At 44.7% G+C, this 127,940-nt stretch overlaps 1 protein-coding gene across 1 annotated transcript; it reads right to left on the bottom strand.

Annotated features, from left to right (window-relative positions):
• Positions 1–13,802: 13,802 nt before the first annotated feature.
• LOC120022219 (semaphorin-6D-like) lies at positions 13,803–123,782 on the bottom strand. The gene is made up of 20 exons (XM_038966098.1): positions 123,634–123,782; positions 105,216–105,393; positions 58,516–58,658; positions 44,202–44,416; positions 42,445–42,559; positions 42,175–42,232; positions 41,522–41,578; positions 41,227–41,328; positions 39,415–39,505; positions 38,958–39,080; positions 36,993–37,081; positions 34,656–34,873; positions 32,245–32,376; positions 31,920–32,075; positions 29,737–29,910; positions 28,966–29,106; positions 27,681–27,758; positions 24,373–24,431; positions 23,631–23,684; positions 13,803–16,374 (listed from the first exon to the last, which is right to left on the bottom strand). The coding sequence occupies exons 4-20, from the start codon at positions 44,329–44,331 to the stop codon at positions 15,047–15,049; spliced, it is 3,105 nt and encodes a 1,034-aa protein (XP_038822026.1). The 5' UTR covers positions 44,332–44,416; positions 58,516–58,658; positions 105,216–105,393; positions 123,634–123,782; the 3' UTR covers positions 13,803–15,046.
• Positions 123,783–127,940: the final 4,158 nt, after the last annotated feature.

Below are 127,940 nucleotides of genomic sequence, written 5' to 3'. Positions count from 1 at the left end.
TTAAATTATCTGTAAACAGCTCTGTTGGACATTCCTGCAGTCGGCATGCCAATTATACGCTCCCTCAAAACTTGAGACATATGTGGCATTGTGATGTGTGAGAAAACTGCACTATTTTAGAATGGCCTTTTATTGTCCCCAGCAAGGTGCACCTGTGTAATGAACAAACATTTTTGAGAAATAAGCTTTTTGTGCGTATGGAAAAGCTTATGAAACACAGGACCATCATTTTACATGTTGCCTTTTTATATTTTTGTTCAGTGTAGTTTAATCAGCTGTGTTTGCTAGGGATGGGGGGGGGGGGGGGGGGAGTGTGACACCACTCTGGCCCACGAGGATCTCTGAGCTAGTTCTTGTCTTTTTTTTACCCTCAAGTTTTAAAGTGAACTGAAGTCCCAATACTGATGAAAAGCCTTTTGCACAGCTGTAGCTCAACTGAAGTGTTGTTCAAACTATTTTGTAACTGAATTGATAATAACTCTTCATCTTCACAGTTTTGAAACTGACGAAGATGAAGCCCATCTGCCGAGGACCTTACATCCAGACCAACAGCATAGCCCGCCAGCGAAGTTGTCAACAAAGACCCATTCCCCACGTAAAAGAGTGCTGGCCTCACCCTCTCTCAAGTCCAAAGTACCACGGCTCTCAACCCCAAGCAAAACCGCTCGCTTACCACACAGAACAACTGAGTCAGATCAGCCATCCCAGCCATGGAAAACCGAGGAAGAACCTGATGAGGGTCCTCAATCTTTGAGATTTTGTCCAAGCAGACCTCCCGGACCTCAAGTAGATCCCTCAGCCATGTACTCACCGCTAGACCTGTTCCACATGTTTTCCACCAAAGCCACAGTCAGAACCCTCTGCGACAATACAAATAGAAAAGCGGCTAGAAACATTTGTAGAGGCAAAAAGTTTAAGTGGATAGATATAACTGTGAAGGAGTTTTACAAATTCATTGGATTGGTCCTCTTTACTGCGCTGGTTAAAACCAGAGCCATCAGTGATTACTGGAAAACAAACTCCATCTTCTCGATTCCATTTCCAGCTACTGTGATGAGCAGGGATAGATACAGAATCATATCATGGAACATTCACATGAGTGATCCTGATGAGGATGCTATCAATGAGAGTAAAAAGGGCACACCTGAATATGACAGGCTATTCCGACTCAAACCATTAATGAATGACATCCGTCATGCCTGCCTGTCCTGTTTCCACCCACATAGAAACCTGGCTGTAGATGAACGGATGGTGGCATCAAAACTAAGAAATGGGTTGATTGAATATATTACATTTACATTTAAGTCATTTAGCAGACGCTCTTATCCAGAGCGACTTACAAGTACATACATTCATACTTTTTTTTTTTTTTTTTTTTTTTTTCTTTTTTTTTTTGTACTGGTCCCCCGTGGGAATATATCAAGTCAAAGCTGACTAAATATGGCTTTAAGATATTTGTGTTAGCTGACGCCAGCAATGGCTATACAGTGGACTATGCTGTGTATATTGGCAGGAACACGTTCCCCGTTGGCTTTGGAATGTCTTACGATGCAGTGATGTCCCTCGTAAGGCCCTCTATCCTTGGCTCAGGTTACCATGTGTACCTTGACAACTACTTCTCCAGCCCAAAACTATTCAAGGACTTATTTAACATGAAAATGGGAGCGTGTGGTACCATGCGTGAAGGCAGACTGGGCTTCCCAAGATCAGAAGAAAATGCACTGACCAAGAAATCCCCAAGAGGATCTTTACAGTGGATAAGGGAGGGCTCCATGCTCTTTGTGAAGTGGAAGGATGCCCGCGAAGTATCGATGGGCTCCACCATTCATCAAGCGTATGGAGGGGAGACAATAAAAAGGAAACACAAGAGTAAGTCTCATGAGTCAATTCCAGTACTCACCCCGATTCTAGAATACAATAAAAACATGGGAGGCGTTGACTTATCTGACCAACTGATTACGTACTTCTCAGCCCAACGCAAAACAATGAAGTGGTACCGCACTTTGTTCTACCATTTTGTGGACATAGCGACTGCTAACAGCTACATCATTCACAAGGATCTGTGCAAAGTGAACAAGATACAGCCCATGACCCACAAAGAATTCACGCAAGTGCTCGCGGCCCAGCTTTGCCAGGTTTCCATTGAGACTCGGTCCAAGCCGAAGAACATGGGTCACACACCTGTCAAGCTTGTGGCAGTCAAAAGCAAGAGAAGCTCTGCAGGACGAAGACGCTGCGAAATCTGCAAGAAATCAGGTCGGAGTGACAAGGACACTCCCTGGAAGTGCAATGAGTGTGGGGTGGCGCTCTGTGTCATTCCAGACAGAAATTGCTTTCATGATTGGCACAACCTTGAGGGAATGGCCCCAGTTGAGTATCAGTCTTCTGACTCTGAGTAAAGTTGCAAGGCTTGTGCAGCTACCCCTTGACTTATTCTGCAATTCAAAATGGATTAAATATTTTTTCTCACCCATCTAGAAACAATACCCCATAATGACAAAGTAAAAACATATTTTTTGCAAATGTTTTGAAATACAGTATTCACACCCTTGAGTCTCTATGAGCTTTGCACACCTGGATGTAAAATGTTTGCACATTTATTATTTTCAAAATTCTTCAAGCTCTTTCAAAGTGGTTATTGATCATTGCTAGACAACCATTTTCAAGTCTTGCCATAGGTTGTCAAGCAGATTTAAGTCCAACTGTAACTCGGCCACTCAGGAACATTCACTGTCTTGGTAAGCAACTCCAGTGTATATTTGGTTATTGTCCTGCTGAAAGGTGAATTCATCTCCCAGTGTCTGGTGGAAAGTAGACTGAACAAGGTTTTCCTCTAGGATTTTACCTGTGCTTAGCTCCATTTCTTTTCTCTTTTATCCTTAACTCCACTGTCTTTATCGATTACATGATGCAGCCACTACTATGCTTGAAAATATGGAGAGTGGTACTCTGGATTTGTCCCAAACATAACTTTTTGTCCTGAATACAAAGTGTTAATTGGTTTGCCACATTGTTTGCAGTATTACTTTAGTGTCTTGTTGCAAACAGGATGCATGTTTTGGAATATGTTAATTCTCTACATGCTTCTTTCTTTTCACTCTGTCAATTAGGTTAATATTGTGGAGTAACTACAGTGTTGTTGATTTTCTTTTTAGTTCCTGGGTGTATTGATAAACCATCCAAAGTGTAATTAAGGGATATTCAATGTCTCCTTTTTTTGTTTGTTTTACTCATCTACCAATAGGTGCCCTTTTTTGCGAGGCATTGTAAAACCTCCCTGGTCTTTGTGGATGAATCTGTATTTGAAATTCACTGCTTGACTGAGGGACCTTACAGATAATTGTATGTGTGGGGTACAGAGATGAGATAGTGTATTTATTGCACACAGAGTGAGTCCATGCAACTTATTATGCAACTTGTTAAACATATTTTTACTCCTGAACATATTAAGGCTTGCCATAACAAAGGGATTGAATACTTATTGACTCGGGTAATTTCATCTTTTCATTTTTTATTAATTTGGAAGAATGTCTACAAATATTATTCCACTTTGACATTAGTGGATATTGTGTGTAGGCCAGTGAGACAAAATCTCAATTGAATCCATTTTAAATTCAGGCTGTAACACAACAAACTGTGGAAGGGGTGTGAATACTTTCTGAAGGCACTGTATAGCCTATCCATCACAGATAAGAAGTGCTGTTAGGCCTGTGCAATATTTGTCGATTTCAAAGTCTTTTTGTAAGTGATTTTCAACATTTTGCTCATCTTCCATTTTGACATGGTGAATAATCATTGTATTTTTCCAAGATGGTGATATCAGAGCAGAAATGCAATTTGAAATTGACATGGCAGCGGTTGTGAAGTCTGAATAAGTAGGAAAAAAGTTACAGATATGGTTTTTGGAATGTAATATTTGTAAATAACTTGTTATTAAATCATGTGCTGCTTTTCTTCAGCAATGTTGTGTTCTGGTATTCTAGTATCTTATTAAATCCTGCGTGACACTATTGCCTTCTGTTAGATCACAATTTATCTTTGTCAGATTACATAGCCTGCCTTTTTCCACTGATGTGATAACTACATTTACTGGTCAATGATGTGGAGTCTAAACATATATTGCAATCCTATGGCTCATAATGTGGGGCGGCTACTATGACCAACAATGTATTTTCAGCTGTGTGAAAGAATCGACTTCGAAAGAACCCAGGTTCTCACTTCATGTTACTGTTATTCTCGAAAAAATAAAGAGTAGTTACTATAAGAAACAAAATGTACCTCTAAGATGAACCAACCTTGTATATTATTTGTTGAGTTTCTCTTGTCTACTGTGTAATAATGTGTTTTTGTTTTCTTGAAGACAAACAGGAAAAATGCCAACTGCATTGGATAAAATAAACCTAACAGACTGTCCTTACTTTGTTGTGTACCCCATGGCTGCTGCAAAGTTAATAATATAAAGTAACTTTGATGAAGTCAATTTAGGCTTGGTATGAGTACATTTATGACATCAAATACAACTGTTATGTAATATTCATAATATCAACTAGGTTTAGAATTGATAAGGAAAGCGATAGTGTAATGCCCTCCTGTAGAGCCTATGTGATGGCAGGTCATTTAAGGGCTAGATCAAAAAGGGAATCTTGTATATTCTTTCTCAACCACTGTTGTGATGTCAGGTACTCCCTTTTTTCAATAGTTTGAGGCAACTGCTGTATTGTGTCACATATACAGACCGTTCAGTCAAAGCACGTGGGGGGACTAGGGGTGCAAGTGTGAGTCACTTTCAGACAGGTAATGAGGGAGATTGATTAGGCTGAACCGGGGTGCACAGGGCTATGGCCCGTTATGTGACCGGGTAAAATATGTGATGGAGGAGGACCCTTCTCAAATCAAAAAGTAATCTGCGCCGCCCGGTCATATTGTCAACGAGCAATACGGCGCATCGTTCAGGAACATACATGTCTTTTCCATAAAATGTTTTCCTAAGGAAACGCTTAAGCATGTGAAAATGTTATGAAACAAACGCCACATATTATCTAAAGCCAGAGACCCAACATCCCCAGACTTCTGGGAACACTTGCGAGGCAGACTTGCTATACCAGACTGGGGTTTGAGAAGTCTTTGGGCTTGTTCGACATTTCCGCCGACATTGCAGGCGACTGCTGACTGACTGATCTACAATGAACCTTGTATCAGGGGAGGCAGATAGCGGCAGGTAGCCTAGTGGTTAGAGCGTTGGACTAGTAACTGAAAGGTTGCAGGATTGAATCCCAGAGCTGACAAGATAAAAAATTTGAAATCTGTTGTTTTGCCCCTGAACAAGGCAGTTAACCCACTGTTCCTAGGCCGTCATTGAAAATAAGAATTTGTTCTTAACTGACTTACCTAGTTAAATTAAAAATAAAATACTGAACAAAAATATAAACACAACATTCAAAGATTTTGTGGAGTTACAGTTCATGTAAGGAAATCAGTCAATTTAAATAAAATAAATTAGGACCTAATCTATGGATTTCACATGACTTGGCAGTGGTGCAAACATGGGTGGGCCTGGGAGGGTATAAGCGCAGCCAATCAGAATGAGCGATTCCCCACAAAAGGGCTTTATTACAGAAATACTCCTCAGGGGCCAGTTACCCCCTAGTAATTAGATAAACTTACCACAAAATATATTTTGTTGAAATATCTCCAAAAGTTAGGATGACACTGAGGAAATGTTGTGTTGAGCAAGAGCAGTGGCAGCCAGGGAAAGTGTTGGGACAATAATTTGGTGACATCTTGTGGTGTTAATGTGAATTACAGGGGGGGCAGTTACCCCAGGGGTCTAGTTACCCTCTAGTACCCTAAAGAACAAAGGTTTCATAATTAAGGTAATGTTAACTGACTGATATTATAAACAAAACGTATAAGATCTCCTAAGCCTGTGTTAACCTCAGACCTTATTTTTGGTGCCATTTATCCCTAAACCCCATTCTTTCCCCATTCATTTTTGGTAATGGCTAAAAGGGATCCAGCTTTTGTCAGAACGTATGTTTCGTAGCAAGTTGAGGAGAACGTATGCAGCAGGTTAAGAGAATTAATGTGGCAGGTGAGGATAATTACGTTAGGGTTAACTAAAATGCCAAACAAAAAAAATCTACTTTTGATATAAATATGACAAAAGCTGGATCCCATCTAGACTTGACCTTCATTTTCCCATAAGAATCACTAAACGAACCAGAGAGAACAAATGTCATGGTTTTCAGACTACAAGCTGGCGAGCTGGAAATTACCACCTTCCCACTTGGTTATGAACGCAGCATTACCCCCCCCCCCCCCCCCCCCCTCTCTCACACCACCATCAATAATTGTGTACTGGAGTCAAAATCTGGTCTCAAAGTGGAAAAAGTAACAAAGAAATCAAGACCATTTCTGGCAGCGTGGGAGAGAGAGGGTCAGAGGAGAACATCTGGGGGTCCTGGGTCAGAGGAGAACATCTGGGGGTCCTGGGTCAGAGAGAGATGGTGCGGGATGCATTGAAGGCCCCTTTTACATTGGCTGAGATGAAGAGGGCAGTAGTTAAATCAGGGTATCATCTCCTGGGAAGGATAACGTGTGTTATACATGATGGCTCATCTCACTGATACTGCAATGGGGAAAGTATTGGGGCTTTACAATAAGGTGTGGCAGGAAGGGAAACTGCCTGGAAGTTGGAAGCAGCCTGTAGTGGTGCAGATACAGACACCTAGGGAAAGACCGTACTAGTCCTTCAAACTATAGACCGATAACTTTGACATCTCATGTATGTAAACTTATGGAAAGGATGGTAACGGAAAGGCTGACTTTCTGGAGAGTAGAGGACTAATGTCACCAGATCAAAGTGGGTTCAGGAAAGGCAGGGGAGCGATGGATCCTGTACTGTGCCTTGAGTCAGTCATACGGAAGGCATGGGCAAATAAGGTGGTGGTGGTAGCCACCAAAAGTCAAAGGCCATGACGGTGTCTTCCAAACACAAACAAAACGTACTGTTGTACTGTAAAATGCAACAAGAGAATGAACAGTGCATTCAGAAAGTATTCAAACCCCTTGACTTTTTCCACATTTTGTCATGTTACAGCCTGAATTCGAAATGGATTAAACATATTACCCCATAATGACAAAGTGAAAACATGTTTTTTGAAATTTTTGCAAATGTATAGTAATTTAATACAGTTCTCATTCACATAAGTATTCACACCACTGAGTCAAAACTTTGAAGCATATTTGGAAGTGATTACAGCTGAGAGTCTTACTGGGTAAGTCTCTATAACCTTTCCACACCTGGATTGTGCAACATTTGCCCATAATTATTCTTCAAGCTCTGTCAAATTGGTTGTTGATCATTGCTAGACAACCATTTTCAGATCTTGCCATAGATGTTCAAGTAGATTTAAGTCTAAACTGTAACTCGGCCACTCCGGTCTTCTTGGTAAGCAACTCCAGAGTAGATTTGGCCTTGCGTTTTAGTATATTGTCCTGCTGAAAGGTGAATTCATCTCAGTGTCTGGTTGAAAGCAGACTGAACCAGGTTTTCCTCTAGGATTCCTTTATTTTCTGCTAACCCTACCACCCCTCCCCTAATTGGTGTAAACTAATGGACAACAGCACTTAGGCTTAGACCTGAACTTTGGCGCATGTGAAGGACGTATGTCCTTCCTTCTGTAGAAAGGAGAGTACTACAGAATATGGAATTCAGCGCCCCCTATGAAAATACTTTATTTGGAGCAAATAAACGTACCTCAGCCACGATAAATTGTCAACCGCAAGCAGGGCAGGCTATGCCCAAACAAAGCTTTATGTGTGGGTTTAACAGGTTTACTGATGTAAAAATGTACTTGATAAAAATCATGTTTGGTTAAGCATCGGAGCGATTTTGTGTTAGCTGAGTATTGTAAATATGAGGAAGCCGGGGGGAAGTAAGTAACCCTTGAACAATATAGACTTGTCCGAGCCAGAATGGCCCTGTAGCGTGAGGCAGCTTTATGTAGGCCTACAAGTACACCCCCTCCACAGGATGCTAGTCTGTCGCAGGACCTTACCCCCCCAATCCATATCTTTAATGCTGAGTGCCAAGCAGAGAGGCTTTAACCTATTGAGTGTGTCTTACACTTGTCTGAATGGAAAATGGATCCAGTACTACCTGGTGTTTGATCAGCCTGTTCTTAGTCAATGCGGCCTGGCTTTTTTGTGTTCTTGTTTTGGATTACTTACAAAAGAACCAGAGTGCACTCATGTTGCTCGTCAACACACCTGTGAGCAGTACATCACCAACAGTTATAGTAGAGTTTGAGGCTATTATACATTTTATTATTTGACTTCCTTTTACTATTCATTGGTGACTGATTGTTTGGTATTTTTTACCTGTTTAAAATGTTATTTGGGTACATGCAACCACTTATGAGAGATTCCCTTGTCTATTGACTGAACATGTTATCTTCTCTATGATAAATAAATGAATCATTGAATTCAAGTTTCCTCTTTGGTCAATTTACTACACAAAAGTGTCTGCATAAAAACTTAGCCCGGGATTAGCCCGGGATTCAATTTGAGAGCAGGTTATAGGCATTGCGATTTCTCAAGGCAATGTTCCTGCTTTCGCGGAGTTCCCATTCACCATGAACGCTGCATATGTCGGCTCTTATCGGGAATTTCCTTTAAAAGCTGCAATGCCTGAAACCCGCGATGGGCTTGAATCCCGGCTCTACACTTACTCATCAATAAACGATACAGAAGCTGCCATCTCCTTCTGCGCTGCACAGTGCGCAATAGACCCCATGGGGGTGCCAAAGATCTGAGCTTTAGATGGGCATGTGGATGCAACCTGAACCATTTCTTCTTTTTAATCTACCCCCCAAAAATATGGTTTATTCTTCTCCAAGTATATCATAAAATCACATTCTTGACCTTTTGCAAGCTGTTCTTTTTCCAATTTTATGTTACATTAAAGATAAATGATCCAGATGTGCATTTGAAATAATATGAATACCACATTTCTTGGCAGGAAACGTCATAGGACAGACTTTACCTTTTTATCATTTGATAAAAATAAAAAAAACATGTTTTAGAAACTTTACATGAACATGCTTGGGAACATCAGAATCTGACAGGCAAGGTATGGTATTATAATCTACATTAACTATGTAAATGAGTGATTTCGATTCTTATAATAGAAAGCAATCTTAATGTCTGATCAGACCAAGTAAAGTAAAAAGCACAATTGACTGGACATGCAGAGGACATGGTCCACTTGGAGCAATGTGATTTATTCATGACCTTACTCTTCACCTAGGGGCCGATTCCGATTTAGGAAGTTAGGCCTTTCTTACACATCTTTCCTACGCATTCTCAGTAGTTGGTATTCAGACTTCCCTTATGAAGTTGTATAACAGGCTTTGCAGGCGTGGTTCCCTTGCTCGCACTGAATAACTGTAATTCAACCGCTGAAAACCCTCCCACTTGCTGGCCAACAGATTTTCTCCCGGAGTTTTCATTCAATAGGGTTTTCAGCACGTTTATCTTAAACCATCCCTTTAAATACAGTGTGCCTTTTTTTATTAGAATTTTGCTGACAGACTCAATAGAATATATTGAGAGAACGGGTTCAGAATCTAAGAAAGCCATCTAAATATATGCATATTCATATCTGTTTCAGCAGCAATTTGTAGATTTAAAAATACTCTGATCGTGTAGATTATTTAGGGCTAGGGAAGTATTTATGAATCGTTAAACTGGTTTTGAGAGCCTTTGCACATGAAAGAAAGAAAGCGGTGGTTTGATTAATTCAGATACTTACCACACGGTAATGTTGGAAGATTAGTGTACATCGACTTATAATAGGGAGAATAGTGTACAATAGTAGGCTGGCTACCTTCATGTATTGCCTGCACAAACTATTGAACTGTGTGAAGACACATGCTTCCAGTTCAAACGGTTGGGGCTTGGTCTACGTGCCACGCCATAACGATTTAATTATCCTACACTGCCTTCAAAAAGTATTAATACCCCTTGACTTATTCCACAATTTGTTGTTAGAGTCTGAATTCAAATTAAATAGATTTATTTTACACAAAATACCCCACAATGACAAAGTGATAACATGTTTTTAGAAATGTTTGCACACAGCAATACAGAAATGTGTTCAGTTATCTACTTTGTGTTCACTTATCTACTTTGTAGATGCACCTTTGGCAGCGATTACAGCTGAGAGTCTTTCTGGGTAAGTCTCTAAGAGCTTTGCACACCTGGATTGTACAATATTTGCACATTATTATTTTTAAAATACTTCAAGCTCTGTCAAGTTGGTTGTTGATCATTGTTAGACAACCATTTTCAGGTCTTGCCATAGATTTAAGTCAAAACTGTAACTCGGCCACTGTATATTTGGCCTTGTGAAATGTTTTGTCCTGCTGGAAGGTGAATTTGTCTCCCAGTGTCTGGTGGAAAGCAGACTGAACCAGGTTTTCCTCTAGGATTTTGCCTGTGCTTAGCTCCATTCTGTTTCTTTATCTTGGAAAAACTTCCCAGTCCGTAATGATTACATGTAAATAAATATCAATTACAGTCCCATTCTCATTTGCTTCTAACAGTACCAGAAATTAGAACAAGTCATGGTAGAAATAGTTTTAGTTACTTAGCTCCGTGGTCCTGGAATTCTCTCCTGAACATTTTAAAATTTGATGATCTAGTTTCGTTGGTGGAGTTTAAACACTTGATCGATGTATATATCATAGAAGAGTGTAATTGTCTTTAGGACAGCTGTTTTTAGTCAAGACTTAATTGTTTTTTGTAAAATGTTTTTGTTGTACTGTGTGTTTATAGTTTTGTTTAATGTTGTGTTAGTGTAAGTTGTTTTGTCTGAAACGTTGTTCCCCCTGCTGCTATTGGACCAGGTCTCTCTTGGAAAAGAGATGTTATCTCAATGAGAAAAACCTGTATAAATAAACGGAAAATAAAATTAAAAACAAGCATACCCATAACATGACACAGCTGCCACTATGCTTGAAAATATGGAGAGTGGTTCTCAATAATGTGTTCAATTGGATTTTCCACAAACATAACACTTTGTATTCAGGACACAAAGTTAATTGCTTTGCCACATTTTTTGCATTATTACTTAGGTGCCTTGGGGCAAACAGGATGCATGTTTTGGAATATTTATATTCTGTGCAGGCTTCCTTCTTTTCACTGTCAATTAGGTTAGTATTGTGGAGTAACTACAAAGTTGATCCATCCTCAGTTTTCTCCTATCACAGCCATTACACTCTAACTGGTAACTGCTTTAAAGTCACTATTGGCCTCATGGTGAAATCCCTGAATGGTTTTCTTCCTCTCCGGCTACTGTGTTATGAAGGACGCCTGTATCTATGTAGCGATTGGGTGAATCGATACACCACCCTAAGTGTAATTAATAACTTCATATTCAAAGCGATATTCAACATATATTTTTTTTTACCCATCTACCAGTAGGTGCCCTTCTTTGTGAGGCATTGGAAAACCTCCCTGGTCTTTGTGGTTGAATCCGTGTTCGAAATTCACTGCTTGACTGAGGGACTTTACAGATAATTGTATGTGTGGGGTACAGAGATGTGGTAGTCATTCAAAAAGCATTTTAAACACATATTGCACACGAGTGAATCCATGCAACTTGTGACTTGTTAAGCACATATTAGGCCTACCGATGGTCGATACTGATAGTGACTAATATTTGACATCATAGGAAACAGTCTGTAGAGCCTATAATTAAGATATGAGTGCCCATCCCTGCACCTTAAAAGGCCATACATTTTAAATTCAAAATAATGGCACAGCAATTAATTCAAAGGTCCGAATACGGACACACCTCCGCCACACCTTAATTGTTTCGATCTCCACCTGAACAAATAGCGGTTGAAAAGCACTCTATTCTCATGCTTAAGTTCAAGGTCAGAATATGCAGAGAGAGAACAGTGCATTCAAGGGAATTACTTTCCATTTCCATTCACTTAACTCTGGTCAGAATTGAGCCCCTATTGGTTCATCTTAGACAGGTGCTGCTCAGTTGTATGAACTATTTGACACACGTACAACATGCATTTGAAGAGCATTTTATTAGATATCTGTAAATTGGGACATACAGCTGTGTTAAATAGAACTCAGGAGCATCTGGGCCATAGTCCACTTGTGAAATCACCACAGAGATGCAGGTGACTGCTGGTTTGCTGTATTTACAAAAAAAAGCAAACCTCAAGTGAGTGGTATGATACATAAGATGTCAAATGAAATACATTTTAGATGCATGTCAGAGCATTCTTCTGAAGCGATATTTATAGCAATTGAAAACGTATACATGGCATAAAGCACTCCAATGGAACCAGCTTACATTCATCGGACTTGGAAAATGTCTTCCAGCAACCGACTCAACTTTGATTGTTGTCAAAGTGGCCAGAGGAGAGGGGATGTAGATGACAACACTAAAACCATGTTATGAAATGCCTGTGTCTTGCAATTGACATTAGCATTGAAATATGACGTTCATTCTGTATTTCTGCTCAACTTGAGGCAGAGAAGTTGCCAGTGCTGTGCACACACTCAATCAACTCACTTGTTAAAGTCTTGGTTCCTTGCACACACCCGGTGCTATTATTGTATTTAAGGAATATTCCACCCCAACACTATCTTTTGGTATAGGTTGGGTGGAGTTGATTTTCTTTTATACAGTAATAGCAAATAAATAACTACCCCTATGGTTACTGTTATCGCACTGTAGGCATCACTTCATGCATCTCCACACACACCTAATTCATGTCCTATACTGCTGAACTTCATTTGAATAGCATATTTGTTGGACCAGGCCGTCATCAACCATCCAGCCTTTCAGTGCCTCTCGCAGCATTTTCATTTACAACCCCCTCAGCTAGCTTCTTTCACCGCACACTTGGGGCTCTATTCTATAGCGTGACCGAAAAGTAAAAGGCAATGTCCCTGCTTTAGCGGAGATTGAGCCGACATGCGCAGCGCGAATGCAACTCGGAAATGACCTTTGCATTTCTATTGCGGAATCGGCGGATTGAATGGAGCCCTTGAATACAGACAGTCTTTTAAAAGCAGTTAGGCCTCACCCTATGTCCATACCTTGTTAAACATTTGAGAACTTTCAAAAACACATGACACAGATGCACAGACCTAAAATTGCAGATATACTTTCAGATCTACTCCAATCTTTTCCATCTAGCCCCCCCCTTGTCGTAAAAATATATACAGTACCAGTCAAATGTTTCTCATTCCACTCATTCCAGGGGTTTTCTTTATTTTTTACTATTTTCTACATTGTAGAATAATAGTGAAGACATCAAAACTATGAAATAACACATGGAATCATGTAGTAACCAAAATTGTTAAACAAATCATAATATATTTTATTTGAGATTCTTCAAAGTAGCCACCATTTGCCTTGATGACAGCTTTGCACACTCTTGGCATTCTGTCAACCAGCTTCACCTGGAAGTTCCAAACCTTTCGACTGGTACTGAGTATATATGAAGAAGCTTGAAGAGCATGAAACAAAAAAAGACAAGGACTGCCGTTTTTTTTTCTTTTACATCTGTCAAGCTACAATGTAGACTTCAACTGCCAGTCAAAACAGAACCTCTATGGAGTCCGTGCAGGAGGCAAGATTCAATATTAATTTGTCATAACAACAGGCCGAGAATGCAGACAAATACTTTTTGCCTTTTTTTACACACCACGCTATTAAAGAAGGCACACATTAACACATACAAATCAAAGTTCGGCTAGTATTCTTCCACAGTTGCCTTTATTTACACCAATATCCACAATGTTAATAGCAATATGGTAAACATAAGTACTGACTATTACAGTTATTAAGGGCTTGTCCATAAGAGGGCACTATGTGCCCGTGAGTGATTTCTTGGGACCCTGCTTTAAGACACTTGAATAGCCTGAATGATTGCGCCTCACCGTGGAACCAATTCTCACCAAGTGTTAAGGATGAAACAAACTATTTTTTGAGGTTGCAGTGCACTGCGCCCCTATACTCTTCTTCAACGACAGTCATATTGGGGGCAAATTAAACTCCCCTGGAGTTATCATAGCACTACCAGGTCAAGGATTCTCCTAACTCATCAGGCCCCAAGGCAGCCACCTGTCACGGTGCAGCAGAACCCCCCCCCCCCTCCGCCAGTGACAAACATAATGGAAAATCTGTGATGCATGTTGGGTCGATACTGACGCCATGTCTCGTTCCGCAGCATCATTCCATTAATACAGAATTAATCACTTGAAGCATTATCAAAGTAGTCATTTGTCATTTCATATGGTATGCTGCATGAAGTAAAGTACCTACCCTTACCTCAAGGGGTCCAGTTGATACTTAGCTGCACAACGGTAAGTTATTGCTAAATCCCACGCGTCGAGGGATGTATACCGAGTGTGTGTACTGAGTGGGGCCTCCATGTCATAGAGGGTTAAGAAACGGCTATGAGTTGAGTCTCACCACTGCTCATGTAGCTGTTTCATGGTTACGCCATGTGTGTATCTTCACGTGCAGTGCATATACCTGTATACACACACATAACAGTATACACATATTACAGGCAGGATGTTCGTTCGGGTCGTGAGGTGCTCTCTTAGGTTGAGGGCTTGGGTCCAAGCTAAAACAGGCATTGTCCATAGCGTCGGTGGTCGACTTGTGATCTGTCCTTTACATTGAGTTCTGGGCTCCTGTTAATGTATTCTTTGGCCTCACCGAAGGGTACAGAACCCCCCACCCCCCACCCCCCTCAATATAATACCACCACATTTTCTATATCCTGTGAATCCATCACCCTTCTGTGATCAAGTAGCATTGCAATAATACCAATATGGTACAAAGACATTCATCAGGTGTGGAGGCTATTCTCGGGCGTCTCGCCAAAAGGTGTGCCAGTCCCAGTAGTTTCCCCCTTTCAGCTCCAGTTTCCTTAACTCTGAGAGGAGCGCGGTTACATCGTCTGTCGTTTCGGAGCCTCTCGGTCCGACTCCTTAGCGCTCAGTAGTTGTACTTGCCTTGCTCATTTACGGGCGAAGTGGCGGGCAGGAAGAGGGGCTTGGGGGGCACTTGGGGCTTGAGGGAGGCCGTGCGGCGTACGATGGCGGCGCGGTGAAGGTGGGGCGGTTCGCTGTAGCTGTGCTGCCGTGTCAGGCAGGCACTGGGGATGAGCGGCTGGTGGGCCTCACAGCCGACCCCTCCCCCGCCACCACCTGACGAGTTCATCCGGGTGAGCAGTTGGTGGGGCGGTGGCCCACCCCCGCCCTGTCTGAAGCTGTGTTGTCGCGGGACGGCCCCTCCATTGCCCATCTTGATCATTAAGTGCCTCTGGGAGTGGTGGCGAGTCACAGCGCTTCGCTCGGGGATGGACTGCTGCTGCAGTGGGGTGGCGCCGGCCGAGGAGGCGGCGACGGCGTCCGGGGGCACGTCCAGGCGGCGGGTCAGACTGTCCCTGGGCAGGGTGGAGGAGCTGTAGTACGTGGCTGACTCCGTCTCAGGGATCTGGGGCTGGGATCTGAAGCTGCTGTGGTTATGGCTGGAACTGGAGCTACCCGGTAGGGGGGCACACGGTGAGGTCAGCACAGTGATGCTTCGGCTGCCCGAGGCGCTGACCTCGTAGATGTGCTTGAGGAGCTCGTCCAGGGCCGCCACATCCACCACCGTCTGCGGGCAGCAGGAGTGGGAGGCCGAAGCCCCCTGCGCACGCTCGTCGTTGGGGATCTTCCTCTCCTCAGGCAGGTGCCCCAGGGCATGGCCGTTGGTCAGGCTGTGAGAGAAGGGGAACACCTGCTGGGTGACGGACCTTGACGAACCCAGGCTGAAGCCAGTGCCGGGGGGTGCCTTGGACTCCTTGGCGTTGTTGCAGTTCTGGTTCCTCTCCCACTGGTTCCGGAAGGCCTTCATGTTCTTGATGGGCAGCTCCGGGGTGGAGTCCGGGGTGGGCAGGCCCGAGAGGTTCTCCCCTTGGGAGAGGTTAAGGTCCGGGTCTCCCAGGGACATCCCGTGCCTCTCTGGAGTGTGCTCCTTCCCACTGGGAATGAAGGAGCTGTACATCTTGGGTGTGGACACATCCAGCTTCTCCTCTTTGGGCTGGCCATCCAGCAGGCCGTTTAGCTTGGCCAGGCTTCGCAACGAGAGGGCGGGGTGGATGGACGCTTCAGGGTCCTTGCCAAGCCGGCGGGCACGGCGGGCGTTGTGACTGCAGTAGCATGACACCAGGAAGCCGGAGAGGATGGCACCAAGGAAGAAGGCCACCAGAACGCAGGCGATCAGGAGGGTATAGTGGACGCTGGGGCTGGACTTCTCCATGTCAGGGAGCCTTCGGACACCTAAAGGAGAAAAAGCAAGAACAAAAGAAAGAAAAGTACGTCATGACTTAGCCCATACGAAAATAAAACCTTCCTTGTCAGGTCCTGTCATGACATCAAAAGGATTTCACATTCGCTCTCCCCCCCCCCGCCACATTGTGGCTGTAACAGCATGAGTCATCCTAAATCAAGGGCTCGATTCAAATCCGTATCGCGGAAGATCTGCGTTAAAATGTAAAGGCAATTTCTGATTGAGACGACACAGCATTACCGTGAATGCACTGTCCGCAAAAATGGAAACATTGCTTTTAAAATTTCAAATCGAGCTACAACGCGCATCTTAGGCTATACTTCCGCAATACGGATTGAATCCAGCCCCCAAGTCATTCATTCTTCCCTCCATCAAACACAGAGAGCTATCCTGCCAAGCACTCTGCTGCCACTGTCTCAGGAGGCCACAACAGAGGAGCCTCCAGACAGTCTACTCGTTGATCATAACAAACACCCAAATCAACCCAGACTCTAAACACAGAGCACACAAAGCTTAGAGGACGCTGGGAGGAAAGCCATGTTTTTCTCCCCCTCTGCAGAGTTGATTTGAGTTCATACTTCACTGCAGGTGCACCTGGCTTCTCGCACTGGCCAAGATCAACACTCCGATATCCAGAAGCTTATCGGGGCTCGAACAGGCACGCTGCAGCCAAGGACTTGCAGCTCGGTTATGGGGAGGCTAAATGAGAATGGTGCCCTAGCCTATCCAGCAGAGCAGCAGCTGGGGTTGGGTTTAGCCCAGCAGAGATAATGGTGTCTGTGTCCTCTGGGGAGCTCCATTAAAATGTCATGAAGGTCTAACAGAGGGATTAGGAAGAGTGGATGAACATGCTGGACTGAGGTAACTAAAGAAAGCGTCGCTTGTTGCTTCCTTGAAAAGAAGTTGTGGTCAGTCACATTTTTCATTAATAAGGTACCATGTATATAGTGTCATAAGATGTTGATATCTTGGAGTAATTGTTAAAGTGTGACGTATGAAACAGTACTTGGCCCGTGGTCTTGCAATCAGAACAGATTTCTAGATCTAAAAGTTTGAAGTAGAAGAATACACAATAATGACATTCTTTATGCAAAAGAATACCAAAACAGAACACACACATCCACCCACCACTAATAGCATCTCCCCCTGGTGAGCACCAACACGCTTACTTTCATCTCATCGTTGTCTCTTCCCCCCCTCCAAAAGTTAAAAATAGGACATGGCGAGAGAGAGACAGATATGGTAATTAGACTCAACCAAAACGAATGTCTTTCTCTCGAAAGCCCCGTCGAGCAAAGCCCTTCCCATGTGGTTCTCATATAGACTCTTATGTAGGTCACATATTTCCAGAAAGAGTGATGTTCTCAGAGGATTCCTCGCCTCTAATGGGAACCAAATGCATGATAAACCTCGGATTTCAGCACCGGTTTGAGATCCCGGGCGATATGCTGGCACGGCCTGCCAACTAACTTTAGAGTAGCATTCAAGGGTTAAAACGTAGGGATCTGCTTCGAGAGTCATGGCTTCTGTTGTTGTCAAAACAGTGTTGAATGTGCCAGGTATCTACCGACTCCAGTAAACAGTTATGACACCGAAAATTGATTGGCTTGGATATGCTCCAGATATCATTTGACAACAAAGAAAAGTCAATATAGTGTGTAACACATCTTCCGTTTGTCATAGAGTACAAATGACTTCTATTAGAAACCAAGCTATCGCACAATCAAATACTTTTTATGACAGGGGCAAGAACAGAGAAAGGAATACTCAGGGATATAATATATTCAGGGTCTGAGTACGTACGTAGGTACAGGGACTCCAGCACTGGCATTAGATTCTACTCACAGGCCGATGCATTGGCATTCACGCGGCGTGAAACAAGGGTTGTTGACGTTGCCTTTGTTGCGGCACACACTGTCCCTTGATAGTCTCGCTTAAAGGTCACGAACTGCTGACCGAAATTAGAAACCCTGTTACCTTAGGCCTAAGAGAGTGTGGCGCGCACACACACACACACACACACACACACACACACACACACACACACACACACACACACACACACACACACACACACACACACACACACACACACACACACACACACACACACACACACACACACACACACACGTGTGCTTTGAATTTACCCGAGACCCAGAATAATAATCTGAGTACACTCAACTGTTGTCTTGGCCATTAGCCAAGTCTGATACATACAGTCCCAAGCAACCTGCACTTTATTTTGCCTTTCTACATCTGCAATGCTTTTGCTGTTTGGGGTTTTAGTCTGGGTTTCTGTATGGCACCCTGTGAAATCTGCTGAGGGCTTTATAAATACATGTGATCACTTTCCATAACACTTATAGCAATGTCAAGCACAGACCGGTTAATATAGCAACCAATCAAAATGGGACTGTTTGATACTTCACGGCAGTGTTGCTTCTGTTGGCAGGACAGCAATGCTACTGCACGTGAAGACAGATGAGATGTTTACGAAGCATTCATCTTGGCGTCATCTTGACACGATACGGCGCACTGTAAGCATTATAGCGAGTGCTAATAAAGGGTGTGATCGTGCCTCTTTATTTGGCTTCAATGAACAGGACATATGGATATCTGCTGGGAGTATGAGGTATCCAGATTTCTCTGCTTAGTGCCAATGGAGGCTAGACCAGGCCTCAGGACTTGGCAGGATGTGCCTTTTGAAGGATTACGGAACTGCCGGTGAGCAAAACATGCATCAGAATCTCTACCCTGCCTTGAGGTGATATTCTGAACAAAGGTCCTCTGGTAGATATATGTAACTGCCAAAATAATGGGTAAGAGGGATACAAAGTATATTGAAAGCAGGTGCTTCTACAAAAGTGTGGTTTGTGAGTTAGTTAAGCAATTAACATCCCATCATGCTTAGGGTCATGTATAAAAATGCTGGGCAGTCCATTATTTTGTCTGCCATGACAATGCCCCCATCTACAGGGCACGAGTGGTCACTGAATGGTTTTATGAGCATAAAAACAATGTAAACCATATGCCATGGCTGTCTCAGTCACCAGATCTCAACCCAATTGAACACTTATAGGAGATTCTGGAGTGGTGCCCGAGACGGCAAAACACCAAATGATGGAATTTCTTGTGGAAGAATGGTGTCGCATCCCTCCAATAGAGTTCCAGACACTTGTAGAATCTATGTCAAGACGCATTGAAGCAGTTCTGGCTCATGCTGGCCCAAAATTATATTAAGACACTTTGTTGGTGTTCCGTTTATTTTGGCAGTTATCTGCATATACATATTTTTGTAGCCCATTTTGTATACACCCCAATCAAAAAAAATGAACTGTGTGCATTTTGTTCTTGGTCATAAACAGTAATTTAACAGTAGCACAGATAGCGATAATTCTGGCAGATGAATATAACATTTAGCACTTAGTGGTGGAATTGGAGTGCCCAGTGAATGCTCTGTTAACTGAAATCCACATAGTGTTATTATGAGTTTTATTATAAGTGTGTATATGCACTTTACCTTAACATATGTAAGGCATTTTGGGATTAGTGGTTGAGGGGAAAGGCATTATGACTAGAGCCCGCCAGGGAACAGAATCGGAGCTGTCAAACAGTTTGCATAATATAATATGTTTCCTAGTTGTACAACTAGAAAATGGTGCATTTTCACGTATCCAATTACATGGGGAGCATCTGGTATTTTCAGCAGGTCTTTAAGTTCAGCAGAGCTCCACTTCAGGTTGCTGGGTAATGTATTTCTGCTGGGGTTTATAGTAACACATGTATGTTCTGAACCTGAGCACTCTTGAGCCAGGACAATGCGAATGTTAGGTTTAAGTAATAGGTGAAATGATGTATGCTGGAGAGGCTTGTGATTTGTTAAAATAATCCAACTGGCTTCAAACTCAGTTTTTCCAAGGACAAATTGGGGAAATTTAGTATATTTGGTAAAAACGGCTTCGCTCAGTTTCTGGTTGGTCACTGTGCGAGAGGTCTAACAGTCAATAAATCTTCTACGAACACTGATCAGTAAAGCCTTTTAATCAGAATTCTGAAAAGCTTTAGTCATTCATTGCCATTTACATTTTATTTATTTATTACCATATCTATATGGTACGGGGCTCCCGAGTGGCACAGCGGTCTAAGGCACTGCATCTCAGTGCAGGAGACGTCACTACAGTCCCCGGTTCGAATCCAGGCTGTATCACTTCCGGCCGTGATTGGGAGTCCTATAGGGAGGCGCACAATTGGCCTAGCGTCGTCCAGGTTTGACCGGGGTAGGCCGTCATTGTAAATAAGAATTTGTTCTTAACTGACTTGCCTAATTAAATAAAAGGTGAAAGGTCAGGCACACCTTTTCACCAGACAAAGAAAGGAAAATATTTTCAGTTAAAATTTTCACCACCCCATCATTAAAGTGAATTCACCACCAGCAAATTTCAATTTGTGAGTTTCAAACTCTCTCTGCTTCCGACCATTAAATGTACAGTGCAAGTATGACACGTTGCTGTTAGGTCTGTACAACACCTTGCCTATCTCTAGGATAAATGCCACTGGAATCATTGGCTTTCCCTTATGCACACGTCGCTCGACGGGCAGTAAATTCATTATCTTGTTTTGCTCGTTTCAGGCGGAACACCCTCGTCACAGCTGTAATGGATGCTGCCAAGCCTAACATGACAGCGCTTCCCTTCAGGATTGATGTTTCCTGCATGAATGTGCCTGGGAAATCACTGCGTCAACAAGTAAAGCCACTAGGCACCCCCAAGAGAAGCTGAATACATGAAAACCTGAGCATGATAACCGGCTACAGTGACTCACTCGCAGGGTATAATAGAGGTTTGTGGTGTTCTCAGTGGTGAGAGAAATTATATTCAGCCCGGTCTCAAAAGACCAATCTTCCCTTTGTCTGACTCAATCTGAACGTCAATGCCAACTGACGATTCAATCGTTTCCCCAGCCTCTTCATTTATTTACACATAGGCTTTTCAATACGGCGTTACACCTACCACTGTATGACTCTCTTTATGCCATGGATTTCCACTAGGTGAAGACGTGCGTGTCGTGTACATTTGTTAATGATACGGCCCGGCCGCGGCTCCGCGTGGTGCATACTGTTACAAGGTGATAAACCGCGGACGGCTATAGGAAATACGTTAAGCTGCCGTAAAAGTAATTAGGAGGTCGGCATACCACGCCGACGTCCACATAACGCATGCACATGAGATAATCTGATGTGATTTCTGCTACGTCTCGGCCCCATAATTACATACCTCCACCCGAGCTGACGATCCACCGCCGAGTTCCTAAAGTGTTTTTTAATGAGTTGAGGCACTTACAAATGGAGTGTCTGTGTTATCTTCCTTGTATTAAAAGGGAAGGTCTATAGCATCAGTTACTGCCAAATAAGTCATAAATTGCCGGTAATTATGATCATTTGCACAGCGTTCACCCGCAAGACCTTTTTCGAAGGGGGCTCTGGTTCCTTTTAAAGACCTTGTAGAGCTTTCGGAACAAACCAAGGCCAATTTTTGGACTGGATTGTTCGAGCCAGCTGGCACAACACAGGTCTGTCCAATGTTCTACAGCCGCAGGACCAATCTCTTAGAACACTGCGGACCACTTAGGCTTTGTGGAGTAATCATAGACGGGCACAATGGCACTGTAATTTACTATATGAGCTGCAGTTCAATAACCAACTGCATTCCCTATGTCCTATTGATGTATCTCAAAATTATGTATAAAGTATCCATTTCAGAACTAAAGTTCATATGTCAGATTTGGGCAGGATTTATGGACACAGTTCATCCTCATAACTGGCTTACGGGTATATCAATAATTATTGTATGTAAATCTACGATAAAGAGAATATATTCCAAGTGCAAGTTCTCATGTCATATTTCCATCCCCTGGTTTTTACCAGGATCAGTAAAGCATTGCCTTCATTAAATTGATTTGTTTCAATGTTTGTTTCATAGGCATTCAGAAATGACAAACAGTCACTGTGATCTGTGTACCTGGCTAAACTTTGGCATGCTCCCTAGGCCTAGTCCATCATTGGAGTCATGACGTTTCTGCATAGTCATCAAGACCGGTTCAAGGTCTTTGGCATTGCCAGTGTTTCTGGGGGTTTCAGTGATTGAAAACCACCTTCGCTGTGTTCCCGGTGCTCGCGGAGGGCTACCTTGAACCCTGTGTGCTGCTGCATGATGGGATTGATTGCTAATGAGGCGATATCGCCATGATTTTATACACAGATTGCACCTGGGGGCCAGTCGAAAAGTTCACTCAAAATAGCATTATTAAAAAAACAGACTCCAGTCAGAATTGGACTTCCCCCAATCGAGAAATCACTTCTCTGACAGACATTCACGCTTGGCTGAGCTACGCCAGGGCCAGGAGGTTAAAGCCCAACGTGCCTGTTGGCAGCCGAGGCTAGTCTCTCCATTGGCCTCTAATAGCGTCGTTCACTCCATGGGTTAATCACAGTGAACGGCAAAGGCTGGGCTTCTATTACATCACACAAGGGTCTTCTCTGGTGTGAGGCTCGCTCTGTGAATTACAATTACCACGCTCAAGTAATATTAGGCCTACCAGAGGGGTTTATTGACTTGGCCACGCCCGAGTCATGAATTGCGAGATTGAAAGTACATTATCTATCGGCTAACCAAGTAGATCCTCTTGGTTTAAAAAGTGTATCTGATCTTACTCATCAGCCTCCAATTTCCACAAGCAGCAACACGTGTTTAATCTTCTCTACAAGATGTGGAACTAGAGCAATGTTTGTAGCCCTGTGAAGGAGCAAACTGAACCTGTTCAAATCAAACAATACTTAGTAAAAAGTCAAATAAAAAGCTATAATGGTCTCTAAGTCAAAAGGCTTAACAGACACGGAAAAGATTGGGGTACTCTCATTTTCAAGTTGTCTAGTGAGAAGCCTTAAAGGGAAAATACACTTAAACTGTTTTTTTTGTGGATTTGTTTCATTAGTCCACTGTTGATACAGTCCCAAAATGTTTTGCATGTCAGCAGTCAAGTTTTCAAGATATTAGACATACAAGATGCAAAGGGTCACCGTTCACATCGTCATGATGTGAAACTACTAATTGCCAATAGTTATAGCAAATTCATTGCATGTAACTTAATTCAAAGTGTTTATGCGCAGTCATACTACAATAAAACAAATTGGAAAGCAACACAGGGAGAAAGAAAGGGCGAGAGACTGGGAGAAATGGAAACTGACCGTAGGCCGAGTCTGCCGCAGAGTTCTGGTTTCGTGTGGTCGCCAGCACATCTGCTGATGGGAGCAAAACAAAGCATTAATATGGAGAGAGAAAAGACGGAGTGAATTACATACTACTCACAAAGACATAAGAAAATAAATGGGGTTTTCCGGTGGCGTGACGTGAAATACAAGTAGGTTGGACTGCTCTGGATATTTCCAAATTGTGACCCAGTTGTGGATTCAAGTGTCATAAAATACTTTATAGATGTGCCATTTTCTCCCCTACCGTACTTTTCTCTTCATATTCTTGTACTTTAGTCTGCCTTATATAAACGTGCAGTGTAGCATGTAAATGTGTCTGCAGTATGTAGCCTTGTTGATAGAACTTCCGTGTGTATCTAAGAACATACTTAAAAATATATATATTTTTTGGTATTTTCTTAAAACTGCATTGTTGGTTAAGGGCTTGTAAGCAAGCATTTCACTGTAAGGTCTACACCTGTTGAATTTGGCGCATGTGGCAAATACAATTTGATACTGTACCACTTCAATGTTAGCTGGCAGAGTGACAGGTAGCAAATTCAATTGCTACATCATCAATTAAATCCATAACAGATCAAGCAACAGGGGAGGAGATATTTGATATAGCACCATGGTAGCCTGTGAAACCCATTCTTCCATGAAGGAATAGACCCTCTTTTTACAGGGCTAATGTTTAGGTGAATGGCATGTTGCCATGGGGACGTTGATAATAGCTCACCGTGGCAGTTGTCAGGGTACAGTGAGTGGTCTCCCTCGATGTCCTGGTCAAAGCCAGCCCTGGAGAGAGAGAGAGTAAAAAAAGGAGGTTCATCACCTGTTTTCCTGTCTGCTGCCATCTATCCAACTGTAATTGGGACCCGTGTCATTCACTCCAGGCTGGAAGCCCATTCAGCGCCATCCTGACACAGAGAACTTGCCCGACCTGCCAGTCGTGGAGGAGAGAAGAATTTCTATAGCCCGTACATTGTGTCAGAGACATCCTGCATATGCCTATGACATCACCATCCACCGACAAGGTGGGCGAATCAGGAAAATGGCACGAACGGAGAGAACATCCATTTTTGCTGTTCTTCCCTTGTACGCTATCCAATTAGAAGCCAGCGCCACGACTGATAAAGGTCAGATGACAATCACTCTTCCTATCAGGTGACAGGCGGAGCAGATGTCGCCGGGCCTCATTTGGCAAGGACAGCTTGCATCAGTCAGGAGGAAAAAGGCAGCTATGACTAAAGCCAAGGTCATAATCCAGACCCTATTCAAACAAAATATGTAGCCAGACACAGTGTCTTGCCTGTGCATATTCCAGCACACTTTTGAGGGATGTGAAACACACGAGTGCGTGTTTTAACTATTAAGGGCTGTATTTGGGGCCACTCTCCCCTCCTACCCACGGAGTGTTCATTCTCATTAGGATTTTTCAATCAGTGCATGCCGCTTGCACTGATTGCCATCGATAGATTTAGATGCAGCGTGCTCGTGAATGAGAGGAAAGGTCCACACACAACCAGATACATTTAGAGTGGCTGGAAGCTAATGGAATGTGCGGTTTGAAGGCAGCACACAAGTGTTCATTATGGGAAGGGGAATGAATAGGATTAGGTTGGATCCTACTTCTGACACCAACGGGCGCACACTCTCATTCACCCTCCAGCCATTTCCATCTCGGAGCTGCGGAGTCCTTGCTTTGTGTTCATTTGTTTGTTTTGGCTTTTTCTCTCCTCTCGCGCTCTCGTTCACTCGCTCTCTGTGTATCCATTTTCAAAAAAGTGTGGGATGCTTGAGCGAGAGAGCGCTATTCATTTCCCTCACTGACACTTTAAAGCTCTTCTATTTACTTGTAATGAATGAGGGCAAAGGACTAGGAGACATACATATGAATAGATGCAAATTCTCAGAAAAAAGACTGATAACGCATACTTGCAAACAACGACCTACCAGAGATGCATTCACACATAGTGATATAAGTAGATATAAGCAGATACTGTAAGTAGATATTTACAGTGGTGTAAAGTACTTAAGTAAAAATACTTTCACGTATTACTTAAGTTGTTTTTTTGGTATTTTTATTTTTTACTTCACTACATTCCTAAAGAAAATAATGTACTTTTTACTCCATACATTTTCCCTGACACCCAAAAGTACTCGTTCAATTTTGAATGCTTAGCAGGACAGGAAAATGGTCCAATTTATGCACTTATCAAGAGAACATCCCTGGTCATCCCTACTTTGATCAATTACATTTACTTTTGATACTTAAGTACATTTAAAACCAAATACTTTTAGACTTTTACTCAAGTAGTATTTTACTGGCTGACTTTCACTTTTACTCAAGTTAATTTCTATTAACGTATCTTTACTTTTACTCAAGTATGACAATTGGGTACTTTTTCCACCACTGGAAAAAGAAACAGTCACAGGTAGGGACACCCACTCACAACCAAATACGGAGGATTCAGTTTGAGTAGGCCTAAATAGAAGTTTAAGTTTAGGAGAACAAACAACATATTTTAAACCGTGGCGGGCCAGGCTGCAGAGTTCCTTCAAGACTGACTTCAGCTCCATTTAGTTTTTTGCCGGTTGCCTCACTTGGGAGCTCTTTGGAGCGTTTTGCAAAGACGGCCTGTCTGCCAAAGCGGCTGTCACATTCACCTCTGGATCAACCCATTAGTCTCCAGGGAAACCACTGACTCGCTGCCACGACAACAAGGCCCATCTGCTGCTCATCTTAGGGAAGTGACTGAACCACAGTGTCCTGGATGAGGTGTTTCCAGAACCCTGAAAACGTTCCTCGTCCACTGAACTCTAACTCTCTATCCAAAATTGTGATTGATACTTTTGAGTGGAACTTCATGGAACTTGCAATAGTCTCAAAGTTCATGAAACCCCATCTTAAACCACCAATTCCTGTGCTGCTGGAATGAGGAACGTCATGAAACGTTTTCCTACAAATCCCAAAATTAGATGCACTACGACATTTAAAAAGCTAAATGACTTTTTCTCCCAGCATCTAAAAGATTCAATCTAGGCCTTTACTGCGGACACAACATGACAAAATGCGCTAAACCGCCAACCCTGGAAGTGCCATTTCGAAACTCAATTCTGCAGCAGTCAAAACAGGCACTTGTTCCACTATTCTCCTTGGTCCCACACATCTAAAATCTTCATTTTTTACTGACCAAGTAACAAAAAAAAAAAAAAGAAAATCTTTCAGGGGATGTCACATATCAGCGAAACAAAGTGTTGACAATTTGTTTGATTAGTTGACTCGGGTGCGATGGCACTAGGTTCGGACAGAAACCAGGAGCAGAATCACTGCTAGGGAATGGGTGGGGTTGTGGAACAAGGTTAACTGGTGGCATGGCCAAGTGAATCACCATAAGCCCTTACACAGCAGCTTTTTCGATAGCACTGGAGATCAACGATTATGAGTCACAGTGTCAAATGACCCCTCTTCAGTTCATGAGAACTGATCGATGGCAACCCATCAGTTGTTTAGTCATTTCTTATGTTCCAGAGAATTAGAGAGACTATTTCCATTTTCAGGAGGTCCGGGGTGAAAACATGTTTTATTCCTGACGATTGCAGTATCTGTCAGCTCATAAATAAATCAATGAACTCAAGCCATTGTGGCTCAAGTGGTTGAGCGTTCCTTTCACTTAAAGTGCATTGCACAAGTGGAAACTGGCCCAAAGCCAGCAGATATAATGAAACAAATGAATGCATATTAGCATACAGTGTACCAGAGTGTATAATTTGCTGGTATAAAGAAACTGACTAGCGCAAGAAAATGCATCTTTGAAGAGCGGTCCTTATCTGCAGTACAATGATGTCACTCACTCAATACATTCTTCTTTAATATGACTTCCACAGGGTTTGAGATTTATTTCCCTCATATCTTCTACTCTCTACTCTCCTCTCCTTTTATGGGGCCCAATACCGATGATAGATATACGATCACACTCTCAAACCTTTATTACCTTTCAGATTGACGGCTTTCAGCGCGACAGGAAGGAAAGTGACACTTACTTGAACCCTGGCGCCATGTTGGCACAGCTCCCAGTCCGGAGCCAGATGCAGTACGGGTCGCGGGACGACAGACAACTCCTAGAAAAATGACGAGGCAAGAGGCGGTTAAAATCCCTGTATGATATCGCTCCTTGGCGTGCAGGCGATGGGCGCCCGACTGTGTCTACTTTGACACAGTGACACGCCACACACACACTTGAGCCAAGGATACTGCTGCGGTCTAGTGGAGCGTATTCTGTTGGGGCTATTCCCCAGCTGGTGCTCTGCAGAGCGAGACTGGCTGGCCTGCGTGTGAACTCGGGAGAGGTGATTGTGTCTGACAGTGTCAGTGTGTGTTTTAGCTCTTTCTCCAAGATGACAAGTCTGCCCGTGACAGACCTTAGAGGACAGGTGTGTGCATCTGTTTCTAAATATTTGTGTGTGTGTGTCATTACGGGCCGCCTGGAGGAGTGAAGCAAGTCATCTTAGTGACAGGTGTCCTCAGTCTCTCTCCCCCAGCCGTGGTGACACACTGACAGCCAGGGCCACGGGGACTGAGGGGGAGCTCTCAGGGAGAAAGAAGGGAGGGGCTGTCATACACTTGCCTATGGGAGGAGGAGAGAGGGCTGTCTTCTTTTGGTCTCTCACTTGTCACTCAGTTCTCTGTTTCCATGAACCCCTGCCTCCCTCACATCCCACCAGTAGAAGATTATGCACACGGCATCATTGTGGGCTGACCTACTGTGTTTGTGTGCATGCCCGTGCGAGTGTGTGTGTGTCAGACTATGAAGGAGGAAATTCGTTTTTTTGTTGGTGTTTAAATTATTATTATTATTAAATGATCCTCCCATTATTCCAATGGGAGGATCAGTCAACTATACTGATATTCTTGATGTTGTATTCTGTGCTAATGATATCGTGAACATTTCCCCCAACATTTACAGGCTGTTCAAATATTGATTATACGGGCAATTAAGCCGCCCTTTCAAATGTTTTGGTTGTTTGCCAAAATATGCTCTCTGCGCCAAATACATTTGGAGAATTTGGTAATTTCCTCATGCTTTCCCTGTACTCTTCTTGCGCCATTATCGGCCAAATGACTAGAACAAATATAAATATTTGTTTATACTGAAATCACTTGACCACAAATTGACATTTAAAGAGCTTGGTATCCAGAGACTAAGTATTTGTTATAACACAGAGCAAACGATTTTGAGCAGTGTAAAAGCAGTACTAAATCCTAACAATACTGCATATCCTCCTCTTTGCATTCTTACACAATCATTTCTGCTTTGTTGTAACTCACTTTTTACAGGCGCCGTGCTCCGTGCAGCGGCTGAGTGGTACTCTGATGACACAGCTGGTGAAGGCCACGAACAAGGCATGATGCTCCTTATCCAGCTCCATTCCCAGAATCCTCCTGTCATCCTGCCCCTGAACGTTACACCTGTGGCAAAATATGGTCACATGACACGTGATAACCCTTACAGCACAACCATACTAATGGATTAGAGTTACACCACAGATACGTGAAACACAGTACAATTCATCAGTCACAGATAGAAATGGGAGCCCGGGAGGCTAAAGGCTAGGCTATCTCTGTAATACATGTTCATTTAGTAAGTTTATATACCATTTGAACACCTAATATAGTGTGGAAAGTACAATTACTCTGCCTGTGAACTACCTTAGTTAATATTTTGATCATTTGGTAGGGGTAATACCATAATAATGTGGGTTACAGCTTCAAAGGAATACTCCACTCAAAAACTTTTTGGGGTATTTGTTTCATTAGTCCACTGTTAGTATAGTCCCAAAATGTTTTGCATGTCAGAAATCAAGTTTTCAAAAAATAGGACTTATCGTTTTGCATCCTATTACGCTTTTTGCGTCATTATGATGACGTGGTCAGTATTTATACCGTATTCCTTTAAATCAGGTATAGACTAATTCATTTGGAGACGTTCCCGGCTGAAATTAGACACTGGTGCTTATATAACAGTCCGGTTTTCATTCCATTACCGACTTGCTTTTACCACACCTGTTATAGACTGACTTATAGAGGTTCTGTACTGACTTAGAGGGGTTATAGACATCAATGTCCTCCAAGAGTTGGGAGCCAAAGGAGGCGTTAGGATGAGTGCTGGACAACACCTTCAGGACCCTGCCATCCTCTGAGCCCAGGAAGACCACAGTGCGGTCCTTAGACGGCCCGGCAGAGGTGTCCACCGCAATCTGAGTCAGCTTGTACCTGGAGAAGGGAAAAACACAGTTTGCGCTGATTGTACGGCCGGAACTGGTAACTAGTCAGCCATAATGTGTCAGTCATTCAGAACAAGTGCACCGCCATGACTGGCATGGAGATACGGGTCAACATAGGGTTATAATTGTATTTTATTTTATTTATTTAACTTGGCAAGTCAGTTAAGAACAAATTCTTATTTACAATGACGGCCTACGCTGGGCCAATTGTGCGCCGCTCTATGGGACTCCCAGTCCCGGCCGGTTGTGATAGAGGCTGGAATCGACCCAGGGCGTCTGTAGTGACGCCTCTAGCACTGAGAAGCAGTGCTTTAGACCGCTGGGCCACTCGGGAGACTTTCAGTTGGATATGGTTTTTCAACCCTTTGTGCTTTCCTGATTTTAACCCGCGTGATTCTGTAATTTTCTGTGCACCAAAAGATGGAGTGGAGAGCACACTCAAATGGGGTAGACAGAAGTGCTAGACTGCAGCTGCTTTGGGCTACTTTCTGGGGGAGATTTGGCACTTTCCCGAATGGCTGTCAAGGAAGGTTTTGTAAATGAACCATGATTGCTTCCAGAATGTGCAGGTTCTTATCTTTGTGTGTTTGCACGTGCATGTCTAACGCCAGTCATCTCAACTGGCTGCTAAAGACTGCATAGCCACTGTATGTCATTTTCAGTTTATTAACATCAACTATGATATAAAATATGTTATTTCCTCGGGTTCATGAATGCAACACACTCGATGAGAATATCCTATGATTTAAACCCCATTTTATCTCCAATATTTCCATGACTTCACTAGGACTTCGAGACATTTCACCAGGATGTTTTGTCTCTAGATTTGGGAGCAGCGTGAGATAACACGTTCCCTATGCACCCCTGACTTTTGTTGTCATTTACCAGAGTATCACATCAGCTTCCTGCAGTGAGAAGCAGCAAGGGGTACGACAGGCAGACTCAAACAGCTCATATCACCTCTGCACCGCCAGTAAATGTCAAACTTTGTGGATGAAGCCAAAGTCTCCGGTCAAATACAGTAGCAGTAGCTAGGCTGAGGCAATTTCTGGGTTTTGTTTCTGAGCGAGAACATCAGTTATCTGGTTTGAGTAAAGTGTCATTCATTGACTAATTAGATTTACTGTACATGGTTGGACTAAAATACTGATATGATATGTTTAATTTGATCAAATGTTATATTACATTGCATTATGTAGGCGGTGACCCGTTCCTGTAGGTTCATGCTCTACAACATTCGCAGAGTACGACCCTGCCTCACACAGGAAGCGGCGCAGGTCCTAATCCAGGCACTTGTCATCTCCCGTCTGGACTACTGCAACTCGCTGTTGGCTGGGCTCCCTGCCTGTGCCATTAAACCCCTACAACTCATCCAGAACGCCGCAGCCCGTCTGGTGTTCAACCTTCCCAAGTTCTCTCACGTCACCCCGCTCCTCCGCTCTCTCCACTGGCTTCCAGTTGAAGCTCGCATCCGCTACAAGACCATGGTGCTTGCCTACGGAGCTGTGAGGGGAACGGCACCTCCGTACCTTCAGGCTCTGATCAGGCCCTACACCCAAACAAGGGCACTGCGTTCATCCACCTCTGGCCTGCTCGCCTCCCTACCTCTGAGGAAGTACAGCTCCCGCTCAGCCCAGTCAAAACTGTTCGCTGCTCTGGCACCCCAATGGTGGAACAAACTCCCCCACGACGCCAGGTCAGCGGAGTCAATCACCACCTTCCGGAAACAACTGAAGCACCACCTCTTTAAGGAATACCTAGGATAGGATAAAGCAATCCTTCTAACCCCCCCCCCCCTTAAAAGAGTTAGATGCACTATTGTAAAGTGGTTGTTCCACTGGATATCATAAGGTGAATGCACCAACTTGTAAGTCGCTCTGGATAAGAGCGTCTGCTAAATGACTTAAATGTAAATGTAAATTATTGTATATTTGTCTATGTTGCCATTTGTCCACACAAAGAGAAATCGTTATATTGTTTGGTACTGCCCTACAGTACCTGCTGGTGGTGCGGGTGAAGCAGGGCCGGTCGTTGACGGAGGGGACCGCCTCGTCCATCAGCGGGTAAGACTTGATGAAGGTCAGCGTGTCGTCGGGAAAGTTGATGGATGACTTGTAGGCCGAGGCCGGGCCATCACCGGCACAGGAACCAGGCCTAAAGTAGAGAATAGAGAAATTACATTTGGCAAGTCTTATTTAAACAAAACATGGGTGTGTACTGTGCTAGCTGGACCCAGATCTGTTGGTGCTGTATAGCCAACTCATAGGTTTGTTGTCATGCCTGGTCATATGTATTCTAGTGCCCCTTCAGGACAGTCTCATACCTGGGCTTAGGCACCTGTTCCTCCGGTACTGGGGTCCAGGCTGAGTCACTGGTCTTCTGCTCCTTAAACTTCCCATTGAAGGCCTTCTCTATGTCGTCCATGTAGAAGGCACACACTGCCGAGCCAGGGATACTGAGGAGGGAGATCGGCGCAAAGAGCTTGTTAAAAAAAAAGAGCCTCGTGGGATTGAGCTGTCGAAAAGGTTTGTTGAAACATGGTTGGCTGGTCAAACAAGGTGAAAAAAAAGTAACATGATTTGTATCTGGTGAGTACAGCTCTGTGTATAATTAAAAATCAATATCAAGACGTTTCTGTGGTAAAACTAAAAATGTTCCTGTGCTGCGAGGAAGGAGGTCCAGCGTGAGTGAATATCACGCCGTTTTTCCAGTTTTAGTGGTGTTGCATATTCTTGCAGTGTAATACCCATTTCAGATAGAAGATGTGGTATATTACCTGTAAAATATACTGTATAAGGCAATGTTTATATGACCCCCTTTCAAACAGCCCCTTATTTATTACTTTCTTGCATGCATCTCTCTTTTATACATAGTGGGTAACTGGCAAATTGTGAAGGGTGGGGTGGTGTAGTTAAACCATGTGGGTAGGGCTGGGCTATACATTAAATTCCAAATGCCTGTATCGCAAGAATCTAGGTTCTTTTGTTTTTATGAGCGTTTGGTCTTTGGTCTCGCTCCTTCTGTGCTGTGTGCACCATCCCACTCGCACAGACACCAAGCCCCTGCCACTTACAGTACAACAACAAAAGACAAAGTAATTTCTTCCTCTCTGACAGCAAGCAGTTTCAACTCGCTATTTGCATTTGAGGTTTGGTCCAACAGAATCGGTCATATGGACACCAAAACTATTAGACATTATTTTACTGTAATAGACAAGAAGTGAACCTTTATTTTAGAGATTTTTTTCTCCCCAAATTTGTGATTTCCAATTGCGATCCAATCTCCCCAAAGGGCTCGGGAGAGGCAAAGTTCGAGTCACACGTCCTCCGAAACATGACTCGCCAAGCCACGCTGCTTCTTAACACCTGCTCGCTTAACCCGGAAGCCTGCAGCACCAATGTGTCGGAGGAAACACTGTTCAACTGATCGACTGAAGTCAGCTTGCAGACACGATGAGCCAAGGAACGCGCCCCTGCCAAACCCTCGCTGGGCCAAATGTGCGCCGCCATATGGGACTCCCGGTCACGGCCTGGGATTGAACCCCAGGCTGTAGTGACGCCTCAACACTGCGCCACTCAAGGAGAACTTAACCTTTTTAACGATACCCTTTTTAGGTCTCAGCTCCCAACATGTGAAACATAGCAGACCCTACTAAAACGAGAGTATCAATGAACATGATTGTGGAAAATGTATGCCCCGTTTGTCGTGCGCGGCATAGCAGCATTTTAGCCACATACTGTTATGTGCTAGCTTTCTAGTCTGTGTTTTATAAATGTGCAATGAGCATAAAGAGACACGTTTATATAAGGAATTGGAAACTGGTTCTCATTCTGTGAAATAAGCATCTTCTTATCCAGGTAGGCCACTTGATTTCAATCTTAAGAAAGTGACGAGGCTACGTCGTTCAATCAGTTGGACAGGAGGGTGCATTCATAACAGTTCAATTGTTATACCTTTTTAGCAAGCAAATAGATCCAAGTTGGCTAGACTTGAAATGTTAAGATTAGCTGGCTACTCACTAGCATGTGGGCTGTTGCTTGAGAGATTGTGTTTGAGACCTGTGTTCATTTTCTAGAACGCCTGCTCCAAGAAGGTTGTCACTATTAGTGGATGTGCATATTTCTGGTAAGATTTGTAACAAAAAAAGGTATTTTCATAGACTACTTGAAAGCCAGATCAGTGATTATTGCAAAAAAAAGCAGGTTAAACTATTTTGAGAAAATAATTCAATTATTAGTGGGTCTTATGCTTGTGGAAGGCTTTTATTTAGCTTAGGTATACTTTCATAAGCCCGGAATTCATTAGATTATTCCTGACTGTTTGAAATGCTGTGTATTGACCTTTTAATTGTGCAAGCTTATTTAGAGAAAACATTTTATATATTGTGAATCGCCAATAAGTTTGAAAAAAAGATACATCATTATTTTTAGGCAATTCTTTTTTGTCCATTTCGCCCAGCCCTACATGGGGTGTTTAATAAAGCAGAGAACAATTCACACAGACCCGATACCTGTATTTTGGTTAATTGACTTGATCTTTAGGTGGGTTTTAATTGTCCATGTTTTTTTACCCCCCATCCCGTTCAGATATACAAAAAGCAGGTGAAAAGGAGCATGCATGGTAAAATAGTAGCTATTCTGTCTGTATCAGAAATGTATGGATATTGGCTTTGATGGACTAGTGCCCAGTCATTTAACATTCATTCACCACTACTTTCTTGACCGCTAGGCTAACCTGTTAGCTTGCGTAGTGAACACTCCCACCACTGCGGGGCGCTGGTTGATCTGCAGCACGTTGGTGAGTGACTGCAGCACATCGAAGTAGAAGAAGGAGTCGCCGGGCACCGAGCAGTTGAGCCGCGCCTTCAGGAAGGAGGTCCAGTAGCGCTCCAGCACCCGAGGAGAGCCGCCGTTGTCGTTCTTACACACCCGCGCCACACGAGAGAACACCACCTTGGAGCAGAACCAGAAAATAATAAAATATCACAGAATAGTGCTTTATTATCCTTGGCACTCTTCTCCTGTGGCTGACCCCCCCCCCCCCCCCCCCCCCCCCTGTGCTGCTTCAAGCCTCTCAAGTCGCGTGTCTCAGGGGGTCAGCCACAGTTCTAGCTGTCTGGGGTTAACAAGTGCCTTGCTTAAGGGCACACCGGTAGTACTTGAGAGATTCTGTCACCAGCCGTTACCATTTCATTTTCAAACTTGCCCTCACCTGGGATTTCAACCAGCAACCCGCTGGTTACACCAGACTAACCCACAAATGGATGTTATATTTCCCATTCATGATAGCTCAGTGGATCCGGTCCAAAAGGCTGCAGACCTGTCATTATAGTTCATCTCCTATGTCTGACCATAATGGTGCCTTTATCTTCTCACAATAAATCGATCACCAACTAGTCCTGATACATCTGATAAGAGAACACAGTACATCCATTCTCATGTCTTGCTCTAATGGACAGAGCTGAAGAACACAGTTCATACTGTACAGTCGTGGCCAAAAGTTTTGAGAATGACACAAATATTAATTTCCACAAAGTGTGCTGCTTCAGTGTCTTTAGCTATTTTTTGTCAGATGTTACTAAGGAATACTGAAGTATAATTACAAGCATTTCATAAGTGTCAAAGTATTTTATTGACAATTACATGAAGTTGATGCAAAGAGTCAATATTTGCAGTGTTGACCCTTCTTTTTCAAGACATCTGCAATCTGCCCTGGCATGCTGTCAATTAACTTCTGGGCCACATCCTGACTGATGGCACCCCATTCTTGCATAATCCATGCTTGGAGTTTGTGGGTTTTTGTTTGTCCACCCGCCTCTTGAGGATTGACCATAAGTTCTCAATTGGATTAAGGTTTGGGGAGTTTCCTGGCCATGGACCCAAAATATCAATGTTTTGTTCCCCGAGCAACTTAGTTATCACTTTTGCCTTATGGGAAGGTGCTCCATCATGCTGGAAAAGGCATTGTTCGTCACCAAACTGTTCCTGGATGGTTGGGAGAAGTTGCTCTCGGAGGATGTGTTGGTACCATTCTATATTCATGGCTGTGTCCTTAGGCAAAATTGTGAGTGAGCCTACTCCCTTGGTTGAGAAGCAACCCCACACATGAATGGTCTCAGGATGCTTTACTGTTGGCATGACACAGGACTGATGGTAGCGCTCATCTTGTCTTCTCCGGACAAGCTTTTTTCCGGATGCCCCAAACAATCAGAGAAAATGACTTTACCCCAGTCCTCAGCAGTCCAATCGATGTACCTTTTGCAGAATATCAGTCTGTCCCTGATGTTTTTCCTGGAGAGAAGTGGCTTCTTTGCTGCCCTTCTTGACACCAGGCCATCCTCCAAAAGTCTTCGCCTCACTGTGCATGCAGATGCACTCACACCTGCCTGATGCCATTCCTGAGCAAGCTCTGTACTGGTGGTGCCCCGATCCCGCAGCTGAATCAACTTTAGGAGACGGTCCTGGCGCTTGCTGGACTTTCTTGGGCACCCTGAAGCCTTCTTCACAACAATTGAACCGCTCTCCTTGAAGTTCTTGATGATCCGATAAATGGTGGATTTAGGTGCAATCTTACTGCCAGCAATATCCTTGCCTGTGAAGCCCTTTTTGTGCAAAGCAATGATGACGGCACGTGTTTCCTTGCGGTAATCATGGCTGACAGAGGAAGAACAATCAATCCAAGCACCACCCTCCCTTTGAAGCTTCCAGTCTGTTATTCAAACTCAATCAGCATGACAGAGTGATCTCCAGCCTTGTCCTCCTCAACACTCACACCTGTGTTAACGAGAGAATCACTGACATGATGTCAGCTGGTCCTTTGTGGAGGGCTGAAATGCAGTGGAAATGTTTTTTGGTGATTCAGTTCATTTGCATCCAAAGAGGATCCAAAGAGGGACTTTGCAATTAATTGCAATTCATCTGATCACTCTTCATAACATTCTGGAGTATATGCAAATTGCCATCATACAAACTGAGGCAGCAGACTTTGTGAAAATTCACATTTGTGTCATTCTCAGAACTTTTGGCCATGACTGTACATACATTTGTGGTTCTATCACGGACACCCTTTTACCTTGCCCAGGGTGGTGTACTCCACTGCAATCTCACTGAGGAAGAAGTAGACATAATTCCCATACTCGATCGCATGGTGGAAATGGGGCTCTGGGGAGGGAAGCAGACACAACAAGAGGGGAGAAGTGAGAGGTGAGATCGAATGAAAGTCATTATGGGGAGTCATCATTTTCTGGGGAGTATCTGTATCTACTGGAGATGGAGTCCCTGTTGTTCAGGCATTTGCGCCAACCCTGTACTAACACCTGATTCAACTAATTACATTTACATTTAAGTCATTTAGCAGACGCTCTTATCCAGAGCGACTTACAATTACATACATTCATACTTTTTTTTTGTACTGGCCCCCAGTGGGAATCGAACCCACAACCCTGGCGTTGCAAGCGCCATGCTCTACCAACTGAGCCACACGGGGCTAATTACATACCCAACCATCACCTTTGTCTCAAGACGTCTTAAGAAACACTCAATGCCATCTCGAGACATGTTATGGGTATCAAGATATGTCTCAAGACACTAATGTAAAAGATTTAGTCTTTATATAGTCTTTATTTTGGAATGTTTAACATTTCAAATTCATGGAACATTCTACTGACAGTTGATATAAGACTCAAATGGTAGTCTGTCAAACGTGGAAGATTTACATACTGTTCTTTTCAACTTGAGCAAAGCAAGCAAAGCATTTTAATATGTAATGTACGTTAGCTAAAATAATATTTAGTCAATATGAAGAAATATGTTAGACATCTTGTTTTGGCACTACCAAATGTGATATTGTGCAGACTCTGGTTAGCTAGCTAACAACTGTCATTAGCTAGCAAGTATAGTTAAAAAAACGATGGTTAAATCTCTAAATGCATGCATGATTCTTTTTTTCAGTTGCCCATGGAGTCCATGGGGGATCATAAAGAGAGGACAGGATGATGTCAAATGTCTCAACCTCGATGATCGTTCAGCCATCACCACCGATCATCTTAAGATGTCTCAAGACAAAGTTGACCTACTCTCATTAACAGGGCGACTAATTCTGGTCTTTCCTGTGCAGTTTTATTAAATAGAAAATACATATAAATGTTACATTAAATATATCCCCCAAATAAATTTATAAATGGCTTGTGCATTTATGGATTTTTCTTGTTTTATTTTATTGATCAGCCCTGCCAACCTCACGTGCTGCAGAGTAGACTGGACTTATGCTGACCTTTACGCATGGTTAGGCTGACGAGGTAAGTTATGACTGATGCTTGCATCTGCTTTCTTGTTTTCACATGTGCTTTGGTAGTTATTGTGCAATGAACATGACCTATTCCTCTTTTGTCAGGATACGAGGATGGAAGACATGTCAGCAACTCAACTAAATCAAGGTAAGCTGTCTGGTGTCATACAGTAAGGCCTCGTGGACGGAAGAGCTTTCGGCTTCAGGTGAGCTATTCATAAATAAGGTACAAGAAAATAGCAGGGTACCTAATGATACCTAATTACATGTTATTTTCTTACAGATTAAGGAAGAGCAGCTGTGAGATCTGAGATCCCCAAACAAGAGATGACTATCTGGCTGTAAAGACTTGAAGATAGGAGTTGTTTGGATCTCTATACCACCTTCACCTACAGTTACTTTGTTGCTTCTGAAATTGTTATTTTTGGTCAATAAATCTTGATTACTTTGATTTGGTGTCCATCACAATTGGTGCTATGGATGTGCATGAGAGTTGTAGAGTGAGTGATTAGTATTTATAATGAATAAAAAAATGAAAACAACATTATAAAAATGCCTTGGTATTTCCAATACGTGTTTATAGAGACGTGTCCTCGTTTTCTAAGACAGGTCTCAAGACATTGTGATGGCTGGGTATGTAAGGACTTGATGATGCAATTATGAGTTAAAATGGGTGTCCTGGTACTGGGCTGAAAAAATCTACACATCCCCAACCAGGACACTGACAGACACGACATTCATGTGACCGACCTCGGAGCCACTTGGAGTCGTACTTGACGGTCCGCAGGACGGGGCTGTCGTCGCCAAGACTACGGTAGATGACAGCGTCGCTGGCCAGGAAGTCGGTCATGGTGGCAGAGTAGAAATCACCACCTAGAAAATAAAGAGAGTATAGTAAATATAGCAATTAATAAGTAAGATAGTATAAAAAAAGCAAGTCATAGTAAGACAATTCAAATGGTTAAGCTTAATATAAAAGACATGTCCATGTCATATCTATTTACCAATTCATATATGAAACACTTAAATTCATGCTATAAGAATGCTCAGATTTTTATGACTAATCGATTTAGCCATAAAACTAGGCTTCAGTCTTGACCTACCTAAAAGGCCTAACACTTAGGCTTTGGACTACATTTTATCGCTAATGGACTTTGGGCAAAACATTTACATTTCAAACTCTAAATATATAAATTGCGCCACTCACCAGCAAAGAGGCCGAGGTTGGATTGGCCCGACTCGAAGGGACAGCGTGCCTGACCCAACACCTCTTCGCCAACCTGCTCCAGGGTGGTCATCTGTGTGAGCGAGAGGAAACTTAGTTCTCTGTCGCCATTATGGCCTAGGGCCTGGACTGAAACCAGCACTACACAAACCCCTTAAACCCAATACTTCCTCTGCAACATTAGTGGAATTGCTAGCACGGCTGTGGCTGCTCAGCCCCTTGCCGGCACGGCTGTGGCTGCTCAGCCCCTTGCCGGCACGGCTGTGGCTGCTCAGCCCCTTGCCGGCACGGCTGTGGCTGCTCAGCCCCTTGCCGGCACGGCTGTGGCTGCTCAGCCCCTTGCCGGCACGGCTGTGGCTGCTCAGCCCCTTGCCGGCACGGCTGTGGCTGCTCAGCCCCTTGCCGGCACGGCTGTGGCTGCTCAGCCCCTTGCCGGCACGGCTGTGGCTGCTCAGCCCCTTGCCGGCACGGCTGTGGCTGCTCAGCCCCTTGCCGGCACGGCTGTGGCTGCTCAGCCCCTTGCCGGCACGGCTGTGGCTGCTCAGCCCCTTGCCGGCACGGCTGTGGCTGCTCAGCCCCTTGCCGGCACGGCTGTGGCTGCTCAGCCCCTTGCCGGCACGGCTGTGGCTGCTCAGCCCCTTGCCGGCACGGCTGTGGCTGCTCAGCCCCTTGCCGGCACGGCTGTGGCTGCTCAGCCCCTTGCCGGCACGGCTGTGGCTGCTCAGCCCCTTGCCGGCACGGCTGTGGCTGCTCAGCCCCTTGCCGGCACGGCTGTGGCTGCTCAGCCCCTTGCCGGCACGGCTGTGGCTGCTCAGCCCCTTGCCGGCACGGCTGTGGCTGCTCAGCCCCTTGCCGGCACGGCTGTGGCTGCTCAGCCCCTTGCTGGCGCTCATAAATGATCTGGCTGCCTCTCCAGTCCCTCTGGGGACAGTCTCCTATTTGTGGCAAAGCAGGAGCAGGAGTGCACACACACACACACACACACACACACACACACACACACACACACACACACACACACACACACACACACACACACACACACACACACACACACACACACACACACACACACACACACACAGTGCTAGGGAAAACAAAACAACATCTGTCTGATTGGCTTCACCTCACTGCCTTCAATGAGCTGTAATTACGTCTCGTTTCTAATGCTAAATGACAAGACAAGTCATCTTTCTTGGCTTTTCAACAATCTCACTATTTTATGTATGCCAATTGTATTGTATGCAAAAAACACAGGTGAATTCTTACAGCCATATTGTAAAAAGTAGTGAAGAATTAAGCATGGCTCTGACTTTTATTTTAAAAAGTAATGAGTGATGAAAACTAAGTCAGTCTACATTGACATCATTTCGAAGTGCAAACCGACTGCCCGGGTAGCAATTATACCTTGTCAATGCAAGAGGACTGAACACACAAAAGGCTTAGCAAAAAAAGGGAGTGAACGAAGACTCAAATTGTGGCATTGTGATAATGACTAGCTCGTTGTCTCTGCATGCCCGCAAATCAGCAATCACAGCCTTCTAATTGGAGTGACATTAACAAACGTCAATCATGGCTCTCTTGAATCTAAAGGTTTGATGAAAGAAAGAAATGAACAGCACACACCCCCACCTAGACTCACACACACACACACACACACACACACACACACACACACACACACACACACACACACACACACACACACACACACACACACACACACACACACACACACACACACACACACACACACACACACACACACACACACACACACACACACACACACACCTTGTAGTTGCGGCAGGTGGGGTTGAAGGCATTGGTGCCGCAAGCAAACAGGGTCTCATCGTTCCGCGGTACCAGCACTTTGACATAGTTGTAGCACTCATCCTGGAAAAGAAAAACACAGGATACATAGTTAAAGTAGCACTCAGGCATTACTAGGTATCACAACAATTCACAAATACAATTATGGAGCCTTGAAACCATCCAATTATGTTATAGGGTGCACTTATGTTGCTAGGGAGAGTTTCTCTCCTGACCTCAAAGTAGACACACAAGGAACATGGTGATAGATACTCACACTGTTTCTACCCCTCACGGTACACTTGGCCACATCCTTGGACCTCCATGTGAGCTTCTGCAATACATGAAAGGGGTGGGGACTAAATATGACCCCATGCTCTAGAGAAAACCCCACCACACCCAGAGTTCAATGAAAGAGACCGACGCAATCACAGAATGTGCTCGTGTGGCCATAGCCTGTCAGAGGCCTCTCTGTGACCTTTGGGGTCTGCCTGCCGAGAGCGTCGCTTGACTTCGCCGCCCCGTCAACAGCAGGGGATTCTGGGAAGCTGATATGAAAAGGGGCTTCTGGGTATAACTACTGGACCTCTGCCATATTGGGGTTACGCTCGAGGGTTCTCCACTGTGGTCTTTCATGTTAAACAGAGGGGGAGGTAGCTGGGGGAGCAGCCAAGCTGAGGGCCATTGTTTGCAGTCAAGTCCATTAGTGAGGAAAACTCACTAGAAGCCAAGCTGTGGTACTTCTACAAACAAATATTATTGATGTTGCAAATAAATTATGGGTACTTTGTGTTTAGAAGAGAACAAGCAGATCAAAAGTGTGCAGTAATAAACCACATGGCCATGTTATTTCCTGTTTAGTTTTCTATGTTGTATTCCATCTTGCATAGCCATGTGAGGTTTGATTGTCTGTTTGATTACGTAACTTACCAGCTGGGGGACGAAGTCGTCACCAGCTGTGGTCAGGTTTACTGCAAAGACATGGTCCCTGTGGGGTAAAGACTAAGATTTAGTGTCATGGTGTGCTGTTACAGTCTCATAAATAAAGGCAAACCGAGGGTTGGTTTCCCGGATTCTCCATTGAAAATGCTACAGTGTCCGAGAAACAGACCCTAGATTGGTTAGTCTGGTTGTGATGTTTAATTGGTTGCGATTGTTAACATGTGGACCAGAACGGAGGCAGTGGATTGGCTGACTGACCTGGCAGCGATGTAGAGTATGTGATTGATCCTCAGCATCCTCTGGAAGTCCAGGCCTAGTCTGGCTGTGTCGTTGTCCGACACCAGCCCCTGGAACCCTGGGTATAGGTAGGAGTCTACAAAGAGAGAAAATTATAATATAAAGAATAGTTGAATTATCACATACATAAAGACTTGTCCAATTCATGACCCCAACTGTTATGATATTTAAATCTTTAATACTGTAGTATTTGTTGGATTTTCAGTTGCTAGTGGCAATAAACAGATATGGCGTAGATTTGCAGTAGCTAAACTAAACCAGTCACTCTCTGGTCAGACGCTTTCCATTCTAGTCATGTCCTATTCTTAGTGTGGACTGGATCCAGGTTCAGGAGCTCTGCTTGTTTCTAAAGGTCAGACTGGAGGGAAGGTAATGAACAGAAACCTCTGCTAGTCCCCGCTCTCGCCATTTGTGTCCAGTCCTGAGTCTTGTTCATTAAGGCACGCAACATAACATTTTTGAAAACATGAGCGCTTCTTATTGGGCAAATCCCCGTTTTTATTGTCTGTTTTCTTCCGAAAAGGTTTCAAACCTTCTGAAGGTTTGATAGATCCATAGTTTATTTGGCTCGGGATGAGTGAGCCAAGATAAAGTGTCTGCTACTCTAGTTCTGGCGCAAGTCATTTTCATAAATGGCAATTATTAAAGCACATACTGTAGCCGTAAGATTAAACTTCTGTCGAAAGGCTTTGTTTGGACAACACAACAGCAAATATGATGACGAGGCAAAAGTGTTCATTAAATGATAAGACTGTTGGCATTTCGTCGATGGCAAAGGCGACGCTAACCCGCAACATGCAGAGTGAGGAGCCGAATATGCTCCAACACTAAACAAAATGCCCTTGAGAAGTCCACTCTCACTCCCAGTTTGTGTAGATAGGTCTGATGCTGTCATTTCCACTGTCCGATATGTCAGGAGATATATCCGTAGTCAAATCGGTTTCAAGGTGTGTTATAGCTACTACATCCGGCAAATAAGAGCTGATCTCAGTCGGAAATTTTCAGCATTTCTCCTCGACTTTGATTTGTGCATATCGGAACCACACTAAACTCCCTCTTGTTCTTTTTGCCCTCTCTTTCCGCGATTTGAAGCTGTTGACCGCGCAAACCGACTCCTTTCTAATGCCACTGTGCCAATGACAGCCCCTCAGCGACACTTTCTCCTTCGCTTCTCTTTATCCACCTTTCTCACACCAATAATGTATGGAACCTGTCCGGCTCATTAACTATCATGTAAACCATACCTCCTGGAGCCGATAGACCCACATATAGTTAGAGAACTGTGGGAAAACTGTGCCCAACACCCACTCAAAATCCAATGATGGCCATTTTCAGTGCACATCTTTGCTTAATCTAATCTTGGGTTTAATTTGCACAAGACCATCCCTCCAAACTCATCTCCCGTGCAGGCCAACTCTACAGCCTGACTTCGGCTCATCAATGTATTAACAAGGTAGCATTAGGGCTCTGAGCCTGCCTTAGGCCACGCAAATAGGGTATCGGTTTCCTTGCGTGCTGCTGGTGACAAATATCACAGCAATCTTCCTCCGCTAACTCTGGGGTAGATTTATACGTCACATCATATTAGTGAACTCTAACTACCAGTCCCGTGCTACTAAATTAATCCCCTTATATCACAGAGGAAAAATATGCAACATGGCACCACTTGGCCTTTTAAATCACTCTAAGCCAATCAGGGGGCTGTTGGGGCTACTCACGCTCCCATCCGACAACGTTGATTGGCTCCAGGTCCTTGGGGAAGGGCGTGGCCATGGCGAACAGTAGACAGGAAGTGAGTGTGAGGGCCGCCAGCAGGAGACGCCTCCTCATCCATTTCGGAGGGACCATCTTGAATGAGGAGAAGGGGGTTGGGTAGCAGCAAAGACGGCTTCAGCAAGTCATGGTGTGGGGCTCCGATCCAAGGGAGCACGGTCTGTGGAGGGAAATATGGACGGAGAAGAAAGGAATTAAGTTCAGTCAGATGAAAAGGGGTCATAGAATACACACTCTGTTTGACTATACACGAAAACCTATTTCATGTCAACCTATTTCATGGACATGTCATGCCAAATCTGTAATTGCTCAACTTAGGACCTTTTCTCAATTGGCTAGTGATCTTCGCAAATTAATCGATTTGATTTAAAGAACATTTATTCAGGAGCCGATGTCTATTAATTGAATGATACAATTTCAGGACAAGAGGCATTTTCTGCTTGCATTATCTAAACAAAAAGCTACAGTTATGATTCATCATAGCCTAATGGCATCTAATGACAACACAAATCTGCGAGCATAACAACATTTATTCTTCATTACAATTTTTGAAAGCAATGCACAAAAATAAAATCACACTGGACAATTGATTCACGTGATTGTCTCCATGTTCTGGTCTATCAACTCATGACACCGGCAGCAGTCCAGAATGCGTAAAACTAAACGTTAAACACTAATAAATAAAAAATTATCCAAGGTCAGACTGACACCAGACAGTTTTGGTCAGAAATATTAATGACCGACTTCAAGCTGTCTGCTTTCGTCAAAACAATATCAATGAGGAACGAACGGTTCGAGCTGGAACCCAGATGGTCTTAACGGCAGCCAACGTCAACATCTGCCTCTTTAGAGTACTAACATACAGCGCTAACACACACAGCCAGAGCGATGACAAGAGGGAGCTTCTGGCGGGAAAGGTCATTCTGTCTGAGACACGATACACGTCAGTCCAATGGACCATAGAGACGTGACGATCTACATTCTGAACGAGTCAATTGATAGTTTCATTGAAGTTGTTTGACTCATTTTTATAATGTTCCACATTAGCTCACAGGAAACGTTTCATATTGTAACGGCTGCATCAAGTTGATAAACCAAGTGGATTACACAGAGCAAGATCTAGATTCACTACAATATCATACATTACTAGGTTAACATTCTAAAATCCTGACCCTCTGACTCTTTCGTGAGGAATGCTGTGAGGAATGTTGCTAGCAAGGGGACATACATCCTTAAGCTAGGCATGTCTCCACTGACTCGCTAGAGCAGGTTTTCCAAAACTCGGTCCTCAGGAACCCAAGGGGGGCATGTTTAGTGTTTTTGCCCAAGCACTACACAGCTGATTAAAAAAATGATCAAGCTTAGCTGTGTAACCAAAACGTGCACCCCTTGGGGTCTTGAGGACTGAGTTTGGGAAACGCTACGCTAGAGACAGGATGTTAGCTTGCCGCGCTAACTAACTGCCCTCCAAAAGTCAACAAACAGGAGCTCTCGCCATCAATATCAATTAGCCTACGCCATCCTAGTTTAGATTTCGTGCAGGTGCTGTGCTTAGCCGCGAGGTCAGCCAGTCATGGCCCCCCCTCCGCTATAAATTATAAGGATTAGCATTAGCGTCTAGTCGTGTTTACGTTGTGGCTCGCAGTAGCCTCTGCTCTAAAGGATTACACCCACTCAGACACGCACAACCTACTTCTCCTCTACAGTCAGACTGAAGATACATGAATGAGGCAACCTGTGTTGTCATTCAATCGATGTTTGGAGGAAGTAACATGGGAAAGTCTGAGGTAATTTTTGTGATCACACAAAGAGGGGAAGAGTTCAAAACTTCCCCCACTGACTAGCACAATCAGCACGACACATGAAAACGGGTAATGTTGTAACTGCACAGTCTGGAAAGTTTGTTTCCAGAAAGTTTGTTTCCAGAACAATATAATAGAACAAATGAAATAATGTTGTATATTTTTTTCTGGGCAAACCAAGGTCATATTGTATGACTGAGCTAAGGCCCAGCTGCTTTCAGTCCACCTTCAGCTTACCTCACTAGTGAGTAGAGGAGCTAAAAGTGAGAACAAACATTCCCATCTTCTCCAATAGAGTGGTTGTTACAGCGCTGCTAAGAGCTCCCAGCTGGGAGACAAACGACCCCGGAGACAAAAACTCACTCTAGCTCTTTAACTTGTTCTCTATTGTGGTGGCGCCTGCCTGGGTTGTGGTAGTCACAACCGTGGGGGACATTTCCTGTCAAGAGGCAAAAGATCAAAAGTACTGTATGAAACTGCAACAGGAGACGACTGAAGCCATCTTGGATTGATTTAAGAGGTTTGCTTCCGTTTGCTATGCTAAGTGTTGTAAATGTATAAAGACCAGTCACCAGACATGGAAGAATCTATCAAAAGTTTAGGTTTTGGTCCCATATTCTTAGCACGCAATGACTACATCAACCTTGTGACTCTACAGAGTCGTTGGATCCATTTGCCGTTCGTTTTGGGTTGTTTTCTCAATAGTAACTGGCATCCAACGAGTCTGCAGAGTCACAAGCTTGATGTAGAATATGGGACCAAACACTCAACTTTTGATTACTTTAACACACTAAGTTAATTTGTCCAAATACTTATGACAAATGGGGAGACTAGATACATGAAGTACTTTCATTCCTAAACGGTAAAACAGGCATGTATGAAAATACCCTCAAATAAAAAGGTGACGTTCTGTACTGCCGCCTCGTATGAAACATTTGGAGTAGAAATGTTGGAGTAGAAAGTCACATTGTTAGCTTCACTGTCCACTGTGTAACTTGAGGTTCTTCTGTTTAAGCAAGAAGTTAGCTCCCCTGTGTGGAAAGGAGACCAATAGCAGGAATTAACTATTCTGGAAAGATGTTCAGGCTTTAAAAGAAGAGATCTAGCTCTCCCCCTAAAATTCCACAAGAGGCATGGGTGTCAGTTACCGTACCGTTCAACTTCTCAACCCTCTCTCTGCGGTCACCGGCGTACGCCTGAGGTTTTGGAGCGATCGGGGAAAACCTCACTTCAGCTGAGACTGATTACGGTCCATGAAAATCCCTCCACACGCATCCGCCAGCTTCTACACCACAATTACCTAAACACATAATCTCTGTTATGTACTACATAGTTCCAAAACCTCCTCTGCACTTTTGGTTTGTGTCAATGCATGGGAATGTGGATCCTCAGAGTGTCATTTATATCGAGAGACCAGTCCAACTTTTTCCTCACTCTTATTTTTTAATTTATTTTGCACTGTACTCGGGCACTGTGAGAAAACTACGGAATTGGGGAATATATAAAGGATCGTTTCCCACAGACTACACCGGTGCCATGGTTGAAAAGGGTTACAATGACCCACGGACAAACAGAGTCTTCAATCTACAGACTACAACACGGGTCGCTGCCCTCATGTTTGTTATTAGATCTAGAGACTTAGAGTTAAGTGAATTGCTTAATTTCCTCTCATTTGCGTCCCATGTAACTGCGAAGACTGGGGGTTACCCCTGGTTTGAAGTCAAGGGCAAAAAAATTATAGTAGAGGAGGGCATCATCTTACAAGAAGGATTCACTGCATTTGTGAGTCTGTTAGAGAGGGGAAGAGACAAGTTTGAACTATGCATCCGGCAAAAATAAACTTGGTTCGGTACAGGCAGTCTTCCTATTTGACTTGCTTGCCACTGGCGGGTGTCATTCCATACTGCATTAGATGACTCCCTGCTAGGACAGCCAACATTCATTTCCCACGTACCTACTTAATCGCTATTCATTCCTCATCTGCAGTTTTTCTAACTCTACAAACTCTCGAGAACAAGCCACGTATCTAAGCTAGCGTAAACACAGCCCCCTCGGGACACGCAATGCTTTCTACACCTAGAGGGTCCACAACGAGGTTCTGTAAGTACAACACCAAGACTAACTCTTCACTGCTTGAGTGGACTTGGAAAAAAAGCATCTTGTAACATAATTTCTGGGAACTCTAGGTTGGAGTTGAGGGGGTGAAATGTTCTTTCAATGCAGGAGCAATGGAAGGAGAAAGGGGGGCTTTGCCAATATTGGCTTATAGACCTTGCGGAAAAACTACATGCGTAAGGTAAATCTTACAGCTGATTTGTGGTGATCAGGGCTTAAGTAGGTAATCTTAAGTGGGAGAGGGACAGCTTGAGGGTACCGTAAACAGCATACCTGTCACTATCACTGGTTGGAAAGACCACCTTGAGGCTTAAAGTAATCATTGGCTTTCAATTGGCTTAATATCGTTCCTTTCTGTCCCTTTTTGAACCTCAAATATACAATATATATTTTTTTGACATTACACTTGACATTAAATTACTTCACCAATCAGTGCGGATAGAGCAGCTTGCTATGAAGCGGGCAAGCTATAGCCTAGTTGTTTATATGAGTGATGGACAGACAAGTGTACAGCTCGGGATGCAACAAAACATTTGCGGGTGAGGAGAGAGCGAGATAGGGCGGAGGAGGCTTAGCTAGCTAACAAGCTTGTGTGTGCAGAGCGGCAACAGAATTAAAAATACTTTTACCTTTTTGTAGTTAATAAATCCAATGTGAAACGTAATAACTATAGTATCCTTAATTAACTAGCATTTAAAAAGTGTATCCATTCTTCTCTAATTAAAAATGTCTCGCTAATTTCTAAATCACACTTGTAACGTCACCAGAAGGCTACAGTAACCTATGCTTCAGAGGGGGAGTTGCAGGTAGCATACACACACTAGCAAAGATTTCCAGCTGGCATTTAGACACTGTAACATGTTTCTCAGTGACAGAGGGCTTAGCATAAGCGTTTTGTTGTGTTTTTTTGTGGGACTGTAAAAAAAAAAATGCCCGGAACATAAAACATTTTTAACTGATTCCCATGCTTATAAAATAACGGTTCTGCTCCAGAACAGTATAGATCACTTTTGTTCTCATTCTGTTCCTCAAACAATTTCGTAATTTTCCGGTTTTCAGTTCTGTTCCCTCAACCGGTTCCAACCACTGGTCAAGAGAAATGTTTTTTCACAAAGTAATAGTTGGGATGAAGCGGAAAGACAAATCTCAGTGTCATGTGACAAGACAACGTAATCTTCTAATACGTACTGGTGGATTTCCCTTGCCTCTAGTTCCTTGTGGTGGGCAGCACCTGTCCAAGGAAATCTTTCAACAGCCTAAAGGTTCCGTGAAAAGCTGTGGTTGGCCCCTAATGGTGCTGGTGGCCGCTAACATGGCTGAACCTTACGAAACCCCTGGCAGACACCGTGGCTGATCGGAGACAGGGTCTGTTGAAGGCAAAAAAATTGCCTTGGAACGGCCAGATCAACTGGCAGAGAGAGCATGAATGAAGGGATAGGAAGGATAGCAATGGCATGACGATGTTAGCAACAAACTCTTACGGAGTATGTGGACTCTGATGATCTACTATCATTTCATCATCAAATAGGAAATGGAGCTTGATGACACAGAACTAGCGCTGGTACTTTCAACTGATATTTCAGAGCCTGAAGAGGAGTTTTAGTCTGTTCCCAAAGATTTCAAGGAAGCTTCTCTCGTCCTGTATGTGCGGGCACGTCTAAACATTTCGCTAAATTAGCGTAACGCCTTTAGCGTAAAGCGTAATGAAAGGTTGAGAATATTATCAGTGAAACAATCAAAAGCAAACATTAACATATTACACTCAGGGCTGATCAAACACGCACACAGCAAATAAGTACTCTGTGTGTGTGTGTGTGTGTGTGGGGCTTGGCAAACATTCAAATACACTTTTACAACTCTACTAGGACCTGTAAACCCCAAGTGGACCAAAAAGCATTGATATATTGACTGAAAGATCCAGGCATATAAAAATCAGGTTGAACATTTGTACACTGCATGGGTCCGTTTTACGATGGGTTGAATGAACCTGAGCCTGAAAAATGAAACAAATCAAGTGCACATGCCCTCTGATGTCATCTAAATGCACATCATCAGTTTCGTTACGAGTGGTCATTAAAATAACTGATGGCATTGCATACGTTTCTGCTTACGAGCACGTTGTTTGGGCTCAGAGAAATCAATGTTGTCCGTAGCACACATCAATGGCTGCGTGTTCTATGTAAAACAAAAAGTATTTTTTTCTCCACAGGAGTACTGATTAGATGGTACTGGTCATTGCTCGTGTTGAACTTGAGTAACCTTTCTGAATGAAGCTTGATCAGTGGCCGTGTATGAATTGATGCAGTTGGCAGCTGTGTGCGTTACAGCTCAGTATTCAATTCCGTGTGTGTTTGTGTGTCTTGCACTGCTCTTTCCCCGGTCTCTGATGATCCATTGGACACGGTTAGCCCCTTTGCTATGCAAGTCAGCTGCCAATCTCCTCCTAGCCACTCGCGACCCACTCGGCAAAATCCAAGTATCTGCTTTGGCGGCGGAAATGAGATCCGTCACGGAAACCTGGCGCGACCTGGGAATATCCCAGTGGTCAGCGGCTTTGGTGGGCTGTGGCTCATTTTGTGCTCATTCCTCCATTTCCTCTCACAGCCGGGCAGCCCTCAGGGATCATTAGGAGGCCTTTTGAAGATGAGCGCCAGCGTTTTCCTCCGAGCATCACAGCGTCAGCTCGATCACGCACACCTGAAACCGCCAGGCCCAGACAGGATCGTTTTAGGATAATGTGAGGTCTGTGTCGTGTCTTGTGCGCGTGCTTTGTTTTTCTCCCTGGGTCTCCATTTCTTTGTTTTTCTCAACAGGGCTCGGTTTTTATTTTCACACCAGGCATATCGTTTTCTCCCATTCTCTCGCCCTGTTTTTCATAAACACTCAAAGCTCGAACAAACACTGAGTGATTGTAAATGCATATTTTCTCAGTTTTCCCTCTCTCAGGCATGCTTGTTTGGTGTTTCTCACTTAACAACCGAAGGCTTTTGTGCTTGGCAACAGAGGTACTTGCCTGTTCTCTTACAAAGATGATAATAAATAGCCTTGTTTTTCCAAAAATGGGAGAGAGTACAAAGAAACCAAATCTAGTGAACATGAGATGAAAGAGGGAAGGCCAGAAAATACATTGTTTCAAAAGACAGATATTAACTTTTTGCCACACATTAAAATAGAGAAACGGCCCGACCACTGATCTAACAGAATGATGAGAGCAGGGAGGGTATAGAGGAATCAAAGACCAGCCATTGCCGAGTCTGTAGTTCCACAAAGAGGCTTCGGAGAATCCCAAAGGTGGCATTAAACATCTGTATAGACCACACTAGGTTTCCTCCAGGATAAAGTAGTAAAGCAGAAAGGAGAGGATTTGGGACAAAGCTGAGCTCACCGCTTCCCGATATACTCCTGACACAATAGATCGATCACTTTGTACGAGTGATTTTCCATTTTAACCGCAGCCTGCGTAAATTCACAGGTTATGAATCAATGGGCTCTATTCTGTGCACTTTTTAAGCCCTCCATTTTGAATAGAGCGCTAGGCACCGTAAAATGCCACGGCCTCGCCTGCTCGCTTCCTGGCGCTTTACGCCGCGACGAAGTACTTAATCATTGTGTATGCTCTTACATTGTAATGCCACCTTACAGACATTACAGGGTACTGTCTGGCATGTTATTAACTGAAACGCATGGCAAGTTAAAGGATGTTTATCACAAATGGTTTCTAGGAGAGAGGAAAACCAGGTCAAAATGCCTGTTCCTCAGCAAGATCATCCCTCTGGCTCAATAGGCCTAAAATGGATTTGGTGGAGATCAGCCTACGGATAGCACAAATCTCTGTTCAGTTGTCTTGATATACAACAAAGACATTCACTGTGTGTGAATGCTTGCTCTTAAGAGTCCTTCACAGAGAGGGGTGTTTCCTTTTTTATTAAATATTGAATACATTGATATGGCAATATTTATGCAATGCAGAAATTCTCCATATGCACAAAAAGCTTATTTCTCTCAAATGTTGTGCACATCCCTGTTAGTGAGTATTTCTCCTTTGCCAAGATAATCCATCCACCTGACAGGTGTGGCATATCAAGAAGCTGATTAAACAGCATGATCATTACACAGGTGCACCTTGTGCTGGGGACAATAAAAGACCACCAAAATGTGCAGTTCTGTCACACAACACTATGATGTCTCAAGTTGAGGGAGCATGCAATTAACATGCTGAATAGCAGAAATGTCTACCAGAGCTGTTGCCAGAGAATTGAATGTTAATTTCTCTACCATAAGCAGCCACCAACGTCGTTTAAGAGAATTTGCCAGTACGTCCAACCCGCCTCACAACCGCAAACCACGTGTAACCACGCCAGTCCAGGACCTCCACATTCAGCTTCTTCACCTGCGGGATCGTCTGAGACCAGCCACCCGGACAGCTGATGAAACTGAGTATTTCTAATAATAATAGTATTTGTAATACAGTCATTTTGTGGGGAAAAACTCCTGATTGCTCCCCAGTGGGTGGGCCTATGCCCTCCCAGGCCCACCCATGACTGCGCCCCTGCCCAGTCATGTGAAATCCATAGATTAGGGCCTATTTCATTTCTTTAAATTGACTGATTTCCTTATATGAACTAACTCAGTAAAACCGTTGAAATTGTTGCATTTATATTTTTGTTCAGTATAGAGTGCCTTGAAACATGGCACTGAACCGTGAGAGAAAAACTGGGATACGCTTTCATCATGACAGCTAATCCAGCAGCCATCTTTCATTGTCTGGTGTCATGCTGAAGGACAAACACCAAAAGAGTCTTCTCTCCTAGAAAAGAGATACAGAGGGGAGAATGAGAGAGAGAGAGAGAGAGGGAGAGATGGATGAAATGAGGAGAGAAAGAAAGCAGTGCATTGGAGAGAGACCACAGAAAGAGCGAGAAAGTGTTAATCAACAATGAGAGTACACTCCCAACCACACACACAAACGCGTCCACACAGCTGTAGAGCCGTGGGAGACAAACAGTCCTGTTTGTAGCGGGCGGCTAGCAGGCGTGGTGCTAAGCCTTGGCAGAGGGACCATTAAGTGTGAGCATGTGATAAATGCACTGGGCTCCACAGACCTGAAGTTCTCATTACTTTGTGTGCAGTAGAGAGCTGCAGAGCCATCGCTCATGAAGGATGGGGGATCCATTGGCTGTGTGTGTGTGTGTCGGCGTGCACGCGTATGTGTGCGCGCGTGTGTCAAACTTGACCAACACAACGCTATTCATATCAATCAATGACTCCCATTCATATTCCCTTTTGGGCAATAGGGTACAGTGAGAGGGGAGGTGGAGTGGTAACATAAGCCCTGTGTTATCAAGCCCCTTAGAAACACACTTTGTGGTCTTAACGTCGCATTCCGTTACCCTCCGCAAACTCTATTTCTGCCCTTCTCGTCTCTCTTGGCCGTCATCTGTGGAATTTCCCTAGGCGGCTCCAAGGCCAGAACCACTTTGGGGAGGGGGGGGGGGGGGGGGGGGGGGGGTTGCATCAAACGAATAGCTAGCAGAAAGAAAGAGCCAACGTTGCCTGAAGGAAGGAGGTACGTTTATTTTTATTTGATATGTTTGATATGACGAAAGCCTATGCCGGTTGCCCTCAAGAGGGTCAAGTTAGAGGCATAACTCTAAAGTGTATTCCGTGCAAATGTAAGAACATACAGCCTTAAGAGAGCAGGGCTCAAGAAATGATCAAGTCTCTATGATTCAGAGCTATCATTTTATGATTCTATTAACTTTGTTTGGGGAAGAGACAATTAATTCCACATTGGAAATAAAAGGGGGGGGTACTCTGTTTTCGCATCGCATCAAAGTAACTCTTCGATTGTCAGTGAGAAAACAGGGGAAGGGCAAGACGCTGTTATTAAACTGTTTGAAAGAGATTCTCAATTTAATCAAGGACGCTGAACAACGAGCGACGGTGGTTAAAGAAAAGAGGCGAAAGATGAACGTCAGATTAGACAGATGAAGGGGTTTAAAATAGGCCTCCACTCATCTTCAGGGAGAGATGAAAAGCAGAAGCAGGAGTGGAGGGTCCCTCGCTCTCCCTCCCTATTTTTTCCACTTTCTCCCTTCTCTTTGCAATCTTTCTCCATCCCCACTCGCTCTCTCTTCCAACACCCTTTCTTCTGCTTCCCTATCTTCAATCATCACGCTTTCTTATTTGGATCATTCCTCCATGTCTCTTGAACTCGAATCGTCAGTCTTGAACTCAAATCGTCAGTCTTGAACTATTGTTTCTATCCCCATGCTACTTTGCTTTCTCCCCTCTCATCTCAGCCTACCGCCTGCTGCTTTGGTCCACTTCTTTGATCGCCCTGTACTCAGAACAGCATAACACCCTGGCTTCTGATCCCAGGACAGTTCCAAACACATTGATCCTCCTCCGAACAGCCAGCTACTGTACCAGTCTCATCTAGGCCATATGAACTTTGTCAAAGGATGACATTGTCTTGCTGTACGCAGCCAAGCCTCTAACCACGAGTACATAAAACAGTGTTGGTAATAGTACAGCTATCACAAATAGAACAGATTGACCGTCCTCGCAGGTATAACACAAGCTCTCATTCTCTTGATACGACCGATTCTGCAACCTTCCCGAGAGTGCACGTCTCTGAACAGTAAGCTGTTTGTGAGAAAGTGTGTGTGTGTCAATCTCCTTGTGTACAGCAAGTGTGTGTTTGTGTGAGTCCATAGATTGCTCTATTTTCCTATTAAGTCTCCTTTCACGGTTTCTCGGCGTGTGTCTGTGAGCCCATAGGGACAGAAGCTGTGGCCCCCTTTCTTCTAAAAATAGGCCAGTCTTTAGTGTCCCTAATACTCGACTGGACCGGCTGACACAGCGATAATTGGGGGGTGTTGAAAGCAACAGTGAGACATGGAAGTGATTACCAAGCGAGAGGGCTTTGAATCACAGAAGTGCTTTTCTTTCTGGGCTCTGCTCCCTGGTGGGCATGCCACCTAACAACTAGCCCTGAGACTTTAGCAAGGTTTAGAGTGATTGGTGTTCACGGTGTGTGTGTCAGAGTGGATGTATGCCTTTGTGTGTGTGTGCGCATGTATGCATGCGTGTGTGTGTGTGTGTGTGTGTGTGTGTGTGTGTGTGTGTGTGTGTGTGTGTGTGTGTGTGTGTGTGTGTGTGTGTGTGTGTGTGTGTGTGAAGCAATTGGATACCCTCAGTCCCCCTTCTGCGGCACTTTGAGAAAAAGGTCATGTCGCGCCCGTGGTGAGGACATCCCAGAGCTGGGTTTCTGCGGTCACTCTCTCCCTGGACAGCCGGCTGCTGGGGAATCAATACTTTGACCTCCAGTGCTGTTCTGTGTCAGCATAGAGGTGCATTATCGGACAGCTCCAGGTGCTAGAGTGTGAGAGCTAAGTGCCTGTTATCACCACCATTGCTGGCCCGAGATCTCATCTAGCCACATGCATCGAAAGCCATCTTTCCCCTTATCGCTATACAGTGCCTTTCCCTCTTCTTTCCTCTTTCTCCCATTGCTCTTTTGCGTTCTCGCCGCTCTCCATGTCTTCATCCTCCTCCATAAACCCTCCCTCCGCTCTTTCTCTTTGGATTTAAATGGAGTTTGACGTTTCTATGGCAACTTGAGTGTTATCGACAGAGCTTGTGTCTTCTAACCTTCAGCGGTGGCCTCTCCTCAATAGGTGGGCTGGTGTTTATTCAGAAATCCATAACCCGCCATTTTAAGAGCAGTAAGCGAAACCATGGTCTTTAAGAGCTGGTGTCAGTGTCCTTGGGCATTTCTTGCAAGCGGCAGCGGCACCTTAGCCACTTATCAAGAAGGCAGGCACTTGTGCTGCAGTAGAAAGACATCTTGAGAAATGATCCAAAGCACTCCGTTTACAATCTCCAGATGGAAACCTGGGCAAAAGGCCGGTCCTTTTCATACCGTCTCCTCATTTTCCATCTACCTGTGCTATTATATGACCAGCATGAAACAAGTATGAATGAGGATTGATGTTGCAACTCCCCTTGGGTTATTGGAAAAAAAACACAAAAACATAGATACAAATTTCACTTAACGCTATGCAGCAGTCTACACAGCGCTCTACACAGCAGTAGCGGCTTTGTGAGTATTTTGTCATTAAGCCCAATGGTTGGCCTGTCACCTGTGGATCGATGTGCTAAGACTCCGTGACCGTCTCCTCCTCTGAGGGATATAAGGAGGTGACAGTTCCCATGGTTTCCCCTGCCTGCCTCATCGATCGCAGCCGGGGAGAGGAGGTAGGAACGTCGATTCGTGTCACATTTTTTGGCCGTGAAGCTGACTCCGAACCCACCTCTCTTGCTGTAGCTACATTCTGAGGCTGCAACACAACTGATTGGCTCAAACGCATTAAGGAAATAAATTCCACAAATTCACTTTTAACAATGCACACCTGTTAATTGAAATGCATTCCAGGTGACTATCTCATGAAGCTGGTTGAGAGAATGCCAAGAGTGTGCAAAGTTGTTATCAAGGCAAAGGGTGGCTACTTTGAAGAACCTCAAATATAAAATATATTTTGATTTGTCTAATACTTTTTTGGTTACTACATGATTTCATGTGTTATTTGATAGTTTTGATGTCTTCACTATTATTCTACAATGTGGAAAATAGTAAAAAAAAAAATAAACAACCTGGAATGAGTTGGTGTGTCCTAACTTTTGATTGGTACTGTATATATGCAAAGAAATATATGATTTTACTGAGTTACAGTTCATGTAAAGAAATCAGTCAACTGAAATATACTAATTAAGCCCTAATCTATGGATTTCACATGACTGGGCAGGGGTGCAGTGCACTTGGGAGCCAGGCCCAGCCAATCAGATGAGTTTCCCCCCACAAAAGGGCTTTATTACAGACAGAAATACTCCTCAGTTTCACCAGCTGTCTGGGTTGTTGGTCTCAGATGATCCCGCAGGTGAAGAAGCCGGCTGTGGAGGTCCTGGGCTAATGTGGTTACACATGGTCTGCGGTTGTGAGGCTGGTTGGATGTACTGACAAAATCCCTAAAATGACATTGGTGGTGGCTTGTGGTAGAGAAATTAATATTAAATTCTCTGGCAACAGCTCTGGTGGACATTCCTGCAGTCAGCATGCCAATTGCACGCTCCCTCACAACTTGAGACATCTGTGGCATTGTGTTGTGTGACAAAAAGAAAACCTTGGAGAGTGCAGGTGAAAACCCCATAATCAAACAAACACAATATTCAGAAAGTACAAAGTGGACATTCTATACAGGGTCAGTATAATGTCAATGTCCTCCCTTTCTGCTCAAGGTGTGCCCCATTATCAAATGATTTAAAAGTGACCCTATGTTGACCACTCAGCTGGGTGTGAGTGAGGAAAGACTACCCCTGCAATTACATTTGAGAATCATCTCGCATGCTTTTCCATTTAGTCAGAAACCGTAAGCACAGCTGAAAATTCAGGTGAGCCAACATTCTATCCAAATACTGACTAAAATGAATTGCTGTGGAATAATGACTGACAACTCGTCAACACTCTGGCCCAAAACTAACAGGGTTTCCCCACACCTGGGCTGAATGGTCTACCCGTGCCTCTGTTGACTGTTACCATGTCTATTTTCACCTTTACTCTCAGCAACCTTCCCTGCACAAAGCCAACCTCGGCACACCTGACAGTGCAGCAGTCCCATTCAATCCCACACAAAGGATTCTGCCAACATGGCTGATAGGAGTACAAGATTTGCGAGGAGACCCGTCTGTTCGAAACAAGAACCTCTCCACAGCCCGTTTGCTAACCTGTTTTCTCATGGCTCTCCTGTCCCTCTGCAGCACACATACGTTGAGCAATATATTTGGAACATCGAGTCACAATAATAAAAATCACAGTATCGAATCGGAATACGTATAGAATCGTGAGAATCGCAATACATATCGTATCGGCCCCTAACTATCGTGATAAAAACATATTGTGAGGTCCCTGGCAATTCCCAGCCCTAGTGACAACATTGAGAGAGAGAGAGAGAGAGAGAGAGATCAGAGTAATATCGTTAGGGCCACACACAATTGACTTGGCTAACCATATGTCTCCGGAGCTTATACAAGTGCTGCCAATTTAGATATTGCACCAGTAACTGCATCAAGGTTGTGATCGGCATTGCTATAGGGGGATTACAATACTTTGGGACTTTGCTGATCAAGTAAAGTGCATAATGAAATCAAAATCACCGGGCTGAGAAATTCAATCCCCCAAGACACCCTCTCCCATGGTGCTATTGCTTTTACCTACTGCTCCACTGAGCTCAATGAAACATCTAACCACCCTGCAATAGGAGGGAAACTCATCGATACTCACAGTCTTGAACCAGCGGAGACTGGCAGATGCAGCGTGCAATCAGTCACTGTCGTCGAAGTTCACAGGAAGTGGAAGAAACAATGGTTCAGAAAGAAGAGAGGGAGGTGGGGGTGGACCCCCGCAGAGTGGTCCTCAGCCAAGTCCTGTGACGACAAGAAGGACAACATTTATATCAGAAACGTCGACTTTTCTGAACACACAACAAAATGGCCCCGTCTAATGCTTCACCCCTCTGACCGTCCAATCCAGGGTTCGTGATTGTAGTTAGGGAGACAGAGTGGGAGAGAGAGGGCCTCCTAATGTAATCAGCATACAAACATTGACAAAACCATCTGTTTGGGGCGCAATGGAGGGCAAGAGTGGTTGACTCAAAACTTCAATGGTGACCACAACATGGTCCCCTATTAGTGGGGAATGGCGGTCAGTGGCATTAGGTTTGACTGACGACATCCACGTAAATAGATCTCGATCATAAAATGACGACACAATCTGTCTGTCTGCAAATGTAACTATTAATTCCAAAAAATATAAAAGTAAAGAACTACCATTAGAATAACTTCCTTCCTTACCGTGCTATTCGATCACTATTAAAACAAAAACAATCATGTTAAAAGTAGCCTATTTCCTGGATTTGACCATTTTTACTGGAGGGAACGTTTTTTGTTGTTGTTGAATAACCTTTACTAATCAGATTTTTTGGAAAGGAAGCCTTGGTCCAATTATAATTTAGCTTGACTAACGAGCGTGAGCTCAAGAGTTAAAACACACAGCGGAGCCCCACAGGAGACTGGCTGAGGCACTCTAATCTAATCTTACCAGAGAGGAACATGACCACTGAGGTGAGGCCATAGCACAAACCTGCTACCGTGGCAACGGCAACCCAGAGAGACCACCTGGCCAATAGGAAGCCGAATAAGAGACGAATGGAAAGCCCTCAGGCCTCATAATGGCCCTATTGTTATGATCCATCATCTGTCTGTATTACCCCGTCACTGCCTTTTTATCTTGTACTTTCTCCAACAAAACAATGTTTGAGGGTTTTATCCTGATATGCCGTTTTCCCCCATTTCACCCTCTGATGCCTTTCCCATTCTCAATCTGTCCGTCAGCTCGACTTCCTCTGAGTCAGGATTTGTAATACAGATCATTTTTATATTCCACAACGAGCCCGGTTGTTGCCTTTCTGTTGATCTACAGTCTCTTTATGCATCACTCTTTTACCCAAAGTACAGCCTCTTTCTTCATTCCGCTGGCCCTTTCATTTTAGAAATGCCTTTGTTTATATCGCTTATTCCACAATAATGGTGTTCTCTGTATGATCTTTTTACACTGCCAATGTTTGATTTTTTTTTTTTTTGTACATCAAGTCACAAAATCCCTCCGTCATTCAAAAATAAAAAATCCATCACAACGAGAGTCGTTTGTACTGTATTTGACAAACTTCATTGAGTGTTTGATGCAACAAGTTGAACAAGTTGTCTGTGAGGTTGTTTGACTACTGGATGAATTGGATGTTTGGCTGACACCAGGCAGCTATCTGGAGTTTGGGGGGGGGGGGGGGGGGGGGGGGGGGGGGGTTAATGAATTACTCCATTGATGCATTTGAGATTTATTGAGAACAGTTTGGCTTTGGGAGAAAATAATGGTATGTTAGGACAAAGATCAATGCAGCTTGCTTGGCCATATCTCTAGCCCTTCCAAAGACTGGACATACTGCCGGTCCTAGAACGCTTGGGTAATGGAGCCATTTTTCAAGTTGATTCCAGTTTCCCTCTAGGCAAGGCAGTGAAAAATAATCTACAATAAGGACACCGATCTGAGAGAGTGATTGCGTAAAAGGGCGTGCCTGTGACAGCTACCTCTCATGGCCAACATGTCTACAGGGAGTCTATCTGGATTTAACCATGAGCTGAGACAAAGACCAATAACTAAAGGGAGAGAGAGAGAGAGAGAGGCAGAGAGAGCGAGGCAGAGAGAGAGAGGAAGAGAGAGAGGCAGAGAATAAGAGCAGGCAGAAATGGGGTGATGCAGAGGTAAAGAAAATGAAAATATGAAAGAATGATGTAGAAGTGTGTGTGTGTGTGGGGGAGGGGGGGGGGGGGGGGGGGGGGGGGGTTGAAAAAGGATGAATAAGTGGCAGAGAGAACGACATCCGCAATAAAGAGAATAATTGACTGGGGGAAATGGTTATGAGAGACAGGAAAAGGAGAACAGGTGAAGAAAAGTTAAGCTCAAACAGGGCGGACAGACAAATCTACATACAAGAAAATTCTGAGCAAGGAGGCTGCAGTCCTAAAAAGGGTTTACAATTGGCTGATGCAGTTACAGGTGTGTGTATTTTATACTTTGCTACAAAGTCCCTACAGAGAGTTCAGAGAGAGTTCATCTGATCTCGGGTTTTTAAGCCAAACTAACAGCAAAAAGAGAGCGTAGCCTGACAAACAGACAGCACACTCCAGCTGACTAAGCGGAGCCATATTTGATTTTTCATCAGCTATATCAGCTTTCATCGCAGTTGCAAATGAGAACTTGTTCTCAACTAGCCTACCTGGGTAAATAAAGGCGAAATAAAATTTTTAAAAGTACACTTTTATTTACTAAATACAACTCTCCAGGTAATAACTTGTGTGATGACCGTGTCTTTGATCAACTTTCTTTGCTCATCCATATTTAAAGTTTTTCCATTTTGAAATGATAGGGCTCAATGCGGAGTATACCCTTGACTTTTTAATAGAGTCTGTCAGACTTCCACTAACACGAGCGCAAAGACAAATAAGTGCTCCAGAAACTTTACTCTGAATTTGTCCAAATGTTCAGAAATGATGTGGCTGGGTGAATGAGCACCTATTTTTCCCCCTGCTTGTTTTAGTTCCAAATTCCGTGGTGCCCATTTTCTCATTCATATTCGAGCCCATCTCCTCTTCAATCTGACTTAAACTACAGCTACACTTCTCTCAATGTGTCCCTCAAGAACAAAGATGGTTCCTCAAGAAGCTAGCAGACATGGTTGTGACCAATGATTAATGAGTTCTAACGAGTATCCCGGCGTGCCTTAACCACGTCCATTTTCTCAATCTGTCCCCGTGGCAACACCGGGTCGTAATGAGGCCCATCCTCGTTAGGCCATGATTCATTGACTCCACTCCCCCTCACACCTAATGAAAACCTCTGCTTCCTTCCTCCTCTCTTTTCCTTTCCACTCAACTTCTCCCCTCTAAATGTCCATCCCTCTTTCTCAAACACGCCCTCCTCGCCGATCCTTCGGTTTGTATTAGGACTCCTGACTTTCTCCCCGGCTCACTTTCTCTCCAGTGTTCTATTCCTTCACTCATTCATTCCCCTCTCTTCCGATTTGGTCTCGTCTTCTTTTTTCATCACTTCTCATCCATGGCTGTCCAACAGCCTGACAGTTAGGTCGGAACCGTCACTTGTGATCAATTGGCGTGACCTCACTTCCTGTTATGAAACGAGCACATCAATAAATGACTCCCAACCAGTCAGGGAATTTCCAGTCTGTTCTTGGACAAAGAAGACATCAGTTCCACTGAACAGTGCTGAACATCCTTGTGGGATAACCATAACGATTCCCGATTACTCACAAAACATGGCGAAGAGCGTTTCATCACGGGAGGAACTTTACTACTCCACACTACAGAGCTCTAATGATACGATCCCCGCTGGTATTTTGCAGAGGGGAGAGAATGTCTATTGAAATGAGTTTGTGTGTGCGTGTGTGTATGCACCTTTGTGTATGTGCGAACGTGTCCAATGGAGATTACGCATTTCAGCCCCTCTGGAAGCCATTTGCTGGTTGCCCTTGGTAACAGGTAGTGAGAGACCTCTGATTCTTATTACACCCTGTTAAAGCAATGTCATCACTGCCCAACAGGCGAAACGCCCTCCCCCCAGTCATACTTGAGGGAAACGGACACACTTACACACACACGCACGCACACGTCAGAGCTTCAAGTGTTCCAGAACCCCCCCCCCCACACACACACTCTAGAGCCACCACAGCCACTCCCCTCAGAGCACTTCTACTGCAACCTCATCTTAACAGATGACGTGGGGGTTAGCTGAGGGGAATTACAAGGAGCTGATTGGCTGAATCACTGATGGGATTACAACCGTAGTAAAGTGGAGTGCAGCAAGGTCAAGGATTGGCCCGGTTTACATTGCCATGAACCCTACAGACCCTTTGGGGGTGGTTTTGACGTTTTTACAATGGTGGATGGGTTATTCAAGGGGTCAATTTAGTAACAGAGTGCCACAGGGGTTAATCCCGGGACCCGTCTATTTTCCACGGGTTCATCTGTCTGTGTTAACTCTAGGATATGCCATTTGGGACAACGCAGGAGACTACACACTGTAGCGACGAGACAAAGACATCATGTGCTTTCACTGCCCACTCTGATTTTGCTCTTATCGTCAGCTGGGTAATCAGAATGGCTTACTGCCTGATGACAAACAATGTCCGGGAGAACAGAGACACAATGGACATGGTCATAGACATACACAGGCAGGCAGGCAGGCAGGCAGACACTCAGAGTTCATCCATATCTCCGACTGTATAAACATAACTGTTTTTCTTCCAATGGAACAAACTTAACGGAGGATGCATTCCAACAGTAAGGGCTTGAACAAAATGTCAAATCGGGACTGAGCAATTAACCCCAATTATGGGGCAAACTGTGATAAGGGGATGAACAAAGCAAGGTCTCATAAGCTCTTTTGTTGCCACCTCTATCCATAACTCTCGTATACTGCAGTCCAAAACAGTGGGGAAAAACAGTATTTTTGATGCAGGGAAATTGTCCAAATTAAAGGAGAAGATGGCAGGTGGAGAGCAAGAAGAGAGGGAGACGTGAGGGAGAGGAAAGAAAAGATGTGAAGAGAGGATAAACAAAGACATCATAAGAAGGAAGATGAGGAGAAGAGTGAATTTAAGGAAAGGAGGAGAGAATAATGAGAGTGGTGGAAGAGTGCAGACAGAGATGAAGAAGAGTGATAGAAAAGCAGAGATAGGGGAGAGAGAGAGAAAGAGGGAGAAAGGGAGAGAGAAGAGGGAGTGAGAGAGATAAAGAAACAGAGCAAGGAGTAGCCAGGCAGAACTAATTGAAGACCCACTGGTGAGGTGGAGTGGGTGCCTCTGTGTTGCCTGGAGCGACTGCTCAAGGCGGTTGTTGCCCAGGAACCCCCCCCCCCCCCCCCCCCTCTACGGCTGTTGATGGAATTGGCTAATTGGATCAGACAGATTACAGATGTCTAAGGACGCAGGCTAACTGTTTGTGTGTAGGTGTGTGTGTGTGTGTGTGTGGCTTTATGAACATGTCTGTGGTTGCTTTTGTGACTTATGGAGAATTGTGTTTCTAATTCTCAGAGACCGGTTTCAGATGCAACCACCACTCACAAGAGGGACATTGTATGTGTATCGTGCAATATTTGTGTGTGGGTAGACATGCATAACATGTCGGTACTTTGAAGCAAGTCTCATAATAAAAGTACTTTATTAAAGGGTTGGTGCGTGCTTGTGTACGAAATATGCTTATGAGTATATAGCTCACACACATTCATGCGGGCTGGGTTGGTCCACAACTTATATCCTATGAAAAACGTATTATCCCTAGTGTTTCACCGTACAGTTCATTGAACGCTCAAGTATAAACTCCGTAGCGCATCACTTTAGGTCACCGGTAAATGTTTTTTTTGCAACGTTAAGTAATAGTTGTATTCAGATTGGGAAATGCCTAATGGCTGTGTTTTTGTAGTCTTATGATTGGGACCTACTGGTTTATTATGTCTGAATGAATGGACTGCTTATCTTTAACATCATGCTGTGTGTGGCTGCTGTCTTTCCATCGGCCCTATGCAGTGGTGTAGTGGAGTCTGGAGAAGTGGGTATACTAAAATTGCCTAAATGGCCTGCCCAGCGAAGGAAAGGAACCCTGTGTGAAGAATCCTGTGTTTTCCTATTGTTTTTTATTCGTTATCCTATATATTTTTCAGTTTTGCCCTCTCAAAATCATACTTTTTTTAATTGTAGAAAAACAACAAAAAATGTGATGTTCTAAGTCCGGGGGGGGGTGCTGAGGAGTATTTATTTTGGTAACAATAATGTATTATTTTTGTTCAATCGGATTGGGTGGGCCTGGGTCCCCAATGCCTACGCCCCTGATGCAAACAGGGCATGACGACTGAATTGCGCATCACAAATAGCCTACTAACTAAGACCTTGGACTAAAACCTTTTTCAATGCCTTGTTTGCATACCCATTGTTGTCTTAGTTAGGACATCGACCAGTAAATGCTAAGTTGAAACGTCTTTCCTACCTACCCTACCGATGTCATTCTTCTGTGAGCTGCTCCATGCCAAAACCAGTTGAGAGCTGCGCGCTCTTGCTGCCTGCAGAAGATATTCCGCTGAAACTAGGCTGTGTGCTGCGCGGCGCATGTGAATATATTTCACGTGCTTTGCGATTGTGTAGGGTACTTTCTGCATGATTTCTCTACTGTACTACATAATTAATAAGTTGTATACCTCCACGACACTAATTTGATATGTGTCAGTGGGGATTAAGAAGTGAGTTAAAGCAGAGGCGCACCTTTGATTTTAGAAGTGTGTATACACACACACACACTATCAGTCAAAAGTTTGGACACACACTCATTCCAGGGTTTTTCTTTATATTTACTATTTTCTACATTGTAGAATAGTGAAGACATCACAACTATGAAATAACAGACATGGAATCATGTAGTAACCAAAAAAAGTGTTAAACATTTCAAAATATATTTTATATTTGAGATTCTTCAAAGTAGCCACCCTTTGCCTTGATGACAGCTTTGCACATTCTCTCAACCAGCTTCACCTGGAATGCTTTTCCAACAGTCTTGAAGGAGTTCCCACATATGCTGAGCACTTGTTGGCTGCTTTTCCTTCACTCTGTGGTCCAACTCATCCCAAACCATCTCAATTGGGTTGAGGTCGGGTGATTGTGGAGGCCAGGTCATCTGACGCGGCACTCCATCACTCTCCTTCTTGGTCAAATAGCCCTTACACAGTCTGGAGGTGTGTTGAGTCATTGTCCTGTTGAAAAACAAATTATAGTCCCACTAAGCCCAAACCAGATGGGATGGCGTATTGCTGCGGTAGACATGCTGGTTAAGTGTGCCTTGAATTCTAAATAAATCACAGACAGTTCACACATTGTGTCATTTTTTCAACTCAACCCACTAAGCCCTAACACTAACAAATGCAAAATTACATTGTTATCATCAGCTCTGGGTACAATAGGCACAGATCTAAGATCAGCTTAAATTGTTCACATCCAAATATGAACAAATAAGTGATCAAATGCAAAACTGACTTTAGATCAGTCTATGGATGACTAACTCCTACTCCCTATTGTTATTACGATGTTGTGAAAGATTTAAGTCTACTTACTGGTAAACGACTAAGCCTATACAAGGCTTTAGTAAATCTCTCTTTAAGACTATAGCAGAGATTATGGCCTCTAGTGAATTAAGGGGATGAGGGGAAACTATCACTGGGAGTTGAATGCCTCAGAAAGCCTATATTTAATGTTGTTGTGATGTTTCTTAAAGGGATACGGAGATGTTTAGGCATGCAATTAGTCATGATGACTGACAATTGATCATGATACTTAAATTTGTGAATGTGTTGTTACAAGGGACATTCATGTTCTGCATGGAAAGACATAGCGAACAAATGAACATTTACATGCAGAAATCCACCCGTCTACATTGTAAACATATAACCATAAAGACGACAACTGGTCTTGCACCTTTAAGGGAGCGCCACACTTGGCAGAGATTTAAAAAAAAATCTGGCACAGACCATGACATATCTTCCACAGGTGATGTCAGAGAACCATAACGAAGTTAGCCTGAAGCTCTAAATCAGAATGTCCTCTCTTGACGCACACGTGCAGGCTCGAACACACACACACACACACTTTGCCTCAGTCCTCACTGCTTCCAAAACAATTGTCACCAACACCACACAACTCACCCTCCTTTAGTTGGCTCCTCAGGAGTTTGAGGCATGTTCTAATTGGCTCCTGTGGTGTTCCTGGACCGCTCTAATTGGCTGAGAGAGTAGTAGGTCTCCTCCTAAGCAACCCCATTATAGAGATGCTGCCGACTGACAAGAAAACTTGCCACTGCTGGTGACAAGGCTCGTTTGTCAGTGTCTGGAGGTTATAGGACGAAGAAAATAAAAAAACACAACAATAACATCCGTTTTGCTTGACATCATGAGCAGTGTGTCTCAAAGACACTTTTCAGACCATGCCATGTTGACAGGGTCCACTTTGTGGCTCGCTTTTTCAAGAGGGCTCTCTCCGCACTGATATGACAGATAGGAGATTCAAACCAGAGCCCTCTGTGTGTGTGTGTGTGTGTGTGTGTGTGTGTGTGTGTGTGTGTGTGTGTGTGTGTGTGTGTGTGTGTGTGTGTGTGTGTGTGTGTGTGTGTGTGTGTGTGTGTGTGTGTGTCCGTTTACTGTATGCCCACTGTGAATATTCACACCCACGCGTTGATATTTACTCAAACTCCTGCCGATGCATCCCATTACCCTTCTAAAATGCCCCTCGCCGCCACCCGGCTGTCACCTGTATAAACACACAGCGTCAACGCAAAACACACACACTGCATACACACGCACAAAAAGTCACACACACAACGGCAACAAAAACCCATCCTGATATCTGTACATAGAGCTCAGGGCTACATCACAAAAACAGAGATGAACTGAGTCGCACTGGAATACAATATCATATTACAATAGGTAATTTAAGACACTTTTATCCAAAAGTATCTGCTAAATGATGATAATATATATTTAGAACTATTCTTGTGACCCTTGCGGGAATCAAACTAACCACCCTTGGTGCTAGCACCACCCTCTAACCTACAGAGTCTTCTGATCCACAATAGTTCCACAAAAGATTCACAATAGATTTCAGTTATAATGATCTGACGACAGCAGTTATACTTTTTCACAAACCCATTACCAGGTGTAGTGGATTCTGCAAAGACGAAATGTACTGTTGTGACCACCTGAAGTTCCCAATCCGTTTTAATTGAACATTTATCCCACCCTCCATCATGGTGTAGGATAGGCCGTACAACTGCTTTCTTCTGGTTTGAACTGAACATATTGCCTGGATGTTGATTCTGGGGTCAACTTGAGGAGAAAGTCTTACGTGGAAGTAAAATACAAGTTAAAACTCCCCTGAAGTATAGGTTCCTGTTCAAAACACGTTACCCCATACCTCCCTGCCTAAAACAACTCCGCAATCCTCGCTGTAGTTCTCGCTGTCCAGACAAAGCAAAGATAGTGGTCGTAAACAATCTCAGGCAGTACATGTGTGTGTGTGTCGGCGGTGTGATCGGTAGATATATGGAAATAAACTCCAGCAGTCAACATTCCTCGGCTTGAGACAGTTAATCTCCCCATGGCACGTCTTCCATCTCTGCAAACGTCATAAACAAGCAACGCTCTCGCTCTTCCCCCTCTCCCGCCTCTCCTACTGGTCTCGGCTTCTTTTCCTCCTCCCCGTCTGTCCGTCTTTGCCCTCCCACTCACCTTGACATCTCGATCCATTTCTCCGTTCCCCTCCTGCTGTTCCCTCCCTAGTCCACACCCATCTTTCCACGTAGACACACTCCATGCTCTCTGTAAACATGGCTGAGCCAGAGACAGATACCTAGAATCCTCTCCATCTACACTGGCTGCCTTGTGATAGATATGATTTGTCTTGTTTAGGCATTTACGATAAAGACCCTCACTTTCGCAATCACCGATGGATTACAGTACACGGGCTGAGGCCTAGTGTGTATGTGTGTGTTTTTTTTTTACTATGTGTATCTGTGGCCAAAAAATGCCAACAGGCTTGACATGTCTCTACAAGGCCCAGAGGTTCAAAGGTTACAGGATGACCGAGGATACCCTGGAATGTGGACCTAATTGCTCCTCTGCTGCTTAGTGGAACTGACTAATTTATGGTTGAGGTTAGGCAACCATAACCCTCCCAGGACTGATACTGAGAACCTGTTTGTGTGTGTCGGTGTGTGTGTGAGAGACCATGGACGTAAGTGTCTGTCTGTGTATGTGTGCATCTACCAATGCATCTGCCTATTTCTCTGTGTGACAGGCCGCATCTGTCTGTAGGCGTAAAGAGACACACAAACAGAAGCCTTACAACACACACAGCGCTCTCAGAAGTGGGGAATGCAGTGTTAAAAGGCAGCCTTGGCATGTGTAGCGTTTTGCCAGGTTCCAGGGGGAACCGAAAGCATTGGGGCCCTCGTTCCACCCTAACACACGTCACATGGACACCGTGACGTTTCCTGTGTTGCGGAATTCTTCGCCTACCTAAAGACCATGCAACTCCACTAAATCCAATCGACAACAAGGAACTTAAGGTGGAACAAGGTTCATAACACAGAAGGGGTGGGAACGTAAGGAGGCCTGTGCGGTTTGTGATGGGGTTTGTGATGGGGTTTGTGATGGGGTTTGTGAGAGTCTTGGACGCGTTTCAATTGGAAATGTTATCTGCTGGTCGTCTTGGCCCGACGAACAACTCGCCAGGCAATATTTTGACATGGATAAAATGCTCCGAGATGAGCAGAAACTTGCCGATGGATCTTTTTATGCTGTCCATGAGGGGCCGATTCAAAGTGAACGGCGCGTATACGATGAACGCACAACGTGCATGTGATAAGAATCACGTCCTGCATGTTCCAAACTCTGTGTCATCCATTGAGTAGTTAATCATAATGTAGAAATAAAACAGGTGCCAAATGTGCCATTGTCATTGAACGACTAGTCGAGTGATCAAGTGTTAAGTAGGATAGCCACCAGGACTCTTTAAACATTTCGTCAAAGATATCTGGCTTTAACAGAGCTCCCAGTCATGTTTTACATTGAATAATCCCGAACAGCCGACCATAGAGCAGAGGCCACATTTGGTCTGAGCTCATTACTTTGAGCTTTTTATAATGTCAGCTTTACTGCCTCCTATACACAATGCACACAGCTCAGCAGTGTTAAGTCCTACTAGCCCATATATAACCCTGTCTTAATACCACACAAATACTGTAATCATATGTTATAAATACTGTATATGCACGCACACACGCAAACATACACAGCAGACATACCCACACACACACTCATGCAAACAGACGTAAACAAAATAATCCACTCTGCCCAGCTACAGTACATTCGGAAAGTACTCAGACCCATTGACTTATTCCACTTTTTGTTACATTACAACCTTATTCTAAAAATGATTAAATAGTTTTTTTTCTCTCATCAATCTACACACAATACCCCATATTGACAAAGCAAAAACAGGTTTTTAGACATTTTTGAAAAATGATACAAATTAAAAAATACACTGAAATATCACATTTAGTTTTCAGACCCTTTACTCAGTACTTTGTTGAAGCCCCTTTGGCAGCGATTACAGCCTTAAATATTCTTGGTTATGTCACTACAAGTTGGGCACACCTGTATTTGGGGAGTTTCTCCCATTCTTCTCTGCAGATCCTCTCAAGCGCTGTCAGGTTGGATGGGAGCGTTGCTGCACAGCTATTTTCAGGTCTCTCCAGAGATGTTCGATCGGGTTCGGGCTTTGGCTGGGCCACTCAAGGATATTCAGAGACTTGTCACGAAGCCACTCCTGCGTTGTCTTGGCTGTGTGCTTAGGGTCGTTGTCCTGTTAGGTGAACCTTTGATCCAGTCTGAGGTTCTGAGTGCTCTGGAGCAGGTTTTCATTAAGGATCTTTGTACTTTGCTCTGTTCATCTTTTCCTCGATCCAGACTAGTCTCCCAGTCCCTTCCACTGAAAAACATCCCCACAGTATGATGCTGCCAACACCATGCTTCACCGTAGGGATGGTGCCAGGTTTCCTCTAGACGTGACGCTTGGCATTCAGGCCAAAGAGTTCAATCTGGTTTCATCAGACCAGAGAATCTTGATTCTCATGGTCAGAGTCCTTTAGGTGCCTTTTGGCAACCTCCAAGCGGGCTGTCGTGTGCATTTTACTGAGGAGTGGCTTCCATCTGGCCACTCTAGCATGAAGGCCTGATTACTGGACTGCTGCATAAATGGGAGAACCTTCCAGAAGAGCAACCATCTCCACAGGGGAACTCTGGAGCTCTGTCAGAGTGACCATCGGATTCTTGGTCACCTCCCTGACCAAGGCCCTTCCCCCTCAATTGCTCAGTTTTGCCGGACGACCAGCTACAGGAACAGTCTTGGTGGTTCCAAACTTCTTCCATTTAAGAATGATGTAGGCCACTGTATTCTTGGGGACCTTGAATGCTGCAGAAATGTCTTAGTACCCTTCCCCAGATCTGTGCCTCGACACAATCCTGTCTCGGAGCTCTACGGACAATTCCATGAACCTCATGGCTTGGTTTTTGCTCTGACATGCACTGTCAACTATGGGACCTAACATAGACAGGGGTGTGCCTTTCCAAATCATGTCCAATCAATTGAATTTACCACAGGTGGACTCCAATCAAGTTGTACAAACATTTTAAGGATGATCAATGGAAACAGGATGCACCTGATCTCAATTTCGAGTCTCATAGCAAAAGCTCTGAATACTTATGTAAATAAGGTATTTGTTTTACATTTTTTATATATTTGTTAAAACATTTTTTTTTAAACGGTTTTCGCTTTGTCATTGTGGGATATTGTGTGTAGATTGATGAGGGGGGGGGGAAATTGTTTTATCCATTTTAGAATAAGGCTGTAACATAACATGTGGAAAAAGTCAAGGGGTCTGAATACATTCCGAATGCACTGTATTTGTCACACCAACAGCTGCATACACCACTAGCGTCACGTGTAACCTTATAAACGTAAAACACTAACACATTTCCACTATGTCTGTTATTGATATCTGAAAAGCAGGAATTCACACACTCACACCCGAAGCTATATCGTTCACGGAAGTAGTGCAATATACGGTGTCAATCTTTCAGAACCTGGAATTCACAGTCACACCATCAAAAGGACTTGTGCAAGCTCTGGTGTTAATCTGTGAAGATGCTCATGGACACACTCGCACATGCATGACCATGAGTGATAAACGTGGGAGGGGTCACGACCAAATATGGTAGTCTTACAAGAGGTATATGCAATTGTTGTACATTCCTAAAAGAGGCAATGACATGCTGTGGGATTGATACAATGCAGTGATAAAGTTATGGTTACCGTCTACTTTTTTACCGTTTTTGAATACAGATAAAGTGCATGCTAACCCTGGCCCTCATCCATCCATTCATTCATTCATCCATCCATCAACCCACCCACTCACGTGGCACGGCTACCATCTGATCTGGAATCTGCACTTGTGGCACATAAAAAGGGCCTGTCAGTAGTCTGTATGGTTGGCACATCTGTCCTAAAGATAAGGCTGAGCCCCGTAACGATGGATGGGGGTGAGACTGGCAACACGCCTCTATGGGATGGATCTAATCAGGGCTTGGCTCCCCCTAGTCCAGGGTTAGTCACAGGCGAGACAGCGTTAGAATAGTCTAGTGCTGAGCGATTCACCAACATTTCTGGGGGTTTTTGGTTATTAAACAGCTAATTGACCGACATCGGTTCAATTACTTGAAATACTTTTAGTTCTTTTTATATATTTTTTTGAGAGCCCAACGCGCCGTTTCGAGAGAAATCAAATCCTTCACGAGAGAAATCAAGTCAAGAACTATGTGGGACGCTGGGTGGAAGGGAGTTGCAGTTTTCACTAAGCAAATATTCAACTAATATAGTTCAGCTCAGAAACGTTGTAATTAACTGCAATTACCAATAATCCATTCCCCCCTTTTTTTCAGGCTCGGACAAAGACGGATCCACTTTTTCACCTGCTACATTAGGTTAGACACACACAGACTGCACAAGAGAGGAATGTTCACAACGACGAGAGGGATAGAGACAGTTGATGAAAGTATGCCTCATCTACTTTGAAGAACGAGTAAAATGATTGTCAGGCAGCTCTGCATAACACTTAGGCAGGCTAGCTAAATACAGTACAGTATGGGGAGTAGTGGCAGAGATAACGTCAGATGGTTGTCTGGATGCTACTGGCTGAGCAGAGAAGAGTTGACTAAGCAATGAAAAATGATAAAGTCATCAAATACAAACTAAGTAATACACAATTTTATAGTAATTTCCTATTTTTCTATTTACCCAATGTGGACCTGACAGACAATGGAATATTTTCAATGTTATGGCAATTGAACGTACACTATTTTTGGCTTTGGAATTTCCATTAAAAAGCTCTAAAATCTTAATTTCATAATGCATTTCATGTAAAAAAAAAAATGATTGAAACCGAAATGGAAAATCAGTGATAAAAATAATATATATACATATAACAGAAACTGAACAGACCTCAAAAAACACTAATCGCTCAGCACTAGAATAGTCTTATCTGGACTGGAGTAAATCTCTTATTGAGATTAGACGGTTAGCTTGATTAGGCTTGGCGAGCCGCTCAAGATTAATCGGACGGCAACTGGGCTTTTGGAGGAGCGAGGGATGAGGAGGATATCTATGGGCATGTGCACAAGTACATTCATGAACGCACACTCACATATGAAGACACACACACAACCTCCAGCAGGGAAGAATTTCCTCTCCGCATATCCACTCGATAACCCAGCCTGGTGTTTAACGACCTTCTCATTGTGTTCCCGTCAGGGGATCAATGTCCTGTACCTTGGCTTGAGTACTGTAGAGCAGTGGAGGCTGCTGAGGGGAGGACGGCTCTTAATACTGGCTGGAACGGAGCAAATGGAATGGTATCAAACACATGGAAACCTTAGGTGTGTTCCAATACCCATACTAACATACTGTATACTACATACTTAAATGAGTATATACTATTAGTTCCTTTTAGTATACTGTAAACTAACGGTATCCGAGCGGTTGAGCGTACTCTGTCTACCGGAAGTTGATGCCGTTGCTACGCAAACTCCTGCTAGCATAACAAATTACTAGCTAGACTTCGGGTGTGTTCGTACATTTCATCTGGAGTGCCAGAGTACGCTCTAGGGGGTTGATAAATTCAGGGCTCTGTCAGATTGTTCGTTCATAAATTCAGAGCGTTTCCCTAGTCTCGGAGCGCACACTGGACCCTGTGGTCAAGGAGTAGGGTTGAGCAGAGTGTTCTGACCTCACAACGGCAGTCAAGCACCCAAGCTAACTGGCTAGCTACTTCCAGACACAAATGAGAGAACACCTCACTCTGACCATTTTACTCGCTCTAGCAGAGCTGGTTAGGCAGTTTATGTTATCCAGAGAGTTGATAAATGTGCTGCTGGCAACAATTTAAATACGCTTTTTGCCAATGTTTACTGACACTGGCCACATTCAACGTGTGTTGGGCGTTCGTAAATTCATCAGTTATTCTGTGCTCTGGCACAGTCAGATGAGAGTGCTCTGAAATCAGTAGATAGCCAGTGAGAATTTACGAACACACCCGAACCACTATACCACTTAGCTAAGCAATGAATAACCAAGTCAATAAACGTTGGGTAATTAGATAGCATGAAGTAAATATACTGGCAAGTTTGATGTATTAGTAGCCAACTATCGTTACAGTAGGTAGCGAACATACCGGACCATACTGCTTTAATGATATGCTATGCGGTTCGTAAGGACAAATTGTCAGCCAACATAACGTAACTTATTTGAAAGGTCATTACTTCATTACATTGGTCAACATTTGTCATAATTAGTTAACGCAACGATTTTGTATCCGCTCTCGCCGGACTTCGGCTGCATATTTTCCGCCATTTTCTTCAAATCTGAAAACGTGAAGCTATGCCCATTTTATAAAGAATTGCATTATGGGCCCTAAAAGCATAGACATAGTGTCCATTGCTTGTATACTTCGCATTTTGGCGAATGTAGTACGACATCCGGGAACTTTTGGCATACTAACTATATCCATACTATGACCAATAAACATAGCATGAACTCAATTTACATCACAAATAGCACAGTTACTATGAGTATTCGAACACAGCTCTTGTGTTTGACATATGACACCATTCCACTGATTCCGTTCCAGGCATTACCACGAGTCCCTCTTCCCCAATTAAGGTGCCACCAACCTCCTGTGCTGTAGACAAGCCCTCGGGCACTACACGCAGCCACCTTATTTAATATATATATTTTTTATTTTATTTAACTAGGCAAGTCAGTTAAGAACAAATTCTTATTTACAATGACGGCCTACACCGGCCAAACCCGGACGACGCAGGGCCAATTGTGTGCCGCCCTATGGGACTCCCAATCACGGCCGGATATGATGCAGCCTGGATTCGATCCAGGGTGTCTGCAGTGACACCTCAAGCACTGAGATGCAGTGCCTCAGATCGCTGCACCACTCGGGAGCCTCAAAGACTGACGCTCAAATTATTCCTACAGACACCATTCTCTGTGCAACAAAGTTAATTTGGAACTGTGATTTTGTATAGTTGGATAAGCCCAAATATGTACAGTTTGCACATACAAAGTAGTTTACAGGTTCATTGATAACCAAATTTGAAATATCTGAATCTACTAACGAAGCTTTTGCATTCTCTGAAGACTTGGAATCACATGGCCTCAACACAATTCACGTGTGTGTGTGCACGTGCATGGCCAAGTACGTGTGCAAGTGTGTGTGTGTGTGTGCGCGCGCATGCAAGGGAGTATGTGTGTGGGTGTGCCTTCGTGTGGAGCATCCCTCCCGTCACTCCCTGAAGACGAACGAGCCAAGAGGATGGAAATGAGGTTGGAGACACCGTCCAAATCCCCGGAAATCTGATTGCGAGGGCTCGGAGAAGCAGCGGGAATAGGCCTTTTGGAAGGATATTTCCCGTCGCTTAATCTGCTCTCCATCTCCCCAATGCGGGATTAGGCAGGAATTCTGAGATCCGGGAGGAATAAGTAGCCAGACTCTCAGGGCTCACACGGCTGCCGTTTACCCAACCTGTCGCCATGTTTCTGTTTCAAATTGACCACACACACAAAGGAGTGCAAAGACAATTCCAAGCAATGAGCTTTGTTGTACAATAGTTCTGTTAGTCCCTTGTGTTATTAATTGCTTTATTTCATTTTCTAATTGCCTTAGACCAGGGCTGTCAAACTCATTCCATGGTGGGCCTAGTGTCTGCTGGTTTTTAGGTTTTCCTTTCAATTAAGAAAACCAGGTCAGGGGAGTTCCTTACATTCCGACATTAATTAATCAATCAAGTACAAGGGAAGAGCGAAAACCCGGAGACACTCTGCCCTCCGTGGAATGAGTTTGACACAGGTGCCTTAGATTTTTTTTAAATGGTCAGGGGTCTAGATACACAGACAGCATATTTGACAACCACAAACAGTTTAGAACACTTCTTAAACTTGAACTACAGTCAGCGAAATTGGACTGAACTGAGACTTTATCCAGAGAGAAGGGAACTAGTATGCCAATTAGCATTAGCGCCGGGGGTTTCGCAATACTGTACTTCAGGTAACATACCTATTACGTGTTATCTGGGCCTCGGTCAGTAGGGCAAAACGTTACAGAACATTCATCTATTGTTGACCCTGCAGCTTTCCAAGTCTCTCTTGCAAAAGAGAGTTTATAAATTAAACGGTCCAAGTCATCTATTGAACAAGTGAGAAGGACATTCAAAGAGAACGTGTGAGTCATGACATAATTGCAGTACGATGCTCCATCTGACAGATTAGCCTTAGCCAGCAGGTTTGCAGGCAGCCACCAAATAAATAGGCCCTTTGTTTTCTATAAACACAGCCATTTCATATTTGAGTTAGCCGGTCCTCGGCAGCCATCAAAAAGTGCCCTCTAAATACAACCAAGTAAAAACCTTTAATATTTTCTCCGATGCCCTTGATAGTCGGTGAATTAGCATTTGTTCTTCCTTAACTTCTTAGCGCTAGGGGTCAGATTTTTTTATTTTTTTAAATGACGTGCCCAACGTAAACAGACATTTTCTCTGGCCCAGATCGTAGAATATGCATATAATTTACAGATTAGGATAGAAAACACTCCAAAGTTTCCAAAACTGTCAAAATATTGTCTGTGAGTATAAAAATACTTATTCTGCAAGCGAAAACCTGAGAAAATGTAACCCTGAGAAGAAAAAAAAAATCTGTGTTCCCTGGCCCGTCTAACCTCCATTTAAAGGGGTATCAACCAGGTTACTTTTCCAATGGCTTCCTCAGGCTGTGACCAGGCTTGAGACATAGTTTCAGGCTTTATTTTGAAAAATGAGCGAGTTTTTTCAAAAGTAGTCAGGTGTCCTCTGAATATTTCCTGCGTGCGAGAGAGGGGCACCCCATTTTCCTTTTGTCTCTTAATGAATAGGTTATGGTCCGGGTGAAATATTATCGATTATGTTTGTTAAAAACAACCTGAGGATTGATTATAAAAAACATTTGACATGTTTCTACGACCATTGCTTTTCTGACTTTCGTGACCAAGCTAACAAAGCTATTATAAGGCTAGCTGTTGTAGCATTGAAAGCTACACTCACAAAAGCTTGGATTTCTTTCGCTGTAAAGTATATTTTCAAAATCTGACACGATAGGTGGATTAACAACAAGCTAAGCTGTGCTTTGGTATATTTCACTTGTGATTGCATGGTTATAAATATTTTTAGTAATATTTTTTAATCTGATACGTCTGGAAATTTTCATCTTCCTTTCAGGACCAGAACGAGGCTGTAGTTCTCAGCATAACGCGCAACCCAAATGGCGTTTTTTTGTTATAAAAGTAATATTTATCGAACAAAAAGAACATTTATTGTGTAACTGGGAGTCTCGTGAGTGCAAACATCCGAAGATTATCTAAGGTAAGCGATTAATTTTATTGCTTTTCTGACTTTCGTGACCATGCTAATTTGGGGCTAGCTGTTGTAGCATTGAAAGCTACATTCACAAAAGCTTGGATTTCTTTCGCTGTAAAATATATTTTCAAAATCTGACACGATAGGTGGATTAACAACAAGCTAAGCTGTGTTTTGGTATATTTCACTTGTGATTGCATGATTATAAATATTTTTAGTAATATTTTTGCATTTGGCGCCCTGCAATTCTAGCGGTTGTTTAGGAAAGGGATCCCGTAAAAGGGATCCGTAGCGCAGAGAAGTTAATAGCTTAAAGCAGGGGTGTCAAACTCATTCCACGGAGGGCCTAGTGTCTGCAGGTTTTTGGTTTTTCCTTTCAATAAAGCCCTAGACAACCAGGTGTGGGGAGTTGCTAACTAATTAGTGATGTTAATTCATCAATCAAGTACAAGGGAGGAGCGAAAACCCGCAGACACTCGGCCCCCCGTGGAATGAGTTTGACACCTGTGGCTTAAAGGGTTTGTGGGTAGCTGCTACTGCAAAAGCTGCTGAGCCACACCCCCTCCATTGAGAACCTGCTCCCACGTGCACCCTGTACTCCTTCTCCGCAAGACTCCCCTCGTGGGGACTATGTGAGTGCGGCCCCCTGGCAAGTGTGCCTGGAGAACATGCAAATGCCACCCTTACACACCATGCCAGACACACAGAATGCTAAAAGAAACTAATAGTACAGAAAGTGAAGTAGAGAGGATTTTTAACATACCTGTGAACCAAGACACCAGGGCCAGAGGAGAGTCCAGTCCAAGATTCATGAAAAAAAAAAAGAATATTCCAAATTAGTCAAGAGAAAGAATTCCCTCATACTGTATAGACCAGGGGTGTCAAACTCATTCCACGGAGGGCCTAGTGTCTGCAGGTTTTTGGTTTTTCCTTTCAATAAAGCCCTAGACAACCAGGTGTGGGGAGTTCCTAACTAATTAGTGATGTTAATTCATCAATCAAGTACAAGGGAGGAGCGAAAACCCGCAGACACTCGGCCCTCCGTGGAATGAGTTTGACACCTGTGGTATAGACATTCACATGAAAACAAATTTAACTGGCAGAACTTTGTACTGTTTATTCTTGTGCATTCACATGTCCATCCATTGGTCACGTCGCTGGTTCAAAAACACACCAACACTGATCAGGGGGTAAACCACATTGCTGTGGTTGGTACAACTGGCTAGGCTGCTTTTCAGAGACCGCGTTTAGTGGAAATACTTGGGGCACAACAGATGCAGTGTAATGTATGGTATCTCCTGTGCACACTGAACTGACACCGATTACAGATAGACAAAGCAACACCTCGGAGTTTGATCAGCAAAGTGTTAGATACAGGACAGCCTTGACTCCTTCCTAAACATCATCCCTCCCTCCAGCCACAGTCTAGCATCCCTCCCTCCAGCCACAGTCTCACATCCCTCCCTCCAGCCACAGTCTCGCATCCCCCCCCTCCAGCCACAGTCTAGCATCCCCCCTCCAGCCAAAGTCTCGCATCCCCCCCTCCAGCCACAGTCTCACATCCCCCCCTCCAACCACAGTCTCGTATCCCGCACTCCAGCAAGTCTCGCACTCCAGCCACAGTCTCGCACGCCCCCCTCCAGCTAGTCTCGCACTCCAGCCACAGTCTCGCATCTCTCCCTCCAGCCACAGTCTCGCATCTCTCCCTCCAGCCACAGTCTCGCATCTCTCCCTCCAGCCACAGTCTCGCATCCCTCCCTCCAGCCACAGTCTCGCATCCCTCCCTCCAGCCACAGTCTCGCATCCCCCCCTCCAGCCACAGTCTCGCATCCCCCCCTCCAGCCACAGTCTCGCATCCCCCCCTCCAGCCACAGTCTCGCATCCCCCCCTCCAGCCACAGTCTCGCATCCCCCCTCCAGCCACAGTCTCGCATCCCTCCCTCCAGCCACAGTCTCGCATCCCTCCCTCCAGCCACAGTCTCGCATCCCTCCCTCCAGCCACAGTCTCGCATCCCTCCCTCCAGCCACAGTCTCGCATCCCTCCCTCCAGCCACAGTCTCGCATCCCTCCCTCCAGCCACAGTCTCGCATCCCTCCCTCCAGCCACAGTCTCGCATCCCTCCCTCCAGCCACAGTCTCGCATCCCTCCCTCCAGCCACAGTCTCGCATCCCTCCCTCCAGCCACAGTCTCGCATCCCTCCCTCCAGCCACAGTCTCGCATCCCTCCCTCCAGCCACAGTCTCGCATCCCTCCTTCCAGCCACATTCTCGCATCCCTCCCTCCAGCCACAGTCTAGCATCCCTCCCTCCAGCCACAGTCTCGCATCCCTCCCTCCAGCCAAAGTGTTAGAGACAGGACAGCCTTGACGCCTTCCTATTTCTAAACATGTAAAATAAATAAAAAAAGTTACCCCTAATTACTGATACAGGGTCAGATACATTTTCCTGTCCTAATAGTTTAGGTTAAGATTGGGGGTAGGATTATCTGATCCTAGATTAATGGTTATGGCAACATCTACAAAGTCAAGCCATTCCTGACCCTGTCTCTTTAAATAACCCCCAATTAATGAAAAGGCTACTCAAATGGCTCCCATTACAGAGTACCACTGATCAATGTCCGTTATAATGACTCTCCAACAGAAAAGGCATTACGCTAATGAGACATGTCCAACCCTTATGGCGGCCCCAGTCCCAACGCTTGAAGTGTCAGAAGAGTACACAAAAAAGACGCACACACGGACACACTCGTGCCTATAGGGAATGAGAACAGCCCCTGGACAAGCATGGCAGTTCCCACAATGGAGGGACCTAGCCACGCGAGCCAGAGTAAAACGAGAGAAGGAAAGACGAGCTGCAGGGAGAAACGGAGGTCTTGCCAGTTGTATGTTTAACAGATGTCTGTAGAGGTTTTGTGAAACGTTCAGTGTGAGGTCACTTTGTCTGAGACCTAAAGACATATCTTTACCTCTAGGTAGGGTGACCACGTCGCGGATTGTGCGGGACAGTCCCGCATTTTGTCCCGCAACCAAACAATCATGTACAGCATTTTAATCAACAAATTCAAACACCACAAATTTGAGAAAAAAAACGTATTTCAGTCAGACATTCCAACCTTGCAGTCACGTTGCACTTATGAATAGATATAGAACAGAAGGATGTGGTACTGGTGATGTTGAACACTTCTTCATATTCTTCACTTCATATTGAGACCAGCCCTCCGACATGGAAAGAGGTGGAAAACACAGTTCGACGGGCAAGAACAGCATCAGCCCCGGGGCCAAATGGAGTCCCGTACAAAGTGTATAAGAACGCACCAGACGTCCTGAGGGTCCTCTGGAGGCTTATGAGAACAGCTTGGCAAAAGAAGATAATACCCAAAGTGTGGCGTAGGGCAGGCGGGGTCCTGATCCCTAAGGAGAAGGATGCAGTGAACATCAGCCAATTCCGCCCAATCTCCTTACTGAATGTCGAGGGTAAAATCTTCTTTAGGGTCATTGCCCAGAGGATGTCCGAGTACCTGCAAAGGAATGCGTACGTCGATACATCTGTACAGAAGACAGGAATATCAGGGTTCTCTGGCTGCTTGGAACACTCCAGCATGATCTGGCACCAGATCCAAATGGCCAAGGTGGAGAAAAGGGACCTTCATGTAGTCTTCCTCGACCTCGCCAATGCATTTGGCTCTGTGCCCCATGAACTCCTGTGGTCTGCCTTCAGATTTTTCCACATACCGGACACCATCACAACCCTGGTGAAGTCGTACTTCCAGGATCTGCAGTTCTGCTTCACCACCTCAGAGTTCACGACCTCATGGCAGTGCCTGAATGTAGGAATAATGGCGGGATGTACCATTTCTCCGTTGGCATTCATAATGGCAATGGAGGTTATCATCAGATCCTCAAAATGGGTTGCTGGTGGACAGCGAGTCGACTCTGGTTTCCGCCTCCCTCCACTCAGAGCCTACATGGACGACATTACAACATTGACCACCACTGTCCCATGCACCAGGAGACTGCTCAGAAAACTCGAGGAGAACATCAGCTGGGCCCGTATGAAGATTAAACCATCCAAGTCACGCAGCATCTCGATTGTGAAGGGAGTACTCTCTGACCTGAAATTCTTCATCGGAGATGACCAAATCCCAACAGTGTCTGAGCAGCCGGTAAAAAGCCTTGGAAGGTGGTATGATGCAAGCCTGAAGGACAAAGACCAGGTGCAACAGCTGCGCAAAGACATCAGTAGTAGCCTACAGTCCATCGACAACACCCAGCTACCTGGAAAGTTAAAGGCCTGGTGTCTGCAGTTTGGTCTCCTACCCCGGGTGTTGTGGCCCCTAGCAGTGTATGAGGTTCCAATCTCAACAGTGGAGAAGATGGAAAGAGGAGTCACAGGCTACTTAAAGAAGTGGCTCGGGGTTCCACGATGCCTTACCACCATAGGCCTCTATGGAGATGGTGTCCTCAAGCTGCCCCTCACCAGTCTAACAGAGGAATTCAAGTGTGCAAAAACCAGGCTCCAGATGACACTGAATGAATCTCGAGACCCAGTGGTGAGCAACAACGCGCCGACCTTGGCAACTGGGCGCAAATGGAGGCCAGGAAAAGCAGTCCAGGAGGCAACAGCAGCCCTCAGACATGCTGACATTGTGGGTCATGTTCAGCAAGGGAGAGGAGGCCTTGGGCTAACTAGCCGTGCTGCTTGGAGTAAGGCCACTGCACCAGAGCGGCGGAAGATGGTAGTGCAGGAAGTACGCCATCAGGAGGAGGCTGCAAGGTGGGCCAAGGCAGTCTCTCTTGCCAAACAAGGACAGTGGACTCGATGGGACAGTGTGGAGAAGAGGAAGATCAGCTGGAAGGATCTGTGGGCCATGGAAGCGAGGCGGTTGAGCTTTTCCATCAGAGCAACATATGACGTCCTTCCAACACCAGTTAATCTTCACCAATGGTATGGTGAAGATCCGGACTGTGCCCTCTGTTCCATGCCAGCCAACCTCAGGCACATTCTCACAGGGTGTAAAACAAGCCTCACCCAAGGACGCTACACTTGGCGTCACAACCAAGTCCTTAAAAACCTTGCTTCCGCCCTGGAGGACAAGCGAGCTGCCACCAACTCCCTACCACCCCCAGCAGCATCACACCCCTTACGGACGACTTTTGTCCGCGAAGGGGCTAAACCACCGAAGAGCGGCTCTACACCATTAGAGCGAGACCAGCTGCGCTTGGCCCGCGACTGGAAAATGCTAGCTGACATTGGCCGGCAACTTGTGTTTCCTCCGGAGATCGCAACCACCACCCTAAGACCTGACATAGTGCTCTGGTCCCGTTCGCTCAAGAAGGTCTTCATCATTGAGCTCACAGTACCCTGGGAGGACTCAGTAGATGAGGCTTATGAGCGAAAACATCTGCGCTATGCCGATCTAGCTGCCGAAGCACGGCATCATGGCTGGAACACAGAAGTCCGACCAGTGGAGGTGGGCTGCAGAGGTTTTGTGGCAACATCTACAACCAGACTGCTTAGAGACCTGGGAATTAAGGGCCAGAGCCAGCGTTCGGCAATCAAAGCTGTATCAGAGGTGGCAGAAGGCAGCAGTCAATGGCTCTGGATGAAGAGGAAAGACCCCAGCTGGGCCCCGAAGTGAGAGGGCCAGGAGGTATGCGGTCAACAATGCTTGACTCAGGGAGGAAGACGCCCCTGCCATGCATAGTCCCATGGGATGTTGGCTATCAACAACAAGGCAACTCCTTTGACTAATTGGGAATGGGACGCAAGCGTAGGATTGATCACCCTGTCGCTGGCCGCCTTTGGGGAGGGTGTATAGTGTGAAAGGCCGAAACACCCTAGGAACCAAAGGTACACTACTGACGATGCGCTCCCCAAATTTCACCAGTCTCACTGTTCATGAACTCTTGGAAGTGCTTGCACAAAGGATAGTAACATCTCATCCTGTGTTCTTGGAATCTGAATATCTGGACTAGTCCAGTGACTGCTGAGAAAGATCAGCTGACAACAGGGGAAAGTCCTTGTGGCGGCACGGAGAGACGGCTGACAGGAGGGAATAGACCCCACTGGGACAGTCATGGGGTAGCTTCCCATTTCTGTAGTTTCCCATGCTTCGCAGTATGTTGGAAACACCCGCTTTTAGCTACAGAAAGTCAACATACGAGAATACCCCTAGAGTCTGCGAGAGCGGGGGCGGAAGATGACTCATCGGCTGACAACATGGTAACGACTGGACCGGAAACGACTACGAGTAATGAGAGCACAGCACAAGAGAACACCACAGCAACTGTCACAAGTTCCGCTGCAACAGCGGGCCACAAACAGATGCAGGTATGTGTCTGTGGTTGGAGGAAAGTTACATCACACCATGGGTTGAGGATCCACCAGGGGAAGAAGGGGTGTTTGGGTAAAGAGAGACAGAGGCCCCGCATTGATCACTTTCTGCGAAAGCGATCAAATCAGTCGAATGAAGCACAGCAACTGGACGCAAACCATAGTTTGCAGTGCATCAGTACCACTGTCATGGAGGACGTAAACTCAAGCACCGAAGTAACACCTGAGGTGGAACCAACAACAGGAGTGGAACTCACCCAGCCTCCCAGACCTGCAGTCGAGAGGAGACTACCAGGGCACAGACCGTATGTGAAGTGGCCTGGCGCCAGTGACAAGAAGTTGTGGGAAGCAGTGAATACTGACCTTACCTTGACCCTCGAGAAACTTCGAGGCACAGTGGAGAAGAAGTTGGAGAGGATGGGGGACATCATCTATGAGTACGGGGCAGAAAGCTTTGGAGTGCAAGAGGCAAAAGGCGGGAGAAAGGTTCCAACCCCACCAGTTTCCAGGAGGCAACAAGAAATCAAGCGCCTCGTTCAAGAAAGGAGACAGCTTAAGAAACAGTGGAAGAAGGCCTCGGAAGTGGAAAAGGAGGGCATAGAGGCACTTCAGGCTGACATTAAAACCCGGTTGGCATCCCTCCGTAGAGCAGAGAACCTACGGAAACGCAGAAGGAAGAAAGAACAAACTAGAACTCGATTCTATAAAGATCCCTTCAAGTTCCTTAAAAGTCTCTTCACGAAGGAAAAAAGTGGAGCTCTAAAAACAACAAAGAAAGACCTAGAGGAGCACCTGATAACAACAAACTTTGACTCAAAGCGACATGAACATCTGGCCATCCCATCAGATATCCCACCCATTGAACCCCCGGAACATCATATTGAGACCAGCCCTCCGACATGGAAAGAGGTGGAAAACACAGTTCGACGGGCAAGAACAGCATCAGCCCCGGGGCCAAATGGAGTCCCGTACAAAGTGTATAAGAACGCACCAGACGTCCTGAGGGTCCTCTGGAGGCTTATGAGAACAGCTTGGCAAAAGAAGATAATACCCAAAGTGTGGCGTAGGGCAGGCGGGGTCCTGATCCCTAAGGAGAAGGATGCAGTGAACATCAGCCAATTCCGCCCAATCTCCTTACTGAATGTCGAGGGTAAAATCTTCTTTAGGGTCATTGCCCAGAGGATGTCCGAGTACCTGCAAAGGAATGCGTACGTCGATACATCTGTACAGAAGGCAGGAATATCAGGGTTCTCTGGCTGCTTGGAACACTCCAGCATGATCTGGCACCAGATCCAAATGGCCAAGGTGGAGAAAAGGGACCTTCATGTAGTCTTCCTCGACCTCGCCAATGCATTTGGCTCTGTGCCCCATGAACTCCTGTGGTCTGCCTTCAGATTTTTCCACATACCGGACACCATCACAACCCTGGTGAAGTCGTACTTCCAGGATCTGCAGTTCTGCTTCACCACCTCAGAGTTCACGACCTCATGGCAGTGCCTGAATGTAGGAATAATGGCGGGATGTACCATTTCTCCGTTGGCATTCATAATGGCAATGGAGGTTATCATCAGATCCTCAAAATGGGTTGCTGGTGGACAGCGAGTCGACTCTGGTTTCCGCCTCCCTCCACTCAGAGCCTACATGGACGACATTACAACATTGACCACCACTGTCCCATGCACCAGGAGACTGCTCAGAAAACTCGAGGAGAACATCAGCTGGGCCCGTATGAAGATTAAACCATCCAAGTCACGCAGCATCTCGATTGTGAAGGGAGTACTCTCTGACCTGAAATTCTTCATCGGAGATGACCAAATCCCAACAGTGTCTGAGCAGCCGGTAAAAAGCCTTGGAAGGTGGTATGATGCAAGCCTGAAGGACAAAGACCAGGTGCAACAGCTGCGCAAAGACATCAGTAGTAGCCTACAGTCCATCGACAACACCCAGCTACCTGGAAAGTTAAAGGCCTGGTGTCTGCAGTTTGGTCTCCTACCCCGGGTGTTGTGGCCCCTAGCAGTGTATGAGGTTCCAATCTCAACAGTGGAGAAGATGGAAAGAGGAGTCACAGGCTACTTAAAGAAGTGGCTCGGGGTTCCACGATGCCTTACCACCATAGGCCTCTATGGAGATGGTGTCCTCAAGCTGCCCCTCACCAGTCTAACAGAGGAATTCAAGTGTGCAAAAACCAGGCTCCAGATGACACTGAATGAATCTCGAGACCCAGTGGTGAGCAACAACGCGCCGACCTTGGCAACTGGGCGCAAATGGAGGCCAGGAAAAGCAGTCCAGGAGGCAACAGCAGCCCTCAGACATGCTGACATTGTGGGTCATGTTCAGCAAGGGAGAGGAGGCCTTGGGCTAACTAGCCGTGCTGCTTGGAGTAAGGCCACTGCACCAGAGCGGCGGAAGATGGTAGTGCAGGAAGTACGCCATCAGGAGGAGGCTGCAAGGTGGGCCAAGGCAGTCTCTCTTGCCAAACAAGGACAGTGGACTCGATGGGACAGTGTGGAGAAGAGGAAGATCAGCTGGAAGGATCTGTGGGCCATGGAAGCGAGGCGGTTGAGCTTTTCCATCAGAGCAACATATGACGTCCTTCCAACACCAGTTAATCTTCACCAATGGTATGGTGAAGATCCGGACTGTGCCCTCTGTTCCATGCCAGCCAACCTCAGGCACATTCTCACAGGGTGTAAAACAAGCCTCACCCAAGGACGCTACACTTGGCGTCACAACCAAGTCCTTAAAAACCTTGCTTCCGCCCTGGAGGACAAGCGAGCTGCCACCAACTCCCTACCACCCCCAGCAGCATCACACCCCTTACGGACGACTTTTGTCCGCGAAGGGGCTAAACCACCGAAGAGCGGCTCTACACCATTAGAGCGAGACCAGCTGCGCTTGGCCCGCGACTGGAAAATGCTAGCTGACATTGGCCGGCAACTTGTGTTTCCTCCGGAGATCGCAACCACCACCCTAAGACCTGACATAGTGCTCTGGTCCCGTTCGCTCAAGAAGGTCTTCATCATTGAGCTCACAGTACCCTGGGAGGACTCAGTAGATGAGGCTTATGAGCGAAAACATCTGCGCTATGCCGATCTAGCTGCCGAAGCACGGCATCATGGCTGGAACACAGAAGTCCGACCAGTGGAGGTGGGCTGCAGAGGTTTTGTGGCAACATCTACAACCAGACTGCTTAGAGACCTGGGAATTAAGGGCCAGAGCCAGCGTTCGGCAATCAAAGCTGTATCAGAGGTGGCAGAAGGCAGCAGTCAATGGCTCTGGATGAAGAGGAAAGACCCCAGCTGGGCCCCGAAGTGAGAGGGCCAGGAGGTATGCGGTCAACAATGCTTGACTCAGGGAGGAAGACGCCCCTGCCATGCATAGTCCCATGGGATGTTGGCTATCAACAACAAGGCAACTCCTTTGACTAATTGGGAATGGGACGCAAGCGTAGGATTGATCACCCTGTCGCTGGCCGCCTTTGGGGAGGGTGTATAGTGTGAAAGGCCGAAACACCCTAGGAACCAAAGGTACACTACTGACGATGCGCTCCCCAAATTTCACCAGTCTCACTGTTCATGAACTCTTGGAAGTGCTTGCACAAAGGATAGTAACATCTCATCCTGTGTTCTTGGAATCTTCTCCAATCGTTGTTGGAGGAGACGTACAGTAGGCCGATGTCATAGGCCGATCGTCAACCAATCACATTTCTCAAATACTTTTGGGCTAAATTCCAGCTAGACTTGGAGGATAGTTGCCTATAACTACTTACAAAAAGTGTGCTTCTGACGAATAGATACAAAAGTAAATAGCAGTATTAGACTGAAAGAGAAGGTCATTTCAAACTTGGGAGGCTCTCCATGCTCATTAGTTGCAAATTCAATATACACTGCATGACCAAAAGTATGTGGACTGCTCATCAAACATCTCATTCCAAAATCATGACCATTAATATGGAGTTGGTCCCCTCTTTGCTGCTATAACAGCCTCCACTCTTCTGTGGAAGGCTTTCCACTAGATGTTGGAACATTGCTACGGGAACTTGCTTCCATTCAGCCACAAGAGCATTAGTGAGGTCGGGCACTGATGTTGGGTGATTAGTCCTAGCTCGCAGTCGGAGTACCAATTCATCCCCAAACTGTTGCCACAAAGTTGGAAGCACAGAATCGTCTAGAATGTCATTGTATGCTATAGCGTTAGGATTTTCTCTTCACTGGAACTAAGGGGCCTAGCGCCGAACAATGAAAAACAGTCCCAGACCATTATTCCTCCTCCACCAAACTTTACAGTTGGCATGATGCACAAGTAGTTATAGGCAACTGTCCTCCAAGTTTAGCTGGAACTGTCATCCTGTTGTCCCGTATTTGTTTTTTTTAAATGTAGTCACCCTACCTCTAGGTCCCCAACTAACCATTTAGCTAACTGGGTAAAACAATTTCTATGGGTAAAACAACCATCTTCATAATAGGCTCACCTGCAGTCTTTAAACTTTCATACTTGTTTAATTTATTTTTATTCTCTGTGTGTGCGTGTGAGAGAGAGAAAGTGGGGCATCCCCAGAATAAAATATATTATATCTCAATGGGGGATTCGTAAATTACCCTTATTCACCTTACATACACTTAGCCCTCACCCCTATTCCCTGATCTAAGCCCAAGGGCATTGCCACACAGAACTCTACCGACTCCAGGGTTGCTCGTGGCAACTGGGTAACATCCCTCCCATCCCATCTAGTGACATGGCCACACCCAACAAAGCCAAGGGATAAGAAAAAAAACTAACACTTCAGAATCTGCAAGTTAAAGGGAGATAAAAACTTTCTATAAGAAATCCCTCGCATCCCTCCCTCCAGCCACAGTCTAGCATCCCTCCCTCCAGCCTCCAGCCACAGTCTCGCATCCCTCCCTCCAGCCACAGTCTAGCATCCCTCCCTCCAGCCTCCAGCCACAGTCTCGCATCCCTCCCTCCAGCCACAGTCTAGCATCCCTCCCTCCAGCCTCCAGCCACAGTCTCGCATCCCTCCCTCCAGCCACAGTCTCGCATCCCTCCCTCCAGCCACAGTCTAGCATCCCTCCCTCCAGCCACAGTCTAGCATCCCTCCCTCCAGCCACAGTCTAGCATCCCTCCCTCCAGCCTCCAGCCACAGTCTAGCATCCCTCCCTCCAGCCTCCAGCCACAGTCTAGCATCCCTCCCTCCAGCCTCCAGCCACAGTCTCGCATCCCTCCCTCCAGCCTCCAGCCACAGTCTCGCATCCCTCCCTCCAGCCTCCAGCCACAGTCTCGCATCCCTCCCTCCAGCCTCCAGCCACAGTCTCGCATCCCTCCCTCCAGCCTCCAGCCACAGTCTCGCATCCCTCCCTCCAGCCTCCAGCCACAGTCTCGCATCCCTCCCTCCAGCCTCCAGCCACAGTCTAGCATCCCTCCCTCCAGCCTCCAGCCACAGTCTAGCATCCCTCCCTCCAGCCTCCAGCCACAGACTCGCATCCCTCCCTCCAGCCTCCAGCCACAGTCTCGCATCCCTCCAGCCTCCAGCCACAGTCTCGCATCCCTCCAGCCTCCAGCCACAGTCTCGCATCCCTCCAGCCTCCAGCCACAGTCTCGCATCCCTCCAGCCTCCAGCCACAGTCTCGCATCCCTCCAGCCTCCAGCCACAGTCTCGCATCCCTCCAGCCTCCAGCCACAGTCTCGCATCCCTCCAGCCTCCAGCCACAGTCTCGCATCCCTCCAGCCTCCAGCCACAGTCTCGCATCCCTCCAGCCTCCAGCCAGTCTCGCATCCCTCCAGCCTCCAGCCACAGTCTCGCATCCCTCCAGCCTCCAGCCTCGCATCCCTCCAGCCTCCAGCCACAGTCTCGCATCCCTCCAGCCTCCAGCCACAGTCTCGCATCCCTCCAGCCTCCAGCCACAGTCTCGCATCCCTCCCTCCAGCCACAGTCTCGCATCCCTCCCTCCAGCCACAGTCTCGCATCCCTCCCTCCAGCCACAGTCTCGCATCCCTCCCTCCAGCCACAGTCTCGCATCCCTCCCTCCAGCCACAGTCTCGCATCCCTCCCTCCAGCCACAGTCTCGCATCCCTCCCTCCAGCCACAGTCTCGCATCCCTCCCTCCAGCCACAGTCTCGCATCCCTCCCTCCAGCCACAGTCTCGCATCCCTCCCTCCAGCCACAGTCTCGCATCCCTCCCTCCAGCCACAGTCTCGCATCCCTCCCTCCAGCCACAGTCTCGCATCCCTCCCTCCAGCCACAGTCTCGCATCCCTCCCTCCAGCCACAGTCTCGCATCCCTCCCTCCAGCCACAGTCTCGCATCCCTCCCTCAAAGCATCAGTCTAGCATCCCTCCCTCCAGCATCAGTCTAGCATCCCCTCCCTCCAGCATCAGTCTAGCATCCCCTCCCTCCAGCATCAGTCTAGCATCCCCTCCCTCCAGCATCAGTCTAGCATCCCCTCCCTCCAGCATCAGTCTAGCATCCCCTCCCTCCAGCATCAGTCTAGCATCCCCTCCCTCCAGCATCAGTCTAGCATCCCCCCCTCCAGCATCAGTCTAGCATCCCTCCCTCCAGCATCAGTCTAGCATCCCTCCCTCCAGCATCAGTCTAGCATCCCTCCCTCCAGCCACAGTCTAGCATCCCTCCCTCCAGCCACAGTCTAGCATCCCTCCCTCCAGCCACAGTCTAGCATCCCTCCCTCCAGCCACAGTCTAGCATCCCTCCCTCCAGCCACAGTCTAGCATCCCTCCCTCCAGCCACAGTCTAGCATCCCTCCCTCCAGCCACAGTCTAGCATCCCTCCCTCCAGCCACAGTCTAGCATCCCTCCCTCCAGCCAGTCTAGCATCCCTCCCTCCAGCCACAGTCTAGCATCCCTCCCTCCAGCCACAGTCTAGCATCCCTCCCTCCAGCCACAGTCTAGCATCCCTCCCTCCAGCCACAGTCTAGCATCCCTCCCTCTAGCCAGTCTACCATGCCTCGCTCCCACTGGCCTCTCTAAACAACCTCCCACCCATATCTCCTCCGATCCAGAAACCTCTGAATTATAAATCATGCACTATATTCTTTCCCTCAAGTTTCTTTCAACCATCTTCTTTTGCTCTCCCCCTCTTTTCTCTGGTCTCTTTCAATGACTGAGCCTCCCTCCCACGCTGTAGCCAGCCACAACAAGCTTTAACTGTACCCCCTGGTCATTCCAAACTACTGCACAGTGTTTCTCTCAGACCACTCTCTCCATGCAGCTTCTTTCAACCATCAAACACTACAAACTCACAGGAATGAAAAAAAGTCTCTCCCACAGCTTTTTTGTCTCAAGTCACTTTCAATGGTCGAAATGTGTCTCACTCTGGATATACACTGAGTGTACAAAACATTAGGAACGCCTGCTCTTTCCGTGCCAGACTGACCAGGGGATTCCAAGTAAAAGATATGGTCCCGTATTGATTTCACTTGTTAAACCCACTTCAAATCAGTGTAGATGAAGGGGAGGAGACAGGTTAAAGAAGGATTCCTAATGGATTCCCAAAGTAGGTGTTCCTAATGTAGGTGTTCCTAATGTTTTGTACAGTCAGTGGCCTAAACTGCAATATAATGTAATAACATGTTATGCCACGTCAACGAGCAATGCTAACTAACAAATACGGTGGAAGCGTCTCTATTCAGGCCATCAAAGAGCTGAAGTTCTCCTCTCAGCGAGGCTCGCCTATACACCAAACTATAATGAGTCACGAGAGAAGTCTTGATAATGGGAGATCAGCTGACTGGCGAGTATGTTTAAACCAGCATATTTAAAACAGCATGTTTAAACCAGCATGTTTAAACCAGCATGTTTAAACCAGCATGTTTAAACCAGTATGCTAGCAGCTGTCTATTAATACATCCTTTAACCAACTAACCTTCAACACCAAAATAAAGTGTTGAAACAAGCATTTGCGTTCTTATTCTGTATCATAGGCTATACTGTATTTCAATATACTGTGAGTTACTCTGTTTTCTCAACCGAAACCCCAACTTGTCATAAATGCTTACACCTAAAATGCATTTTCTCTATCTGGTTTCTGATCTGACAAAAGTTTGACAGCAAAAGTTAGTTTGAAATGCAGGCAGTTAGCTAATTCTGGAGATTTTCGCTTTGAACTCGAGTTGCCGCTTGCTGTTGCTCTCCCACGAGGCCGTTAAGAACAAAATATTAAACTATCGACTTGCTTGCATGTGCGTGCCCGTTTCAGCGAGGCCGTTTCAGCACTCCTGCCTCTCTGAAGATAAACAGACACATTACACATGCAATTAATAATGACGTGCTCATGTAACAACCCCTGTTTAAAAAAAAAGGAGAGGGGGAGAGACGATGGTTGGAATAAAAGACCTGCGCTCTACCCCGGCTGACACGGCTAATTTGAATATCAAAACATGATGTAAAACGGTCATTAAAAGTCAATTAGCGAGGGGGGGGGGGGGGGGGCAGAGAAAGGAGTATGGAGGGCAGAGAGTGAGGCAGAGCCCCAAAGAATGATCATATGACGACAAAGGGAGAAGAAGAGAGGAACGGAGGAAGAAAGAGCGAGAGTAGGGAGAGAGAGTGGGGAAGAACAGTGAGGAAGAGAAAGGGAGTGATCGATGGACAGGTTGGCGACTGCAATCAACATTGAGACTCATTGCACAGGCCAGGGACTCAAATCAATACAATCACGAGTTCAAATGACAAAAACCTTTATCATCAAATCAACCCTAACCGACACACAGCCATGGGGCATTCTTCAGAACCTCAGCTCAGACTGTCACAGGATGGCGTGTGGGTCCACAGGGTGTCCTCTAAGTGGTCTCTCAACGCCATATTCAAATAGTCCCATTATGTAGTTGGCCCCCTGTGATCCAAAGCCAGTCGTCCCACGTCCATTGATCCAGTTTTACTTATTCATGCAGGCATAATGAGGGCTGAAATCTGAATTCTCACACTGTGTGCGCGCGCGTGTGTGTGTGTTTATGTGTCGGCCTGTGTGAGAGACAGAGGGAGAGAGAATGAGAGAATTTGAGTGGGTGTGTGTGTGTGTGTGTGTGTGTGTGTGTGTGTGACAGTGACAGAGAGAGAGAATGCAGGTGTGTGTGTTTGTGTGACAAAGCCTGTGAGAGTCTACACAAGCAATTTGTATCTGTATTTATGAATGTTGGTCTGAATACAGAAGCTTCATTATAGAGGGGAGAATGGATCAGAAACACACATCACGACAGCGCCGGACACCGACGTGTGGATTTTTTTTTAAACACCAGAGAGAAGATTTTCCTGACAGGCAGGCAGCAATCACCCAAATATACACAGGCTCACTACATGTACACACACAGTCCCACGCACGCACACACACACGTTTCCTAAGCTGCCCGCTTGATGGTACGGGCCCCAAAAAATGTCTGTTAACCCCCACCATTAATAATTGACAGACAGCTTGAGGGGACGCATATGAATAATACAAATAAAAAACGTCACAGTGCCTGGCAGTCCCCGGGCCACATAAAAGGAATGCGCACGGCGCTTAACTAGCATTTCAGCGATGTAGTTTTGTGTTTGAAGCCACTGTCCCACAAGAGAGTGGCTCCACTTAAAACTCGGAAACACAGGGGATGCAGGCTTGGTCTTGACTCGAGTCCAGTCCGTTGACAACAGGCGAGGGTGCTGTCAGTTTTGGTGCCCCACCCTACCATTTATTGGCCTTGAACTGACAGATTGGAGAACATTTTTAAAATGTCAAACGCAAAATGGGTAAATACATCCAGAAATACCCAACAGACAAGAGGCAGGACTATAACCGTTCCAGAAATAGTGTCCTTTTTAATGTTTTTACTCAGGAATGTGCAGCTAACACCCAACTGTGAAAGCTGATAAAGGGCTGGTCGACGAAACTGGAGAAAAACCCTACGAGCAGCCGAGCAGTATGTTTGTTGTTGACTATCTGTGTTTTGTTTGTTCTTTACCCTCAGATCCTCAGGAACACGAGAGAGGGGGTTGCTGGGTATCTGGATGGCCATTATCTCACATAGCAGATGGAGGGCAGATTAATTGGGGGTGGGCATGGTGGTTCCCACTCCCTATCCCCCTCACCGGTTTACAAGGCTGTCCCTGGGAGCCTGCCCCCCCCCCAAAAAAATTAAAATAATCGACAGTCCTCACATCCCCTATGAAGAAGAAGAAGAGAGGGTACTAATTCTGCTGAAGGATACGTTTAGGGTGCTTGGTAGGGAGCCTCAGCAGCAAGCTTTTGATGGCTCTCTCTCGTGTTCAAAGCACAGCAACTTTTGCCAGCTTAGCACTCTCTGAGTTTTTATTTTTGAAGCTTTGTTTCTTAAGTGCTTTTTAAAAGTTTATGAAACGGCCCCTGTGAGGGAAGGCTAAATGTGCCTCTGCGTCGTCGCATCGTAGCAGGAGACTTTTGATTTTTTTTTTGTCACAGCTGCAGAGACCAGGCTGGGATGGACAGCCATATTTGGTTAGTTTTGTCTCGGTTTCACACGCAGAGACCGTTGGAGGAGGGACCAGGGAGGGAGGAAGTATCTGACCCAACAGCTAGGGGTTGTTATGGTTGGTTCTCAGACTCATTCCCAGAACAGTCCAGCAATTAAAATGTTATTATTTATTTCTTCCCCAGAGGCAACTGGGCTATAGCCTAGTTTTTGTTGGGCACTGTGTGTGTGTCTTCTTGCGCATTCATGCGGGCGTAACCACTCCAGACACTGTAACCACACTCATATCCTTCCCAAGCACACGCAGACCACACACTTTCACCTGTCCTCACTGCTCTGCAATCCTACAGACAGTAGGCAAGAGCAAAGTCCTTTTGTTCCCACCATTCCATAAAACACGCTGCACTTCCTGGTAGAGCTGGTTCTATAAACCGAAAATGATCGACAACGACCAAACCGACCACTTACCATGGACATTTTGCTGATACCGTTCATTACGATAAAATCCCCTAAAGGTTCCTACAAGAGAAATGTGAAGTTTGCCAACATGGGTAATTGTTAAATAGGACAATGGATAGCTACAACATTCAAAGTAGTAGTAGTTTAAAGTGTAATATATATATATATATATATATATATATATATATATATATATATATATATATATATATATATATATATTTAAAATACTATGGTGCACATTAATATCATTAAACGTATCGTTATAATTCAGTCCATTTATCGTGATATGGATAAATTAATGAACCGTGACCAACAACGGTGAATCTGTGGGCAGCACCTGTTTTCTTAGCTGCCACCTACCATGTGTGTAATGCTATCACACATCCGAACCTTCCTCCCACCACCAATCACCAACCGCCCCCTCAGCATTACACCACGTAGACATCGGTCCGAGAGGAAAGACGGTAGACTTTCAGAGAGTTTGCAGACTTGAAACAATAGAATCAATCAACATCGGTGGTGATATGGTCAGTGTGACCAGTGTGAGTATTATTTTGATTGCCAAAGACGACAGTATGTTCTACGGCTGGGTGATTTAAAAGGCTATTGTCTTTGCATAACGGCTGATGCAATATGCATATCATCAGTTTTCAGCACGATATTGGCACATTTCTGCAGGGGTGACGTGTGAACTAAATGCTGTTCTCACACACTGCATCCAAAGCCACGAGTTCAATAGCTTCCAAATTAGAAGGTGTGGCACCTGGAGATTGTCCAAGGCACATTTATGTATTGATAACATAATTCATGGGCATATTATATGCTCATTAATGTTGTCGTATAATGCCCTAAAACATCATAGTCACTTTAATGTACGGATTTTTGTCAATACCAGCAAGCCTTACAACAGTTCTCAGAGCAGGAGGGATCAGTCATGCCATTTAGATCCTAATGATGAGTGAGATATTGACAGGAGGGATCTGATCCTAGATCAACACTCGGAGATGCTTTTTGAAGACGTGTCCTAGTTTAAAAAAAATGTTATTCTCGAATCTCTACCATAGAGGAGACAAGCACCGTGTCTGGAATCCATCTATGCAACCACAGTGACGCCTACCACAGGATTCCTGCGTTGTATCGATCAAGATCATATTACAGACCACGTACCACGCTGGTTCACTCTGACATCCTTGTTGAGATGTCTGATGTGATGCATGTGACTCCAATGGAAGCGCATGGGAAGCTACTATCCATTCCAAGTACACCAGAGAGAGAAGAGAGAGAGGAGAACGACCAGAGAGAGGAGAACGACCAGAGAGAGAAGAGAGAGAGGAGAACGACCAGAGAGAGAAGAGAGAGAGGAGAACGACCAGAGAGAGAAGAGAGAGAGGAGAACGACCAGAGAGAGAGAGAAGAGAGAGAAGAGAGAGAGAGAGAGAGAGAAGAGAGAGAAGAGAGAGAGAGAGAGAGAAGAGAGAGAAGAGAGAGAGAGAGAGAGAAGAGAGAGAGAGAGAGAAGAGAGAGAAGAGAGAGAAAGAGAGAAGAGAGAGAGGAGAACGACCAGAGAGAGAGAAGAGAGAGAGAGAAGAGAGAGAAAGAAGAGAGAGAAAGAAGAGAGAGAGAGAGAGAGAGAGAGAGAGAGAGAGAGAGAGAGAGAGAGAGAGAGAGAGAGAGAGAGAGAGAGAGAGAGAGAGAGAGAGAGAGAGAGAGAGAGAGAGAGGAGAGAAGAACGACCAGAGAGAGAGAGAGAGGAGAGAAGAACGACCAGAGAGAGAGAGAGAGAGAGAGAGAGGAGAACGACCAGAGAGAAGAGAGAAAGAGAGAGAAAGAGAAAGAGAGAGAGAGGAGAACGACCAGAGAGAGAGTTAAGAATGAACCCAAAGATGAAGAGGAGCAAAAAAGGCCAAGGAAGAGGCAGGAGAACCAACTTGGAAGATAAACAGACGTCACGAGGGAAAGGAGGAAATAAAAGAGAGCTAAAGAGGCCTCTTCGATGAGAGAGGAGGATGAGGAAATGGAGAAGAATGAAAGAGCAGGGAAGAGGTACTCTCTGAAAAGAGGCACTGAACAGGTGAAATGGGGAGGTGGGAGGGGAGTGGGGGTACAGGGACGATCTTTGGAGGTGACAAGGACAAACGGGCTCTCGCTGTGTTCTGCTCAACCCAGTAAATCACCAACACAGTGCCTGTCCAAAACACCACACCACCCCCTTCCTCTCTACCTCCCCCTCCCCTCTGTCCTTTCAGCTCCACTCGCAAAGGTGCAGACATTCACTCCGAGACAATCACACAGACAGACACACACAGAGATACGCACACACACACACACACAGAGAGACACGCACACACACACAGAGAGACACACACACACACAGAGACACACACAGAGGGAACGAAGGTGGCCCTACTGTGAAGGAAGATGAAGATTTATGTGTCCCAGCCACACGCATAGCGAGCGAACAGCACAGGTTCCCTGATGCTGTAGAATAGGTGAGTGTGGATGTTCAGTAACAATGTTCCACAGTTTAACCAAAGACAGTACAGTATGAAGATGGGCAGAACCTGCTTCTCCAATAGAAATCCCCGATCATACTTTTGGTATTTATTATTAGGATCCCCATTAGCCGCTGCAAAAGCTCACGTGCAGGCGATGTCGTTGGCGAGCTAAGCTCACGTGCAGGCGATGTCGTTGGCTAGCTAAGCGATGTCGTTGGCGTTGGCGAGCTAAGCGATGTCGTTGGCTAGCTAAGCTCACGTGCAGGCGATGTCGTTGGCGAGCTAAGCTCACGTGCAGGCGATGTCGTTGGCTAGCTAAGCGATGTCGTTGGCGAGCTAAGCGATGTCGTTGGCTAGCTAAGCTCACGTGCAGGCGATGTCGTTGGCTATCTAAGCGATGTCGTATGCTAGCTAAGCGATGTCGTTGGCTAGCTAAGCGATGTCGTTGGCGAGCTAAGCTCACGTGCAGGCGATGTCGTTGGCTAGCTAAGCTCACGTGCAGGCGATGTCGTTGGCTAGCTAAGCGATGTCATTGGCTAGCTAAGCTCACGTGCAGGCGATGTCGTTGGCTATCTAAGCGATGTCGTTGGCTAGCTAAGCGATGTCGTTGGCTAGCTAAGCGATGTCGTTGGCGAGCTAAGCGATGTCGTTGGCGAGCTAAGCTCACGTGCAGGCGATGTCGTTGGCGAGCTAAGCTCACGTGCAGGCGATGTCGTTGGCTAGCTAAGCTCACGTGCAGGCGATGTCGTTGGCTATCTAAGCGATGTCATTGGCTAGCTAAGCTCACGTGCAGGCGATGTCGTTGGCTAGCTAAGCGATGTCGTTGGCTAGCTAAGCGATGTCGTTGGCTAGCTAAGCGATGTCGTTGGCTAGCTAAGCGATGTCGTTGGCGAGCTAAGCTCACGTGCAGGCGATGTCGTTGGCTAGCTAAGCTCACGTGCAGGCGATGTCGTTGGCGAGCTAAGCTCACGTGCAGGCGATGTCGTTGGCGAGCTAAGCTCACGTGCAGGCCGTAAAATCAAAAGGCACTCCTTTGATACGTTTAAAAATATATATATATATATATATGAAAATGTAAACGCGTCGGTTTGTCACTTTCACGAGGTTGGTAGTAATAACATGCTCGACTATTTAAAGATGTCGTCTCCAATTTAGGTTGTGACTTTAGATTTCAAGATAAAATGAACAACTAAAAATGATTTTTTTTCAAACCCCGGCCTGGTCGGTTTGGTCCGTTTCGCAAGCATTCCCAGAAGTCTCACGATGTTTAGAAACTCGGTGGTTTAACACTGCAAACTGGGCGGCTAAAACTGCACAGTCAGAGCCAACAGGCCCCTATTGCGAAGGGATTTGGCCCGTGTGCGCGCGCGTCCGACCTATGCACGACCTGTATGTGTGCAGGCATCCGTTGTTAAACGAAACACACACAGAGCCAATACACTTCCATTGTCCTTGAGACATGGGAATATTATATATGACCTCACAAATGGTAGCCAAGTGGATTGTGTACGCATGCAGAAGAAGGGGAAGGTAGGAGACCCTCATTTCTGCCTTGAATGTCAATTAGCTTGAGAAATATCCCCAGGAAAGCTTGCTATCATTATTTGTATGTTAATTATTTCACTAATTGCATTCAACCTGCATCTGTCGAAGTTTTGTGCGCGGAGACACTGAGGAATGAACCCCAGAAGTGTTGGCCCTCAGGACACAGACAGATAAGGGATGTTTAGATATGAATTATCCAAAGAGATATGGCACAGTATCTCACATTTGTTTGGTGCTATCGTGCCGTGTCATATGGGACATACTGAGAGAAACTCCTCTGAAACTGCTTTTAATAAGCTCGGTCATAGTAAATGTCAATTGTTTCATGTTAAAGACAATACAATTAAGTAAAGTCCCTCATGAATGTGTGTCTTTCTCTCGACACACGCCTGTGGGCACCTACAGTCTAAGGAGACAAAACACAACTGAAATTACTATACCTCCCTACTGTACCTATTATTAACATAGACAACATTAGAGCCAAAGGAGAACAACTAGACAACGAGCAATGTGGTCACTCACATTCCTGGAGGGGGGGGGGAGTAAGAGAGGCCGGAACCCTGAGGGTCCACTTAAGCTAATTAATGGCTTTTGGGGGAGCTCTAAGCAGTCTTCCATTAGACAAATGAGCAGGAGGGAGCTTTCACATGGGGAGTAATGGCCACCCCACCGTAATCACTCTTTCATTCTAATCAGGATTTCTTTAATGAACACGCAATCTCTTGTGCTCAGGAAACAGAATAGCTGTATTCAATTAAAAGAACTGAAACTAAAAGCTATAGGGGGAGCAGGACAGTAGGGCTGAGATCAGGTAATAGAGCAGGGCTACCCATGAACCCGCTTTTCTTGGAAATCTTGGAAGTCAAATTTGTCTTAGTCAACTGCTTGATGTTGTGTAATTTGCAAATGCTAAATTGAGATGCTTTATCAACAATCAGCCATTCGGCAGACCTATGATATTTCTTGTTTGGGCATTGGGCAAGGTTCAAGAGAGAAAACTGTATATGCACGAACCAAGGTTTGGACATCAGCCATTTTGTGCCATGATCCAAACATGCTAATCCAATCATGTTAACTGTGGAGTGTGAATATTGCATAGGCTTAGCCAGGGCACTGCTGGCATGTCTTAAATCATGAGAGAGACTCTTGGCACATCTTGGCAGAGATGGCAGAGCACCAGGTGTCAGCGCAGAGATTCCCAGAGGATATTGTAGCTCCTATGGGTCACAAAACAAGGGTTACGCTATAAGTTACGCTGGTGACGTCAATCAGTGCTTCGTCTCGTCTTAGTCATGCTCTACCTGATTGGAGGAGAACACTACCGGAACTAAATGTCAAATTGTCTGGGAAAACCTTCCAAGAATAAGGATGGTGAGGTCACAAGGACTATAGGTTAGAGGTCATGGTGCATTGTTGCCATGTGAAGGTATTTCCCCTAACCAGGAAAACACGAGACGATGTCTGATGAGATGACGTCTGAGGAGTCAGATGAGACGGAGATTGGTTCAAGATCACATCATAATCCCAAAAATATAGTAAAAGCTTACAGGTTGAATAATGGAGTTTTGGTTTTTGTGAGTTCTTGAAATGAATGCAACATGTGTAGTTTGATATCTGCGGTGCTTTTTCCTCCACTGTTAAAATGTCATCCCAAAACTCCAAAGTAAAACCCCCAAATACTTAAAGTTCACAGGATCAAGAAGGTCTAGGCTCAGACTGGGGGGAAAGTGCTAGCTGGGACTCTGTGGTGCTTGATACAGTATCTGGCACAACACTGTGATATGTACTAGAGGAAGCTAAGAGCCATAGACTATACTATGCCATGGCACATTAAGAACTAGAATCAAATCGCTAAAAGACGCAAAAGGTACGTGACACAGGATTAAATGGGAAGCTTACTTGAGGGTGTAAAAGCCAGAAAATAGTGCTATATTTGGAGTCATTTAGTAGATGTATAGGGTGTGGAGATTAATTTCTCAGCTGAGTCATCAGATTACATGCGCTGAAAGTGGGGTTCCATCGCTCTGTGCCTTTGAGGAAATTGTTATTTGGGGTTTTTGCTAATAGATTTAAAAATCGTTGACGTTTCATATCAAGGGTCCTAGCTTTGAGGAATGGAGTATGCTTCTTAAAAATGGTTTGTAGGGGGATCAAAGACATGTTTGCTTTCTTTTTTGGCAAATGAAAGAAATAAGGTGTTCTATAGTGTAAGGTTTAGCCGAACATAACGTTCTGGGACACCGTAAAACTGGTCAATGCTTTGGTAACATACCTTTGACCTTCATCCATACCTCAGAAAACATGTATCCCTCCCTAGCCCGCTTTCCACCAAACACGGCAGTCTCTAAGGGCTAAATCAGGACAAGTATCCCCTCACCCCATTGGTCTATGCCACCACAACTCTGCAGTGCCAATTTAAATGAGGGGAAATACCTTCACATGGCAACAGTCCATCTGCCCTTCTGGGCTCAAGGAGGGGGGACTTATAGCACTTAAAAAGGGGGGGCGGGGTTCTGATCTGGTTTAATCCACAGATCGATGTAGACCCTCCCTGACAACTGGACTGAGCAGCTCAAGCTTCTATCTCCCCTTTACCAAGTACAGCCCTGCCCAGGGAGCCAGACCTGTCAGCTTAACCCCCTCTTCTACCAGACTTCCACCGTTAAAGACTTTTAGATCTTAACCCACCATGTGCTTTAAAAAGTTCTGAGCAAAAACATGGAGACTATGGGTGGTTGATGGCTTCCTCGGGTAAGACATATACTTTAACCAAATAGGAACGGTAAATTGATAAGGAAGTACGAGACGGCACACCGGAAACAACTTGACTACTTGCGGTTAAACCCACGCAAGCTTTTAATAAGTGTAATGTCCTCTCTGACTCCGCAGACTGAGAATCGGCCAATTCTCCAAAGCCCCTTCTCACAGGTGAGGTCACATGACATGGTAAAAGTCTTGTTGCCATGGACACCAGGCTCTCCCAGACATGACCCTTTACCTCAATTACACTTCCAACCCATCTAAACAAGTAACTTGTTAGAGAAACAATGAATAATTATGTTTTTGTTGCATTTTCACCAAACACTCCTTTCCGAGTCAGCCACATCTTACCAACTAAGTCACTCAAAAGGACACCTTTCAAAAGTCTTGGAAAATCATCAACAACGCTACAAACCCCTGTAACAGAAGGATGCACGTAATGCGCACAAAGCCGGGGGAAAAAAGAGTTGTGGACTGACATTTGAAGAATCACAAGCAACAACCATAAGGTTAATGGTTTCTTCCATCTCCACTGAGTAATGGTCAAAATGGATGTCTAAGGGAGAAGGGGTATTAGGCCCGTCTTCCCCTGACTAAAGTTCAAAAGGCTTAGAAGTGTTTCTCCATTTCCTTGTGAGCATCAAGTCACCCAAACTATGCAGAACATGCCTCTCCCTCTCATCCTCCCTTCCCCCCACTCACTCCATCTTCCCTAGACCCTGCTAAATCAGATTAGGGCAGAGTGGGTGGGACTAACGTTTCACCCCCTATGTTTTTGATGGATATGACTAGTCTGAAAATGTCAACAAAGCACAACCCCCCCTTAACCCCCACTCCCTGTTTGTACATTACGAGAGCAATGTGTGAACAGAAGGGGAGGAGAGATAAGCGACAGGAGGTCAAAGCATTTGAACTAACTGCCCTCGGGGAGGACGATGGCCCCCTCTCATGGTAGTTCAAGGCCGGCCGCGGTACTGCAGGCATTGTTAGCAGAAAACAGGATCCCCTATTATAGTGAATGGGAAAATGGCAAGCTTCGTGGCCAATCTATGTGTAAACAAATACACATTTTGAAGACAATCATGGTACCAATAATTGCGTCGAACAAACCAGATGCATGTCCTTGAACCAATTATTTAAAAATCGCACAAACTGTGCATGTTATGTCTCCATGAGACACCATCTTAACCGACTTAAATTTGGCTGCAATGCGCTGTTGAGTCTTCACGTAAAAATGAATGGTTTCGCGTGATCGATGGCTTTGTCCATTCATATATACAGTCATTGGTACCCCCAATCCCCACCTTCCCCTGTCAGTCTCTAAGCTGTGATAAAGGCATGTTCTTGATTATGTCTGTCCCTATAAAAATGCAACTGAAGCACAAAAGCTAGCACTATAATGGCCTATAGATAGGGCACTTAATGTATTCAAGTTCATGTATTCAAATTCATTAATACTTTTACCTAAAATGTAAAATATCAAAAGTTTGCGAATGGAGGTACAGTAGGACATCAGACAATTTCGTTTTGTCCCGAGTTTTGCTTCAAATGATGTAGAGTATCTGAGGTAAATCTGAAATCCACTGAAGAAATCCTCGGACATCTTGAAATGAGCAGTCCATCCGAATCCCATTTGGAAAGTAATACACGGGGAGAAAGGAACATTTTGTGCTAATAACTGTAAAATAGGCAGCAGCGATTGACAGTAATTGCTCCAGATGGTAATAGCTCCACAGCATAAAGCCACAATGCTTCAGCCCTTTCATCTGTGAGAGGAAATTAGGAAATGGAGTATTACCTGAGGAGCTGCTGGATAAGAGAACATCTATAAAATGCCACAAGTAATGGGTCTAAAAGACATCTAGTTAGGCATGTTCGATTCAAAGGAATCCGTTAAAAAGGATCCCTGTGACTTTGGTTCTTATGTTTTTTGACAATTATCATATAGTGTACAGCAATTAGGCCTAGATTCTACAATTTGTACATTCTGAATAATCCGAATTCCACCAAAAAGGATTGCAGTTCCATTTGATTTCAGTCACTTTTTGATTTGAATGAAACTTTCTATACATAATTTGCCCACGGTACAAGTAGTCAACATTTAGGAGATAGAGGTGCTCAAAGTTAAGCCATTTTGCATACCCCAGTCTACCATGAGACATCCATGTCTTCATCACTGGAAAAGAGAAACGGTTGAGTTTGACATCATTTAAAAGCCCCCAGACAGGGTTGTCAAAGTACTGTATTTAATAATTTCTTTAAAAAAAGTTGTAATAAAAATGTAATTGTTTAACCTTTAATGTAAATGATCTAAAAACGTGTAAACTCTGATAATTTTTAATTCTCACATATGTTGTAGCTTTTTGGCATTATTTGACAATCTGAGATGTTTGTGTTGTGCCCGCCATCGGTTGAGACAGAGCATGCTATTGAATACAGGGTGGGTGTCATGTTTTGGCTGATAAATGTACTCTCTTTTAAATGATAGCACAGATGGTTGGCAGTCCACATCAGAGATTGTTGACGAACGGGAATATCAGTCGTTTTAAATTATACTGTCAAACTTAAAATAGGAAACCTATTGAAATCATAGAAATATAGATAATAGAATAGACATTCAACGGTGGGTGGACCGGCAGCCATTTTGTGGTAGTAACTGGATGTGAAAATTTCAATTAAATTAAAATGTCAATGATGTACCAGCTAAATTGCAGTGGTCTGAAGGGATATGTTCATTCTATGAATTATATTTCTGATTGAAATGTCTCAACCGATGGCGGGTACATCACCTCAGATTATGTCAAATAGGGTCTTAGCTACAACATATTCATGGTTAGCTACAACATTTTTTTTTTTTTAGTTTACGCATTTAGATAATTGACGTTAAAGGATAAAAAATAAAACTTTTTTTCAAGAAATTATTACAAAGTTTGACAACCCTGTTAAATGATCTCAAACTCAACAATGTATCTTTTCCAGTGATGAAGACATGGTCTCATGGTAGGGTGGGGTATGCTAAATGAGTCAACTCTGAGCAACTCTCACCTAAATGTTTTGGCATTCAGGTCCAAAAATTCACTTTCTGACCACTTCTAACATGTGCAAATATGTATAGAAAGTTTTCTTCAAATCTAAAAGGGGTTCGGTCAAAAGGTGATTGAAATGGAACGACCCGTAACAGATTTAGAACAGTTTACGGTTGCAATATGGGAATTGTTGCTTGACTTGATGTGACCACACACCGCACCTGAGAGGTACTTCACCTGGCTAACACGGTTCACATCAGTTGAAATCCCCCACAGCCTAAACGGCTAACGTGCAGAAAAATGTGATCTAAAATGTGATGCCTTAGATAAGCGTCCCTGCTCAACCAACAAATGTTGCTGGATGGGTTCCATGCGGTCACTCAAACAGGTCAGAGCCTTTCCCGTGGGATCCTCGCCCTGAGGCAACCTCGGAGAAGCAGCACAACTTCAACCCAACAACAGGAGAAAAGAGGCTTGTTGAGACAAGCATTTTTATCAAAACACACGTTATTGGGTGGCCGCATCAAACAAATTGGCCAGCTTCGCACTGGGACTCATTAATCTGGCTGTCACAGGACACATTTGCACAAAGAAACCCAGAGGCCTCTGGTCCACTGAGCCTCAAGTCTCCATTTGTAGGCCTATTCTTTCAGCATCTCCTCAGATTTCCATCACATTAGCGTTCTCTCGGTCATTCTCCATAATTTTAAAGTTATCTGTTAGTAACACACAAAGAGGAGGACGAAGAATCACTCTTACCTCAGCTTCTGAATCATCCAACAAAGGCGGTGGGATTCGATGAGCCAAACCGGTACAGAGTGAACATCCAAACCAGAAGATTGAGTAGAAATCCAAATCAGAGCACAGGACAAGATTCCGAATGGTTCCGAGATGGAGGTGGTATGGGCTGAATTCTTCCTTCCAACTGACTGAGTACCTGTGGGGAACAAAAGTAAAGAAAAGAGAGCGAGCAAATTAGAGAGGGCTTGAGCATGCCAAGAGGCGACACATCCACATGAATCCTTATCCAAACTCATTAAGAGGTTTTCAGTAGCCCTGTTCGAGAGGAGTCAGATTCCTCCGAGGTTGTTTATATCAGAACAGTAGCGGTCAGCTTTACCATCGTTCTACTAAAAAGCCCGACTCCTTCAGGAACCACAGCCCAGATAAACACTGAGCTCAGAGGTGGGAAATTCTGCCACTGAATGGACTCCCTGTCTTGTTTTATTTACGTCAGTTCGGCACTTCATTGATTGCGTAGGTCAGTTGCAAAGATGTAGGTGAAGGAATTCCTATATTGAGTGTAGCTTCCCCAGGAGCACAGCTACACTATATATACACAAACGTATGTGGACACCCCTTCAAATTTCAGACACCCGTTGCTAAAATTGAGCACACAGCCATGCAATCTCCATAGACAAACATTGGCAGTAGAATGACCTTACTGAAGAGCTCAGTGACTTTCAATGTGGCACAGTCATAGAATGCCACCTATCCAACAAGTCAGTTTGTCAAATTTCTGCCCTACTGTTTACCAGGCAGCTCTAGTAAGTGCTGTTATTGTGAAGCTGAAATGTCTAGGAGCAACTACAGTTCGGCCGCAAAGCGGTAGGCAACACAAGCTCGCAAAACGGGACCGCCGAGTGCTGAAGCGCGCAGTGTGTAAAAATAGTCTGTTCTCAGTTGCAACATTCACTACAAAGTTCCAAACTGCCTCTGGAAGCAACGTCAGCACAATAACTATTCGTCAGGAGCTTAATGAAATGAGTTTCCATGGCCGAGCAGGCACACACAAGCCTAACATCACCATGCGCAAGGCCAAGGGTCGGCTGGAGTGTTGTAAAGCTCGCTGAAATTGGACTCTGGAGCAGTGGAAACGCATTCTCTGGAGTGATGAATCACCCTTCACCATCTGGCAGTCCAACTGACAAATTTGGGTTTGGCGGATGCCAGGAGAATGCTACCTGCCCTAATGCATAGTTCCCACTGTAAAGTTTGGTGGAGGAGGAAAAATGGTCTGGGGCTGTTTTTCATGGTTTGGAATAGGCCCCTGAGTTCCAGTGAAGGGAAATCTTAATGTTACAGCATACAATGACATTCTAGATGATTCTGTGCTTCCAACTTTGTGGCAACAGTTTGGGGAAGGCCCTTTCCTGTTTCAGCATGACAATGCCCCCATGCACAAAGCGAGGTCCATACAGAAATGGTTTGTCGAGATCGGTTTGGAAGAACTTGACTGGCGTGCACAGAGCCCTGACCTGAACTCCATCGAACACCTTTGGGATGAATTGGAATGCCGACTGTTAGCCAGGACTAATCGCCCACAATCAGTGCCCAACCTCACTAATGCTCTTGTGGCTGAATGGAAGCAAGTTCCAACATCTAGTGGAAATCCTTCCCAGAAGAGTTGGGGCTGTTATAGCAGCAGGGGGGACCCAACTCCATAATAATGCCCATGATTTTGGAATGAGATGTTTGATGAGCAGGCGTCCACATACTTTTGGTCATGAAATGTACATATCAGCCCAAAAATGCAGAACATGTCTCCATGTTCTGAAGAGAACGAGGGGAAATTGGGGCAATTAGCAGGTCAGTATCTTTTGGATCGGTTACGTTTGTGCTGGAATCCAACCAACTAGTTGTCTTTCCTAAGTGAATCAGATCCGTTTTATACAGCATGGTCCTCTTTTTCCTCGCTAAACCGCCACTAGTTAACATAATATATACAGAAACGGAGGCCTCTTTCCATGCGCGGCCCGGGCCAAGTCTAACGCAGCTAACTGCCATCTGGATTCGGGGGGGGGGGGGGGGGGGCAGGACCGTCCTCGTTTGAAGTTCCAGAGGCCTTTCAATGTGCCGTGGCGTTTGCCCTCTCCCTGACAGAAACACGCTGCCTTTCCCGTCGACTTCCTGATTGTGTTTAGCACAGGCTTTCAGCACAGCTGCTCGGGATGATTTTTTCCCCCCCTCGCTCCCTTGAACACGCTTACTGAGTGCAAGAGGAAATGATTCCCCGAGCAGGGCACCCCAGCCAGACTCGGATATCAGGCGGTTGGCCCCAACGCACGGCTGTTAAGAGTTGAAGCCAGCCAATATGTCATGGTCTGGGGGAGTTTGGTACAAGGAGGAATTGTTGGAAAGGGAATTCTGAACACATTGGGTGGCACTGATAGTGTCATCAGTGTTCAGGGTGGACCCATGATTCAGATAACAGGCCCTAGTAGGGAGTCTATACATCATGCCTTTGAAAATTAGCCCACAGGTTGGTATTTGATCTAAAATGGAAAGCTGCTGGAAAGTTCTTTGTGGGTGCCGGAAATGCATCCTCTGAAATTGGAAAACGCCACAGACGGAGAAATCAAAGTGGTAGCGTACAGAGAGATAAAAAATAAAAAATAAACTGTATTTGTGCTGAGGAGGGTGAGGGCAGCTGAACATGTGCTCCCTGAATAGTTTGTTTGGCAACCTGTGCCCCAAGACACAAACCAGACCTTTGAGCTCAGCTGAAATTTATCAAAACCCTGCCCTCGTGTTCTGTGCTAACAGTTGAGCTAACCTCAACCTCTAAAACTGGGGGAGGCTTGAGGTTAAGGGGTGACACAGAAAACCTTTAGCAGGAGAAATGAGCTATTGTCATGACTTTAAGAATCCTATTTCCACCTAGTCCTTGTTTTTCCCCTTTAATCTGTTCCTAGGTCGATTTAAACCCTTTTCCCCAAAAAAACGTTCCTTCTCTGTCACGGCCTGTTACTTTGTTAGGAGGGGGTTTTGTGTTCCCCTCCAAAAGTAGCTTGCCCGTCAACAAAGGACCTGTCATTGGGAATTAGCCTGGGGCAGGACAATTCTAGTTTAACTGAATACGGCACTTGTTCTGGGTCCTAAGTGTGTCCATTGTGGCTCAGATCAGCACAGAAAACAAAAAATATGATTATCTCGAAACCCGACCCCTCCTCCCTCGCTATACGATCAAAGCATGTTTTGCTGTAGGCTGACTGGGCAGGAGGTCAGCCAAGCGGGTCCGGCGTTTAAGAGCATTTCATATCTGGGTCGTGACCGAATTGCCTACTCATAACACTAGGACTAGTCAGATGTTTGGCAAAAAAACGATTGCAACAATGGGTGGGATTACAGTTTAAAAGAACAGAGAAGAATAAATTAGAGGTTTCTGTGGACCAAGTTTGAAGGTCTTCGACAAACCTTTTAAATTAAATACTTGAAGATTCTGATTGCTACAAAGCCAAATATAATGGCTAATTATTTAATGAACATTAAAATAAAGCTGGAATTGGAATTTCTTCCTACAATTAGTTGGCTATTTTCTCTGCTTCTCAAGGGGTGAGTCCTCAAAAGGTCAAAGTTTCTAATAAAAGCTTTATTTTCCTCAAGCTTACAGTACCTCACATTCTTTTCAGCAACCGCTCCTATTCCAACACAAATCACGTGTGCTGCATGACGCCAAGTGGACTTAGAATGGGACAAATAGTGATGGGGAAAAAAACGACACTCAAAACACAACACAGACAAAAATATGAAAATATGTCATGCTTAATCTGCTTTGTTTTAGACAACACCAGAAGCATCAGAGTCCATTGTGCATTTTAGTTCAGAGAGTGGGGTCTCAAAACGAATAGGAAACAAAACCAACAATACATCTTGGAACACCAGTAGGTGATGAGACATGTCATACCAACCAAAGCTATTATTTTCACTAGCACGTGCAGCTACGAAGTCCATAAACATCTTCCTAATTAAGGGAAACTGCTTAAGGGAACATATTAAAATCAAGAAAGAAACCGCCAAACATAATTGTGCATTTAAACGTACTCGTCATTCAATAGAGCCGAGAGTACAAGGAGCAGGCCTACGTGTGACTATCAGGATTCCTGCTTCTAATTCCCAACCCTGATCCAGTCTCCTGGTGCTTGATCCAAGATGATGAATAGCTAAGACGTCCCCATTAGGGAATGAGCGATTAATCAAACATATGCTGACTTTGGGGGTAGAGAGTGACAGGGTGTCCGAGGGTGATTTCTTACATCACCTTGGCGAAAAGGAATAGTGGACAATCTGTGTCCCTACAAGACTCTAATGGTCTTAGTGTAGTGTTCTGCAGACACCAATAAGACTTCAGACTAGGAACCCAGACGACCAAAGAATGAGATGGCCTTAAATGTAACATTTGAAAGGATGTTCAAGTTCCAATACGTTGATGGGTCCCATTCAAATCAGAATAAACCCAAAGTGAGGAAAATTCCTGTTTATCTTGGGGGGAAAAAAATCAAACCTCAAACTCATTTTATTTGACAAAACTACAATATTAGCCACCAAATTAATATTCCAATTAGCCCTTTACATCTGACTGACGTGAGACTGACGTGATAATAAGCTACTGCTGTTGGGGAAATGAGCTTTATACCACTCGAACAAGATCGAATAGGTTAGAAAGTGCGAAATTGAAGTTCCAGAGGCCAGGAAAAGGTTGCAGTTGACCTCATCTCTCAATTTCATCATCAGCTACATGATACAATTTGCCGATGACCCCCTTGACATTTCAGAGAGCCACTGGTTGAACAGTAGCACTTCAAATTCAGAGGGGAGGGAGAGGAAAAAAGAGAGCGTGAGAGAAAGAGAATGAGAGAAAGATTCTGAAGGTGGACCATTATTACATTTCTGTATTGGATATTTATTTGATTATATACAGTACCAGTAAAAAGTTTGGACACACCTACTCATTCAAGGTATTTTCTTTCTTTGTACTTTTTTCTACATTGTAGAGTAGGTGAACGGATGCTCTCTGCATGTGTGGTTCCCAACGTAAAGCTGTAGGTGATTTATTTAGAATTCAAGGCACACTTACCAGCATGGCTACCACAGCATTCTGCAGCGATATGCAATCCCATCTGGTTTGCGCTTAGTGGGACTATCATTTGTTTTTTAATAGGACAATGACCCAACACACCGCCAGGTTGTGTAAGGGCCATTTGACCAAGAAGGAGAGTGATAGAGTGCTGCATCAGATGACCTGGCCTCCACAATCACCCGACCTCCACCCAATTGAGATGGTTTGGGATGAGTTGGACCGCAGAGTGAAGGTAAAGCAGCCAACAAGTGCTCAGCATATGTGGGAACTCCTTTAAGACTGTTGGAAAAGCATTCCAGCTGAAACTGGTACTGTATATATCTTTAGTGTTATAGCGTCTAATCTTATTGTTCTCACTGTTTTTATATTTGTTATTTACTTGTATATATCACTTCGCTTTGGCAACATCGACCTTGTCATTCATACGATTAAAGCATATTGAATTTTAGAGAGAGAGAACGAAAGAGAAAAAGAGAGATACATTGCCTTGACCGTGCTTGACTGAAGGACAAAGCAGCTTGTTTTCTACAGACGCTTTTTCCACCCCATCCCAGAGGATTGTGAGATAATGAACAGCGTAGCCTTGCCTCATGTGAACTCAATCCATCTCCCTCATCACCAGCCCAATCTAACACCTGACTACAGACAGAGAGGCTCTTCAGCTTTTCAACATACCAACCTCCTCTCGCCTAGACAAGAGTTTACCTAGGTATGCCCTGAGAGAGAGAGAGAGAGAGAGCGAGCGAAAGAAAAAAAACAAGCAAAGAGAGAAGATGGTAAAGAGAGAAAAGCCTAGAGAGAACAGAGAAAGTAGAAAGAGGCAGAAAAGGAGAGAGACGTCAAAGAGACGTCAGGGCCTGACGATAAACCCACACAGTTGACTCATGGGCCAGACAAGCGCCTCTGGACAGAAATGGTCCCATATTCCCTAGTGTTGTCATGATACTAGAATTTTGACTTTGATACCAATATCAGGTTTAGCATCACAATACAATGTATACGCAATACCAAAACAATACCACAACTAAAAAAAGAAGACATATTAGCCAAAGTCACAGAATGGCACTTGATCCAGACAGAAACTCAGCTACTGCTCTGTTCAATCGTTAGGCTTCTTTTGAGTTCAATATCATTACATTTGAACATTATGTAACATTTTCTGTACTGATCAACATTTGCATAGAAGAAGCAATCTCTTATTTTATAACAGTGTGTGCTGTCTCTTTAAGAAAGTAATGATGTCGTTCACAAGGCAGAATGTGGCTGTGGAATCTGACTTCGTGGCTATGAAATCTAGTGGAAACCAGATGTGAGGCGAGGGAAGTGAATTCGTTTTTGGTGGTGAAGGGAGACTTCGTGAATTAATAACGTTTTTGGTGACAATCAGCTTTGAAATGTGCATATTTTTCATTATGGTATCACAAACAAAGTACTAGGGTACTGAATTCAGCTGTAAGCTAGCAAGAAAAGCTAGCCTACAATTAAAGCTGGAAGCTACAGGTATCATCTTGCAATGTAAGTGTTCTATGGACATTGTGTTGTGAACAGTAATGAACAGTTTCAACATGCTGTGGTGCATTATTCAAGTGTGTTAACTTCTTTGAGGTAGGGGGCAGTATTTTCACGTCCGGATGAAAAGCTTCCCCTGAGTAAACTGCCTGCTACTCAGGCCCAGATGATAGGATATGCATATTATTAGTAGATTTGGATAGAAAACACTATGAAGTTTCTAAAACTGTTTGAATGATGTCTGAGTATAACAGAACTCCTATGGCAGGCAAAAACCTGCGAAAAAAATCCAAGCAGGAAGTGGGAAATCTGAGGTTTGTAGTTTTTCAACTCTTTGCTTATCCAAGATACAGTGGAAATGGGGTCATATTGCACTCCCTAGGGCTTCCATTAGATGTCAACAGTCTTTAGAACTTTGTTTGAGGCTTCTACTGTGAAGTGGGGGCGAATGAGAGGGGATTGAGTAAGGTCTCTCCCAGAGTGCCATGAGCTGACCACGCACGTTCACGTGATAGTTAGCTTGAGTTCCATTGCATTTGTGAAGACAAGGGAATTCTCCAGTTGAACCATTATTGAAGATTTATGTTAAAAACATCCTAAAGATTGATTCTATACATCGTTTGACATGTTTCTACAGACTAACGGAACTTTTTGACTTTTCGTCTGGACCTAGTGATCGCGCCTCATGAATTTGGATTACTGGGCTAAACGCGCGAACAAAAAGGAGGTATTTGGACATAAATGATGGACTTCATCAAACAAAACAAACATTTATTGTGGAACTGGGATTCCTGGGAGTGCATTCTGATGAAGATCATCAAATGTAAGTGAATATTTATAATGCTATTTCTGACTTCTGTTGACTACACAACATGGCGGATATCTGTATGGCTTGGATTTGTGTCTGAGCGCTGTACTCAGATTATTGCATGGTGTGCTTTTTCTGTAAAGTTTTTTTGAAATCTGACAGCGGTTGCATTAAGGAGAAGTGGATCTAAAATTCCATGCATAACAGTTGTATCTTTTAGCAATGTTTATTATGAGTATTCCTGTAAATTGATGTGTCTCTCTGCAAAATCACCGGCTGTTTTGGAACTACTGAACATAACGCGCGAATGTAAACTGCGATTTTTGGATATAAATATGAACTTTACCGAACAAAACATACATGTATTGTGTAACATGAAGTCCTATGAGTGTCACCTGATGAAGATCATCAAAGGTTAGTGATTCATTTTATCTCTATTTCTGCTTTTTGTGACTCCTCTCTTTGGCTGGAAAAATGGCTATGTTTTTCTGTGACTTGGCTCTGACCTAACATAATCGTTTGGTTTGCTTTCGCCGTAAAGCCTTTTTGAAAATCGGACACTGTGGCTGGATTTACAACAAGTGTATCTTTAAAATGGTGTATAACACATGTATGTTTGAGGAATTTTAATTATGTTTGAATTTGGCGCCCTGCACTTTCACTGGATGTTAGTCAGGTGGGAGGGGAGCTCATATGTTTTTGGAAACACTGTGGGACGTGAATAAAAATCGCGACATTCCATTTGAGCCACGTACCGATCACTCGTCCCCCCTCCTTGCTCCATGACCTAGCTAACCTGGCACGGTGCGGATGCCCTATGGGGGAAAAGTGATTTTTCTCCTGTGTGTGTGTGTGTGTGTGTGTGGTTGGCTAGTGTGTCAGAGCAGAGCAGCTCAATCAGACTGGCTTGACAACTTGCTCAGAAAGGAATCAAAGTGACTCTTCTCCATCAGTCAACAGAAGACACTTAAAGTATGCTGTAATCTTTCCCCCAACATATCAGATCAGAGGTCAACTTTGTCCGTTCAGGCCATCTAAGCTCATATCTAGACAGTCTCTATCAAACTAACTTGGCCAATAACAGATTGGTTCTAGAAACCTGAGCTTTTTGAAGTCACATCTGACTCCATGGTTGTATCTCAATAGTCTAAAATGTCCGACTCGTTTTGTTTTTCAGATCAGTGCCGATGAAGGAATGAGACAAGAACAAGCCACTGTAGAGTATTGTCCATTCTGGTTCACTTTAGCCCAAACCAGACTCACTTCAGTCAGACAAACATGAGCCCAGACCCACGCGACGTGCTCCTGAGCGACCAGCCTCCGTAGAGGTTTAGAGTAATAGAAAAACACAGCGGGTAACGGCATATAGCGGTTTGAGGCAGCCTTCCATAAGCTCTCCATCTCGGCTTACCCCATACTGTTTCCCATTTCTGGCACATCTTTCCAAGAAACTAGTTAAAATAATTGAAGGGTGGGGGATTGGCGGAAAATCATTCTCCACTAATGGTGTTTCGTATGATATTAGCTGCACGAGCACTACGAGAATCTGATTAGCTACTCCCGCTACTCTGACATTATCATGCTAATCTAGGCCATAAAAGACGCTGGCCACGCCAAACATTGATTTTCATACTGGCAGGGAAATCAAAGCTCTGCTAAACCAATACAGCCATCTACCCCAGTAACTCGGAAACAGCCAAGGGTGTATGGAAAGAGGCAGACGTTAGCGCTAACCGTTAATTAAGAACATTACGCTCCGTGAATGGAAGGATGGAGCGGTGATTTGGACCACCATCATTTTCATTAGAGCCAGGCAAAATAACCAGAGTGAACTTAGTACTACTTCTAAAACTAATGATTTGTATTAAGTGTATTCTGTCGCAATTTATTAGGACTATTATTTTCCCAGCAAGACATTTGACTTGTCTTTAACATTTTGTAAAATGTTTTAAATTAAACGTGACAACGGCCGATGGGGCTAAACCCTACGTTGTAACTGCCATACCCACCTTGACACTTCAAAGAGCATTCACCAAACCAGTAAAGTCTTCATGTTTGATTGCCTGTTCCATTTCCCTAAGGTTAGTACGTCTTTATGGCCTTTTACTGCTCCTTGTGATGCGGGTGCTCAAATGATTTCCTGGATGCATCCTCCGAACAATTTTAAAGACGAGACATTGTATTAAAGGTGCCACATACAAAGACTTTGACCCTTTTGGTCATAGGGCAACATTCACATCTGCCAACTTCCTGGCATAGTAAAAGGTGAGAGTTTATTCTGAATACACTCTCTTAAGAACAAAAACAAAGTGAATTCCTCACTCTGTCCTTCCTTATTTCTCCCTCGAAGCGCTCTTCCCCCCCCCCCTCTCGCTCTGTCAATCTAGCCCTCTATTTAATGGTTTCCCTTCTACTGATATGATCTACCCATTATTCACTGCAGTCAGGCCCAGAGGGGTGACATCACAGAGCCAGAGATAGATATTTAGGGAATACTGTGAAGTTAAAAACATTAGGTCAATCAGCACATTACCATCATCAATTTGAGCATGCAAACACCATTAACAAAACAGGTTGTGGCTGTCTGCACCTGAGACCGACAAGCTGCTTCAGGGGAAAGAATGGCAATGATGTTTATCATCCTTGAAATCCAGAGCTAGCAAAATCCCTCTCCCTTTCTCCCTCTTCCCCTCTCCCGGCTATGCGTCATCTCTCACAGAATGAGCCTCCCTTTGTCCGTCAGTACACGACTGACGTTGACAAACTCTACATCTCTCTCTCTCTCTCTCTCTCCTTGGCTATTTCTCTTTGTCTTTTCCCAAACATGAACTAGGCCTGTTAATCATGTGGTCAAAAGGACACAGGGGAAAATAGTTTAGGGGGGGGGGGGGGGGGGGGGGGATGGGGACAGGCAGTGCTTCAATCCCCCTTGCAACCTCCCTGCACCCCCTGACCTTTGTCCCCCTTCACACACTCCCAGGTTTAAAAATAAGCCCTTTTTCAAAACCCGAAGCCTGAACACCAGTCAGTCTCCTCTCTCTGCATATAACCCCCACACCACCAAGTCCTAAGACACAACCCAGATGTTTGGTTCTGGTCCAGCCTGAGCTAGAGAGAGAGAAGAGGACATGGAACACTCCATCTGTCACCTGCTTCCTGTCCTCCTTCCAGTCGCCAGGCTTTCAACTGCCGTTCCATCTCTTACTGGTGATGCTATTATTTGCTAAAGTTAGATTGAAATTGGACCAGCGAATGAAACAGTCCTTGAGGTGATGTGCAACACATGCTGGTAAGGATTGAGGAGGTACTGTAGGGGAGCAATGAATGAATATGAAACCCACTGAACATCTCTGAAATCCAATATCTGGTTCCTTCCATTTTCTGCCTCATTTCATCTCAACCTGATTACAGAAATCATTTTCGAAAATGACATCAGCCGGCAAATTAGCAGCACCAAATCATCAATTTCTCCGTTGTCTAACCGCGCTACTGTAATTATTGTTCCATTAATTGCCATAGAGAGCCCTTGGAACACTTACAGAGACCAGATTTTTCACCCAGCTCCATGTGTTGCACAAAGCCAAGCAACGTTTTAAGTGCTTGGAAGAGACAGCTTGCAGCTGTACGTTTTGGAAAGCTCTTTCTTCTCCTTTTTTGGACTTCTCTCAATCCTCATCGGACTGGGACAAAGTTAAAGATCTTGAGCGTCCGTGGCCTCTCAAGCCTTCTTCAGCGTGGCTCCTCCCCTCCCTCACTCACTTTCCCTCTCTACTTTCCCTCTCTTCCTCCCCCTTTCTCCTCTGTCAAACAGACCCATTTTGGCAAACTTAAGAATTCTGCGGGATCTTTCTTCCCCAAAAATCCCCCCTCCCTTCACCCCACTTTGCCTTCTTATACTTTTACATTCCTGGAACGCTTGCGCTGAGGAATTTTGACTGTTGTGTTTGCCAGCACCTGCACCTGCACTTCAACTTCAAGCAAGCAAACAAGCAAACAAGCAATGAGGCAAGAAAAACAAAACAGGAGCAAGAAAGTGGGGAAAAAAAGAGGGCACGCAAGAAGCAAGAAGTTGATAACTCTGGCAGCCTGCATCTGCAAATCTCAGTGCAAATTATTTTGAAAGATGCACTATGCAGAAATTGCTCCGCCATTTCCTGGTTAATAAAATTTGAATAGTTAGTCTAATTTCAGTTTGTGACAAAACAAGCAAGTATAGCGTAGATAATCATTGTACCATCTAAACCACTGTGATATATTTTCCATAACCAAAAATATTGTATTTTCAGCTGGTAAAGGGAAAGGGGGATACCTAGTCAGTTGTACAACTGAATACCTTCAACTGAAATGTGTCTTCCGTATTTAACCCAACCCTTCTGAATCAGAGAGGTGCAGGGGGCTGCCTTAATCGACATCCACGTCTTCGGCGGCTGGGGAACAGTGGGTTAACCACAACAGATTTTTACCTTGTCAGCTCGGGGATTCGATTACTGGCCCAAGTGTACAAAACCAAAAGTAAAATATGCAAAAGCAAAACTTAAGAACGGGATGCATAGAAATAGCACACAGAACAGATCTACTGCTTCTTAGACTTGCTTTCAAAACAGATTGCGAGATCTATAACACACATTTCTATGTGAATTTGGTCAGGTCACCCAAAAAGTAACATATTGCAGCTTTAAGCGAGTACCAGCGTAGTGACAGGGCATTCACAGAATAAAAACATCCCTACAGAAAATGCGTTCCTTCAAGCAATGTCTTGTTTTATCGCCACGCCTTACCAAACAAGCTCATAAAACAGTCTCTGTGCTGCATATCGGCAGACACCATCAACCATAAACCTGATTTAGCGACACCCCAATCTCCCTTTGAAGCAGGCCAGACACAGAAAGGACTCTTCAGCCATTTTATTTGCCAACAGCTAATCAATGGAAGGAGGAAAGACATGCACTATCATTAAGTGAATGGGATAGCGATAAATTTGGCACAAGCAGCCCCAAGCCCCTTTGAACCTCATTCATAATGAAAAACTGGACCCAGCTTCAAAAGTCTGACGGTTTCTAAAGGCGCTCAGCAAATAAGAGCTTGTATGGAGGGGATGTGTTGACAATTAAGTCATTTGGGGAGAGTGTGCTGGGTTCATGGATGGTGACATTAGGCCAAAGCTAGCTACTGAGCCGGAAACGAGTCTTTCCGATAGATTTGCTGACATTTTTTTAATCAGGAGCAGCAGGGAGGATCATGGGGAGTCTACACGAGCATGCTGGGATTACTGCTGAGCTACAATACGAGGCATCAACCAAAATCCCCCCCTGACAATGACGACTGCTACAGTATTTCACAGATCCTTCATTTGCACAGGAGGCAATTGCTTCGTGGTTTTTATATACTCAGACATGACTTCAAACTGGGCATAAAACAGACCCGTTGCTTCTGAATTGGGAAAATGATCACCTCGCCTCAACATAGTCTCTTACCAAATACAGCACTAAAAAAGCAAAACACCATAAAGACCTGGTTTATGTTCCTACCACGGGATGAAGTAAAAATAGTGTTATGAAACTGTGGATAGAACCAATAACAGGGCAATAGGGGAGAGTGAAAAGGTGAGGAATATGTGGGAGAAAGTTTGAGAAGCTGGAGGTACAAGAGAAGAAAATATGAGAAGAGATGAGGAGAAGAGGTGAGGGGAAGAGAGGAGAGAGAAAAGTATATGGGTGAGAAGAGTAGGGCTGGGAAATACCAGGGAATTCACGATACGCAACATGTATTGCAATTTGATACTGCGATTTTAATGCAATTTGATGTTCCAAACGTTGCTCATTACATGTCTGCTGCAGAAAGCATGAGAAAATGTGTCTTGATCAGTCATGGAAAACATGTTGGATCACTCTTTAATAAGATGGCGAACGAGCTTTAGGATAAAAAATACCGCTGTTTTAGCGCAGGTACAGCCAACTAGCGCTAGCTAAAGCTACGTAGCAACAAAAAAAACGTATTTTACAAATCGGTACTTGGAGTCAAAGTATCTATATAATATTGTCCAAAATAATATTGCAATATGTAAAGTGCCTTCATAACCTATTCATACCTATTGACTTATTCCATATTTTGTTGTGTTACAGCCTGAATTCAAATTAGTTTCGTGCTATGGGGATGCTTTTCAGTGGCAGGGACTGGGAGACTGGTAAGACAGGGAACAATGAATGGAACCAAACAGGCCTTGATGAGAACCTGCTTCAGAGTGCAAACAAACTTAGACTGTGGCAAAGATTTACATTCCAACAGGACAATGACCCCAACCAAACTTCCAAAGCAATGCTGGAATGGCTTCAGAACAAGAATGTGAAAGTCCTTGAGCGGCCCAGCCAAAGCCCAGATATGAATTCCATCAAAAATCTGTGGAAAGACTTGAAGATTGCTGTTCACCACCACTCCCCATCTAATTTAACAGAGCTTGAGAAAATCTGCAAAGAAAGAGAAAAATCCCCAAATCCAGATGATAAAAGCTGATACAGACATACCCAAGATACATTTGCAAACATTTCTAAAAGCATGTTTTCATTATGGGGTTTTGTGTGTAGATGGATAAAAAATATATATTTAATCAATTTTGAATTCAGGCTGTAACAAAATGTAGAATAAGTCAAGGGGTATGAATACTTTGAAGGAACTGTAACTATCTATTTTCCCCCCATCATTTGAGAAGAGAGGAAAGGAGACGAGGAGAAAACATGAAGTAAGAAGGAACGTGGTGCAGAGACTAGAGGCACCTGAGGGGGAAGGCTATTTCAGCGCTCATTACCTCTGGGGGCATGAGGCGCAACAGACCTTTGAGGACCTCTCCACCGGCGACACATAATTCAGCAGCCAACGTCTGGACAGAGACAGCCGGGGGGGGGGGGGGGGGAATAATCACACCGTGGACAAAACTGACCATTTCCCAGGGTGCTTCAGCATCTGCAGGCCCATCAGTGAGCGGGCCACAAAATAAAAAACGCTACGATGGCAGGGTCAATTGTAGCCATCACGGCTGGCGAGCAGTACCCAACCCGGCTGGTGAATGGAGAGATTAGTATTGACAAACAGAGGAAGTGGAACTTTTCCAGATCCTCTAGAGCTACAGAGTGGAGCAACAGACTAGACGTAAAAGACCGATACAGATATTAGGCCAAAAAGACACATGCACACAAAGCAACCACACATCAGGCGGAATGACAATCACACAGGCATATGTTCACTTGTTAGTGACCACACTGGCTACTCACCCAAGCCATGAATCGAATCCAACAAAAGCATTGCTCGCTCTTTCACCCTCAAGAACACACACACACCCATTCCCTCCCCCCTCAATCTCATCAGAAGCATCCTCAGATTCCCACTGAGAACTTCCCACATCCTGCTCTTCTAATTCCCTCATCTCAAAACTGTCTAGAGACAGTTCCCCTGTCATGGTGCTACGGTTCTCCAGCCATGACCTCACCACTCCCATTGTGTCACCCTCAGTCACAGCAGAGCGATGGGGAGACGGCAGTGCAGCCCAGTGGTCAGGGAGACAGATTGTGTGTCAGAGAGCTAATGTCCACAAGTGTAGATGTCCAAACCAAAATAGGAAAACACTGCACTGTAGACAATAGTGCCACTATGAAAACAGCAATAGCGATGACATCCAAGGTGATATGGCAGACTGTTGCACTCAGCACAGAGGGGTGGTTTCCCATCCAAGCTGAGATAAACCTGTTGTGTGCTGGAAATTCAAGCCGGCAGATACAACTGTGCATGTTAATGCTTTTATAACCACGCAGACAAAACACTGTAGGGGTTCCATGCTGATTAGGCCTAGACTTTGTGTACTGCAAACGCATTCAATGCAGTACTGATGTTTTTCAAACTTTGTCGACGCCATGTTTTTAAAAAAAATCAGCGAAGACAGAATATGGCATGATCTGTGTGCTCAAGTCCAGCCACATACACAACCCTGTCCAACGATATGAAAAGATGTCAACAAAAGCCCACTGAATAGATTTAAACATTATACACAAGCAGATGTGTCATAGCTCAAGAAAAACAACCTACAATTCCCAGCGAGATGGAGAGGTGTTGAAATTAATGAAGCCAACGGGCTAAAGATACGACTCTCGCTAAGGGGGAAAGGCATCAACGTAACAGCGACTAAAGACAGGGCTCACATTTGAGTTTTATTTTAAGTGAGGCGAAACAATGAGGCTCGTTTTCCTTTGTAAAAAAAATTAAATAGGAAAAAGAGATGTGGGTCGATGACACCGAGGCTTTTGTTGTGGCGCCAGCTAACGATGCCCTTTAGGTTGTGAACCCAAACTCCTTATTATCAGTTAGCCAATTAAGGCTGTCGCCAAAACCAAGAGCGCGTACCAGAAAACTGGCTTCAGTTCAGATAGATCAGCTGTTTGTAACACTGATTTACAAATCAACTGCCTGGTTGATACACACACACACACACACACACACACAACTTTGGGCACCTGAGGTCTACTGTGATGGTGGGTAGAGGCCTAGAGAGAAAGACGTGTGTGGTAGGATGTGGCAGTGATCTTCCTAGAGCGAGGCCACCTATTCACAGCATCAGTGACTTCGTCAGTCATGCGACATGTGACACACGCCCACAGCGAATACATATGCAAGCGAAAAGTGAACGTGTGCTTACATTGACATACACACAGAGTGCGAATTACAGGGGGTCTAAATCCCTCTCTTGAATGAAAGATGACCCTCCCCTAAATGCAAGAAAAGTAAAACTTCTAATAAAATGTACTGCTACAGTGGTAAATATTAAACTAAAAACTTATTCCAAATGAAACTAACACCCCCACATCAGTCAGTTTTTATATTTGTATTATTTCCATGTGGCTGCACCTGTCATCCCGGGACAGTCCCGTATTTCAGTCCCTTTTCAGGTTTTTACTTTTCTTTTTACAAAAAACGTCAATGTGTCAGCAAGACGCATCAATTAATTCGTGCTACGACATAAATCGCCGAATGTCACTTTGTGTTTTGTAAAACGATGCCTCTTTTCATTCATCAAAAAGCGTGTGCACAGAGCACTGTTTGTATGCTTGAATTATTTGAGTGGACGAACTTGCACAGGTAACCTATTTTTTGAAGGGATTTGTTTGACAATCAGATGAAAACATGACTGGTTGTGTTTATGCCACGTTTTTACAGTTTAATGACATGCCTTCACTATTAGGATGGTCCCATTCAAAAATAGAGACCCCGAAATGTCACTGTATAAGTCGTACATACACATCATTCTGCAGGCTCCAACACAGCATCCTGCTGAGGTGAGATATATGATGGCTACACTGAGGTGAGATATGATGGAAAAACTTGGGGTTGACACACGATAGCTCTCTCCTCCAGAGAGTGGGCAGTGTGGTCCATTACAGTATCCTGTCCAATACACTGTGTGCATTGAAGCCTTAAAGATCATATACAATTTTAACAGTGCAGAAATGTTTCAGATAGCTCTGTCCGTAGAGAACGTTTCTCTTGCACTTCAGGTTGCCAACTGCAGAATTCTGTGCGAGTGAGGATTCAGTTAATAGCCTGCTGCCTACTTCATTTACACAGAACTTTGTTGAGCTTGTAACAAGTCTTTCCATGTTACAATTGCATAAGATCTATATAGGCCTATTCCCGAATAGAAAGAGGGAGGACTTGAAGCATTGGCATAATTGCACGATAACAAAATACGCACAAAAGATTTGAGGAAAAGACCTTGCGCAATGCAATTAACCACCTGAAGAGAGCAAGCAACTTCGATTACATTGCCCTATATCTGCCAAAACGAGTGTCATACAATCTGTTATTGCGTAAAGGCTTTGTTTGAATAAAAGCATAAAACGTGCTAATTTAGACTGTTTTCGCAGGCAACTGCAGATGTCCAGACTGGATTTAAATCGCTAAATCCGGGTTTTGATTGTGAACCAGTACGGCGAGGGAAACGGATTAGGACAAAAGGCGAGTCCCGCCGCAGAGATTTCAGGGGAAATAATAGGCAATGACAACCGTGGGTTTAGCAGAAAATATTTCAATGGTCGTCTTGTAATATCATTTTTACAACGCCCCCTCTGTGTTGAAACATGATATTTATTACAAAGAATAAGTGAGAAGATTATTCTAAATGGTAGGCCTATGATTAGATCATGACATTTGTTTTTCGTTGAAGAAACAGGTACACAATTTACACAGCCTGAACAAAGCATTTCGTAACTGAAATGATGAAAATGATAAACTTTGAAAGCCTCAATATAATTAATGATTATTGGCTACAATACACAACAATTATATGTAGGGTGATATGTCACTTCAAGTTGACAACTTTATAGGCTAGGCAACTTTACGCCCCTGATGCATTCGATATGTTTGTAAATTGTTTGCCATACACTGACAATCGTTAGAAGTTGTCCCAATCGATATTCATTGATGACTTGGGGTATAATGACGGGACACACCTTTGTGGGCAACCATACCTACGACCCCGCACCCTATAAAATTTGAATAGCTGGACAAAGAATTGTACATAGATTATAAATCACAAACTACAAGAGCGACCATCAATCTGGGAAGTCATCAAGTGCCCTAGAATAAGATGTACACAACTTGGAAAATACTAAGCTAATAAAATAGGCTATAATGAAAGGTTGCAAGCTACAAAAACCGGTCACTAGAATAAATGCAATGTTTTTCTCATTCAAATTTTTATTTGACACCTTGTGTGACAGTTTCACTTGGATTGACATGTCAGACGTGTCAAACCAGAGCGTCGTGGGTTGACGGTTTTCAACATTTAGTTCGTAAATTCAGTTCAGTGGGTTTGCAAAGACAGAAAACACAGAACCCACAACATATGTTCTGCATGAGGACCGACCGTTCAAACATTTGAACCAAACGAAATGTACAGAGGGAGCAGACACAAATTGTCAGCAACGCACACAGCACAGGGGCGACAACACAGAATTTACCTTCTCACAAATTAATCCCGCAAAATATTTCCGAGAGAAATAATCCAAAATTCCAGCAAGTGTATCGACGAAGAGGGAATAGTCAGAAAATAATCACTATTTCACTCATAGAACGTCGTAATTCCCAGAACGCACGCTGTTGTGTTTGCATTCACTACATACACTAAAGCAGCCGAAGACCTTCCCAGACGCGCTGCTGTTGTCTCGCCCAGGACACACCCTCCTCGTTTGCATGAAAGAACCTTACGACCAATTAGGGGGCGCAGCACGGTAGACCATGCAGGTGGCACCTCCCACCCCGTTCAAACCATGGTCCAGATTTTGGACTCCAGTCCAGACTGTAAACATACAAATATTCTCAGAGCTTTTTTCCCCACTTTTCTTTTTAACACTTAATTAAAATGTCTAATTGTTGACACACAAAAAAAGCAACATTTGGTAAGAATTAAGTCAAATATTAAGGCAAACATGAAGCATCTTATTATAGATAAGTACTATAAATACTATGTACTATGAACTAAACTCAGCAAAAAAAGAAACTTCCACTCACTGTCAACTGCGTTTATTTTCAGCAAACTTAAAGTGTAAATATTTGTATGAACATAACAAGATTCAACAACTGAGACATAAACTGAACAAGTTTCACAGACATGCGACTAACAGAAATGGAATAATGTGTTCCTTAACAAAGGGGGGTCAAAATAGTAACAGTCAGTATCTGGTGTGGCCACCAGCTGCATTAAGTACTGCAGTGCATCTCCTCCTCATGGACTGCACCAGATTTGCCAGTTATTGCTGTGAGATGTTACCCCACTCTTCCACCAAGGCACCTGCAAGTTCCCGTACATTTCTGGGGGAAATGGCCTTAGCCCTCACCCTCCGATCCAACAGGTCCCAGACGTGCTCAATGGGATTGAGATCCAAGCTCTTCGCTGGCCATGACATTCCTGTCTTGCAGGAAATCACGCACAGAACGAGCAGTATGGCTGGTGGCATTGTCATGCTGGAGGGCCATGTCAGGATGAGCCTGCAGGAAGGCTACCACATGAGGGTGGAGGATGTCTTCCCTGTAACGCACAGCGTTGAGATTGCCTGCAATGACAACAAGCTCAGTCGGATGATGCTGTGACACACCGCCGCAGACCATGACGGACCCTCCACCTCATTTAAGTCATTTACATTTAAGTCATTTAGCAGACACTCTTATCCAGAGCGACTTACAAATTGGAAAGTTCATACATATTCATCCTGGTCCCCCCGTGGGGAATGAACCCACAACCCTGGCGTTGCAAGCGCCATGCTCTACCAACTGAGCCACACGGGACCTCCAAATCGATCCCGCTCCAGAGTACCGGCCTCCGTGTAACGCACATTCCTTCGACGATGAACACGAATCTGACCATCACCCCTGGTGGGACAAAACCGCGACTCGTCAGTGAAGATCACTTTTTGCCAGTCCTGTCTGGTCCAGCGACGGTGGATTTGTGCCCATAGGCGACGTTGTTGCCGGTGATATCTGGTGAGGACCTGCCTTACAACAGGCCTACAAGCCCTCAGTCCAGCCTCTCTCAGCCTACTGCGGACAGTCTGAGCACTGATGGAGGGATTGTGCATTCCTGGTGTAACTTGGGCAGTTGTTGTTGCCATCCTGTACTTGTCCCGCAGTCTGCCACTGCGAGGACGAGCAGCTGTCCATCCTGTCTCCCTGTAGCGCTGTCTTAGGCGTCTCACAGTACGGCATGCCTGCTTGCTGCATGCCTAAGGCACGTTCACGCAGATGAGCAGGGACCCTGGGCATCTTTCTTTTGGTGTTTTTCAGAGTCAGTAGAAAGGCCTCTTTAGTGTCCTAAGTTTTCATAACTGTGACCTTAATTGCCTACCGTCTGTAAGCTGTTAGTGGTCTTAACGACCGGTCCACAGGTGCATGTTCATTAATTGTTTATGGTTCAATGAACACGCATGGGAAACAGTGTCTAAACCCTTTGTATTTTTACGAATTATCTTTGAAAGACAGGGTCTTGAAAAAGGGACGTTTCTTTTTTGCTGAGTTTATTACATATCATATCAAAATAAGATGATATGGTAAGGATAAGGATAGTCGCAAGCCAGCAACAATATTAGGGAAAAGAAAAATGCCTAGTTATGCATTGCATAGTGTTTGATATGGCTTTCTCGCTTCTCTATGGATCAAATACAAATCCGGTCTACTTTGACCACAACGCGTTCTCTCCCTATATCATTAATATATGTGAGACATTACACAGTCTCACTTGGAGGGTTCTGATCAAACACTTAGGCACTCCCCTTGCGAACTAAGTCATTCAGTGGTATTATTCTACATTTTAAGCTATTGTCCCAAACATTGTTTTGCCAGCAATCAAAGCATTTCGAGCACACCGCTCAACTCACATTTCAATCTCGGGGATCAATGTACCAACATCCCCAGTGAATTTTCCTGCAACCGCCGTTTTCCATTTCCCAACAACCTCTGGTGAAACAGCAAGAAATGATGTGCCTATAGCCGCATGCTGAACCCACTTTGTGTCATTCAAGTCGGCCGTTTAATTTCAACAAAAGTTATTCATTCAAATTACATGCCGTTTTATACAGTGTAATTAGGAGTAAAGACGCAATGGGTTTATCCAGAGTGAGACAAATACCTCTTTTTTTTAACATGAGACACATTCTTTAAATTATAGGCCAATTTGTTATGAAAAATGTTGCATCATGGGAAATATTGGTTTATTTGTCAAAGTCAAAGCTACTGTTACATGATTGTACTGTAGCCTCATGATGTTTATTTTTCCTTCCTCTCGCCATGGTGCTGTCTATTCATAAAAAGGTAATGTTGTTATGTGGACACCGATGCAGTGTTTGTATTGCTTTGTTAACCCAAGCATGTAGGATCGGCGTCCATTTCATCATTGAGTTATCCAGACTGATGGACAAGTTTGTGAGTGTAAACTCAACACAAGTGCCATTAAGGATGGAGAGCCATTTGCAGGCGGCAATAATGATATCAGTGACACGAGAGAAATGACTGTGTTTCGTCAAAGCCACCAGACCAGAAACTATCAGCAGCAGCCAGAGAGGGGGAGAGAGAGAGAGAAAGAGAGAGTAAATATCTGATGATCTGAATGCACTCTGAACATGAAAAACTGAAACCCTGTAGTGTACATTTGTATTTACAATTGGTCCGTATTTTAACAATTAAAGCGCCATAATTGCATAGCCTATTTAGAAAAGCACTATTTTATATGAGGGAAGCTATTACCAGGGTTATAATTGCAGAGTTACCTGGGGGAGCCGCTGGGCACTCCTAAAACAAATCAGGACATTCTCATAAGCAGAAGAATACTAAATACATCCTCATATTATAATAAGCATTACAAATCCATCCCACATATTCAGAGCACCCCAAGAGTGAATGATGCATCGAACACTGGTTACTGGTTAGTGTAACTTAGGTGGTTCGGTGAACTATGCTCATGTGATGATGAGTAACCTTGCTTGATGAGAAGACTTGTGTTAGCTCCCTGGGCTAATGCCTTGGCTTTAGCTCAGCAGGCTAAAATAGCCTTGTGGTGCAATAGCCACAATAGCCCATGTTTCTTTTATCATTTATGTTGATTAAGTAAGTAAATGAAATGCCCTCAACATGCATAGACTGCATTCTGTTCTGCATCAAGTGATGCTCAGACTCTGCAATCTGCACAACAGCAATCTACTCAAAGCCAACCATCTAAGCCAACAGAGCAAGAGACTATTCTGTCACTCCATGAATGACAGTACAGTAGGTCTCAGGGAAGGTGACAGCACCGATATACTCCAGCCAAACATGCTACAGGCGAGGTTCACGTTCACCACACACTGGGCACTAGAATCTAGCTGCACAAATAACATCCCATTGCATTTTGCCAAACAGCTAAAGGGACTTGATCATCATGAGCCAAACAACTTGGTAACTTCACTGTCTGTTTCTTCTGGGATTGCTAAGGAGGAATAGATGGTGAATATTTGAAAACAGACAATTACGCTGAGCAGTGGGTCACTCAGTCAGCGCTTCTCTGGACCAAGAGCATCAGTGTTGGCAGCATAACTGCCCCCCCCCTGCCATCCAACTGGCATCACTTGCCCTCTGAGGATCTTTCAAGGGGAAATGATCTGCCTCCTCATAGTTGTCCTAAAGATAGCGACCAATCACCAATGTTCCTGTCTAAATTCACAAGGGCAAAACCGCCAATAAATATAATGAATCAAGATACATATAAGTTTATTAATTAATAGATGACTACATGATCAGCATG

Source organism: Salvelinus namaycush, chromosome 27 (genome assembly GCF_016432855.1).
Source record: "Salvelinus namaycush isolate Seneca chromosome 27, SaNama_1.0, whole genome shotgun sequence".
NCBI classification, from domain to species: Eukaryota; Metazoa; Chordata; class Actinopteri; order Salmoniformes; family Salmonidae; genus Salvelinus; species Salvelinus namaycush.
The sequence above is the reverse complement of the archived record's forward strand: the minus strand, read 5'-3'. Positions and strand labels throughout refer to the sequence as shown.

Bases quoted from the DNA above. Each gene is read 5' to 3' on its own strand.
- LOC120022219 (XM_038966098.1), bottom strand. From the start codon at position 44,331: ATGGTCCCTCCGAAATGGATGAGGAGGCGTCTCCTGCTGGCGGCCCTC. The intron at 34,874-36,992 runs GTAAAAGGGTGT...TTCTGCTCCAAG, and splicing joins AGTACACCACCCTGGGCAAG to GTGGTGTTCTCTCGTGTGGC. The intron at 29,911-31,919 runs GTACTGTAGGGC...TCCCTTCTCCAG, and splicing joins TTCACCCGCACCACCAGCAG to GTACAAGCTGACTCAGATTG.